The sequence below is a fragment of the Lucilia sericata genome, unplaced genomic scaffold (genome assembly GCF_015586225.1).
Source record: "Lucilia sericata isolate MDLA Ls3-8-SP2 unplaced genomic scaffold, ASM1558622v1 Contig000736F_arrow, whole genome shotgun sequence".
Classification (NCBI taxonomy): domain Eukaryota; kingdom Metazoa; phylum Arthropoda; class Insecta; order Diptera; family Calliphoridae; genus Lucilia; species Lucilia sericata.
In genome coordinates this window covers 125925-250375 of record NW_023994734.1, presented here as the reverse complement: position 1 = coordinate 250375, position 124451 = coordinate 125925, and the positions used below count along the sequence as shown (strand labels likewise).

General features: G+C 31.3%; 5 protein-coding genes across 6 annotated transcripts; 1 reads left to right on the top strand and 4 right to left on the bottom strand.

The window, feature by feature from the left end:
* Positions 1-3218: 3218 nt before the first annotated feature.
* LOC119607722 (Down syndrome cell adhesion molecule-like protein Dscam2) lies at positions 3219-81661 on the bottom strand (the record flags this gene model as incomplete). The annotated part of the gene is made up of 5 exons (XM_037961801.1): positions 81405-81661; positions 65639-66023; positions 26962-27303; positions 10153-10323; positions 3219-3406 (listed from the first exon to the last, which is right to left on the bottom strand). Coding segments are annotated over exons 2-5 (777 nt in total), but the record flags the coding sequence as incomplete, so codon positions are not given.
* Positions 81662-89993: 8332 nt separating this feature from the next.
* On the bottom strand, positions 89994-94326 carry LOC119607720 (kinesin-like protein costa). The gene is made up of 2 exons (XM_037961799.1): positions 92832-94326; positions 89994-92670 (listed from the first exon to the last, which is right to left on the bottom strand). Exons 1-2 carry the CDS (start codon positions 94130-94132, stop codon positions 90303-90305), a joined length of 3669 nt encoding a protein of 1222 aa, XP_037817727.1. The 5' UTR covers positions 94133-94326; the 3' UTR covers positions 89994-90302.
* Positions 94327-95409: 1083 nt separating this feature from the next.
* Positions 95410-101045, top strand: LOC119607721 (putative pre-mRNA-splicing factor ATP-dependent RNA helicase PRP1). The gene is made up of 6 exons (XM_037961800.1): positions 95410-95656; positions 95752-97025; positions 98693-98956; positions 99999-100121; positions 100191-100544; positions 100604-101045. The coding sequence occupies exons 1-6, from the start codon at positions 95604-95606 to the stop codon at positions 100729-100731; spliced, it is 2196 nt and encodes a 731-aa protein (XP_037817728.1). The 5' UTR covers positions 95410-95603; the 3' UTR covers positions 100732-101045.
* Positions 101046-103417: 2372 nt separating this feature from the next.
* Positions 103418-109200, bottom strand: LOC119607719 (gustatory receptor for sugar taste 43a). Of its 2 annotated transcripts, none has more exons than XM_037961798.1 (11): positions 109032-109200; positions 106676-106730; positions 106142-106286; positions 105873-105972; positions 104725-104787; positions 104392-104535; positions 104195-104326; positions 104058-104136; positions 103727-103988; positions 103583-103672; positions 103418-103523 (listed from the first exon to the last, which is right to left on the bottom strand). In XM_037961798.1, the coding sequence occupies exons 1-11, from the start codon at positions 109183-109185 to the stop codon at positions 103461-103463; spliced, it is 1287 nt and encodes a 428-aa protein (XP_037817726.1). In that variant the 5' UTR covers positions 109186-109200; the 3' UTR covers positions 103418-103460. The 2 variants fall into 2 exon arrangements, with proteins under 2 accessions (XP_037817726.1, XP_037817724.1); XM_037961796.1 differs by having other exon boundaries at positions 104201-104326; positions 109032-109185.
* A 2444-nt stretch (positions 109201-111644) lies between these two features.
* Positions 111645-119997, bottom strand: LOC119607716 (lactoylglutathione lyase). Its single transcript, XM_037961793.1, has 6 exons — positions 119892-119997; positions 119690-119781; positions 119479-119615; positions 119333-119419; positions 111999-112112; positions 111645-111859 (listed from the first exon to the last, which is right to left on the bottom strand). Exons 2-6 carry the CDS (start codon positions 119759-119761, stop codon positions 111736-111738), a joined length of 534 nt encoding a protein of 177 aa, XP_037817721.1. The 5' UTR covers positions 119762-119781; positions 119892-119997; the 3' UTR covers positions 111645-111735.
* Positions 119998-124451: the final 4454 nt, after the last annotated feature.

Sequence of the window (124451 nt, the reverse complement as noted above, 5' to 3'; positions counted from 1 at the left end):
TAAAAATTCTATTCCAAAAAGTTGCAACATCGTAGTGGGAGCCCGTTATTATGTATTCATATGTATAAGTTAATAAACCAAAAACAATGTTTTATGAAAAAAGTACCAAAAATAGGTACAATTTTAACCCCTTAAACGTCCGAATATCCAAAAAGTACTAAATTCATATTTTTATTTTTTCGTTAAGTTATGAAGGAGTCAAAAATATTTTTTGAATGTGCACTGGTTTAAAAGATACATGGGGTGCGAAAAAAGTACCAAAATACAATGTTTTATGAAAAAAGTACCAAAAATAGGTACAATTTTAACCCCTTAAACGTCCGAATATCCAAAAAGTACTAAATTCATATTTTTATTTTTTCGTTAAGTTATGAAGGAGTCAAAAATATTTTTGAATGTGCACTGGTTTAAAAGATACATGGGGTGCGAAAAAAGTACCAAAATACAGTTTTTACCCGTTTATTCCCTAAAGGGGCCGAATTTTAAAAAAGTACCAGACACCTGTCCGTTTATTTTTTAAATGAACGGCGATAAGCTTTAAACTGTTTTTGTATCTTTTCTAGTTTAGGAGATATAAGGTTACCGAATTTACCCGTTTTTACCCTTTTTTACCCCCTAAACATTCGAATTTCCAAAAATCCCGTCTTAGTGGATCTATTTGGGGGAGACCAACCTCCTGTCCAAATTTCAGCTCTTTAGCTTCAACCGTTTAGGCTGTGCGATGATGAATCAGTCAGTCAGTCAGTCAGTCAGTCAGTAACGTTAGAATTTTATATAATAGATAAGTGTAAACATTAAACAAATTGATAATATTTTTTTATAAATATATTAATAAATATTGTTCAAATAGTTTTATATACAAATTTTAAAGAAAAATAACAAATAAAAGTGAAAAGTGTGTTCTAAAGCAGCTTTCTTTAGAAAAGCGTTTTGTAAAGACAGTTTTCTTAAGAAAAGTGTCTTGTAGAGACAGTTTTCTCTATAAAAATATATTCTAAACGTACTATTTTCTTTAGAAAATAGCCTTATAAAGATAGTTTTCTTTAGAAAAGAGTTTTATAAAGTCAGATTTCTTTAGAAAAATGTCTTGTAAAGATAGTTTTCTTTAGAAAAGTTTCAAGTAAAGAGAGTTTTCTTTAGAAAAGCGTATTGCAAAGACAGTTTTCTTTAGAAAAGAGTTTTATAAAGACAGTTTTCTTTAGAAAAGTGTATTGTAAAGACAGTTTTCTTTAGATAAGTATCTTGTAAGACAGTTTTTCTATAAGATTCTTCAGATTTCTTTAGAAAAATGTCTTGTAAAGATAGTTTTTCTTTAGAAAAGTTTCAAGTAAAGAGAGTTTTCTTTAGAAAAGCGTATTGCAAAGACAGTTTTCTTTAGAAAATAGCCTTATAAAGACATTTTTCTTTAGAAAAGAGTTTTATAAAGACAGTTTTCTTTAGAAAAAGTGTCTTGTAAATACTGTTTCTTTAGAAAGTGTCATGTGAAGGCAGTTTTCTTTAGAAAAGTGTCTTATAAAGACAGTATCTTTACAAAAGTTCATTATAAAGACAGTTTTCTTTAGAAATTGTTTGTAAAGACAGTTTTCTTTAGATAGTGTCTTGTTAAGACAGTTTTCTTTAGAAAAGTAGCTTGTAAGGACAATTTTCTTTAGAAAAATGTTTTGTAAGGACAGTCTTCTTTAGAAAAATGTTTTGTTAAGACATTTTTTTTGTCCTTACAAGACAGTTTTCTTTAGAAAAGTATCTCGTAATAACAATTTTATTTGGAAGAGAGTCTTATAAATACAGTTTTCTTTTAGAAAGTGTCTTGTAAAAACAGTTTTATTTAGAAGAGAGTCTTGTAAATGGAGTTTTACTTTAGAAAGTGCCTTTTAAAGACAGTTTTCATTTAGAAAGTGTCTTGTAATGCAGTTTTCTTTAGAAAAATGTCTTGTAAAGACAGTTTTCTTTAGAAAAATGTCTTGTAAAGACAGTTTTCTTCCGAAAAGTATCTTGTAAAGATTGTTTTCTTAAGAAAAGTGCCTTTTAAAGACGTATTTTCTTTAGAAAAGTGTCCTGTAAAGGCATTTATCTTTAGAAAAGAGTCTTGTTTTCTTTAGAAAGTGACTTGTTAAGTCTTGTCTTGTTGAAACTTCAGCCGGACTCTGCTTTTTAAAAAGTTTGCGAAATTCTTTCCACCAACTTGCCTAACAATTTTCACTAATTTAGGTATTATATTTCGTTAAAATATTTATATAAAACTATTTAAACAATATTTATTAATATATTCATCTAAAATTATTATCAATATGTTTAATTTTAATACAATTTTTTAGTAATATTTACAAATTGTTATGAAAAAGTCTAGAATAGTATTGCTGTAACTAACAGGTGTTTATTTTTGTTTTTGTTATGCTTGTTATTGTTTTCTTTAAGTTTCTTTAATAAACTCTTTCTCCCATCTCTGCCCATTCAACAGAAAAACATGCACAAACATATTCACACTAAACATCATCAGCATCATCATAATAAGCAAATTAACAAAACAGTAATAACAACAACAATGTTAGGTAGTAAGTCATCACTTTGACAGTTTATTGCCAGTCATTCTTATTATTTGCTACAGTTTGCGGGTTATTTCATTCAATGTCCAGTTTAAACGTTAATAAATCGGGTTAAAGTGAATAAATTAAAAATATGTTTATATAAAAATATAAATTAAATGTTTATTAATAAATTTATATAAAAATGTTGTTAGAAAACATAAATAAAATAAGTGAAAATTACCAAAGAAGTTGAAGAAAAAAAATTCCCAAGCCAAAGGAATAAAAAAATATGCTTAAGCAATGTGTGTGGTTGTTGTTTTTAGTATAAGTAAATGAAAAGTAATAAAAAGAGTAATAGTGGAGAACAGGGGAAATTGTTCTAATGTTAATTATGAAAAAGAAATATAAAAGGACCAGTAAAAAAGGCAATAATGAAATGGGTAAGTCATAAAATAGTCCAGACTATAGTAGTTTGCTTAGTCTATAGTCTGGATTATAGTCACGTGTTTAGACTATAGTCTAAGATATAATTGGTTTTTTAATGATTTTAGGAAAAATATTCAAATATTTCTTCAAATTTGTTAAATATTTTTCTTAATTTTACATTTGTTTTGCAATTTATTACATTTTTTTCTTCTTCTTCTTTATTAATATTGAATATTTTTCCTTTTTTTTTACAGTAAAAATATTTAAAGAAAAAATGTCTCCCTTTGAGGACAAATTCAACTTACCTGTAATAACCAAACGTCCCTTGGTAGCACTTAATCTAGTTTCACCGGTTAATCTATGTTTAGTGCGGCACTGATATGATTTATAACCATCTTCGGGACCAACTTCGCGTATATGTAATTCACCCGAAGGTAAAACCAAATATTTGCCATCTTTATTGAGTGAACAAATTGATTTGTGGAGAAAAAAGGTAAGAGAAAAAAATTTTAAATATTAATAAAAAACTTTAAAATTTATAATATTTTTAACAAAAATTAAAGAAAAAAATCTAACACCTTTAAAGAAAATTAAGGAATTTCTTAATAGTTAAAAAAATAAATAAAAATTTATTTGTTTTAAAACAATTTCCAAATTAAAATGAAACTTTCATAGAAATTCCTTAATTTTTTGAAATTTTAACAAAAAACACTAAAAGTTTTTAGTAAACATTTTCGAAATAGTATTTTATTTACAATTTGTATTAAAATATTTACAAATATTTATTATTTATATTGAATTTTAATTTTTATAATTTATTAAAATTTTATGTTTAAAATTTTGATGCATTTTAATAGTTTTTAATAGTGTTTTTTGTTAAAGATTAGTAAAATACTCATAGCCAACATGCAGGGGTTAATTATACATATTTATAAAAACTACATACATATTTACAATAAAAAAATCCACTAAAATCTACACCAAATTCAATAATATATTAATTTAAAATGTTAGTCTCATTTCTTGAGATTTCAGCAGATTTTTTTTTATTTTAAGGATTTTTTTCGTTTAAAACAAGCTTTATTTACAAAAGTTTTAGTTTAATTTAGTCTTTTCGCAAAAAATCCTTAAAATTTCTAAATATTTACAAATAACTAAATAGCAAGCAGTAATTTTATAATAAAAATGCCTTAATATTTTTTATAAAATTTATTAATATTTACATTTTACAACACTTATACTTAAATACAACTCAATCAATAATGTTAATGATCAAAGTAGATCAAAGTTTAACTTTTCTAAAGAATACATGATCAATGTTTCATGTGGACTATAGTCTCGTCTATAGTTTTGATTAAAATCAAATTTATAGCCTTGCCTATAGTCTGTAGTCTGATCTATAGACTTCTTTATAGTCTAGACTATTGTCGTGTGTATAGACTGGACTATATATTAATTTATAATCTGGATTATACACCAGTGTTTGGTCTAGTATATAGTCTATCATAGAGACTTGTCATTAGACTAGTCTAAAGTCTCATCTATAGTCTTCTTAATCTTTACGTTATTCTATCGTCTAGTCTGTAGTCTACAGTATAGTTAGATCTAGTACAACTCCAGTTCAGTTCTAGTTTAGTTCTAGTTCAGTTCTAGTTCAATTCTAGTTCAATTCTAGTTCTAGTTCAGTTCTAGTTCAGTTCTAGTTCAGTTCTAGTTCAGTTCTAGTTCAGTTCTAGTTCAGTTCTAGTTCAGTTCTAGTTCAGTTCTAGTTCAGTTCTAGTACAGTTCTAGTTCAGTTCTAGTTCAGTTCTATATCAGTTCTAGTTCAGTTCTAGGTTAGTTTAAGCTCAGTTATAGTTCAGTTTTAGTTCAGTTCTAGTTCAGTTTTAGATCAGTTCTAGTTCAGTTCTAGTTCAGTCTAGTTCTAGTTCAGTTCTAGTTCAGTTCTAGTTCAGTTCTAGTTCAGTTCTAGTTCAGTTCTAGTTCAGTTCTAGTTCAGTTCTAGTTCAGTTCTAGTTCAGTTCTAGTTCAGTTCTAGTTCAGTTGTAGTTCAGTTCTAGTTCAGTTCTAGTTCAGTTCTAGTTCAGTTCTAGTTCAGTTCTAGTTCAGTTCTAGTTCAGTCTAGTTCAGTTCTAGTTCAGTTCTAGTTCAGTTCTAGTTCAGTTCTAGTTCAGTTCTAGTTCAGTTTTAGTTCAGTTTAGTTCAGTTCTAGTTCAGTTCTAGTTCAGTTCTAGTTCAGTTCTAGTTCAGTTCTAGTTCAGTTTTAGTTCAGTTCTAGTTCAGTTCTAGTTCAGTTCTAGTTCAGTTCTAGTTCAGTTCTAGTTCAGTTCTAGTTCAGTTCTAGTTCAGTTCTAGTTCAGTTCTAGTTCAGTTCTAGTTCAGTTCTAGTTCAGTCCTAGTTCAGTTCTAGTGCAGTTCTAGTTCAGTTCTAGTTCAGTTCAGTTCAGTTCTAGTTCTGTTCTAGGTCCGTTCTAGTTTAGTTCTAGGTTGGTTTAAGCTCAGTTCTAGTTCAGTTGTAGTTCGTTCTAGTTCAGTTCTAATTCAGTTCAATTCTATATCAGCTCAGTCTAAGTCCAATCCATGGTCTAGTCCATAGTATATTGTCTAGTCTGTAGTCTAGTCTATTGTATATTGTCTAGTCCAGTCTATAATCTTGTCTGTAGACTTGTCTATAGTCTTGTATGTAGACTAGTCTATGATCTTGTATGTAGACTTGTCTATAGTCTTGTCTGTAGACTAGCCTATTGTCCAGTATTCTCTCTATAGTTCTGTAGTCTCTATAGTTCTATAATCTAGTCTAAAGTCCAGTCTATAGTCTAGAATATAGTCTAGTATACTCTATAGTCTAGTATGTAGTCTAGTCTATAATCTTGACTGTAGACTAGTCTTTAGTCTTGTATGTAGACTAGTCTATAATCTTGTATGTAGATTAGTCTATAGTCATGTATGTAGACTTGTCTATTGTCCAGTATATAGCCAACTCTATAGTCTAGTTTATAGCCTAGTCTAGTAGATAGTCTATTCTATAATCTAGTCTATAGTCCAGTCTATAGTCTAGTCTATAGTGAATTCTATAGTCTAGTCTTTAGTCTAGTCTATAGTCTAGTCTATAGTGTAGTCTATAGTCTAGTCTATAGTGTAGTCTATAGTCTAGTCTATAGTGAATTCTATAGTCTAGTCTATAGTCTAGTCTATAGTCTAGTCTATAGTCTAGTCTATAGTCTAGTCTATAGTCTAGTCTATAGTCTAGTCTATAGTCTAGTCTATAGTCTAGTCTATAGTCTAGTCTATAGTCTAGCCTATAGTCCGGTCTATAGTCTAGTCTATAGTCCGGTCTATAGTCTAGTCTATAGGCTAGTCTATAGTCTGGTCTATAGTCTAGTCTAAAGTCTAGTCTATAGTGTAGTCTATAGTCTTGTCTATAGTGTAGTCCAGTCTATAGTCTAGTCTAGTCTATAGTCCAGTCTATAGTCTAGTCCATAGTCTAGTCTAGTCTATAGTCTAGTCTATAGTCTAGTCTATAGTCTAGTCTATAGTCTAGTCTATAGTCTAGTCTATAGTCTAGTCCATAGTCTAGTCCAGTCTATAGTCTAGTCTATAGTCTAGTCTATAGTCTAGTCTGTAGTCTAGTCTATAGTCTAGTCTATAGTCTAGTCTATAGTCTAGTCTATAGTCTAGTCTATAGTCTAGTCTATAGTCTAGGTCTATAGTCTAGTCTATAGTCTAGTCTATAGTCCGAGTCTATAGTCTAGTCTATAGCTAGTCTATCGTCTAGGTCTAGTCTATAGGCTAGTCTATAGTCTGGTCTATAGTTAGTCTAAAGTCTAGTCTATAGTGTAGGTCTATAGTCTTGTCTATAGTGTTATAGTCCAGTCTATAGTCTAGTCTAGTCTATAGTCTCAGTCTATAGTCTAGTAGTCCTAGTCTATGTCTAGTATATAGTCTAGTCTATAGTCTAGTCTATAGTCTAGTCTATAGTCTAGTCTATAGTCTAGTCTATAGTCTAGTCTATAGTCTAGTCCTATAGTCTAGTCTAATAGTCTAGTCTATAGTCTAGTCTATAGGCTAGTCTATAGTCTAGTCTATAGTCTAGTCCTATAGTCTAGTCTATAGTCTAGTCTATAGTCTAGTCTATAGTCTAGTCTAGAGTCTAGTCCTATAGTCTAGTCTATAGTCTAGTCTATAGTCTAGTCTAGTCTAGTCTATAGTCTAGTCTTTAGTCTACTCTATAGTTTGGTGTATAGTGTATAGTCTGTAGTCTGGACTATAACTTCGTCTATATTTTTTTCTAACGAAAACTTGACTTAAGTTTTATTAACGTTTTTAAGGAAATATATAAAATTTGACTGATAAAAAGTGATCAAAGTTTAACTAATTAATAAAATGTTCTTTATAAATATTAAAGCATTTTTAAGTTATTTAAAATTTTATACAAATTTTATATACAAAATATAAAACTTTTTTAAATATTTTTTTTTACAAAATCCTTTAAATTAAAGGAAATTTTAAAAAATTTCTTTTAAAAACGTGAGCATTTCTAAAGAAACATTTAAAAAAGTTTTTATTAAAACCAAACTACACTACAAACTACTTTAAAATGAAGGGGGATTTATAAAGGATTAAGGAAAGCCGGGAATGGCTTATGGATGTAAGAGGATCATGGGATTTTTTTAAGGAAAGGAAGTAAAAAAAATGAAGAAAACATAAAATATAACTGAATGAAAAAATAAAAAAATAAATAAATGAAACTTTAACCTAAGAAACCTAGCAAAGCTATAGGAAAACCTAAGCAACCAATTCCGAAATTAACGACCTCAATTAAGAGAAAACTTATAAAGAAAATTTGTATATTTTTGAAGAAAACATTCTGAAATTTGAGGGAATATAAAAAGGGATCATTAAGGGAAAGCTTTAACTGTATAGTATAGAACAAGATGTTTGCAATTTTTACCACTTTGTAGATCCTGGCCTTGAGAGGCAAAAATTTCTCTCTCCTCATCTTCTAGCCAAGAGGCAACTTGTATAAAATCGGCCACAAAAGAGGGAATATGACATTTTAAAATGGCACTATTGCCACGCAAAACAGCCTCATCCATAACATTGACTGTATAGGACTGGGGTACAACTGGAATTTTATACAAATAAGAGACAAAGAAATAAATAATAATAGAAGAAAGTAGGATTTAAAAGAAAAAAAAGGAATTAATGAAAATGATAAAGAAAAATCTCCCTTCATTATGGCTACTTAATGTATACCACTACCATAATAAATTAGAATAAATCGAATAAAACCCCAAATACCAGTTTCATTTTTGGTATAAACACCACCCTCGGTATCTAACCAATCGGTAATTTCTAAATGATCGGCCACAAAAGAGGGTGTCTGACATTTAAATATGGCTGCATTGCCTTTAATAACATATTCATCATAGACCTGAGATTCGAAAAAATTGCTTAACAACTGTAAGAAAAAAATAAATAAAACTTATTACTTTTAGCAACTAAAGGAAACCTCTTAAGGATTTTTTTTTTTGAAAGGATTTTTTAAGGATTTTATAATAAATTCTTAATATTATGTTTAACTTCAGATAATATCCTTTACCCATCTCTTCATTGCTTTGTGATCTAAATATTTCCTTGCCCTCTTCATCTACCCACGATTCAATCATTATAAAATCAGCCACAAATGAAGGAACTAAACATTTTAAAGTGGCCGAATTGCCTCTTAAAACGAACTCGTCTATGACCCGGGTTTGATAGAATTGATGAACAACTGATGGGATCAAAATTAAAGAAATAAAGTTAAAAAAAACTAAGGACTTAAAGGATAACTAAAGGGTTTTTTTTAAGAAAGAGGGACATTTTTGAAGCAACAACGGGAAAAAAGTACTTTTCAGGAACTAAAGGTGTATGTTTTCTTAAAAAAAGTCTAACAAAGTTTGATGAACTTTTCTAAAGAAAACTTGATCTAAGTTCGATTAACTTGATTCATGTTTAATCAACTTTTCTAAAGAAAACTTGATCCATGTTTCATCAAACATTCCTAAAAAAAATTGATTTAAGTTAATCAACTTTACTAGAGAAAACTTGATCCAAGATGGATTAATATTTCTAAAGAAAACTTGATCCAAGTTAAATTAACTTTTCTAAAGAAAACTTGATCCAAGTTGAATTAACTTTTCTATAGAAAACTTGATCCAAGTTGGATTAACTTTTCTATAGAAAACTTAATCCAAGTTGGATTAACTTTTCAATAGAAAACTTGATCCAAGTTGGATTAACTTTTCTATAGAAAACTTGATCCAAGTTGGATTAACTTTTCAATAGAAAACTTGATCCAAGTTGGATTAACTTTTCTATAGAAAACTTGATCCAAGTTGGATTAACTTTTCTAAAGAAAACTTTATCCAAGTTGGATTAACTTTTCTAAAGAAAACTTGATCCAAGTTGGATTAACTTTTCTAAAGAAAACTTGATATAAGTATGATCAACTTTTCTAAAGAAAACTTGATCCAAGTTGGATCAACTTTTCTATAGAAAACTTGATCCAAGTTTGATCAACTTTTCTATAGAAAACTTGATCCAAGTTGGATCAACTTTTCTAAAGAAAACTTTATCCATGTTTGATGAACTTTTCCATAGAAAACTTGATCCAAGTTTGATCAACTTTTCTATAAAAAACTAGATCCAAGTTTAGTCAACTTTTGTATGGAATACAGATCAAAGTTTGACCAATTATTCTATAAGAAATTTGATCAAAATTTTATCAACTTTTCTAGAGGATCAAAGTTTGATTAAACTGGTTTTATCCCGTCTGTAAAGCTTTTCATTCCAAACAGCAAAAGGTTCCAACAAAAACATTAACTACTTAAGAAATCACTTATTAATTGATTCAGTTAATTATTCTAACCGATCTCTTCACTATTGGGATAATAATTTTGTCCCTCCGAATCCATCCATAAATCAACAAATACAAAATCGGCCACATAAGAGGGTATTTCACATTTCATAACCACTGAATTGCCGCGTATAACATATTCATTATCAGCTTCCGATTCATAAGATTGTATAACGACTAGAATTGCGAAAAAGATTTTGAAAATAATTAAGAAAATAAGAAAAATAATCAGGGATTAAAATTGAAAGGGATATTAAGGAATTGGAACAAAGCTAACAAAACGATTTTGTAAACATTTAATACCATAAGCCTGAGTAGAATTATTACGCCATAACTCTACACCTTCCTCATCGATCCAGGCTTCGATTTGTACAAAATCGGCTACAAATGAGGGTATTTTACACTTTAAGACCGCAGCATTGCCTTTGATGACATATTCATTTTCGGCCTCGGTTATATAGAATTGGGAAACGACTAAAAGTTTTGAAGTAAAATAAAAATTTTATAAAAAAAATTAAAAATTTTGTAAAATGATAAAGATGAAAGGAACTAAAGGATTTAGGAGGTGTTGAAACTAATTTACTAATGTTTATGTTAAAAAAGTTTTAAGCCAGCCAACCGTAGTTATCGGAAAAAGTCAAAACATTGCCCTCTTCATCGATCCAGGACTCAACGCGCACAAAATCGGCCACAAACGAGGGTATGGAACATTTCAAAACGGCAGCATTGCCCTTAATAACATATTCGGTCATTATTTCAGCTTCATAGAATTGATTGACCACTAAAATATATTCGACAAAGGAAGATTATTAAAACACTTTAGGGGATTTTGAAAAAAAGTACTAATTTGGTAGTTAAGGGCGAAAAAAAGTACTTAGATATTAAGAAAAAGGAATAAATTTCAAATTTGAAACATTTTTATATAGAATTTTATTTTCTAAATAAATCAAGTTAAAACATTGCAAGGTCCATTAAGAAATTTACAAAACGGGTAAAATTTTACCCCTTATTTGTAACTAGTTGGAATAAAGGCCCTATAGTTAGCAAAACTCTTTTTAAAACTTAAAAATAGTTAAATTATAAAGTATTAAAGTAATAGAAAAGAAAATAAAGTTAAAAGGGTTTAAAGGAAATAATTTTGAATAGATTTCTGAAATCCCCCTTCATAACACCATATTCCAAAAAAAAAAATGGTTTAAAAGAACTAGAGAAAATTCCTCTCAAACTCCCACCATAATTATCGGAATGTCTCAATTCATTGCCCTCTTCATCTATCCAAGATTCAACGCGCACAAAATCGGCCACAAACGAAGGTATAGAACATTTCAAAACGGCTGCATTACCCTTGATCACATACTCCATTAAAATATCGGCACCATAATATTGATTAACAACTAAATAAAGGGAAAATATCATACAAATAAAAATATTTAAATATTTATATACAAAAACGGGAAAGATTTAGGACTTAAAGGGATGTTTTCAAAAATGTTAAACACTTCCATTAACACTCTTAAATTCTAAAAACAAAGTTTGACAAAAAATCTAACCAAAATCTTCCGAGGGTAAATACTCGGTACCCTCACTAGCTAACCAGGCCTCAACCTTAACGAAATCGGCTACAAACGAGGGTATGGTACATTTTAAAACGGCCGTATTACCCTTGATAACATACTCCGAAACCACTTCTGCTTCATAATACTGATTAACCACTGGTAGAATGTATGATGTTTAAACAGCAAAACAAAAAAGAAATCATGAAAAAATTTAGGTCAAAAATAGGTTTTAAGGGGAAAATAAAGGATAATGGTTTTTCTTTATGTTTTCATACTATCATCTAAAGCAAAAAAAAAAATGAATTTTAAACAAAAAAATCTCCACATATACCCGTTGTCTTTTGTTCATCTAATGTGGCATACAATTCACCACTTTCATCTTGCCACGATATAACTTGTACAAAATCCGCCACAAATGAGGGTATAGAACATTTTAATACCGCTGCATTGCCTCTAATGACATATTCATTATTTACTTCGGATTCATAAAATTGTTGGACAACTAAAGTGCACATTTAAAGAATGGGGGACAGAAGGACAAATTAGTACATATTTTAATGTTCATATTAACGTAAGAAATAAAAATGACACTAGAATCAATAGACAAAAATTTAGGTTAATTAATAATGTTCCTGGTAAATTTACTACATCAATATGTTCAATAAAAGAAGCGCTAAGAGGAATGTATGAGAAGGTAGTGTAAACAAACCAGATGATAGTGAAGAACAACTAACAAAACCTACAAGAAAATCCATTTAAAGACAGACATGGAATAGAAATCGGTTTTGAATATAACAGTTTTACTAGTAGAAAAGACGAATATAACAGTTTTTTATCCTTTCTGTACAACCGTTTTCTTAAATATATCATTGGGAATAAGAGATATTTCTAAAAAAAACTTTCAGTATAACAGTTTTCTCGAAACAAAACTTTTAGTATAATAGTTTTTACAATAGAAAACTTTCAATATAACAGTTTTTCCTTTAGAATTCAATCAGTATAACAGTTTTTGCTTTAGAAAACGTTCAGTATACCTGCCAAAAACTATAAGTATAACAGTCTTTCTATGTGTATAACAATTTGTCTTGAAGAAATATTTCTGTATAACAGTTTTTCTTAAGAAAATTACTGAAATATTGCAGTATAACTGTTTTTATAAAGAAAATTTTTCAGTATAACAGTTTTTTCCCAAAAAAAAACTTTTAGTATAACTAAACAACATTCTGTATAACAGTTTTTTTTTTTAAATACATCATTAGAAATAACAGTTTTTTTCTAAAGAAAACTTTCAGTATAACAGTTTTCCCTACACAAAACGTTTAGTATAACATTTTTTCATACAGAAAACTTTCAATATAACAGTTTTTCCTTTAGAATACACTCAGTATAACAGTTTTTTTTCCTTTAGAAAACTTTCAGTATAACAGATTTCTCGCAAAAAGTCTTTAGTATAACAGTCTTTCTATGTGTATAACATTTTTTCTTAAAGAAATTTTATGTATCACAGTTTTTCTGTTTTTATAAAGAAAATTTTCAGTATAACAGTTTTTTCCCTAATGAAAACTCTAAGTATGACAGTTTTTCCAACAGAAAACTCTACGTATAGTAGCTTTTTATAAGTAAAAAGTTCAGTATAACAGTTTTTCATCATTAAAACATTGCGTATAACAGTCTTTCTTAAAGAAACTTTCGGTATAACAGTTTTACTATAAAAAACATTCAGTGACACCGTTTTTTCTAAAGATAAAATTTGAGTATAACACTTATTACTAAAGTCATTTTCTAGTATAACAGTTTTTCCTAAACAAATTCTGTATATATCAGGTTTCTCTAAAGAAAATGTTCAATAAAATCGTTTTTCCTATAGAAATGTTTTAGTATAGCAGTTATTACTTAAGAAAACATTCAGTATAACAGTTTTTCCAGTAGAAAACTTAGTTTATAACAGCTGTTGATGAAGAAAACTTTTCGTTCAACAATTTTCTCAAAGAAAACTTTCAGTATAACAGTTTTATCTAACCAAAACGTTGCGTATAACAGTTATTCCTAAAAAAATCTTAAGTATCAAAGTTTTTCCTCCAGAAAAAAGTTTTTGCTTTGCGTATAACAGTTTTTCCTGAAAAAACCCACAGTGTAACAGTTTCTCTTAAACAAAACTTTGTGTTTCACAGTTTTTTTTTCTAAGAAAAACTTCTAGTATAAGAGATTTTCCTGAACAAAATTTTATGTATAACAGTTATTACTCACAATTGTTCTCAATGAAATATTGTGTATAACAGTTTTTCTAAAGTAAATTTCGGTATAAAGCATTTTCTGTAGAAAAGCTTTTAAAGCTTTTTGAACATCTTTTTAGAAATGTTTTTATATAGAAAGCTTTATATGGAAAAACATTATATAGAAAAGTTTTTATGCATAAAGCTTTCCGTATAAATGCTTTTCTGTAAAAAGATTTCGGTATAAAATCTTTTCTGTAGAAAGCTTTCAGTATAAAAGCTTTTTTATTAAAACTTTTCCATGGAAAGCTTTTTGTATAAAAGCTTTACTATATAAAGCTTCCGTATAACAGTTTTTCTGGAGAAAGTCTTCACAGTGAAAGCTTTCTATAGAAAAGCTTTCAGCAGAAAGTTTTCTATAGAAACGCTTAATTATAAAAAAAAAAAAAACTGTTATATTAAAAATTTCCTTTAGAAAAACTTATATTTTCTATAGAAAAATTCTAAATATTTCTCTTAGGCAACATCCCTATATCTCAAAGCCCCTTTCCTATTTGAGTTAGAAGTTTCTTCAACATTCCCCCTCCTAGGACAACTCAATTAAATTTATTACTTTCCACATTTCATTGAATTTTCTCAAACAACAAAATTATCTAAATATTTTTTACACACTTTAGCACTCTTTTTCTCATATAACTTTAAAAGTTCAGTGATCTTTTTTTAAACGAAAGAATCTTATTAATTATACAATTAAACTTGCTGAGCAATTTACAATAACACATTTTAAGTGAAATAACATAACAACAACAGAAAAATATTCATAAATTCCATTGCGTGTTAAGTTTAAGCATTGTAATTACTTAGAATGAATAAAACTTGCAGCTCCTGGCTTTGTCTTTAAAGAAAATTTCCACTTTTGCTCTTAGAATTCGTTTTTCCACAAAGAAATTATAAAGTAAATTTAAGATTTTCTCATCATCCTCAAGATTTAAAAAATATGAAGAAAATTGTTTTAAAAAGGTGAGAAAATTTTGTAAGCATGATGGCTAGAATTTGTAATTTAAATGTAATGTGTAATTACAAAAAAAAAAAATAATAATAAAAAAAATTGATTAACTTCCCAGAAAAGGCAGCTTTATTAAGCCAGTATTAAAAATGAAGAACTTTATTTTAGAAGAACTGTTATAAAGAAAATCTTCTACAGAGAATTCAGTCATAAACAAATTTGTTTGTAGAAAATATTGAAAGAAGAAAGCTTTCAATAGAAATGCAATTATACAGAAAGCTTTTTGTAGAAAAACTTTTATACAGAAAACTTTCTGTAGAAAAGATTTTATAAAGAAAGCTTTTTGTAGAAAAGCATATGTACATATAAACACAAATAAAGTTGTCCATACAAAAGCTTTTATACAGCAAGTTTTCAAAGCTTTTATACCCAATGTGTTCTATAGGAAATCTATTATACTGAAAGTTTTCTGCAGAAAAAAGCTTTCTATGGAAAATATTTTCTAGAGAAAGCTTTCTATAGAAATTGCAATACATAAAGTCTTCTATAAAAACTGATTAATCAGACAGTTTTCTCTAGAAAAGCTTTATATAGATAGCTTTTTATAAAAAATATTTTATATTAAATGCTTTCAATGTATGAGCTTTATACAGAAACGTTTCTATAGAAAAGTTTTTCTCTAGAAAATCTTTGTACGGAAAAATGTGTATAAATAATACTTCATATTAAAAGCTTTTATACAGAAATGTTTCTATAAAAAAGGTTTCGATAGAAAAGCTATTATACAGAAAGCTTTCTATAGAAACGATTTTTAACTGAAAGTTTTCTATGTATAAACTTTTATATTGAAAGCTTTTGTATGAAATTTTTTAAACGAAATTATTGCTAACAAAGCTTTCTGTAGAAAAACAATTATACACATATAAAGCTTTTCTACACAAACTTTAATGCTAAAAGCGTGCTATAGATAAGCTTTTATTCAGTCTGCCTATATTCTGGTCTACAGTCTATAGAAAAGCTTTTATACCGAACGCTTTATATGGAAAAGTTTTATACCTTAAAGCTTTTATAAAAAAAATTGTCTAGAGAAACTATTTTAAACAGAAAGCTTTTATAGAAAATCTTTTATACAGAAAACTTGTTATAGAAAATCTTTTATACAGACAACTTTCCACAGAAAAGCTTTTATGCGGATAATATCTTTCCATAGAGAAGCTTATATACCAAAAGCTTTCTTGAAAAAATTTTACGCATTTTAATACTTCTTTATACAATTTTCTGTATCAGAATGATAACATGTATACAGATCAATGTATTCAGAATCATTACCTTTTCATTCGCTTTTATGCGGATAATATCTTTCCATAGAGAAGCTTATATACCAAAAGCTTTCTTGAAAAAATTTTACGCATTTTAATACTTCTTTATACAATTTTCTGTATCAGAATGATAACATGTATACAGATCAATGTATTCAGAATCCATAAAGCTTTACAAATAAATTGTGAGAATTTTCTCTTCAACTTTCCTAAAAATAATAACTAAAAAAATCAAACTAAATTATAATAAAAAAATATATAAAATTATAGGAACAATTTTTAAGAAAAAAGGATTTTATTAGGATTTGTAAAAAAGCACTCTAAGATATAAACCCTCTTCATTTTTTGTAATATTTTAACTACTAGAAACTCCGCTTTAAAAACAAACAAACCATATTCTGTTCCCGGCATAAAATCTTCATTTTGATCGGTATGCCACGAGACCACACTAACAAAATCGGCCACAAACGAGGGTATTTCACATTTTAAAACGGCCGCATTACCGCGTATAACGTAGGCTTTATTAACATCGGTGTCATAATATTGGGCGACCACTACATACATATAAAAAGCAAGTTAAATATTTGTGTTAAATTTTGCCCAATATAGAGTCAAATATTTATTACATTTTAAGAAAACATTTTAGAGCGGAAAACACTTCCCTGAAGTTGAAAAAGTAAACGAAAAACTTAAAATTACTTAATTAACTGAAAAAAAAGATAGTAGAAAATGGGATTTCAAAATAGACAACTAAGCAGCAGAGTTGTTAAAGTGTCAATGTTGCTGTGGTGTTTGTATGTATAGTGTAAAGAGTAGAATGAGTGTGATTGTCAAACTGTAGTTAAGGGAAAGAGAGTGTTATTGACATTTAGGCATATCACAGTTTGAAAATATATAAAATCGAAAACGAATTGCTTACTGCCTTGAAGTTAGTTTTTTATTAAATTATTTGAAATTTTGATAAAATTTTTATTTAGTTTTAAATTTTTTAACCTGAAGAAAGAGAGTTCAAGAAAATTATATGGAATTGAAAGAATTTTGAAAGAAAAACTTAATTAATGATTAATGAAGACAAAATGACAAAATGGAATTGAATGAAATTTAATTAAACATTTAATTGATTTGAAGATGATCAGCTTTCTTCAGATTTATTAAATTAATTTTTGAAATAAGTTAAAGACATATTGAACAAACATATGTATATGAATGCTTAAGTTCGCAATGGGTTTCATCAAATGCCGTTTTATAACAGCTGCTTCCTTAGACTCACAACAAACCAGTTCAACGTTTTCAGAGTTGGCAAAAATTTTGAAACCTTTAAGTATTTGTATGAGTAAACTTATTGATTAGTTACAGACAAATAGTTCAGAAATATTGACAGTTATCTCTCAGTTTAGTGACTCTCAAAGAAGAAATTTTAATTTTCTTAATATTGCCAAGTCTGCAGCCCGATCTATAATATTACCTGTAGTCTAGTCTAAAGTTTTGTCTATAGCCTGGTCTATAAACCGATTTGAAGTCTGGTATATAGACTAGTCTGTAGTTAGTTCCACAGTCTAGTCAATAGTAGTCTATAGTCTAGTCTATCTATAATATTACCTGTAGTCTAGTCTAAAGTTTTGTCTATAGCCTGGTCTATAAACCGATTTGAAGTCTGGTATATAGACTAGTCTGTAGTTAGTTCCACAGTCTAGTCAATAGTAGTCTATAGTCTAGTCTATAGTCTAGTCTACAGTCTAGTCTATAGTCTAGTCTATAGTCTAGTCTATAGTCTAGTCTATAGTCTAGTCTATAGTCTAGTCTATAGTCTAGTCTATAGTCTAGTCTATAGTCTAGTCTATAGTCTAGTCTATAGTCTAGTCTATAGTCTAGTCTATAGTCTAGTCTATAGTCTAGTCTATAGTCTAGTCTATAGTCTAGTCTATAGTCTAGTCTATAGTCTAGTCTATAGTCTAGTCTATAGTCTAGTCTATAGTCTAGTCTATAGTCTAGTCTATAGTCTAGTCTATAGTCTAGTCTATAGTCTAGTCTATAGTCTAGTCTATAGTCTAGTCTATAGTCTAGTCTATAGTCTAGTCTATAGTCTAGTCCATAGTCTAGTCTATAGTCTAGTCTATAGTCTAGTCTATAGTCTAGTCTATAGTCTAGTCTATAGTCTAGTCTACAGTCTAGTCTATAGTCTAGTCTATAGTCTAGTCTATAGTCTAGTCTATAGTCTAGTCTACAGTCTAGTCTATAGTCTAGCCTATAGTCTAGTCTATAGTCTAGTCTATAGTCTAGTCTATAGTCTAGTCTATAGTCTAGTCTATAGTCTAGTCTATAGTCTAGTCTATAGTCTAGTCTATAGTCTAGTCTATAGTCTAGTCTATAATCTAGTCTATAGTCTAGTCTATAGTCTTGTCTATAGTCTAGTCTGTAGTCTAGTCTATAGTCTAGTCTATAGTCTAGTCTATAGTCTAGTCTATAGTCTAATCTATAGTCTAGTTTATAGTCTAGTCTAAAGTCTAGTCTATAGTCTAGACTATAGTCTAGTATATAGTCTAGTCTATAGTCTTGTCTATAGTCTAGTCTAGTCTATAGTTAAGTCTATAGTCTGGTCTACAGTCTAGTCTATAGCCTAGTATATAGTATAGTCTATAATCTAGTCCAGGGTCTAGTCTATAGTCTACTTTAGTCTATAGTCTACTCTTTAGTCCGATTTATAGTCTGGCCCTGTGTCCGATCTATGGTCATATCTATAGTCTAGTCTATGGGTTGATCGATGTATTGATTGTACTATTCTAGTCTATTGTCTGGTCCAGAGTCTAGTGTGAAGTCTAATCAAAAGTCTAGTCGATAGTCTGGCCTATAGTATGATCTATGGTTTAGTCTGTAGTGTGGTCTGTCTGATCCAGAGTCTAGTATAAAGTCTCTTCAATAGTATGTTCAATAGTCTGATCAATAGTTTGGTCTACAGTTTTAACAATAGTATAGTTTATTTTCCGGTCTATAGTTTGATGTAGTCTATAATCTGATATATGGTATGATCTAGGGTCTATAATATATTCTTTACATTCTGGTCGAATGTTTAGTCTAAAGTCTGGTCGATAGTCTGAACGAGAGTCTGGTATATAGTTTGGTCCAATGTCTAGTCTAAAGTCTAGCCTAAGGGTTATCTGTAGTCTTGTTTATAGTATGGTCTATGGTCGATAGTGTGAACTAGGGTCTGGTATATAGTTTGGTCCAATGTCTATTCTAAAGTCTGGCATATAGTTTAACTGTTGTCTAGTATATAATCTGTGAATAGTAGTCTAAACGATATATTGGTAAATAGTTTGGACAACTTCTGTTCTATAGTTTGATCTATAGTCGGTCTATATTCTGGTTTATAGTTTGGTCTGTAATTTTGTATATCATCTGTTCTATAGTCTGACCTATAAACTGAATTATAGCCTGGTCTATATTTTGGTCTGGCATATAATCTGGTCTGGTATATAGTCTGTTTTATATTTTGGTCTGTAGTGTGATCCATAGTCTAACCTACTGTCTGGTCAGTAGTTTGGTCCATAGTCTGGTCTTTATAATTAGCTTTTTAAAGTGGCAGAAAACGACAGTTATAGTGACCAGTTTGAAATGTGTTCCGACGATTTTTAAACTGATAAAATATTAGTTTTTCGAAGTACATATGTAGAACAGTTATTGTTAAACTGTTATATTCAGTATATAACAAACTGTTAAAGTGTTAAATTGTTAAGTATTTTATTGAAGATTAAAAACATGTTAAAGTGTTTCAATTATAGGGTTAAAATTTTGTCTGAAATTCTGTGATATATACAGTTTGTTTTTGGATAAATTGATTTCGGTATAAATATTATGGAATTATGTCTGTGTGTTTTTGTTAACAAACTGTTATAATTGTTATAATTTTATATAAAAGATTATAGGGTTATAATATTATTGAAAATATATACATATAACCAAACAAATTTGGTTTTGAATATTATTAATTGACATATATAACTGTCAAAATGGTGTTATTACACGCACACACACACTTACATAAAAAAGTGTTTTTTAGTAGTGTTTGACAAAATATATAGTAAAGTAGTGTTTTAAGTGTCAATTTTGTGGGCTCAAAGAAAAGAGTGTTTATTTGTAGGCTAGTGTTAACAGGGATTAAAGGATTTCTCAATAAAACAATATAAGAAATAAATAATAAACCATTAAATACGAGTTAACAAATACATTTGATTACAAGTGATTACTGCATTTTTTTATATAAGTACGTGTTTAGATTTTAACTTAGAACACACACCATATTCAGTGCCTGGAAAAAAGTTTTCTTCCTGATCGGTGTGCCACGATATAACACTAACAAAATCGGCCACAAATGAGGGTATATCACATTTTAAAATGGCCGAATTGCCGCGTATAACAAAAGCCTTATGAATATCCTCTTCATAATGTTGGGAAACAACTGGACATTTTTATTTTATAATTAATAAAAAAATGGAATAAATAAAAAAATAGTTATAAGAAAATAAAGTTAGCAAATGTTTAAAAACAAAAATTTTTTTAAAAGGAATGTTTAAGTGAAAATGGTGGTGATGATGTTGATGAGAGAAGAAGAATAATAATGAGCTAAGAACTTAAGGAACAAGTGTTGGGTCTAACCTAATTGTTGCGTGCTTTTAGTATTAATCAATAAAAACAAATTTAATCACACTACACAAATGTCAACAGAGAAAAAGAGAGTGAGTCTAGCTCGCACCATATTCTGTTCCTGGATAGAAATTTTCCTCACTATCTGTATGCCAGGAAACGACTTCAACAAAATCAGCCACAAATGAGGGTATTAAACACTTGATTACCGCTGAATTGCCGCGTATAACATGTTCTTTATTAACATCGGCTTCATAGTATTGGGCAACCACTAAGACGATAACGTGGAAAACAAAACATAATGGGAAAAATGAGTTAAAGTAAAAAAAGTATAGTTACAAAATTCGCTTTAAATAACCAAAGATGTATGACAGGGAGCTTTAAAAGAAAGTTGTAAAATGTCTACTTAACTTATATCTAAAGAAACGTAATGGAATTGAAACACTTTTACTTAAAAACGCTTGAAATTGAAATATATTTCGAGTTTATAGCATAGAATTGTATGCTATAAACTTACCTAACCTTTAGTGTATAAAGAAACGAAATGGAATTGAAACAGTTTTTTTAAGATCCTCGCGAAATTGAAATATTTTAATGAGTTTGTATGCTATAAACTTACCTAGCCTATAAAGCATAAAGAAACGAAATGGAATTGAAACAGTTTTTTTAAAGAACCTCGTGGAATTGAAATATTTTATGAATTTGTGAAACAAAATATTGTAAAAACATTTGATAGCGCTTGCTAAACCTTTTTAAAGTTATATTATGTAAAGAAACAAAATGGAATTGAAACAATTTGTTGACTAAATTTAAAGAAATTGTGAATTTATAGCCTGAAACTTTTAAAAAATATTTCCCTAGATTTTTCTGTTTAAGAGAAACAAAATGGAATTGAAACAGTTTCTGTAGAAGGCTGTTGGAATTGAGACGAATAGTGTATTAATGGCATAAAATGCCCTTAAAACATTTCATAATGCTTAATAACCTTTTCAAGGCCGTTATATACAAAGGAACGAAATGGAATTGAAATTTTTTTTTTTACTTGATAGAGATTGAAATATCTAATGTAGTCTATAATCTGGGGTATAGTATGTCCTATTGTCTGACCTATAATCTGGTCTAAAGCCTGGACTTTAGTATTATCTAAAATCTTTCCTATAGACTGGTCTATATTATGATCTATAATCTGAGCTATAGTCTGGCCTATGTGCAGATCTATAATCAGGACTACAGTCTGATCTATAGTCTGGTCTGTTGTCTATAGTATGATCTATAATCTGAGCTATAGTCTGGCCTATGTGCTGATGTATAATCAGGTCTACAGTCTGATCTATAATCTGGTCTATAGTATGATCTATAATCTGAGCTATAGTCTGGCCTATGTACTGATCTATAGTCTGGCCTATGTACTGATCTATAATCAGGTCTACAGTCTGATCTATGGTCTGGTTTATGGTCTCGTCTATTATCTGGTCTATAGTCTGGTTTATGATCTGGTCTATGGTCTACTTTATGGACTGATCTAAGGGAATATTTTGGAATTGAAACATTTCTGTAACAAACATAATAAACTGAAAACATTTCTTCTTTCAATAGAATTAAAATTATAATTAAATTAAACATTATTTTCTTACTTCCATGCAATTGGCTTAATTAACAAAATTATGCCTTAAAGTTTACAATTAAGAATTTCAGAAACTACAAAAGTTCTACTAATAAGATCAACAATAATTTCCGCTTTAATAGAAAAAGCGTAAAAATTGTCATAAAAGTAAACTTTTATCTAATTAAATGACAATCATAAAGTTCTTCTTACACTTCTGAATGTCTGTCTATTGTCGGGGTCCCCCTCTCTGAAAATGTTAAACTTTTATCTTAAAATGTCTGCAGACATTTTAATGTACATAATTACTTCCTCCCCTCTTCTTTAATTCCCCATAAACACTTTCGCTAGTTACTTTAAATACGTAAATGATAAGCAGTAGAAGAAATTTGTTTAATATTGTGGTATGTTTTTTCGGTGCTGAGGCTTTAAGACCAAAGTTAAAGTACCTTTTCCTTATTCTCTTGCTGTATTTTTTAACATTGTTAAAAGTGACATGTCATAAAAGCTTAGTCATATACTAGATATATTTACTAAAAGTATTCTATACATATTTTCTACTGCCTGATGATGATGACAATGACGTGACATGACAATATTAGCTTTATACGTTTTAGAGTTTCTTCTTCGTCATAATTTTCTTAGTTAAAAAAGTACATTTTTGCTAAACAGCGAGACCATTACAATGTTGACGTCTTTTTAATACCTTACGCTAAAGAAGCAACACGTTCTTTTTAATGTTACTTTTTTTTTTTTTTTTTGTTATTTATTTAATTTTGTCTTGAAATGTCATTTTTAGTTACTTTTTCGGCAAGAATTATTATTAAGGAAGTAGAAATTAAATGGTGAGCCAAGCAAGAATATGTAGACTATTTAACATGTAAAATAGGCTTGTTATCGTTATTAGAATAGTTTTTCTCATTTTGGTGTTTTTATGATTAATTTTTTGTTAAGGGTTACACCTTAAATTGTCTCTATTTGCTAGGTACAGTGGGTTTTGGGGATATTTCTTGACTTCCTCATTGTCTGTCTAATAAAATGACATAAGTTAGAGTTATTTCCATACCTCCGTTTTTGGGGTTGTTAGTAAATTTTTCTTTATTAACAATATTTACTGACAGACATGTGGACATCGCTATCTATATTTATCTATCTATCTATCTATCTATCTATCTATCTATCTATCTATCTATCTATCTATCTATCTATCTATCTATCTATCTATCTATCTATCTATCTATCTATCTATCTATCTATCTATCTATCCATCTATCTATCTATCTATCTATCTATCTATCTATCTATCTATCTATCTATCTATCTATCTATCTATCTATCTATCTATCTATCTATCTATCTATCTATCTATCTATCTATCTATCTATCTATCTATCTATCTATCTATCTATCTATCTATCTATCTATCTATCTATCTATCTATCTATCTATCTATCTATCTATCTATCTATCTATCTATCTATCTATCTATCTATCTATCTATCTATCTATCTATCTATCTATCTATCTATCTATCTGTCTGTCTACCTATTTATCTATATAAGGGATCATCTGTATAGAATACACTTCAGTAAATAAGGATCCACTTTAGTAGAGAGTAGATGATATATTCTATGACTACTACTGACTACTTTATTAGAGATCTCCTCCACTATGAGGGAGAGTTGTTGAAACTTGTTAAATTTCCTTATTTTAAACATATCTTTGTCCACTGTAGCTAGCAGCTTATTCAAATATCTTTTACTTTTAGTCTTTCCTTCTTTCAATTCTTTTTTTAGCTTGCTTCTAATTTTTATACTGATTAATTAAAATTATCTAACTTAAGCACGAACAACAACAACAAAAACTGTTTATTCATTAAATACATTTTTCGCTTAAAGTTAATTTTTTTTTGTTAATTAGGTGTGTTTGAGTTTCAGTTCCTATCAGAAACTCTAATGCTAATTGTCTAATTTAATTAGATTTTTTCCGAGTAATTCTTTTATAAGGGCAAGTCTGTCTAGTTAGACAAAATTTCAACATAAATTAGTTTAATTAATTATGATTACTTTAGTTTATAACATTTTTATAGAATGTTTTAAGAAAAACTTACAAATAAAATGCCTACATTTTATAATTAGTATAAAAACCTAATGCCTTAATTACATCACCTTGAATGTGTTAAAGTAGAGGACACTGTAATTATTATAATTAGTTTAAAGGATTTATTCCTGTGGGGTTTGAAGGCATATAATTGGGTCACCTTTAAAACAAAGTTAAATAAAGGAATATAAAGTAAATTTTAGATTTTTTTCAGTAAATATCCAATATGTCTGTCTGTCTGTCCATCTATCTATCTATATATCTATCTATCTATCTATCTATCTATCTATCTATCTATCTATCTATCTATCTATCTATCTATCTATCTATCTATCTATCTATCTATCTATCTATCTATCTATCTATCGATCTATCTATCTATTATCTATCTATCTACTACTATCTATCTATCTTATCTTCTATCTATCTATCTATCTATCTATCTATCTAGCTATCTATCTATCTACTATCTATCTATCTATCTATCTATTATCTTTCTATCTATCTATCTATATCCAATGCCTTACAACTTTGCTAACTGAACTTAAGGCCAAAAAATCAAACCTTTGTGAAACAGTTTCATTCCATTTCGTTTCTTTAGCATCCAACAGCTAATTAACTTCAAATAAGTCTAATTATATAACTATTCCTTCAATCTTTAAACAATCAACTTAATTTTCTAACAAAATTCAATTACACTTCTTGTTAAGTTGCCTCTTTTTCCCACAAATCTTATTATGACGCTCTTAACTATTGACAAAGTTTTTCTACAAAAAAACACAATCCTCTACTTAGCCCAATTAATTTAACTTATACATTATGCACAAAGTTCATTCATAAAAATTTCTCAAAATTAATATAGTAAATACGTGTAAATAAGCATGTAAGTGTGTAAAAAGTTTCTTTTCTTCTTCTTTTAGAAAATTGCGCAAAATTTTCTTCTACGCTTAATTACATACTACGATTCTGTTTTCTATATATAATTAACAATTACAATTGTTTTTTAATTCAAACTTCTGCAGGCTGTTGCTAACAAAATTTAATTAAAATTCCATTGAAATCAAGTTGTTTTTTTTTTTTTTTTTTTTTTTTTGAGACAAGTGGCATCAGATCTCTCGATGTGTCTAGGCTTTTTGACGCGTGTATTTTGTATATGCCTGCGCCTGCATGCATTGTCATACATATTTGGTTGTAATTTTTAGCTTTTAGCGAAAACTAAAGACAATTGAATGTTTAAAAGAATGCAAAAATTGTTTTCCCTGTTTTAGAGATGGGTGGGGGCAACTTTTCGCAAAAAATGGAGCAGACAGTGGAGGAGTGAAAAACCAACGTTATGGAGAGTTGGGAACCAGCGATGAAAAGTTTTTTTTTTTAGCTGAAAATTTTTGGAAAATTTATAGGGCAAGAAACGAGGGAGTAAGTTGGAGGAATCTCGGACGGACGGACGGATGTAGGTAGAATAGTCGGTCTATTCTAGTAGGTGGTCTACTCTAGTAGAGAGTAAATGATCTAGTCTAGTAGAGAATCGATGATCTACTCTAGTAGAGAGTAGATGATTTACTCTAGTATAAAGTATTATCTATTGAGAAGATGATCTATTCTAGTATAGAGTAGATGATCTACTCTAGTAGAGAGTAGACGATGTACTCTAGTAGAGAGTAGACGATCTACTCTAGTATAGAGTAGACGATCTACTCTAGTATAGAGTAGATGATCTACTCTAGTATAGAATAGATGATCTACTTCAGTATAGAATAAATGATTTACTCTAGTATGGAATATATGATCTACTCTAGTAGAGAGTAAATGATATACTCCAGTAAAAAGTAGATGATCTACTCTGGTAGAGAGTACTCGTTATACTCTAGTAGACAGAAGACAATTTACTCTAGTAGATAGTAGACGATCTACTCTAGTAGAGAGGAGACGATCTACTCTAGTAGAGAGGAGACGATCAACTGTAGTAGAGAGGAGACGATCTTCTATAGTAAAGAGGAAACGTTCTACTCTAGTAGAGAGGAGACGATCTACTCTAGTAGAGAGGAGACGATCTACTCTAGTAGAGAGGAGACGATCTACTCTATTAAGAGGATACGATCTACTCTAGTAGAGAGGAGACGATCTACTCTAGTAAAGAGGAGACGATCTACTCTAGTAGAGAGGAGACGATCTACTCTACTTGGATTAGAGTAAACGTTATTCTCTTCTAGATAGAGAGGAGACGATCTTCTATAGTAGAGAGGAAACTTTCTCCTCTAGTAGAGAGGAGACGATCTACTCTAGTATAGAGGAGACAATCTACTCTAATAGAGAGGAGACGATCTACTCTAGTAGAGAGGAGACGATCTGCTCTAGTAGACGGTCTACCGTAGTAGAGATCTTCTTCTCTTTGGATTAGAGTAAACGGTATTCTCTTTTAGATAATAAACGATCAACTCTACTTTCGGGAGAAAGTAATAATCCTTTACTCTTCAGGTAGAGAATATACGATCTAAACTTCTTAAGATAACATTTCGATCTTTTCCTATAGATAGTAAATGATCAACTCCACTCCTGAAATAAAGTAGACTATCTTCTTTTCGGGATCTCTTTCCCCATTCAGACACAACTTACTCTCTCGTTTTCTTTCCATAAAAATAAAGTATAAAACCATAACTAAACATTGACAACTTACCGGCTCTAACATGAACATCACGCGATATAATCGAACCAAATTGATTGCGAGCCAAACAGGCATAAACTTGAGCATGAACTTCTTGACGATAATCTTCGGCACGGAAAGGAGGGAACACTAATTTGCCATCCGAGGAGATTTGACGCAAACCGGGAACATCACCAACAGCAGTGCCATCACTACGAATCCAAATAATTTCAGGCATAGGATTACCGCTAGCTTTGCATTCAATTTCGGCACCAGTAGAATTAGAGAAGTCAATACGATTGGTGGGTTCCTTAAGGAAAACGGGTCCTTTTTGGTCGGCATCGGGGGGATTGGCAGCTAGAGCTGATACAGAAGCTAAAAAGAGAAAAAAGGAAAATTTTTTGTTATAAATCTTTTGATGTTTTAATGGGTTTTTTATGTATACATATTATAGTCAGACAAAAACGGATGTTACTCTGTGTTTCATTTTACAAATCATAAAAACAAAGGAATATTATTACGTATATATTTATATAACTAAAATATCGTCATTGGTTTTTATAGTTTATCATGCTTTTTCAAAACATGCGGAGACAATAAGTTTTTACATTTTTATTTATGGTTTATTTCATTTATTCTCTCAATTTTTCATACAAAATCCACTGCAAGTCAATACCATAACAAACACCCTATTTAGACAACCATCCACACCAGTCCATACCAAACCATGCCATCGCATCATACAGACATTGTTCATTATATGTCTAGTATGACTACCATGGATCAGTGACTTTAAATGCATTTGTCATATATTTTTATTCCTTTGTTTTTGTTGTTTTGGTTCCTATACCTTCTATATTTGACAAAGAGACTTTTAGTTGTTGTTTTTGTTGAATAATTCAAAATACTCCCTCTGCCTGGCACCGTTTGGGTTGGTTATTCAAACTACAACTATAAACATCTCCTGCGCTTTTGAAAAACTCCCTGTTTTAGTAGGAAAGGGGAGGGATAGGAATAGCAACTACAACAACATAGTTTTAATGCACAAAAACAATGACGAAAAGGTGTCGATGACACTTAACAGTGTCTCTTTCTATATATTCACCAAAGTCATTGGGGAAAACCCTACAGAAGGCAAAAATAACTATCATTATGCTGGTAGAGAGTACACAAATCCTTGGATCTGGTAGAGAGTAGTCGATCTGCTTAAGGAGAGACAGGAGATGATCTATTCAATAGTGGGATGGTGTAATTTGTAGCATAAAGTAGAAAATCTACTCTAGGAGTGAGTAGTCGATCTACTCTAAAAGAGAGTAGACGATCTACTCTAGAAGAGAATAGACTTTAGTAGAGGACAAACGATCTCCTCTAGTGAAGAGTAGAAGATCTATTCTAGTAGAGAATCGAGGATCTACTCTAAGAGAGAGAAGACTATATACTCAAGTAGAAAGCAGTTTACCTTCTCTAGGAGAGAGTAGGAGATCGACTCTCTAAAAGAGAGTCGATGATCTACTCAACTCGAGCTTAGTGGAGTCAAAAAAGTTTTTCATATAACAAACGATCCACTCTATTAAAGAGTAAACGTTCTACTTCAGTTAGAAGAAGACGATCTAATATGGAAAGGATCATAATTTCTCTAGAAGAGAGTCGTGTGATCTCAACTCGAGCTTAGTGGAGTCAAAAAAGTTCTTCATATAACAACTTCATCTTCTAAACCACCATTACCCACTATATCCAGAGTAGTTCGTTACCTACATAAAGACAATTTTTGTCATTTCTAATAACATTCTTACTTCGTTTTTATTCCTTTCTTTCTCTTTTATATTCTATATTATTATATTCATTTTAACGCATCGTTTCATACATGTTTCTTAACACTTTCCCTTTGAAAGACTGCACTTCTCCCACGGTGCCCTCAAAACACCAACCATTTTACAACTACCCGACTCCTTTTTTTCCTTCTAAAGAAGTTTAAGAAGTGATGTTACCTACAGCAAAGAGCTGTTTTTTTTTTCTTTTGCCGAGATTTTATTTCTACTTTATGAATACCATATAGCAGCATGTGACCTCAGGCTAAATACTCGTAAAAATTGAGCGAAAAAAAAACAAACAATAACGCAGCGAAGAAAGCAATAAAGGATGTTGTCGTCAGGGATTTAGCAAAAGGGAAGGGTAAGTTGGAGGTGGAAATGTTATGACACTTCTCTAAGTTATAAGAAAAGTATTAATAATAAACTGTATGAGAGTTAAGAGTGTTTCAATATTGTGATGACGTTATTTAAATGTTTAATTTAGTTAAAGGCAAACGTTACTAATTGGTTTAAGGCTGTGAGAAGGGGGGATATATTTTTATAAAGATATTAAAGGGCCTAGAAGAGAGAAAACGTTATACTCAACTTGCGAGATAAAAAACGATCTACTTCACTCTGTGAGAGCAAAGACGATGTACTATAACTATGGGAGATTTGATTCATACTACTTTGAGGAAGTAAATAATATTCTTAACTTTGGGAGAGAGTAGAGGATCTACATTACTCCAGAAGAGAGTAGATCATGAAAAATAGAGCACCTACCAATCTTTAGAAGAGAATGAACAATCTACGATGAGAAAATGATCTTATCTACTTTGAGAGAGAGTAGATCCTCTACTTTTTAGCTTTGGGAGAGAGCAGAGGATCTACACTACTCCATAAAAGAGTAGATGATAAAAAAATAGAGCACCGACCAAACTTTGAAAGATAATAAACGATATACGATGAGAAAATGATCTTATCTACTTTGAGAGAAAGTAGAGGATCTACTCTGAGAGATGAGCATTTCTCTGAGAGCATCTAATCTGAGAAAGTAGAGTATCTACTCTACTCTAAGAGAGAATAGGGATTTTACTTTACTTTGAGAGAATTGAGTAGATGATCCGAGAGAGAGATTAAAAGATTTAATCTACTCTACGAAAGTAGAAGATCTTCTCTATTCTGAGAGGGAATACATGATCTTCTTTACTCTTAGAGAGTAGAGGATTTATCTTACTCTTAGATAATAGAGGATTTACTTTATTCTTACTGAGTTGAGAATCTAATCTACTTTTACAGAGTAGAGGGGCCTACTCTACTTTAGAGGTTAGAGTAACTAGAATTGAATAGATAAGCAGGAATTTGTTCTACTTTGGGAGAGAATAGAGGATCCATTCGGAGAAAGAGATGAAGATCTACTCTAAGAGAGAGTAGGGAATCTACTTTACGAGAGAATAAAGGATCTGCTTTACTTTGTGAGTGTTGAGTAGATGATCAGTATAAGACAAGAAGGTCTATCTAGGATCTACATATATCTCTTTTCAGGCAGTTAAGGATCTACTCTAATTAGGGACAGAGTTAAGCATAGTAAAATTGAGACATAATCGATCAGTTGAGGATCATAAAAAATTTTAAAGGTTTAAAAGTAAAAACATGTCATTTATGCGATCTACTCTGCAAGAGAGTTGGCGATCTATTCAGCTATGGGAGAGAGTATATGATCTACGTTAAGCTATTCTAGAGTGTAGTAAAACATAGTAGGAGTTAAGACATTAAGTTAACACAATGCTAAGTATGGTAAAATTGAGACATAATCGATCAATTGTGAATCAGATATAAAGTTGAAGGCTTATAAGTAAATAGATCATTTAGGCGATCTACTCTACTCTGGAAGAGAATAGGCGATCTATTTTGCCATGGGAGAGAGTATATGATCTACGTTCAGCTATACTATTCTAGAATGTAGAAGTTGAGACATTATCGATCAGTTGAACAGCTCGATCATTATAGTTGATCATTAGACTACTTAGGGCATTTTTCTGGTCGATCTTCAGCGATCTTTTTAATTGTATTTATTTTGTTTTTACTCCAAGTTGTGGTTTCCATTTCTAAAGGGAGCAAATTTACTTTTTTGTCAATTCTGTAGTTGTTCGTCTCGCTGTCTGTGTTAACACACGAACAAGATCAAATCTACAATTCAATGGTTGGTTGTTCAAAAAAAAACCAGAAACTTTACTTGCTGCTGCTTAAAAATCACAAGAAAAAATAATTTTTTGAAAATAAATTTTAATTTTGCAGCTGTTCAACATCTGCTTATGCTGCCAATGAGGTACAGTTTAGAGGAGTAGCAACAAATTTACTCTCTTTTAAGAAGGGAAGTGTGGGGGAAATAGTGTAAATATTCCAGATTTCAAAACATTTTAGAATCTTAGAAAAGCCACCGAACAATTGGCAAAATATTGATTTTTTAGAAGCAGAATTGTTGTGTAAAACCTTTAAAAACGGGTTCAATTTCTTTTTATAATAATTAAAGGATGTTTTGATTACTACTTTCCTGTAACAGATTTGACCTTTTTTCCCTTCAAATTAAATCTTTACTTTGTTGTGGTTTCTTAAAAGTATTTTGGTTTTAAATCCCTTTTTTCGTTTTCCCCTTCTTTTGTGTTTTATTCGTTTTGTGTTTTATTTTAAAAACTCTTTAATGGGTTTAAGTTGAGTTTTTTGTTATTTTTTTGTGGTATAATTAAGTGGCAGGTGTATTTTTTATATATATTGTTGTTGTTGTCTTGTCATTATGAATGAAATCCAGGTAGAAAAATTTGATCATTCTTGTTTTTTAAAGATTTGAGATTGATTTTTTTTTTTCATTATTAACAAAATTGTTGTATTTTTTAATTAAAGTTACACATTTTTTTATGTTTTTCCTAAAAAATTATAAACTATGGCAACTTTTTTACTTCCCCACCTAGGGACATTTTGCATATTTCTTTGGGAATCTGCAAAATTTTTAAGTTTTGTAAAAAAATTTTAAACTTTCCCTATTAAATTAAAGGAGATTTTTCAATATTCATTAAAATTTTTAGTTATGGCCAGTTTTTCATTTCCCCTCTAAGGGAATTTTTTAAAATTTCCTTGGGAATCGATAATTTTCTTTAATTATTAACAAAATTTTAACATTTTCCATACAGATAAAGAATATTTTTTCAATATTTGTAAAAATTTTTTAGTTATGACCAGTTTTCAACTTCCCCGCCAGGTGATTTTTTAATTTTTATTTGGGATTCCTCGAAATTTTTTAGTTTATAACAAAATGTTTACGTTCTTCTATAAAGTTAAAGAGTATTTTTAATTTTTTTGTTAAAAAATTTTTAGTTATGACCAAATTTTAACTTCCCCGTAAAAGGAATTTTTAAATTTTTGTTTGGGAATTAAAAAAAAAATAGTTTTTATCAAAATTTTAACGTTTTTATATAAAATTTAAAAAAAAAAATATTTAATATATCTTAGAATTTTTTAGTTATGACCAGATTTTCACTTCCCCGTCTAGGAATTTTTACATGTTCCTTTGGGAATCAACTAAATTTTTAAGCTTATAACAAAATTTTTATATTTTTCTTTAAAATTAAAGCAGATTTTTCAATATTTGTTAGAAAATTTTTGGTTATAATCTGTTTTAACTTCCCCGCCAAGGGAATTTTCAAATTTTTGTTTGGGAATTTTAAAAAAGTTTAAGTTTTTAACAAAATGTTAACGTTTTTCTATAAATTTAAAGGATATTTTTGAATATTTCTTAAAATTTTTAATTATGACCAGTTTTTAACTTCCCCGCCAAGGGAATTTTTTAATTTGTCTTTGGGAATCTTCGCAATTTTTTATTTTAAAACAAAATTTGAACCTTTGTTATAAAACTCAAAAGATATTTTCCAATATTTGTTAGAATTTCTAAGATATGGCTAGTTTTGCACTTCCCCGCCAAGGAATTTTTTAAAATTTTCTTTAGGAATTTAAAAAATATTTTAGTTCAGAACCAAATTTACACATTTTCCTATCGATTTAAAGGATATTTTGCATTTTTTGTTAGAAATTTTTAGATATAACCTATTTTAAAGTTCCCCGCCAAGGGAATTTTAGAAACTTTCTTTGGGAATCTTTGCAATTTTTTATTTTATAACAAAATTTTAACATTACTCTATAAAATTAAAAGAGATATTTTAAATATTTGTTATTAATAATCACATATCACCTGTTTTTAACTTCCCCGTTAAGGAATTTTTAAAACTTTCTTTGGGAGTTTTCAAAAATGTTTACATTATAACAAAATTTTAGCATTTTTCTATAAAATTAAAAGAGGTTTTTCAATATTTGTTATAATACTTCACATATAACCTGTTTCTAACTTCCCGTTAAGGGAATTTTTAAATATGATATTAGGAATTCTAGAAATTTTATCACTTTTTAGTGAATTTATTGTATATTTTCTTAATAACCATAAACTTAACTTGTTTTTGAAGAAAATTATTTATTTTAGAGATTTTTTTCATTTCCCCGTTAAGGGAATTTTTTAATTTTGTTTTGGGAATTGGGGAAATTTCGTGTTTTAAAATGAAAAAAGTAACAGATTTTTATTGTAATAAAAAACTTGTTAATTTCTAAAGAAATTGTTTGCTTATGTTTTCCTTTTCCCCGTTAAGGGAATTTTCTTAAATCATTTTAGGAATTCTTTGAAATTGTTAAATCTGTAGTTTATAATGTTTAGTAAAGATATTTCATTAAAAATACGGTTGTTTTTCGCACATTTTCATTTCCCGTTAAGGGAATTTTTGGAATTCCTTTTGGGAATTTGGAAAATTTTGCGCGGTATAATGAAAAAAGTGGCAAATTTCCTTAAATATCTTAAAATGATTTAATTTTCCAAGAAAAACATTTAGTATTTTCACTTTTTTTCCTTTCCCTTTCAAGGGAATTTTTGAAAATTATTTGGGAATTTTGAGAATTTTTGTTTTAATTTAGAAAAAAATGCAAACTTTCATTATATTGATAGAGCAGTTTAACTTTTAAAGAATATTTTTAGTTATGATGTCATTTCTCTTTTCCCCATTAAGGGAATTATTGTATTACCTTTGGGAATTGAGGAAATTTTATGATTAATAATGAATTTGGTGTATAGCAATTTCAATCATTTTTGTGGATAATTATTAACTTAAGGCCACTTTTACTTTCCCCGTAAAGGGAATTTTTGAACATGAGTTTGGGAATTCTTTAAAATTGTTAAATTTGTACTTTAAAGCATTTAGTTCGACTTTTAAAAGAAAAATTTACAAGTTTGAGTGAAAAATTTTAACAATCCCAGTTAGGGGAATTTGCATTTAAGAGTGGGAATTCAAAAAAAGTTTGTTTTGTTAAAGTTTAACATGTTTAATAAGCTTTCAAAGCAATTTCAGCTTGTTTAAGAAATTCCCATTTTGGGGGATTTTTCTAGCTGCAATTAGGAATTAGTTTTTCAAACAAAAAAAACTTTGGTTTCTATTCCTAAAAATAGAAACAATGAAAGGTTTTGTTAACCCTATTGATTTCATATGTTTTTGACTCACTTTCATTTGCCCCCCTTTCATTGGTTTCCCTACAAATTACTCACCACTGCACAATGTATTCAATTACCAACATTCAGCAGCAAAAAAAAAACTAATAATTATTAAAACTGACATCATTCATTATTCCCCCTTCAACTACTGGGTGGTTTTATTTGTTTAAATTCAAATAAACAAAACAATAGTAATTGTAAAAATATTATTTAACATATTATGTTTTGTCATATTTTTTTATAGTCTTTCACATTTTTTAAATTAAAACTAATTGTTAGTTTCATATAGAAGCCTTTCAATCAAATGTTGAACCATCATTATTACAACAACGCCAAATGATTCTTGTAATACAAATTAATTATTAAATAATTATGAGTTTAAATTATTTTTAGTCATTTTGTATTTACGCATTTGTTCAACGGAAATGTTCTAAATAGTTTTGTTATTGCATTACAAAAACAAGTATTTAATAATTATAAAAAATATATGCGTTTTTTCCAAATATGGCAACTATGTCATTGTAAGTGAGTGTTGTGCACTTTTAGAAGGGGATAACTTTTTGTCTCTTTATCAATACACGTTTTCTACACGATACTTTTTCACACGATATTCTTAGTCAAGATACTATTTCTGGACAGAAAAAGTCTCTTTATCAAGGCACGAAAAAGTTTCTTTATTAAGACACTTTTTCTAGACGGAAAAAGTCTCTTTATCAAGACACTTTTTCTAGACGGAAAAAGTCTCTTTATCAAGACACTTTTTCTAGACGGAAAAAGTCTCTTTATCAAGACACTTTTTCTAGACGGAAAAAGTCTCTTTATCAAGACACTTTTTCTAGACGGAAAAAGTCTCTTTATCAAGACACTTTTTCTAGACGGAAAAAGTCTCTTTATCAAGACACTTTTTCTAGACGGAAAAAGTCTCTTTATCAAGACACTTTTTCTAGACGGAAAAAGTCTCTTTATCAAGACACTTTTTCTAGACGGAAAAAAGTCTCTTTATCAAGACACTTTTTCTAGACGGAAAAAAGTCTCTTTATCAAGACACTTTTTCTAGACGGAAAAAAGTCTCTTTATCAAGACACTTTTTCTAGACGGAAAAAAGTCTCTTTATCAAGACACTTTTTCTAGACGGAAAAAAGTCTCGTTATCAAGACACTTTTTCTAGACGGAAAAAAGTCTCTTTATCAAGACACTTTTTCTAGACGGAAAAAGTCTCTTTATCAAGACACTTTTTCTAGACGGAAAAAAGTCTCTTTATCAAGACACTTTTTCTAGGCGGAAAAAAGTCTCTTTATCAAGACACTTTTTCTAGACGGAAAAAAGTCTCTTTATCAAGACACTTTTTCTAGACGGAAAAAAGTCTCTTTATCAAGACACTTTTTCTAGACGGAAAAAAGTCTCTTTATCAAGACATTTTTTCTAGACGGAAAAAAGTCTCTTTATCAAGACACTTTTTCTAGACGGAAAAAGTCTCTTTATCAAGTTACTTTTCCTACATGAAATAGTCTCTTTATCGAGATACCTTTTCTAGGCGAAAAAGTCTCTTTATCAAGACTCTTTTTTCTAGGCGAAAAAGTCTCTTTATCAATACTCTTTTTTCTAGGCGAAAAAGTCTCTTTATCAAGACACTTTTTCTAGACCAGAAAAGTTCTTTATGAAGACTCCTTTTCTATACTAAAAAGTCTCTTTATGAAGACTCGTTTTCTATACTAAAAAGTCTCTTTATCAAGACTCCTTTTCTATACTAAAAAGTCTCTTTATCAAGACACCTTTTTATGCGAAAAAGTCTCTTTATCAAAACACTTTTTCTAGACGAAAATATCTATTTAATAAGTTACTTTTTCTTGACTAAAAAGTCTCTTTTTGTAGACGAAAAAGTATCTTCAGACACTCTTCTCTTTATTAAGACACTTTTTACACTCATTTGTCAAGACGAAAAAAACTCTAAAGTCATCACTTTCTATACGAGGTAGTCGCTTTAGTCTAGACACTTTTCCTAGAAGAAAAAGTGTCTTTAGTCCAGACATTTTTCTAAACGAATTAGTTCCTTTAGTCCAAACACTTTTCTAGACAAAAAAGTGTTTAGTCAAGGTTTTTCTGTTCGGAAAAAGCCCTTTCAATCAAGGCATGTATGTGTTCTTTATGAAGAGGTCTATTTAGTCTGGACCACTTTTTCGTCTATAGAGAAAAAGTCTCTTTATTAAGACACTTTTTCTAAACAACTAGTAGGGGTTTGAAAAGTGCTTTAAAATTTTGGATTGCAATTCAAAATGTACAATTGAAACCGTTTCAATTCAGCTGCTTAATTGCTTATACACATATTTATTTGAGAACAACATGTGCAAATTGTGAATTAAGTCATAATTGTTGTTATATTTTTTCTATTATTGTATTGTTAAGTATTTAATATTCTACATGAATTGAATTGGAACAGTCAATTATCTAGATGCGAATACACAGAGAAGGCCGGTCTTTGATCCAATTTGAGCTTTTTTTAAATTTTTTTTAATTAATTTCAAACATAAAATGACAGAGTATGTTTTTTTCATATTAAATTCTTAATGCGGGAGGAATTTCTATGGTTGGAATTTAATTGTTGACACTAGCATTTTATCAGTTTTATTTTATTTGTAAATATAAATAAAACTTTTTTAAGTAGAAAATAAAATTAAACAAAAAAACAGTAGTAGATTATTGTAACAGTTAAATGCGCGCCATGTTAGACTGACTAATCACCCGAAACGGGATTTTTAAAGTGATTTTAAATGACTTAATGTTTATTTATTTTATTTTGCTGTATAGATAAATATAATTTATAAATGATTTTATATGTTTATTATAATTAATGAATTATTTCTAAATGTTTTTTTTAAGTAAATTAAAAGTACTTGTCAAATATAAAGTAACATTATATTTATCATTATTTTTGTTTAAAGAAAAAGTTAAACAATATCGCTCTTTGTTTCATGATTAATAGGGGAATAACTAACCAGTTGTCTAGTCAAAACTAAACTGCAGCTAACTTCACTACATAACCTAGAAATCTTACATGGCGACATTTTTAAACCAACACATTTTTCACATTATAAAAGAATCTCAAAACAAGAGACATTTTATAAACAACACTCTTCTTCGTATAAAAAAGTTGCCTTTAATAACGACTTATCGAAAAACTAACGTGAAAAAAAAGACTTTTACGTATAGAAAAAGTGTTTTGTTAAAGAGACTTTTTCCGTCTAGAAAAAGTGTCTTGATAAAGAGACTTTTTCCGTCTAGAAAAAGTGTCTTGATAAAGAGACTTTTTCCGTCTAGAAAAAGTGTCTTGATAAAGAGACTTTTTCCGTCTAGAAAAAGTGTCTTGATAAAGAGACTTTTTCCGTCTAGAAAAAGTGTCTTGATAAAGAGACTTTTTCCGTCTAGAAAAAGTGTCTTGATAAAGAGACTTTTTCCGTCTAGAAAAAGTGTCTTGATAAAGAGACTTTTTCCGTCTAGAAAAAGTGTCTTGATAAAGAGACTTTTTCCGTCTAGAAAAAGTGTCTTGATAAAGAGACTTTTTCCGTCTAGAAAAAGTGTCTTGATAAAGAGACCTTTTCCGTCTAGAAAAAGTGTCTTGATAAAGAGACCTTTTCCGTCTAGAAAAAGTGTCTTGATAAAGAGACTTTTTCCGTCTAGAAAAAGTGTCTTGATAAAGAGACTTTTTCCGTCTAGAAAAAGTGTCTTGATAAAGAGACTTTTTCCGTCTAGAAAAAGTGTCTTGATAAAGAGACTTTTTCCGTCTAGAAAAAGTGTCTTGATAAAGAGACTTTTTCCGTCTAGAAAAAAGTGTCTTGATAAAGAGACTTTTTCCGTCTAGAAAAAAGTGTCTTGATAAAGAGACTTTTTCCGTCTAGAAAAAAGTGTCTTGATAAAGAGACTTTTTCCGTCTAGAAAAAAGTGTCTTGATAAAGAGACTTTTTCCGTCTAGAAAAAAGTGTCTTGATAAAGAGACTTTTTCCTTCTAGAAAAAGTGTCTTGATAAAGAGACTTTTTCCTTCTAGAAAAAGTGTCTTGATAAAGAAGAGGCTTTTTCCGTCTAGAAAAAGTGTCTTGATAAAGAGACTTTTTCCGTCTAGAAAAAGTGTCTTGATAAAGAGACTTTTTCCGTCTAGAAAAAGTGTCTTGATAAAGAGACTTTTTCCGTCTAGAAAAAGTGTCTTGATAGAGAGACTTTTTCCGTCTAGAAAAAGTGTCTTGATAAAGAGACTTTTTCCGTCTAGAAAAAGTGTCTTGATAAAGAGACTTTTTCCGTCTAGAAAAAGTGTCTTGATAAAGAGACTTTTTCCGTCTAGAAAAAGTGTCTTGATAAAGAGACTTTTTCCGTCTAGAAAAAGTGTCTTGATAAAGAGACTTTTTCCGTCTAGAAAAAGTGTCTTGATAAAGAGACTTTTTCCGTCTAGAAAAAGTGTCTTGATAAAGAGACTTTTTCCGTCTAGAAAAAGTGTCTTGATAAAGAGACTTTTTCCGTCTAGAAAAAGTGTCTTGATAAAGAGACTTTTTCCGTCTAGAAAAAGTGTCTTGATAAAGAGATAAAGACACTTTTTCGTATAGAAAAAGTGTCTTGATAAAGAGATAAAGACACTTTTTCGTATAGAAAAAGTGTCTTGATAAAGAGATAAAGACACTTTTTCGTATAGAAAAAGTGTCTTAATAAAGAGACTTTTTCGTATAGAAAGACAAGTAAAATAAACAACTTTTTGCATTAGTATATATTTTATCACACTTTTTACAATTAATTGAGCATAATTTTTTTTTGCCGGACTCAAGACACCAAAACACACACGATTCGTTTCTTCAATCAAATGTTGTTGAATGAGTAGAAATTTATATGAATATTATTTTCAATTTATTTAAATTAATATAAATGAAATCATAACTTAGTACTGCTGCTGCTAGTAGTTTCTGTTTATTAAAACATATTTATGAGATTTTATTTACAAACTACTTTCGGTTTGTGAGAATTTTGTTATAAAGAAAAATTTTATATAAATTGGGTGATAAGGTCACAAATAAAATGAATAATTTTTTGCATTACAAATTACTAAAAATAATAATAAATAAATGATTATTTGTTTATTTAATGAGAAATGATCTTATCTGGGAAATGATTGAAGATTTGAGATGATCTGTCTAAGTATTAAGGAAGCTAATGATTGCAAAATTTTGCAATGTTGGCAATTTTCACAAATTATAATTAATTGAAACGCTTTAGAGAGATTTTGTTTCAATTCATAATTATCTAATAAAAATTATTACCGTTTTTCCGACTAATTTCAAAAACCACTTTGTTATATTAGATTAGACACTTTAGACAAAATCAAACAGCCGCGCCAAAAATTCAAATTTGACATCTGACAGCTAGAATACGACAGACAGACAGTTAGGCGATAGTATAAATAGTAGCAGACGAGTACATTTTATGCATAAACATCTGCTTAGAGAAGAGAATACCTAGAGAAGGCGGCAGTAGAATGCGTGTTTCTTCATGTTGGAACGTGCTTCGGCATTAATTTTCCCTTTTTTGCAAATTTTTTTTTATATTTGTTTATTTATTTATTATTTGCCTTTTTTTATTGTATTTTATGTTTATTTTAGCAGTTTTTCTCTTTTATTCATTTTTATGCTGCAAATGTGCGTTTCTGTTTTATTAGGGCAAAGTACACATGTTCTTTTTGTTTCTTGTAATTCTCTATAAATATTACATACAACAAAAATATAAAAATATATTTTCACTTTTCTTGTAAAAGATTTTTTCGTAAAATATTGCATAAATGATTAGAAAAAATGAAATTAAGAGAATCTCGAATACGGAAGAAGCTATGTTGCCAAATTTCAAAAAATCTCTTATATTAAAACACTTTTTCTACACAAAAATAAAACACTCTTAATCAACACTATACGGAAAAAGTCTCTTTAGTCAAGATACTTTTTCTATACAGAAAAATTCTCTTTAGTCAAGACTCTTTTTCTATACAGAAATTTCTCTTTACTCAAGACACTTTTTCTAGACGAAAAAGTCTCTTTAGTCAACACACTTTTTCTAAACGAAAAAGTATCTTTATCAAGACACTTTTTCTAGACGAAAAAGTCTCTTTATCAAGACACCTACTCTAGACGAAAAAGTCTCTTTATCAAGACTCTTTATCAAGACACTTTTTCTAAACGAAAAAGTCTCTTTACCAAGACACTTTTTCTAGACGAAAAAGTCTCTTTACCAAGACACTTTTTCTAGACGAAAAAGTCTCTTTATCAAGACACTTTTTCTAGACGAGAAAGTCTCTTTATCAAGACACTTTTTCTAGACGAGAAAGTCTCTTTATCAAGACACTTTTTCTAGACGAAAAAGTCTCTTTATCAAGACACTTTTTCTAGACGAAAAAGTCTCTTTATCAAGACACTTTTTCTAGACGAAAAAGCCTCTTTATCAAGACACTTTTTCTAGACGAAAAAGTCTCTTTATCAAGACATTTTTTCTAGACGAAAAAGTCTCTTTATCAAGACACTTTTTCTAGACGAAAAAGTCTCTTTATCAAGACACTTTTTCTAGACGAAAAAGTCTCTTTACCAAGACACTTTTTCTAGACGAAAAAGTCTCTTTACCAAGACACTTTTTCTAGACGAAAAAGTCTCTTTATCAAGACACTTTTTCTAGACGAAAAAGTCACTTTATGAAGACACCTTTTCTAGACGAGAAAGTGTTTCTAGTCTAGACTATAGACTAGACAACAGACTAGACTATAGATTAGACTATAGACTAGACTATATATTAGACTATAGACTAGAATATATGTTAGACTATAGACTAGACTATAGACTAGACTATAGACTAGACTACATACTAGACTATAGACTAGACTATAGACTAGACTGTAGACTGGACTATAGACTAGACTATAGACTAGACTATAGACTAGACTATAGACTAGACTATAGACTAGACTATAGACTAGACTATAGACTAGACTATAGACTAGACTATAGACTAGACTATAGACTAGACTATAGACTAGACTATAGACTAGACTATAGACTAGACTATAGACTAGACTATAGACTAGACTATAGACTAGACTATAGACTAGACTATAGACTAGACTATAGACTAGATTATAGACTAGACTATAAACTAGACTATAGACTATAGACTAGACTATAGACTAGACTATAGACTAGACTATAGACTAGACTATAGACTAGACTATAGACTAGACTATAGACTAGACTATAGACTAGACTATAGACTAGATTATAGACTAGACTATAAACTAGACTATAGACTAGACTATAGACTAGACTATAGACTAGACTATAGACTAGACTATAGACTAGACTATAGACTAGACTATAGACTAGACTATAGACTAGACTATAGACTAGACTATAGACTAGACTATAGACTAGACTATAGACTAGACTATAGACTAGACTATAGACTAGACTATAGACTAGACTATAGACTAGACTATAGACTAGACTATAGACTAGACTATAGACTAGACTATAGACTAGACAATAGACTAGACTATAGACTAGACTATAGACTAGACAATAGACTAGACTATAGACTAGACTATAGACTAGACTATAGACTAGACTATAGACTAGACTATAGACTAGACTAGACTATAGACTAGACTATAGACTAGACTATAGACTAGACTATAGACTAGACTATAGACTAGACTATAGACTAGACTATAGACTAGACTATAGACTAGACTATAGACTAGACTATAGACTAGACTATAGACTAGACTATAGACTAGACTAGACTATAGACTAGACTAGACTATAGACTAGACTATAGAATAGACTATAGACTAGACTATAGACTAGACTATAGACTAGACTATAGACTAGACTATAGACTAGACTATAGACTAGACTATAGACTAGACTATAGACTAGACTATAGACTAGACTATAGACTAGACTATAGACTAGACTATAGACTAGACTATAGACTAGACTATAGACTAGACTATAGACTAGACTATAGACTAGACTATAGACTAGACTATAGACTAGACTATAGACTAGACTATAGACTAGACTATAGACTAGACTATAGACTAGACTATAGACTAGACTATAGACTAGACTATAGACTAGAATATAGACTAGACTATAGACTAGACTAGACTAAAGACTAGACTATAGACTAGACTATAGAATAGACTATAGACTAGACTATAGACTAGACTATAGACTAGACTATAGACTAGACTATAGACTAGACTATAGACTAGAATATAGACTAGACTATAGACTAGACTATAGACTAGACTATAGACTAGACTATAGACTAGACTATAGACTAGACTATAGACTAGACTATAGACTAGACTATAGACTAGACTATAGACTAGACTATAGACTAGACTATAGACTAGACTATAGACTATAGACTAGACTATAGACTAGACTATAGACTAGACTATAGGCTAGACTAAGGACTAGACTATAGACTAGACTATAGACTAGACTAAGGACTAGACTATAGACTAGACTATAGACTAGACTATATACTAGACTATAGATTAGACTAGTCTATAGACTAGACTGTATACTAGACTATATACTAGACTATAGATTAGACTAGACTGTATACTAGACTATAGACGAGACTATCGACTAAACTATGCACTAGACTAAAGACTAGACTATAGTCTAGACTATAGATTATTCCATAGACTAAATTATAGACTAGACTACAGGCTAGAATAAAAGTAAACCATTGATATATTGCCAAATTTCATATTTTATTTAATTAGTTTTTATTTCAATCCTATAATGCGAAAAATTCCTAATAAATTAATTAATAAATAAAATTTCAATTTTTATTTACTAATTATTGTTTTAAACTGAAAGTTTTTTTGTAATTTATTCATTAGCGCACTGTCTGTCATAGTCTAAACTGAAATTGAAAGGTATTAATTATTGACTTTAATGAGTTTTTTCTATTGTTATTTAAATTTAAATTAAACAACCCCCTGTTAATTAAAAATATAAAATGATACATACTTTTTTTAGAGCTCTAAAATAATTTTAAAGTTTGAAAGAAACCAACACTTGTTTTGACACCAAACCCTAACCACCCACTGTGTGTTAAATGAAAAACAACTCACCCCCTCCTCCTTTTGACAAAGGGGTAACTAATCAGACATGCATGACCAATAAATGGAGAATTTTTATAGAATTGACCACAAACAATTCTTCAATTAGTTACAAATAATATATTTATAGGTTTTTGGTTAATAAACACAAACAAAACTCAATTTAAAAACAACTTAATTGTTTGGAAACTTGCGTGTTTGAAATTCTTTTTATGATAGGATTTTGAGGTGCTGATGTTCAAATGACACGTGAGTCTTAAAAAATTACTTATGTTCGACTTTTTTAACACCTTCTTTTCTACCCAAATTTCCTCTTAAGGTGTTAGAGCGGAAAGTTGTTAAAAGTTCCTTCTTTAAGGCAGGAAATCTATAAGTTCTTTTAATAACTTCCGTTTAAAACTTTGTAATATTTTGGGTTCAAATTCTAATATAAAAACTTTTTTGCAAATCTCAACATAAATTTCGTTTTCATTTTGTACGATAATAACAAGAGTTTGTTTAAATAAAGAAACGTGTATACAAAAATAGCTCGAAAAAAACAATAATATTATTAAATATTTTAAAACAAAAACAAAACATGAATGACCGGTTTATGGCATCTGCTTTTTAACCATGAAGTCATTGAAATCGAACATGACATACAACCAGCAGCAGTAGAGACAGACAAATAACAATAATAAAAAGCTCACAAAATAAATTAATACTAAATCAGACGAAACATTATAGCAATTTAAGTAATAACAATTTAGAGGTTTTCTCATTAAAACGCTAAAATTATATTTTCCTGAAAGTTAGCATCACTGGTATCATTGAAAATAGTTGGTAATTAAGAGCTCTAGCTGAAATTTCCTTTTTCTTTTCTGAAAAGTGAATTTCTTTAAGAAACAAAGATAAACGCCACTGTTTTTGCTCAAGTTAGCATCACTGTTTACTTTGTTTATATTTTTATGATCTTGTATAATTGTTTTTTCTTGTTTGTTTAACTTACTCTGCCTTCATCTTTCCAATACTCCGTAGAATTGTACACCAACTAGTTAAAAGATAATGACGCAAATGTGATCAGTACAAATGATGCAAACAGAGTGCAAAGGGGCTTATATGCCAATCTTTGGGTAAAAAATCTTCCACAAAGACATCTTTCCATAGAAAAATTCTGACTATAGTCTAGTCTATAGTCTAGTCTATAGTCTAGTCTATAGTCTAGTCTATAGTCTAGTCTATAGTCTAGTCTATAGTCTAGTCTATAGTCTAGTCTATAGTCTAGTCTATAGTCTAGTCTATAGTCTAGTCTATAGTCTAGTCTATAGTCTAGTCTATAGTCTAGTCTATAGTCTAGTCTATAGTCTAGTCTATAGTCTAGTCTATAGTCTAGTCTATAGTCTAGTCTATAGTCTAGTCTATAGTCTAGTCTATAGTCTAGTCTATAGTCTAGTCTATAGTCTAGTCTATAGTCTAGTCTATAGTCTAGTCTATAGTCTAGTCTATAGTCTAGTCTATAGTCTAGTCTATAGTCTAGTTTATAGTCTAGTCTATAGTCTAGTCTATAGTCTAGTCTATAGTCTAGTCTATAGTCTAGTCTATAGTCTAGTCTATAGTCTAGTCTATAGTCTAGTCTATAGTCTAGTCTATAGTCTAGTCTATAGTCTAGTCTATAGTCTAGTCTATAGTCTAGTCTATAGTCTAGTCTATAGTCTAGTCTATAGTCTAGTCTATAGTCTAGTCTATAGTCTAGTCTATAGTCTAGTCTATAGTCTAGTCTATAGTCTAGTCTATAGTCTAGTCTATGTCTAGTCTATAGTCTAGTCTATAGTCTAGTCTATAGTCTAGTCTATAGTCTAGTCTATAGTCTAGTCTATAGTCTAGTCTATAGTCTAGTCTATAGTCTAGTCTATAGTCTAGTCTATAGTCTAGTCTATAGTCTAGTCTATAGTCTAGTCTATAGTCTAGTCTATAGTCTAGTCTATAGTCTAGTCTATAGTCTAGTCTATAGTCTAGTCTATAGTCTAGTCTATAGTCTAGTCTATAGTCTAGTCTATAGTCTAGTCTATAGTCTAGTCTATAGTCTAGTCTATAGTCTAGTCTATAGTCTAGTCTATAGTCTAGTCTATAGTCTAGTCTATAGTCTAGTCTATAGTCTAGTCTATAGTCTAGTCTATAGTCTAGTCTATAGTCTAGTCTATAGTCTAGTCTATAGTCTAGTCTATAGTCTAGTCTATAGTCTAGTCTATAGTCTAGTCTATAGTCTAGTCTATAGTCTAGTCTATAGTCTAGTCTATAGTCTAGTCTATAGTCTAGTCTATAGTCTAGTCTATAGTCTAGTCTATAGTAGTCTATAGTCTAGTCTATAGTCTAGTCTATAGTCTAGTCTATAGTCTAGTCTATAGTCTAGTCTATAGTCTAGTCTATAGTCTAGTCTATAGTCTAGTCTATAGTCTAGTCTATAGTCTAGTCTATAGTCTAGTCTATAGTCTAGTCTATAGTCTAGTCTATAGTCTAGTCTATAGTCTAGTCTATAGTCTAGTCTAGTCTATAGTCTAGTCTATAGTCTAGTCTATAGTCTAGTCTATAGTCTAGTCTATAGTCTAGTCTATAGTCTAGTCTATAGTCTAGTCTATAGTCTATAGTCTAGTCTATAGTCTAGTCCTATTAGTCTAGTCTATAGTCTAGTCATTAGTCTAGTCTATAGTCTAGTCTATAGTCTAGTCTATAGTCTAGTCCTATAGTCTAGTCCTATAGTCTAGTCTATAGTCTAAGTCTATAGTCGAGTCTATAGTCTAGTCTATAGTCTAGTCTATAGTCTAGTCTATAGGTCTAGTCTATAGTCTAGTCTATAGTCTAGTTCTATAGTCTAGTCTATAGTCTAGTCTATAGTCTAGTCTATAGTCTAGTCTATAGTCTAGTCTATAGTCTAGTACTATAGTCTAGTCCTATATTAGTCTATAGTCTAGTCTATAGTCTAGTCGTATAGTCTAGTCTATAGTCTAGTCTATAGTCTAGTCTATAGTCTAGGTCCTATCAGTCTAGTCTATAGTTCTAGTCTATAGTCTGGTCTAAGTCGTACAGTAATCTATAGTCTGTGGTCTACAGTCTAGTCTACAGTCTAGTCTATAGTCTAGTCTATAGTCTAGTCTATTAGTCTGGTCTACCAGTCTAGTCCTACAGTCTAGTCTATAGTCTAGGCTATAGTCTAGTCTATAGTCTAGTCTATAGTCTAGTCTCATAGTCTGGTCTACAGTAGCTAGTCTAGTCTAGAGTCTAGTCTATAGTCTAGTCTATAGTCTAGTCTATAGTCTAGTCTATAGTCTAGTCTAGTCTAGTCTAGTCTACAGTCTAGTCTATAGTCTAGTCTATAGTCTTGTCTACAGTCTAGTCTATAGTCTAGTCTATAGTCTTGTCTATAGTCTAGTCTATAGTCTAGTCTATAGTCTAGTTTATAGTCTAGTCTATAGTCTAGTCTATAGTCTAGTCTATAGTTTAGTCTATAGTCTAGTCTAGTCTATAGTCTAGTCTACAGTCTAGTCTATAGTCTAGTCTATAGTCTAGTCTAGTCTATAGTCTAGTCTAGTCTAGTCTAGTCTATAGTCTAGTCTAGTCTATAGTCTAGTCTATAGTCTAGTCTATAGTCTAGTCTATAGTCTAGTCTAGTCTATAGTCTAGTCTAGTCTATAGTCTACTCTAGTCTATAGTCTAGTCTAGTCTATAGTCTAGTCTAGTCTATAGTCTAGTCTAGTCTATAGTCTAGTCCTTAAAAAATTCCTTAAAAAAATTTATCTAAACTTTATAGATTTTGTTTAAACAAATAAAAATTATTATTATATATTTTTCTAAAAAAAAATCATCTTGTTAAAGCAAGGATAAACACGTTCGAAGGATTAGCAAAAAACAAAACTAAGAATGCTTTAAAAAATGTTTTACAAACAATATAAGGAAGTGGGTACTTGTATTAGTAGTAGGTTGGTATATGTATAGAAAAGTATATGTGAGTGTGTGTGTGTGTAAGAGAGTAATTGTAGTTGTATTTAATTATTAAGGGTAACAAAACACAATACATTAGAGAAAACACAAGATTTTCTTTTTTTTATGAAAGCAAACAATGGCATAGAGGAAAAACAAGGGATTGTATTTTGCTGTAACCATTCTCTAGAAAAACACAGACTCAGAGGGGGGATACAAAAAAAATTTCTATATGTACTTGTTTATTGTTAGAGAGTTTCTTTTGTAGAACAACAAACTATATTTGTAAGAGAATATATATTTAAGGTCTATGTAATACAGGAAAATAGAATAATAAATAGACTCATACAAAAAGGGTGGTGGTGGTACTTTTTTTTTTCTTTATAAAGTACCATTTTTTTCCTACAATTTTGCTTTTAGAAATATTTCTAGTGCATGTTTCAAACAAGGTTTTAATGTTGCTGAGTGTTTCGAAAACAAAAAATAGGAATTAAGAGAGTAAATTTAAGTCAACTGTTAAATGCAAAAACCTGTACACGGTTGCCATATTTCAGGACTGAAATAAAACTTCAAAGAAATAAAGATTTTATATAGAAATTTCCTATAAAAATATATTGTTTTTAATTAATATATTTTTATTAAGTGTGTCGCCATTACATTTATGAAATAATGTATATATATATATATATATATATATATATATATATATATATATATATATATATATATATATATATATATATATATATATATATATATATATATATACATATATATATTTTTTTTTTTTTTTTTTTTTTTTTTTAAATATAAAAAAGGAATTCTTTAGTTAATAAATTATAAAAAAAAATTTCGTTTAAAAAAACATTTCTTAACCATTTTAAGAATGAACAATAAATGTTTGGAGTTTTATTAAAAAAAAGTCTTTTGTTTTAAGTAACCCGAAAAAATAAACATTTTTAATGTGAACGCAGAAGACTTAATTAAGTAAAATAAACACGCACCTTGATTAACATAAAATATTTTTTCTTTATTTTAAAATTTAAGATATTTTTGAAAAGGAATATAATGATTATTAAATTAAACAAGAAAATTTTTTTTAAGTCTTATGACAGGAAAATATAAAAAAGTATTATATTTTTCAAAAACACGTTACAGAAATTAAAAAAAAAACTACAAGTTTGAAGATAAAAAAGTTTATAATTTTAAGCAAAAACTTATAAAAATTGATTATAACTTAAGTTTTTTTCTAAAAATCTTTAAAGAAATATAAAACTCTAACTTCTTTGAAACTTGGCAACATAGACAATTTTGAAACTTGGCAACATAGCATTTTTATGAAATTATCGAAATTTATTTGTAATAGTTTTTTAAATTGCTCAAAATGTTTCTTAATACTGATACAATTTAGTTTAGATTTCAATAAAAACTTCAAAAAGCAAATGTATTAGAACATTTTGTAAAAATATGAAATTTGGCAACATTGCTTTTTTTAAATATGTAATAGCAATTTTACTCTATAAACTTTAAAAAACTAATTTAATTTAATAATAAAGAATAATTTATATATGAAATGGTATCAGAATATTTTATAAAAATATGAAATTTGGCAACATTGTTTTTTTTTTAAATAATAGCAATTTTACTCTATAAACTTTAAGAAACTAATATAATTTAATTTAATAATAAAGAATATTACAAATTTTTTGCAGTAAAATGAAATTTGGCAACATAGCATTTAAAAAAACAATACCTCAAAAATTAATAAAAACTAATTTTTTTAACATTACTGCAGATTTAACAGTTTTTTACCCAATTATATGAAAGTAGGCAACAAGGCCCTTTTTAAAAATATGTCTTTTTCTTTAAAAATTTTATAAAAACTGTAAAAAAACTCTTTTAGTATGTTAAAACAAACAATTATAGACAAATTTTAAAATAAAATGAAATTTGGCAACATAGCTATTTCTATAAAATAAACAGATTTTTATAATGAAATTGTTTAACAATAAAAAGTTAATTTTCTTTAAGTTTAAGTTACTTTTTATAAAAAACAAAATATAAAATTTGACAATATTGCTTTTTTATGAATATAAAATTTGGCAACATAGCATTTTAATTTTTTTTTTTAAATTTAAAAATTTGTTTAAAAATTCATATTTATTTTATAAATTTTAAAAATTTCAAAATAAAATGTATGATTTTCCAAAAAAAAGTGGAATTTGCCAACATTGCATTTTTTTTAAAAAATAAATTAATTTTATATTGAAATTATTTTACATACCATATGTAACTAATTTCTTTTAAATTTAGTCATATTTTCATAAAAATATGAAATTTGGCAACATTGCATTTTAATGAATATAAAAATTGGCAACATGACTTTTTTAAAACTTTTAAAATTTCTTTAAAAACTAATATTTATTTAATAAATATTGAAATTTTTAAAATAAATATATGATTTTCTAATAAATATGAAATTTGGCAACACTGCTTTTTTATAAAATAGCCAAGATTAGCCTAAAACTTTACTCAAAACCATAGATACTTTAGTTTATAGTTAGGTTTATATGGGATTTCCGATAGATAATGAAATTTTGCAATTTCAAGAATTTAAGAACCCAAATGTCTTGAACTTCGGCCTCTTCTGTTCTCCTTCACATTTTTTAAGTCAGTTGACAAGTCATTGCACCTTTAAGTTATTCAAACAAAGACGTCTCTTATCATAAAAAATCAAAACTCACGTGACTAAATTCCAACTAGATTTCAATTACCAACAAAAATTTCCAATTCCCTGCTATTAAAATAAGACACACTTGACAATGCAAGTCACAGAAAGACACAAAGTCTATAGGACATTAAATGTTTGTTGTCAACATCATTATGATCATAATATTGTGGTTTTTACATTATTTCATATTTTTTGTTGTATTTGTTTATCTAATTTATATTCTTAACAGTGTCACCTACATCTGCCTTGCATTGTACTTAGGTACTAAAGAAATCGTTAGAGAGTTCAGTCATTTATCCCGTTTGCCTTTAAACACTTTGCACTTTAAATTAGAAGAACAAATTGTTTTGTTTACTTTTTAATATGGAATGACACCTCTTTGGGTTTTTAATTTTTCTTCTTTTTTGAATTAATACCTAATGGTTGTTGTAAATGTAAAGTGATTGTTGTTGCGCTGCTCTGGAGGAAGGAATATCTTTTACAAACCACAAATTTGTATTTGAATAAATGTGAGTTATCTGCCAACAAACATTTGGTAGAAAAAACTATTTTGGACGACTCTTCTGGATGTTATTCAGGCGAGACTTCATTTCCAGATCAGTTTCTAGTTCAGTTCTAGTTTAGTTCTAGTTCAGTTCTAGTTCAGTTCTAGATTAGTTCTAGTTTAGTTCTAGTTTAGTTCTAGTTCAGTTCTAATTCAGTTCTAGTTCAATTCTAGTTCAGTTCTAGTTCAGTTCTAGTTCAGTTCTAGTTCAGTTCTAGTTCAGTTCTAGTTCAGTTCTAGTTCAGTTCTAGTTCAGTTCTAGTTCAGTTCTAGTTCAGTTCTAGTTCAGTTCTAGTTTAGTTCTAGTCCAGTTCTAGTTCAGTTCTACTTCAGTTCTAGTTCAGTTCTAGTTCAGTTCTAGCTCAGTTCTAGTTCAGTTCTAGTTCAGTTCTAGTTCAGTTCTAGCTCAGTTCTAGTTCAGTTCTAGTTCAGTTCTAGTTTAGTTCTAGTTTAGTTCTAGTTCAGTTCTAGTTCAGTTCTAGTTCAGTTCTAGTTCAGTTCTAGTTCAGTTCTAGTTCAGTTCTAGTTCAGTTCTAGTTCAGTTCTAGTTCAGTTCTAGTTCAGTTCTAGTTCAGTTCTAGTTCAGTTCTAGTTCTGTTCTAGTTCTGTTCTGGTTCTGTTATAGTTCTGTTATAGTTCAGTTCTAGTTCAGTTCAGTTCTAGTTCAGTTCTAGTTCAGTTCTAGTTCAGTTATAGTTAAGTTCTAGTTCACTTCTAGTTCAGTTCTACTTCAGTTCTAGTTCAGTTCTAGTTCAGTTCTAGTTCAGTTCTAGTTCAGTTCTAGTTCAGTTCTAGTTCAGTTCTAGTTCAGTTCTAGTTCAGTTCTAGTTCAGTTCTAGTTCAGTTCTAGTTCAGTTCTAGTTCAGTTCTAGTTCAGTTCTAGTTCAGTTCTAGTTCAGTTCTAGTTCAGTTCTAGTTCAGTTCTAGTTCAGTTCTAGTTCAGTTCTAGTTCAGTTCTAGTTCAGTTCTAGTTCAGTTCTAGTTCAGTTCTAGTTCAGTTCTAGTTCAGTTCTAGTTCAGTTCTAGTTCAGTTCTAGTTCAGTTCTAGTTCAGTTCAGTTAGTTCCGGTCTAGTTCTGTTCAAGTTCTGTTCTAGTTCTGTTCTAGTTCTGTTCTAGTTCTGTTCTAGTTGTGTTCTAGTTCTGTTCTAGTTCTGTTCTAGTTCAGTTCTAGTTCTGTTCTAGTTCTGTTCTAGTTCTTTTCTAGTTCAGTTCTAGTTCTGTTCTAGTTCAGTTCTAGTTCTGATCTAGTTCATTTCTAGTTATGTCATAGTTCGCTTATAGTTCTGTTCTAGTTCTGTTCTAGTTCTATTCTAGTTTTGTTCTAGTTATATTCTAGTTCTTTTCTGGTTCTATTCTAGTTCTGTTCTAGTTCTATACTAGTTCTATACTAGTTGTGTTCTAGTTCTGTTCTAGTTCTGTTCTAGTTCTGTTCTAGTTCTGTTCTAGTTCTGTTCTAGTTCTGTTCTAGTTCTGTTCTAGTTCTGTTCTAGTTCTGTTCTAGTTCTGTTCTAGTTCTGTTCTAGTTCTGTTCTAGTTCTGTTCTAGTTCTGTTCTAGTTCTGTTCTGGTTCTGTTCTAGTTCTGTTCTAGTTCTGTTCTAGTTCTGTTCTAGTTCTGTTCTAGTTCTGTTCTGGTTCTGTTCTAGTTCTGTTCTAGTTCTGTTCTGGTTCTGTTCTAGTTCTGTTCTAGTTATGTTCTAGTTCTGTTGTAGTTCCGTTCTAGTTCTGTTCTAGTTCAGTTCAGTTCTGGTTCAGATCTAGTTCAGTTTCTAAAAGAAATGTTTGCTGGGTCTTTTGGCCATAAAATTGAGTGGTGTTTACCTTTACTCGCAAAGCACTTATGCTGTTAACATGTCTGTATGTAAGAGTATTACATCAAGTTACCGATTACTCCTCTATCTGTCTGTCTTTATCCTCCACTTCTTCCATTTGCACTTTATTTTATGATTTCTTGTTGTTGCTATTACATTTCTTACTTTTTTCATTTTGTTGTTTTTGTATGTTTATTTTTCATGTAATTTGAACATTGTTAGTTTATGAGGTTTTTGTGGGTTCTAGTAGCTCTACTCACTCTCGGTTTTTACTTTAGGTTTTATGTATCTTTATCTGTCTGTCTGTCTTACTGTTTGTCAACTCAAATTGTTGTTTCTTTTTGCTTCAAACATATGACATGTTAGTGTTGTTGACAGTCTAGCTGTCATTTTGGCATTTGTAAGTGTGTGTGTTATTTGCTGTTTCTACTTCTTCTATTTGGCTTTTTCTACATTCCTTCTCACTGTCATTCAGTCCGTCAGTTCGGTGTGGGTGAGAGATTTGTTGTCATATTTTATTAAAATGGATTTATTTTTAGTTTAAGTAGAGGAAAGACCTCAAAACAAATAGAAGAGAGAGGGAGAGGAGAGCTTAGATTATATGTGATAAGGTGCATAAATATTAAATAAAGTTAGAGATTTTACTTTTAGTTTAATATGCAGGTAATTTGTTAGAAAAAATTATAATGTTAATTCCAAGAAGAAATTCTAATATATAATTTTCTTAAGAAATTCAAGATTATAGTTTAAGAGTGAGATAGCAAGACTTTATTATGACTGGCTATTGATTATGTTGTCACTATACATTTAATAAAAAATGTCAGAAGCATTCCCAGAATAATGAAGTGAAATGTGTAACCTAATCAAGAGATCATAACTTATGCTTACTTGACAGCTCGTTATTTATTTGTAATAAATAGATAAGGATCAATATTTCGCTGAAGGGAGTGTCTAAACTTATTTACGTTCAATTTGTCCGCTACAGTTTCAACTCTAGTATTGATGGTCCAACTAATTGGCTTCCTATTAGCTTTCTATTGTAATTTTAGTTTTCTTTTTTTTTTCAAATTTAACGTTAAAACTTTCATCAAACATTTCAAAATTTAATTGCACTAAATGTGCAGACATTTGTTGTAAATTAAACACACACATATCAAAACAGCAACAACAAAAGCAAATAAAATTCAGAACGTTGCATCATTGCATCATGATCCCCATATGTCTGCCTTAGTTTCATTACGCCTTCTAGCTATAGAAGTTTGAAAGAGTGGTTAGGGGTCTCAGTTAAATTATATTTAAACGGAAGAGGGGTCATGTTATAGTACAACAAAAAACAATGTATGGTAAAATTTTGAACGATCGGCAACAGCAGTAGGCATTATTAAAGCCAAACCAAACACATAACGACACAAAAAAAAAAAAAATAACAAAAATAGTCAGACATTGTACAAATTATTTCGTACTAAACAGGAAATAAACAATTTAAATGCGTGCGATTATGGAAAATGAAATAATAAAATAATCAACCAATAATTTTTCTTTTGCTGAGCGCTAAAAGACAAAGCAGAATTTTTATATGTATATAATAATGAAATTCATGTTCATTTTTTGAAGAGGAAAATTTTAATATTATTTATGACTAAACCTAAAATACACTTGAAAAAGTTTTAAAATATTTGCAATGGGAAATTATAAAATTTTTCTGCGAATATTATTCGTAGTACTATGTATTTAACATATTTTGTTTATTAGTCATAACATTTGGTTCAGCGGAACTAGAACTGAACTAGAACTGAACTAGAACTGAACTAGAACTGAACTAGAACTGAACTAGAACTGAACTAGAACTGAACTAGAACTGAACTAGAACTGAACTAGAACTGAACTAGAACTGAACTAGAACTGAACTAGAACTGAACTAGAACTGAACTAGAACTGAACTAGAACTGAACTAGAACTGAACTAGAACTGAACTAGAACTGAACTAGAACTGAACTAGAACTGAACTAGAACTGAACTAGAACTGAACTAGAACTGAACTAGAACTGAACTAGAACAGAACTGGAACAGAACTAGAACAGAACTAGAACAGAACTAGAACAGAACTAGAACAGAACTAGAACAGAACTAGAACAGAACTAGAACAGAACTAGAACAGAACTAGAACAGAACTAGAACAGAACTAGAACAGAACTAGAACAGAACTAGAACAGAACTAGAACTAGAACAGAACTAGAACAGAACTAGAACAGAACTAGAACAGAACTAGAACAGAACTAGAACTGATCAAGAACTGAACTAGAACTGAACTAGAACTAGAACTGAACTGGAACTGAACTAGAACTGAACTAGAAATGAACTAGAACTGAACTAGAACTGAACTAGAACTGAACTAGAACTGAACTAGAACTGAACTAGAACTGAACTAGAACTGAACTAGAACTGAAATAGAACTGAAATAGAACTGAACTAGAACTGAACTAGAACTGAACTAGAACTGAACTAGAACTGAACTAGAACAGAACTAGAACAGAACTAGAACAGAACTAGAACAGAACTAGAACTGATCAAGAACTGAACAAGGACTGAACTAGAACTGAACTAGAACTGAACCAGAACTGAACTGGATCTGAACTAGAACTGAACTAGAACTGAACTAGAACTGAACTAGAACTGAACTAGAACTGAACTAGAACTGAACTAGAACTGAACTAGAACTGAACTAGAACTGAACTAGAACTGAACTAGAACTGAACTGAACTAGAACTGAACTAGAACTGAACTAGAACTGAACTAGAACTGAACTAGAACTGAACTAGAACTGAACTAGAACTGAACTAGAACTGAACTAGAACTGAACTAGAACTGAACTAGAACTGAACTAGAACTGAACTAGAACTGAACTAGAACTGAACTAGAACTGAACTAGAACTGAACTAGAACTGAACTAGAACTGAACTAGAACTGAACTAGAACTGAACTAGAACTGAACTAGAACTGAACTAGAACCGAACTAGAACTGAACTAGAACTGAACTAGAACTGAACTAGAACTGAACTAGAACTGAACTAGAACTGAACTAGAACTGAACTAGAACTGAACTAGAACTGAACTAGAACTGAACTTGAACTGAACTAGAACAGAACTAGAACAGAACTAGAACAGAACTAGAACTGAACTAGAACTGAACTAGAACTGAACTAGAACTGAACTAGAACTGAACTAGAACTGAACTAGAACTGAACTAGAACTGAACTAGAACTGAACTAGAACTGAACTAGACTGAAATAGAACAGAACTAGAACTGAACTAGAATTGAAATAGAATTGAATTAGAAGTGAACTAGAACGTAACTAGAACTGAACTAGATCTAAACTAGAATTGAAATAGAATTGAATTAGATGTGAACTAGAACTGAAATTGAACAGAACTAGAACTGAACCAAAACTGAACGGGACTAGACTGGATTTTATAAATATTGTTGCGAGAAATTATCTGTCATTAAAATACAAATGTTTTTTAGACTTCTGACTGGTATATATGTATATAGCATTTGTCATTTCAATATTTGTGTGCGATCTTTAGCGATCTGAAGTATCTAATTCTTGAAGTCATTGTAATAACCATAACATTTTTATTTAACAAAACTACTTTTCCCGTAAATTTCGAAACTATTTTTATCCATTCAAAAGAATAACGCTGTCATACATCATTTTTCTTTATCCATTACACATGTCTAAAGATTTATGTTCCTAAAGGGGTTAGAGACAATTAAATCTTTTTCGCTCTAAAGCTGCAAACGTTAAGAACATTTAATTTTTCATATTCCATCAACATTTGGAGGGCTAAAGAAAATGAAACATATGTGAGAGTTGAGGGCAGACAAACGAAAGATATCTTGCGATATATTACAAAAATAAATTAGAAGAAAGAACACATGTAGTCAGCGCCGTTTTTAATGCACTCTAAATAATGACAGTTTTTTGACTTTGTTTTCGAATCTCTTTAGATACTTGTAACAAAAAAAGTGAAATTTTAATTTATTGAATAGTTTTTAGAGTGACATTTTCATGTCGACTATAGAGATGCTATTGCATGAACTAAAATAATAAATTACTAAAGTAGAGAAGCAGAAATAAAGCGGAAATATTAGAATAAAATAATCTGTATAACATACCTCCACACTCCCTACCTCCCCCTTCCAACTGCTAACTTCCTGCTTTCCTATAGAGCTGACGCATGTGAACACACATTATTTTTATATAAACCATTACTCTGACACTCTAGCCAAACGGTCGAAAGTGCGTGACATGCGTGCTCGTTAAAGTTGATGGTAAATGAAAAACAAAAAACTGAAGCATTAATGAGAATTATCCAGACACATGCATAGACTGACAGTCAGAGTCCAATAATGTAAAAAATACATATTTACAACATTCACACTCTTCTCATTTACGATTACGAAAAAAAAAACACTACTCCATCCACATCGACAAAAAGTTCAAGCGATATGTGTCACAACTGGAAATTGTAATATTTATCTTTCAATACTTCAAAACGTTTGCATTTTAAATTTAAAATAAATTCAAAATGTTTGGTCGCTCCTACATGCTTTAATCATTTTAAAACACATTATACATTTTATTTTTTTATTTCTATATTTTAATTTAAATGGATCACAAGTTTATATCATATTTGTTTATATCAAAATGTGGATTTTAAAAAACTAGTTCAGGCTGAACTAATTTCACTTGTATCGTCATTTAAGCTTTAAACATCAATATGTTTAAAAATGTTTAAATATGTTTTTAATAATTCATTAAAAACTATAAAAATATGACATTTTTATGTTAAAGATAAAATGGAACCACATATGTTAGATCATAATATTGTCTTAACATTCGAATATCTGGTACAATTATTATAGCTTTCCTAGTTTTTCACAAGATATTGCAACAGCTGCTATTCGAAACAGCTGTTGATTTTTACAATTCTACTATACTTAGAACAGGCCATGGGCGAGGTTATACAACAAACTTTAATCGAGACTATAGAACAAACTATAGTCGAAACCTATAGAACAGTCTATAGTCCACACTATAGAACAGTCTATAGTCCAGACTATAGAACAGTCTATAGTCCAGACTATAGAAAAGTCTATAGTCCAGACTACAGTCTATAGTCCAGACTATAGAACAGTCTATAGTCCAGACTATAGAACAGTCTATAGTCCAGACTATAGAACAGTCTATAGTCCAGACTATAGAAAAGTCTATAGTCCAGACTACAGAACTGTCTATAGTCCAGACTATAGAACAGTCTATAGTCCAGACTATAGACCAGTCTATAGTCCAGACTATAGAACAGTCTATAGTACAGACTATAGAACAGTCTATAGTCCAGACTATAGAACAGTCTATAGTCCAGACTATAGAACAGTCTATAGTCCAGACTATAGAACAGTCTATATTCCAGACTATAGAACAGTCTATAGTCCAGACTATAGAACAGTCTATAGTCCAGACTATAGAACAGTCTATAGTCCAGACTATAGAACAGTCTATAGTCCAGACTATAGAACAGTCTATAGTCCAGACTATAGAACAGTCTATAGTCCAGACTATAGAACAGTCTATAGTCGAGACTATGGAACAGTCGAGTACTTGGTCCGTTCTAGTTTAGTTCTAGTTCCTTTCTAGTTCACTTCTAGTTCGGTTGTAGTTCAGTTCTAGTTTTTGTTCAGTTCTAGTTTTAGTTCAGTTCTAGTTTTAGTTTTAGTTCAGTTCTAGTTTTAGTTCAGTTTTAGTTCTAGTTTTAGTTCAGTTCTAGTTCAGTTCTAGTTCAGTTCTAGTTCAGTTCTAGTTCAGTTCTAGTTCAGTTCTAGTTCAGTTCTAGTTCAGTTCTAATTCAGTTCTAGTTCACTTTTAGTTCAGTTTTAGTTCAGTTCTAGTTCAGTTCTAGTTCAGTTCTAGTTCAGTTCTAGTTCAGTTCTAGTTCAGTTCTAGTTCAGTTCTAGTTCAGTTCTAGTTCAGTTCTAGTTCAGTTCTAGTTCAGTTCTAGTTCAGTTCTAGTTCAGTTCTAGTTCAGTTCTAGTTCAGTTCTAGTTCAGTTCTAGTTCAGTTCTAGTTTAGTTCTAGTTCGGTTCTAGTTCAGTCTAGTTCAGCTCTAGTTCAGTTCTAGTTCAGTTCTAGTTCAGTTCTAGTTCAGTTCTAGTTCAGTTCTAGTTCAGTTCTAGTTCAGTTCTAGTTCAGTTTTAGTTCAGTTCTAGTTCAGTTCTAGTTCAGTTCTAGTTCAGTTCTAGTTCTGTTCTAGTTCAGTTCTAGTTCAGTTCTAGTTCAGTTCTAGTTCAGTTCTAGTTCAGTTCTTGTTCAGTTCTAGTTCAGTTCTAGTTCAGTTCTAGTTCAGTTCTTGTTCAGTTCTAATTCAGTTCTAATTCAGTTCTAATTCAGTTCTAATTCAGTTCTAGTTCAGTTCTAGTTCTATTCTAGTTCTGTTTAGTACTTCAACATATTCGTTTCCTCTACTACAATTATCTTGTTTCTTTTATAAAATTCAAACATTAAACTCTTTTCAATAGGCTTTTATTAGCTCTTTATAAAGCAATAAGATCTTGCTTATAAATCATCACAACCACCTCCCAGTTTACCAATTATAAACCCCTGTAACCATAATTTTAGTAGCACTTCCTCTTTATACTTAAATTAACCATTTTTAGTTTGGATTCTAATGTAATTAAAATTCTTTGCATAACTTTTATTTTACTAAAGAACTGAAAGAAAAGACAAACTAATAGTAAAAGCAAAATGTAAACAAATATAGTTGTTTTTTCCAACAAATATCGTGTTCTTTTTAACGATAATAGTTAAGACATTAACAGAATTTTAATTGAAAATAAAAAAAAATGTCTAACACGTTTTTTTTTTCGCCACTTTAAAGGTTTATAAAACCAAAATAGATTAATAGCTTTTTTGTAGCAAATAATTGTGTTTGTTTATAGTAATACAATTTTTTTAAAAAATATTAAATTACTTTTTATTTACTAGATGTTTTTTTCGTTGAGTTCAAGTTTAATAAATGTTTACGTTTGTAAAGAAATCTTTTAATATTTATTTAAATTTCTTTTACTTTTGCAATTGAATTTTTATTTTTATCTATTTTGTATGTTTGAGCAATTATTTTCAAGAAAAATAAATTACACTTGTATAAGGAAGAATGTTTTATTTCAAACATGAGTCATGGAATAATAATTTTCAAAACACTGAAAGAAATTTTTCTGTTAAATAAAGAAACCAAAGTGAAGTTGAATAAAAAAATATTAAAAATTTAAAACTTTTCCGATTTCTGCAAACCCACGATATCACTAGCTAGCATTCTTTTAGTACTGCTTTTACCCCCACAACTTAAGTTTTCAAATATGCCCCTGGCTGACTAACATACTTAGTGTAATATTGTGAAATGTTTCTTCCTTACATAATTTTCCTTTAAATAATCTTGATACAAGTAAATAATGCTAAAAATAGTTAAATTTTCTTATCTATTCTACTCTTTTTTAAGCTAAATGTCGAGGTTATTTTACATTGTTTCGTCTATTTACTAATAAATCAATAGAAAATGTCATTGTGCAAGAAATGTTAGTAAATTTTACAACAAATTCGTGCCGATTCAAGGGTTATTTTTAAATTTTCTTTTAGAGGAATGAAAATTTTGTACATTAGATGAAATGTAATCTATATCTGGGTCATTAAGGCAGAATATTTCAATCGCAGATTTTTAAATTGTTAAAATCATAAAATTTTCAGTTCAGTTTCAGTAATCGTTTTGTTCTTGTTTAGTTTCAGTTCTAGTTCAGTTCTAGTTCAGTTCTAGTTCAGTTCTAGTCCAGTTCTAGTTCAGTTCTAGTTGAGTTCTAGTTGAGTTCTAGTTCAGTTCTAGTTCAGTTCTAGTTCAGTTCCAGTTCAGTTCTAGTTCAGTTCTAGTTTAGTTCTAGTTCAGTTCTAGTTCAGTTCTAGTTCAGTTCTACTTCAGTTCTAGTTCAGTTCTAGTTCAGTTCTAGTTCAGTTCTAGTTCAGTTCTAGTTCAGTTCTAGTTCAGTTTTGTTGTAGTTCTGTTCTAGTTCTGTTCTAATTCTGTTCTAGTTCTGTTCTAGTTCTGTTCTGTTCTAGTTCTGTTCTAGTTCTGTTCTAGTTCTGTTCTAGTTCTGTTCTAGTTCTGTTCTAGTTCTGTTCTAGTTCTGTTCTAGTTCTGTTCTAGTTCTGTTCTAGTCTAGTTCTGTTCTAGTTCTGTTCTAGTTCTGTTCTAGTTCTGTTCTAGTTCTGTTCTAGTTCTGTTCTAGTTCTGTTCTAGTTCTGTTCTAGTTCTGTTCTAGTTCTGTTCTAGTTCTGTCCTAGTTCTGTTCTAGTTCTGTTCTAGTTCTGTTCTAGTTCTGTTCTAGTTCTATTCTAGTTCTGTTCTAGTTCTGTTCTAGTTCAGTTCTAGTTCAATTCTAGTTCAGTTCCAGTTCAATTGTAGTTCAGTTCTAGTTCAGTTCTAGTTCAGTTCAATTGTAGTTCAGTTCTAGTTCAGTTCTAGTTCAGTTCTAGTTCAGTTCTAGTTCAGTTCTAGTTCAGTTCTAGTTCAGTTCTAGTTCAGTTCTAGTTCAGTTCTAGTTCAGTTCTAGTTCAGTTCTAGTTCAGTTCTAGTTCAGTTCTAGTTCAGTTCTAGTTCAGTTCTAGTTCAGTTCTAGTTCAGTTCTAGTTCAGTTCTAGTTCAGTTCTAGTTCAGTTCTAGTTCAGTTCTAGTTCAGTTCTAGTTCAGTTCTAGTTCTGTTCTAGTTCTGTTCTAGTCCTGTTCTAGTTCTGTTCTAGTTCTGTTCTAGTTCTGTTCTAGTTCTGTTCTAGTTCTGCTCTAGTTCTGTTCTAGTTCTGTTCTAGTTCTGTTCTAGTTCTGTTCTAGTTCTGTTCTAGTTCAGTTCTAGTTCTGTTCTAGTTCAGTTCTAGTTCAGTTCTAGTTCAGTTCTAGTTCAGTTCTAGTTCAGTTCTAGTTCAGTTCTAGTTCAGTTCTAGTTCAGTTCTAGTTCAGTTCAGTTCAGTTCTAGTTCAGTTCTAGTTCAGTTCTGTTCTAGTTCTGTTCTAGTTCTGTTCTAGTTCTGTTCTAGTTCTGTTCTAGTTCTGTTCTAGTTCTGTTCTAGTTCTGTTCTAGTTCTGTTCTAGTTCTGTTCTAGTTCTGTTCTAGTTCTGTTCTAGTTCTGTCATACTTCTGTTCTAGTTCTGTTCTAGTTCTATTCTAGTTCTGTTCTAGTTCTGTTCTAGTTCAGTTCTAGTTCAATTCTAGTTCAGTTCCAGTTCAATTCTAGTTCAGTTCTAGTTCAGTTCTAGTTCAGTTCTAGTTCAGTTCTAGTTCAGTTCTAGTTCAGTTCTAGTTCAGTTCTAGTTCAGTTCTAGTTCAGTTCTAGTTCAGTTCTAGTTCAGTTCAGTTCTAGTTCAGTTCTAGTTCAGTTTTGTTGTAGTTCTGTTCTAGTTCTGTTCTAGTTCTGTTCTAGTTCTGTTCTAGTTCTGTTCTAGTTCTGTTCTAGTTCTGTTCTAGTTCTGTTCTAGTTCTGTTCTAGTTCTGTTCTAGTTCTGTTCTAGTTCTGTTCTAGTTCTGTTCTAGTTCTGTTCTAGTTCTGTTCTAGTTCTGTTCTAGTTTTGTTCTAGTTCTGTTCTAGTTCTGTTCTAGTTCTGTTCTAGTTCTGTTCTAGTTCTGTTCTAGTTCTGTTCTAGTTCTGTTCTAGTTCTGTTCTAGTTCTGTTCTAGTTCTGTTCTAGTTCTGTTCTAGTTCTGTTCTAGTTCTGTTCTAGTTCTGTCCTAGTTCTGTTCTAGTTCTGTTCTAGTTCTGTTCTAGTTCTGTTCTAGTTCTATTCTAGTTCTGTTCTAGTTCAGTTCTAGTTCAATTCTAGTTCAGTTCCAGTTCAATTCTAGTTCAGTTCTAGTTCAGTTCTAGTTCTGTTCTAGTTCTGTTCTAATTCTGTTCTAGTTCTGTTCTAGTTTTTTTCTAGTTCTGTTCTAGTTCTGTTCTAGTTATGTTCTAGTTATGTTCTAGTTCTGTTCTAGTTCTGTTCTAGTTCTGTTCTATTTCTGTTCTAGTTCTGTTCTAGTTCTGTTCTAATTCTATTCTATTTTTGTTCTGTTTCAGTTCTAGTTGTTTTTCTAAAATTTCTTAAAAAATGAACACCTTTTTCTTCAATTTACAACCACAACCAAAATTTTAAATAAAAGTATTTACCTATAAAACGCCTCCTCATTTTCCATTTTTCACTTGACATTTTAAACATAGGTTTATGAAAATAACGATATATTCATTACTTCAAAAATAACTAGAGCATTTTCACACATCAAATACCATATGCAAACATATAATTTAGGTTTTTTGAAAAGAAAAAAAAGTAAAAATGACACAAAACCTACAAAAAGAACCTGTTGACACAATAAATGAAAGAAAACCTTTTTAAATATTTGTATAACCAAGCAGGTAAAATATGTTAAAATATTTGTTTGCCTCAAAGAAGTAAACATATTAAGGCGGGATTTTTAAAACAGCAAACAATTTCTCATGTATTTATGTATATTTCAAAAAGTTAAATTTTAAGAGTAAAATATTTTACTTTTTTCCAAACTAATTTAGCAAAAAATGTAAACAACAATAAACTATAGTGGTCATTGTCAATTTAATTTGTAATGTCGGCTTTGCATCAAAACCTATAGTCTCTCTCTCTATATATATATCCAATTTACTATAAATCATAATAATTTGCTACTACAACTTGCTGTTATACGAAGTAAATTATATACGCTCTAAATCATTTATTCATTTAATCAAATTTAATTGAATGATGACCCCACTCAATAAATGATAATAGCAAAAACAACAAAAATATTACAAAAAAAGAATTAAATATTTTTGGAAAGTATTTTTAGAATTGATTAAATGAACGTTACTTTTTTGACATTTAATTTAAAATTCGCTAGTTTCTGAAAGTTTGACATAAAAGTCTTGGTCCACATTGAACCAATCCAGACTGTAGGATAGTTTGTAGTCTAAACTATAGTGTAGTCTATAGTCTGAACTATGGTTCAGAATACAGTCTAGTCTATAGCCTAGTATGCAGTCTAGTCTATAGTCTAGTATATAGTCTAGTCTATAGTCTAGTCTATAATCTAGTCTATAGTCTAGAACTGAACTAGAACTAAACTAAGATTAAACAGACAGGCTATAGAATAAACTATATATCTGTCTATAGATTAGACTACAAATTAGACTATAGACCAGACAACAGATCGAGATCATATACCAAACTATATCCAAATTGTAGTAAAGACTATAAACTAGTCTAGACCAGTTTTTAAATCTTATTATAGACCATACTATAGACCAGGTTGTATATCAGACTAAAGATCAAATGTTAGACTATAGACCAGATTGCAGTCTTGGTCCACATTGAACCAATGCAGGCTGTAGGATAGTTTGTAGTCTAAACTATAGTGAAGTCTATAGTCTGCACTATGGTTTGGACTACAGTCTAGTCTATAGTATAGTATACAGTCTAGTCTAAAGTCTAGTATATAGTCTAGTCTATAGTCTAGTCTATAATCTATTCTATAGTATAGTCTATAGTCTAGTCTATAGTCTAGTCTATAGTCTAGTCTAGTCTATAGTCTAGTCTATAGTCTAGTCTATAGTCTAGTCTATAGTCTAGTCTATAGTCTAGTCTATAGTCTAGTCTATAGTCTAGTCTATAGTCTAGTCTATAGTCTAGTCTAGTCTAGTCTATAGTCTAGTCTATAGTCTAGTCTATAGTCTAGTCTATAGTCTAGTCTATAGTCTAGTCTATAGTCTAGTCTAGTCTAGTCTAGCCTAGTGTATAGTCTAGTCTATAGTCTAGTCTATAGTCTAGTGTATAGTCTAGTCTATAGTCTAGCGTATAGTCTAGTCTATAGTCTAGTCTATAGTCTAGTCTATAGTCTAGTCTATAGTCTAGTCTATAGTCTAGTCTATAGTCTAGTCTATAGTCTAGTCTATAGTCTAGTCTATAGTCTAGTCTATAGTCTAGTCTATAGTCTAGTCTATAGTCTAGTCTATAGTCTAGTCTATAGTCTAGTGTATAGTCTAGTCTATAGTCTTGTCTATAGTCTAGTCTATAGTCTAGTCTATAGTCTAGCGTATAGTCTAGTCTATAGTCTAGTGTATAGTCTATAGTCTAGTGTATAGTCTAGTATATAGTCTAGTCTATTGTCTAGTCTATAGTCTAGTCGATAGACTAGCCTATAGTCTAGTCTATAGACTAGACTATAGACTAGTCTATAGTCTAGTCTATATTCTAGTCTATGGTCTAGTCTATCGTCTAGTATATCGTCTATAGACTAGTCTATAGTCTAGTCTATATTCTAGTCTATGGTCTAGTCTATCGTCTAGTATATTGTCTAGTCTATAGTCCAGCCTATAGGCTCGTCTATAGTTTAGTCCATAGTCCACTCTATAGTCTAATCTATGGTCCAGTCTATAGTCTAGTCCATAGTCAAGTTTATAGCTTATAGTTTGGTCTAAAGTCTGGCCTGTTATCCGGTCTGTAGTCTGGCCTATTGTCCGGTTTATAGCCTTGTCTAAAGTCTAGTATATAGTCTAGTCTTTATCTGGTCTATATTCTGTGCTATCGTTTTGTATACAGTTTGATGTATTGTTAGTCTGGCCTATACTTTGGTCCATAGTTTTTTCCATAGTTTGGTCTTTTGTCTGGTCTATAGTCTGGTCTAGAGTCTGGTCAATAGTCTGCTCTATAGCCTGGTCTGCAGGTTGGTCTATCGTCTGGTATATAGTCTGCTCTATAGTTTGATCTTTTGTCTGTTCTATAGTCCGTTCTGTAAATCTATATTCTCCGTTCTATAGTTTCGTCCATATTCTTATCTTATTTTACTTCTCCTTTTATTCAACTTTGATTACAATCATGTCAAGACCAAGTTGACATTGACAATTAAAATTAAAGTTACTTTTATTCAAAATTCATTGCCACTTAGCACTTTCTTGATAAAAAAATCACTTAAATCTGTACATCTAAGAATAATTATTGTTAATTATTATATAAAATCTATTCATAAAAAATACTCTCATGTAATATACTAATAAAAAATACTTACTAAAAGCTGTTACCACAGCTAACAATGTCAGCCATTTAATAATATTTGTAAATAGTCCCATCTTGGCTTGTATCATGCGCGTTTTATTGACGACGGTTGAGTTGAACAAATTCAAAATTTTCCAATTGAAAATCACACTTGTGAATGGCACAAAGAAGGTTGTGGAGATTTTTCTTTTCGTTGGGTAACTACTGTTCTGTTTCTTTTTTGTATTCTGTTTACGACAGAATGTAAAGTAATTTGATTTTTAGGAATTGCACGTTAATTTAAATAATTTAACACGTTTTACACAATACAATATCGATCGAGGTTTAAGTTATACACAAAATTTTGTGTAAATTTTAAAATGGTTTTGCTAAAGAAAACCACCCTGTAAAATTAAAGACTGACAACAAAAAAAAAGCGTTAAGCAAAAATTTTTATATTAAGCAAACGCGTTGTTGTAGCACTTTTGCACTATGGGGGTATAGAAGAAAAAAAAGCAACACAGGGGGCTGAAAAGAGAAAATGAATAAAAGTATTGTTTTTAGTTAAAATGAATTAGTTTTTTGTGTAGTAATTAATTAAAATTAATAAAATGTAAATTAGTTTTGGAATTTGTGTATAAATTTAACATACAGGTCCTTTGTTTAACTAGAAATTTGTATAGAAACCGGAAATATTTCCGTTTTTATTCCAAATATCTGTTTATAATTAATGTTGTTATTATGTTTATTGTATTATAATTTTGTGTTTTTAATATTCGTTATAAAAAATAGACAATACTTCCCCTCTACTCATTTCTGGATTGGTAAACAAAAAGTTCTAGACACCCTCTTCAGAGGAAACTAATTTTTTGTTTGTGTGTCATATAATAAATTATAGTATTTTCTTTTATTGTCTGCATAAATAAAGCTGTTGGGCTGTATGTTGCCAGCCACCCCAAAATATGAAATATCTCAAAAATGGATCCAGTCAGTCATAAACACTTAAGTGCAGTCATTGGCCATTTATTTTCTCAAACTAGTATTTATTTTGTCAAAAATGAACTAGAACAGAACTAAAACAGAAGTAGAACAGAACTAGAACCAACCCGAACTAGAACAGAACTAGAACAGAACTAGAACAGAACTAGAACAGAACTAGAATAGAACTAGAATAGAACTAGAACAGAACTAGAACAGAACTAGAACAGAACAAGAACAGAACTAGAACAGAACTAGAAAAGAACTAGAACAGAACTAGAACAGAACTAGAACAGAACTAGAACAGAACTAGAACAGAACTAGAACAGAACTAGAACAGAACTAGAACAGAACTAGAACGGAACTAGAACAGAACTAGAATAGAACTAGAACAGAACTAGAATAGAATAGAACTAGAATAGAACTAGAACAGAACTAGAACAGAACTAGAACAGAACTAGAACAGAACTAGAACAGAACTAGAACAGAACTAGAACAGAACTAGAACAGAACTAGAACAGAACTAGAACAGAACTAGAACAGAACTAGAACAGAAACAGAACTAGAACAGAACTAGAACAGAACTAGAACAGAACTAGAACAGAACTAGAAAGAACTAGAACAGAACTAGAACAGAAACTAGAACAGAACTAGAACAGAACTAGAACAGAACTTAGAACAGAACTAGAACAGAACTAGAACAGAACTAGAACAGAACTAGAACAGAACTAGAACAGAACTAGAACAGAACTAGAACAGAACTAGAAAGAACTAGAACAGAACTAGAACAGAACTAGAACAGAACTAGAACAGAACTAGAACAGAACTAGAACAGAACTAGAACAGAACTAGAACGAACTAGAACAGAACTAGAACAGAACTAGAACAGAACTAGAACAGAACTAGAACAGAACTAGAACTGAACTAGAACATGAACTAGAACAGAACTAGAACAGAACTAGAACAGAACTAGAACAGAACTAGAACAGAACTAGAACAGAACTAGAACAGAACTGGAACAGAACTAGAACAGAACTAGAACAGAACTAGAACAGAACTAGAACGAACTAGAACAGAACTAGAACAGAACTAGAACAGAACTAGAACAGAACTAGAACAGAACTAGAAACTAGAACTAGAACTAGAACTAGAACTGAACTAGAACTGAACTAGAACTGAACTAGAACTGAACTAGAACAGAACTAGAACAGAACTAGAACAGACTAGAACAGAACTAGAACAGAACTAGAACAGAACTAGAACTAGAAAAAACAGAACTAGAACAGAACTAGAACAGAACTAGAACAGAACTAGAACAACTAGAACAGAACTAGAACAGAACTAGAACTGAACTAGAACAGAACTAGAAGAACTAGAACAGAACTAGAACAGAACTAGAACAGAACTAGAACAGATTAGAACAGAACTAGAACAGAACTAGAACAGAACTAGAACAGAACTAGAACAGAACTAGAACAGAATAGAACAGAACTAGAACAGAACTAGAACAGAACTAGAACAGAACTAGAACAGAACTAGAACAGAACTAGAACAGAACTAGAACAGAACTAGAACAGAACTAGAACAGAACTAGAAAGAACTAGAACAGAACTAGAACAGAACTAGAACAGAACTAGAACAGAACTAGAACAGAACTAGAACAGAACTAGAACAGAACTAGAACAGAACTAGAACAGAACTAGAACAGAACTAGAACAGAACTAGAACAGAAACTAGAACAGAACTAGAACAGAACTAGAACAGAACTAGAACAGAACTAGAACAGAACTAGACAGAACTAGAACAGAACTAGAACAGAACTAGAACAGAACTAGAACAGAACTAGAACAGAACTAGAAACATAGAACAGAACTAGAAAGAACTAGAAACAGAACTAGAACAGAAATAGAACAGAACTAGAACAGAACTAGAACAACAGAACTAGAACAGAATAGAAGCAGGACTAGAACAGAAGTGGAACAGAACTAGAACAGAACTAGAACAGACTAGAACAGAAGTAGAACAGAACTAGAACAGAACTAGAACAGAACTAGAACAGAACTGGAACAGAACTAGAACAGAACTGGAACAGAACTAGAACAGAACTAGAACAGAACTAGAAACAGAACTAGAACAGAACTAGAACAGAACTAGAACAGAACTAGAACAGAACTAGAACAGAACTAGAACAGAACTAGAACAGAACTAGAACAGAACTGGAACAGAACTAGAACAGAACTAGAACAGAACTAGAACAGAACTAGAACAGAACTAGAACAGAACTAGAACAGAACTAGAACAGAACTAGAACAGAACTAGAACAGAACTAGAACAGAACTAGAACAGAACTAGAACAGAACTAGAACAGAACTAGAACAGAACTAGAACAGAACTAGAACAGAACTAGAACAGAACTAGAACAGAACTAGAACAGAACTAGAACAGAACTAGAACAGAACTAGAACTGAACTAGAACTGAACTAGAACTGAACTAGAACTGAACTAGAACTGAACTAGAACTGAACTAGAAACTGAACTAGAACTGAACTAGAACTGAACTAGAACTGAACTAGAACTGAACTAGAACTGAACTAGAACTGAACTAGAACTGAACTAGAACTGAACTAGAACTGAACTAGAACTGAACTAGATCTGAACTAGAACTGAACTAGAACTGAGCTAGAACTGAACTATAACTGAACTAGAACTAAGCTAGGACTAAACTAAGATTAAACATACAGGCTATAGAATAAACTATATATCTGTCTATACAAATTAGACTATAGACCAGGCAACAGATCAAGTTCATATACCAAACTATATCCAAATTGTGGCCAAGACTATAAACTAGTCTAGACCAGTTTTTAAACCTGATTATAAACCATACCATAGACCAGGTTGTATATCAGACTTAAGATCAAATGTTAGACTATAGACCAGATTGTAGATCAGAGCAGTCTAAAGTTTTGACTGTAGAACAGACTACAGATCAGACTAAAACTAGTCTCCTGACTATGTTAGACCATAGAATCTACTCTTAAATAAACCACTCTACTCTAGATATAATGCAGACTTAGTCCAGACATAAAAAATCGATTTAATAAACAAACATTTCCTTTGCAGTTTTACCCCAAAGCTAATAATATTTCCACAAACTAAAAAGCAGTTATGAACATATAAACCACATTTACAGCAAAACAAAATATCCTCTTAATTTGTAAAAATAAAAAAAAAAAAAAAAACAAATTTCCACCCCTAATAACTCCTTGCTGCCTTTAAGGAATAGAAGGGTTTATTTTATTTTTCCGTTTCGAGCTTTTTGTTATTGTTTTCGGTCTGTCAAGTGCGGATTGTTGTCACTTAAACTCAAATAAATAAATCTATGTTAAATTTCCATGGGGTTTCAGTTTACAAAGAAATATATATTTTGCTAAAAACAATAGAATATCGAATAAGAAAAGCTGTTTAAAACGGCATGATGTATAAGAGGAGGAGGAGGAGTATGATGATGATAAGGATATTCAAAACTCTAATAAAGTGGAAAATTAAAAGCATTTAAAAAGGAAGAAATGAACAATAAATTAAAGACTGAACAACGACGTCGTCAGCCTGACAGGCTTTATTTTTTAGGAATAAACAAGAAATATGATATTTATAAGTTAGACAATTTATGAATAAATATTAATTTCATTTAAACCGATTAGGTAATAGGAGTTATTAGTGTTTATAGTTTTTTTAAGGGAAGGTTAGCTTAATTTTATAAATAAAATTTCATTTAAAAATTAAAATTTCAAAATTGCTGCATTTATTTTGGTAACAAAATCATTAAAGAATTTTTAACACCCGTCAATTTGGTGGTCTTTTTATCTTTCTGCCACTACACAACTCATTCCCCATATGCCTCTTGTTGTTCCTAATAATTTATACTTATTTGATATTTTATACCACCAGACTATTTCTGTTGGCCCATAAAAATTTGTTACTTATGCGCCCACATTTTTCCTAAGTGCTCCAAATTGTGTAATATGAAATTTCTTCAAATTTATATTCATCCCAGAAAATACATTTTATATTTAAGAAATATTTGTTATTTTACTAAATGAGACTTTTTAATAGCATTTTCCCCACAATTTATAGAGCTGTTAAAATGTTTTCTTAAGAACTAACGCCAAATTATCAAAAAAAAAAGAATGTCAAAATATGTTGAAAAAGAAAAAAAAGGGGAAGAGTCTCCAAATAAATAATAAATGTTTATTCAAACATTTTAATTGGTCGTATGGGACCAATTCAGTGGGAATTTAAAATTGCACGAAACAGAAAAAAAGATCAATGATCTTTAAAACTGAAAATAAACACCCCTTTGAAAGACAGTTTTTGAAAAAAAAGACGTTATAATTTGTTTGGTTTGCAGCGCGTTAGAGTTTATAATTAAAGTTAAATTTTAATTTTGAGGGTTGTTGACATGAGATGACATGTACACGTGACCGGGGTAGGTATCTAATGATCTTTTGCAGCTGTCGGTAGAATAAACTAATTGAAATGAATTCCAGTTAAAAATAATTTGTATTTGACAAGAAAATTATACTAGTAAGGATCAAGAACAGAACTAGAACAGAACTAGAACAGAACTAGAACAGAACTAGAAACTAGAACAGAACTAGAACAGAACTAGAACAGAACTAGAACAGAACTAGAACTAGAACAGAACTAGAACAGAACTAGAACAGAACTAGAACAGAACTAGAACAGAACTAGAACAGAACTAGAACAGAACTAGAACAGAACTAGAACAGAACTAGAACAGAACTAGAACAGAACTAGAACAGAACTAGAACAGAACTAGAACAGAACTAGAACAGAACTAGAACAGAACTAGAACAGAACTAGAACAGAACTAGAACAGAACTAGAACAGAACTAGAACAGAACTAGAACAGAACTAGAACAGAACTAGAACAGAACTAGAACAGAACTAGAACAGAACTAGAACAGAACTAGAACAGAACTAGAACAGAACTAGAACAGAACTAGAACAGAACTAGAACAGAACTAGAACTAGAACTACAACAAACTGAACTAAGAACTGAACTAGAACTGAACTAGAACTGAACTAGAACTGAACTAGAACTGAACTAGAACTGAACTAGAACTGAACTAGAACTGAACTAGAACTGAACTAGAACTGAACTAGAACTGAACTAGAACTGAACTAGAACTGAACTAGAACTGAACTAGAACTGAACTAGAACTGAACTAGAACTGAACTAGAACTGAACTAGAACTGAACTAGAACTGAACTAGAACTGAACTAGAACTGAACTAGAACTGAACTAGAACTGAACTAGAACTGAACTAGAACTGAACTAGAACTGAACTAGAACTGAACTAGAACTGAACTAGAACTGAACTAGAACTGAACTAGAACTGAACTAGAACTGAACTAGAACTGAACTAGAACTGAACTAGAACTGAACTAGAACTGAACTAGAACTGAACTAGAACTGAACTAGAACTGAACTAGAACTGAACTAGAACTGAACTAGAACTGAACTAGAACTGAACTAGAACTGAACTAGACTGAACTAGAACTGAACTAGAACTGAACTAGAACTGAACTAGAACTGAACTAGAACTGAACTAGAACTGAACTAGAACTGAACTAGAACTGAACTAGAACTGAACTAGAACTGAACTAGAACTGAACTAGAACTGAACTAGAACTGAACTAGACTAGAACTGAACTAGAACTGAACTAGAACTGAACTAGAACTGAACTAGAACTGAACTGAACTGAACTGAACTGAAATGAACTGAACTAGAACTGGAACTGAACTAAAACTGAACTAGAACTGAACTAGAACTGAACTAGAACTGAACTAGAACTGAACTAGAACTGAACTAGAACTGAACTAGAACTGAACTAGAACTGAACTAGAACTGAACTAGAACTGAACTAGAACTGAACTAGAACTGAACTAGAACTGAACTAGAACTGAACTAGAACTGAACTAGAACTGAACTAGAACTGAACTAGAACTGAACTAGAACTGAACTAGAACTGAACTAGAACTGAACTAGAACTGAACTAGAACTGAACTAGAACTGAACTAGAACTGAACTAAAACTGAACTAGAACCGAACTAGAACTGAACTAAACTGAACTAGAACTGAACTAGAACTGAACTAGAACTGACTTGAACTGAACTAGAACTGAACTAGAACTGAACTAAAACTGAACTAGAACTGAACTAGAACTGAACTAGAACTGAACTAGAACTGAACTAGAACTGAACTAGAACTGAACTAGATCTGAACTAGAACTGAACTAGAACTGAACTAGAACTGAATTAGAACTGAACTAGAACTAAACTAGAACTGAAGTAGAATAGACCTTTTCTGTCGACTTGAAGCCCTTGAAGTATTCACCAATTTTAACTCCATTATTTGATGGGAAATTTTAACCCCTAAACACGTTTGCATTTTATGATGTGTATTCCCAAAGTGATAGGAATCAGTTACAAAATTCCTTAAAACAAAAATACATATTTTAAATTCAGTCTCTTTTTTTTTTGAAACTTATACTAAAAATATTTTTCACACACATTTTATTTACACATTCATCCATTCATTCATTTATTTATTATTTTTGGTGGCCCAAAAAAAATTCTTTTAAATTTATTCACCAACAATGTGTTGTTGTTACTGAAATGCATTCTCCCCCTTTTTATATAAAATTTTGTACACAAATATGTAAATAAATTAATACGAAACTACAAAGACCAGACAAAAAAGAATCAAGTGATGATTGACCGTTAATATGGCGGCGGGTTCAATTTTTTGTGAAAACAAAAGAAAATTTGTAAATTTAATTAAAAATTTGCTAGTAATGAATTTAGGGAGGAAATAGTTTTTTGTTTTTCAAAAACTAAGGAATTTAGTTTCACACATCTTGCAAAATTTTTTAATTTGAACACAATATGTTAAACATATTTTTATTTTTGGGTAATTTTAGTTTTCTTGTTTATTGAATTTGATGATTTTGTTATTTTTAAGTAATTTTTACTAAATTGTGTTTGATTTTTATATTTTTATTTAAAAGTATCGATTTATTTTCGCTTAACCCCAAAAACAAATTTTGCACTTGGCAACAAATGAATAGAAAAAAGTTTTTTATTTTTAATACATTTGGAAATGTCATGAATGTCAACAACAATGTGTACGAAAAAGGGAATCAGCAACAAAAAAAGTACACATCCTCTTAAAAAAAACTACATCCTCTCAAAAAAAAGATGAAAAAATAATCAATCTTAAAATATGTACAGTGTGCAGCAAAAGTAATACAACATCAGCTGGTAAAGATTAAGTTCAGTTCTAGTTCTGTTCTAGCTCAGTTCTAGTTCAGTTCTAGTTCTAGTTCAGTTCTAGTTCAGTTCTAGTTCAGTTCTAGTTCAGTTCTAGTTCAATTCTAGTTCAGTTCTAGTTCAGTTCTAGTTCAGTTCTAGTTCAGTTCTAGTTCAGTTCTAGTTCAGTTCTAGTTCAGTTCTAGTTCAGTTCTAGTTCAGTTCTAGTTTAGTTCTAGTTCGGTTCTAGTTCAGTTCTAGTTCAGTTCTAGTTCAGTTCTAGTTCAGTTCTAGTTCAGTTTTAGTTCAGTTTTAGTTCAGTTCTAGTTCAGTTCTAGTTAAGTTCTAGTTCAGTTCTAGTTCAGTTCTAGTTCAGTTCTAGTTCAGTTCTAGTTCAGTTCTAGTTCAGTTCTAGTTCTAGTTCAGTTCTAGTTCTAGTTCAGTTCTAGTTCTAGTTCAGTTCTAGTTCAGTTCTAGTTCAGTTCTAGTTCAATTCTAGTTCAGTTCTAGTTCAGTTCTAATTCAGTTCTAGTTCAGTTCTAGTTCAGTTCTAGTTCAGTTCTAGTTCAGTTCCAGTTCAGTTCTAGTTCAATTCTAGTTCAGTTCTAGTTCAGTTCTAGTTCCGTTCTAGTTAAGTTCTATTTCAGTTCTAGTTCAGTTCTAGTTCAGTTCTAATTCAGTTCTAGTTCAGTTCTAGTTCAGTTCTAGTTCGGTTCTAGTTCGGTTCTAGTTCGATTCTAGTTCGGTTCTAGTTCTGCTCTAGTTCTGTTCTAGTTCTGTTCTAGTTCTGTTCTAGTTCTGTTCTAGTTCTGTTCTAGTTCTGTTCTAGTTCTGTTCGAGTTCTGTTCGAGTTCTGTTCTAGTTCTGTTCTAGTTATGTTCTAGTTATGTTCTAGTTCAGTTCTAGTTCAGTTCTAGTTCTAGTTCAGTTCTAGTTCAGTTCTAGTTCAGTTCTAGTTCAGTTCTATTTCAGTTCTAGTTCAGTTCTAGTTCAGTTTTAGTTCAGTTCTAGTTCAGTTCTATTTCAGTTCTAGTTCAGTTCTAGTTCTGTTCTAGTTCTGTTCTAGTTCAGTTCTAGTTCAGTTCTAGTTCAGTTCTAGTTCAGTTCTAGTTCAGTTCTAGTTCAGTTCTAGTTCAGTTCTAGTTCAGTTCTAGTTCAGTTCTAGTTCAGTTCTAGTTCAGTTCTAGTTCAGTTCTAGTTCAGTTCTAGTTCAGTTCTAGTTCAGTTCTAGTTCAGTTCTAGTTCAGTTCTAGTTCAGTTCTAGTTCAGTTCTAGTTCAGTTCTAGTTCAGTTCTAGTTCTAGTTCAGTTCTAGTTCAGTTCTTGTTCAGTTCTAGTTCAATTCTAGTTCAGTTCTAGTTCAGTTCTAGTTCTGTTCTAGTTCAGTTCTAGTTCAGTTCTAGTTCAGTTCTAGTTCAGTTCTAGTTCAGTTCTAGTTCAGTTCTAGTTCAGTTCTAGTTCAGTTCTAGTTCAGTTCTAGTTCAGTCCTAGTTCAGTTCTAGTTCAGTTCTAGTTCAGTTCTAGTTCAGTTCTAGTTCAGTTCTAGTTCAGTTCTAGTTCAGTTCTAGTTCAGTTCTAGTTCAGTTCTAGTTCAGTTCTAGTTCAGTTCTAGTTCAGTTCTAGTTCAGTTCTAGTTCAGTTCTAGTTCAGTTCTAGTTCAGTTCTAGTTCTGTTCTAGTTCTGTTCTAGTTCTGTTCTAGTTCTGTTCTAGTTCTGTTCTAGTTCTGTTCTAGTTCTGTTCTAGTTCTGTTCTAGTTCTGTTCTAGTTCTGTTCTAGTTCTGTTCGAGTTTTGTTCTAGTTCTGTTCTAGTTCTTTTCTAGTTCTGTTCCAATTCTGTTCTAGTTCAGTTCTAATTCTTTTCTAGTTATATTCTAGTTCTATTCGATTTTAGTTTTAGTTCAACTTTTTTCTCCCACTGTATCCTTGCAGCATTCCAATAAGGAACATTACACAAAAAATATAAATTTAATATCAACACATGAGCATGATAAACATCTGTATAACAAAAACTAAAGGAAGAAAAAAGCACTACAATAGCAACAACCTTTAAAAAACAGCAACAACTAAACTGAAAACTGTAACAACAACCAAATAGTAATTTAAAATGAAATACATATTATAGCGTGAGGTTAATATCCTAATATAAAATACATATTATTCAACAAGAGAGGGAGAAACAAACACGAAAGAAGAAGAGAGTAACAACAACAACAATAAACAGGCTGCAATGTCCTGTGAGTTTATAAAATAACAACAAACTTGTTTGAAGAAGAAAAAACAAAAAAAAATATATATTAAAATAAGACACGATGTTTTAGAAACACCCCTGAGGAATACAACTTAATAAGGATGCTGTTACTAAAGAAACGAAAAAGAAAAGAGAAAAAGAGGAAGTAACAGATACAAAACGAAAAAAAACCCACATGTTTAACAGGACACGTTCATTTCTAGCAAAGAATTTTATTAAAGCGAGTGTGTAAGATTCCATTAAGAGCAGGCAAAAAATATATATGTATAAGCGGAACCTACTTAAAAACTCATCAGAAAACTAAAGTACATCATACTCTAGTACATATTTATTTATGGGTTTTAATTTGATCCTTAACAAAAAATTCCTAGAATCCTTAAACCAAGTTACATGTATGTTTGTGTGAGTGTGTGAGTAAAACAATAGTTGTATGCTGCTGATTTATTGAAATGTGAATGGTTATTTGAAATGTAATAAAGAAGGACAACTAAAAGCATTAGAAAACCAACACATCATCATACGCTAACACTAATGCTACTGCTTCTTCTTAGTCTTTCACTTCGTTGCCACAATCATCATGTTCCTCTTAGTTTGACAGTTGTTACAATAACATTTGACAGTTCTATATGTGGTGTGACATGCGCATTGAATAATTGATACATTTGAAAAATACAAAAAAACTGCAAAAAGAAGAAGCAAATCATCAACAACAACAACACATAAATGAATTACCAAGAAATTCCTTTAATAAGGATGTTATTTAGCAGTATCCTTTTGCGTTTTTTTAGAATTTTAATATTTTTATAAAGAATTTTTGTTTATTTATTACGAAATTAAGAAAAGTTTTAAAATACTTGTCATTCATATAAACAGTTTTAGTATTTGGCCAACAAGGATCAATGACCACTACCCATTATTGTTTAAAGTGAAACTTTTTTTGTGTATTTAAAAAAGGATTTACAGTTTTAGGTGAAGCATCGTTAGTTGTTTAAGGCTTTTAGTTTTTCAGTTGTAGTTCAGTTCTAGTTCAGTCCTACTTCAGTTCTAGTTCTGTACTAGTTCTGTACTAGTTCTGTTCTAGTTCTGTTCTAGTTCTGTTATAGTTCTGTAATAGTTCTGTTCTAGTTCTGTTCTAGTTCAGTTCTAGTTCAGTTCTAATTCAGTTCTAGTTCAGTTCTAGTTCAGTTCTAGTTCTAGTTCAGTTCTAGTTCAGTTCAGTTCTAGTTCAGTTCTAGTTCAGTTCTAGTTCAGTTCTAGTTCAGTTTTAGTTCAGTTCTAGTTCAGTTCTAGTTCAGTTCTAGTTCAGTTCTAGTTAAGTTCTTGTTCAGTTCTAGTTCAGTTCTAGTTCAGTTCTAGTTCAGTTCTAGTTCAGTTCTAGTTCAGTTCTAGTTCAGTTCTAGTTCAGTTCTATTTCAGTTCTAGTTCAGTTCTAGTTCAGTTCTAGTTCAGTTCTAGTTCAGTTCTAGTTTAGTTCTAGTTCAGTTCTAGTTCAGTTCTAGTTCAGTTCTAGTTCAGTTCTAGTTCACTTCTAATAAGTTCTAGTTCTGTTCTAGTTCTGTTTTAGTTATGTTCTAGTTCTGTTCTAGTTCTATTCTAGTTCTGTTCTAGTTCTGTTCTAGTTCTGTTCTAGTTCTGTTCTAGTTCTGTTCTAGTTCTGTTCTAGTTCTGTTCTAGTTCTGTTCTAGTTCTGTTCTAGTTCTGTTCTAGTTCTGTTCTAGTTCTGTTCTAGTTCTGTTCTAGTTCTGTTCTAGTTCTGTTCTAGTTCTGTTCTAGTTCTGTTCTAGTTCTGTTCTAGTTCTGTTCTAGTTCTGTTCTAGTTCTGTTCTAGTTCTGTTCTAGTTCTGTTCTAGTTCTGTTCTAGTTCTGTTCTAGTTCTGTTCTAGTTCTGTTCTAGTTCTGTTCTGGTTCTGTTCTAGTTGTGTTCTAGTTCTGTTCTAGTTCTGTTCTAGTTCTGTTCTAGTTCTGTTCTAGTTCTGTTCTAGTTCTGTTCTAGTTCTGTTCTAATTCTGTTCTAGTTCTGTTCTAGTTCTGTTCTAGTTCTGTTCTAGTTCTGTTCTAGTTCTGTTCTAGTTCTGTTCTAGTTCTGTTCTAGTTCTGTTCTAGTTCTGTTCTAGTTCTGTTCTAGTTCTGTTCTAGTTCTGTTCTAGTTCTGTTCTAATTCTGTTCTAGTTCTGTTCTAGTTCTGTTCTAGTTCTGTTCTAGTTCTGTTCTACTTCTGTTCTATTTCTGTTCTAGTTCTGTTCTAGTTCTGTTCTAGTTTTGTTCTAGTTCTGTTTGAGTTCTGTTCCAGATCAGTCCTGGCTCAGTTCTGTTTCAGTTCCAAAGTAAAATAGCTCTTTCTGCAAGTCTCTAATACCAGCATTAATTCTCATCAATTGGTGCTACTCTCCAGTCAGTCACATGGACATGAATCATACAAAAATACATTTTACAGTTTCCTTGTTTCAATAAAACGACTATAATGAATTGTATTGTTGTACAGCAACAACATCAGCAAATAACTACATCAAAACAACAACAACATATGTAGCGTATTGTTAAAGCACTAGCTTTTGGCTCTCGCGCACTTTAGCACAAACAAAAACAAATGCTACAAGAATGAAAAAAACAACAAAATCACCCAGTACACACCCTTTTAAACAGGGGTGGTGGGTAAACACATACATATACACATAAACACTCATTCACACACTCCGACATACACGCATTAAAACAAACCCAAAACGCAAATTTATATACAGAAGAAGAGCAAAAAAAAAGTAAAACGAGAGAAAAGTATGAAAATTAAGGAAAAATCAATAAATATAACGAGATTTTTAAGGAAAATTTTAGAGAATTATAAAGAAAATTTTATTTTCATTAAAGAATTGTAAAAAATTTCAAAAGAAATTGCTTTAATTATAGGATAATTAGAAAAAAAGGATTTACCCATACAGGGACAGATAAGGAAATAATGACAATTGTTAGAAAAAAACAATACAAAGTAATGAACAACAACAATAGCAAAATAATAGTTTAATAGAGAAAAAAAACTAACGAAAAACACCACCCTAAAATTGAGATGTTGTTTTTGAATGAAATTTTTATGCATATGAAATTTCGTATGCATGCTCAAAAAAGGGAGTAGAAATGGTACTTTTTATAAGGATTTTATGAGTATTGAAAGTACTTAAGAGGTGAAAACTAAGGATTTAGTTCAGTTCTAGTTCAACTCCATTTCAATTCTTGTTCAGTTCTAGCTCCAGTTTAGTTCCAGCTAAGTTCTAGTTCATTGATCATTTCGTTTTCAATTCTAGTTTCGTGCTTGTTCATTTCTAGTTTACTTTTTGTTCATTTCCAGTTCAGTCCCAGCTAAGTTCTAGTTCACTGATCATTTCTTTTTCAATTCTACTTTAGTTCTAGTTCAGTTCTAGTTCATTTCTAGTTCAGTTCTAGTTCAGTTCTAGTTTAGTTCTAGTTCAGTTCTAGTTCAGTTCTAGTTCAGTTCTAGTTCAGTTCTAGTTCAGTTCTAGTTCAGTTCTATTTCAGTTTTATTTCAGTTCTAGTTCAGTTCCAGTTCAGTTCTCGTTCAGTTCTAGTTCAGTTCCAGTTCTGTTGTAGTGCAGCTCTAGTTCAGTTCTAGTTCAGTTCTAGTTCAGTTCTAGTTCAGTTCTAGTTCAGTTCTAGTTCAGTTCTAGTTCAGTTCTAATTCAGTTCTAGTTCAATTCTAGTTCAGTTCTAGTTCAGTTCTAGTTCAGTTCTAGTTCAGTTCTAGTTCAGTTCTAGTTCAGTTCTAGTTCAGTTCTAGTTCAGTTCTAGTTCAGTTCTAGTTCAGTTCTAGTTCAGTTCTAGTTCAGTTCTAGTTCAGTTCTAGTTCAGTTCTAGTTCGGTTCTAGTTCAGTTCTAGTTCAGTTCTAGTTCAGTTCTAGTTCAGTTCTAGTTAAGTTCTAGTTCAGTTCCATTTCCGTTCTAGTTCAGTTCTAATTCGGTTCTAGTTCGGTTCTAGTTCAGTTCTTGTTCAGTTCTATCTCAGTTCTAGTTCAGTTCTAGTTCAGTTCTAGTTCAGTTCTAGTTCAGTTCTAGTTCAGTTCTAGTTCAGTTCTAGTTCAGTTCTAGTTCAGTTCTAGTTCTAGTTCAGTTCTAGTTCAGTTCTAGTTCAGTTCTAGTTCAGTTCTAGTTCAGTTCTAGTTCAGTTCTAGTTCAGTTCTAGTTCAGTTCTAGTTCAGTTCTAGTTCAGTTCTAGTTCAGTTCTAGTTCAGTTCTAGTTCAGTTCTAGTTCAGTTCTAGTTCAGTTCTAGTTCAGTTCTAGTTCAGTTCTAGTTCAGTTCTAGTTCAGTTCTAGTTCAGTTCTAGTTCAGTTCTAGTTCAGTTCTAGTTCAGTTCTAGTTCAGTTCTAGTTCAGTTCTAGTTCAGTTCTAGTTCAGTTCTAGTTCAGTTCTAGTTCAGTTCTAGTTCAGTTCAGTTCTAGTTCAGTTCTAGTTGAGTTCTAGTTCAGTTCTAGTTCAGTTCTAGTTCAGTTCTAGTTCAGTTCTAGTTCAGTTCTAGTTCAGTTATAGTTCAGTTCTAGTTCAGTTCCAATTCAGTTCTAGTTCAGTTCTAGTTCGGTTCTAGTTCGGTTCTAATTGAGTTCGAGTTCAGTTCTACTTTAGTTCTTGTTTAGTTCAGTACTTGTTCGGTTCTAGTTTAGATTTTGTTTAGTTCAGTTCTAGTTGAGTTCTTTCTTAGATCTAGTTCGGTTTCAATTCAGTTCTTGTTTAGTTCTAGAATTTCCAATTGTAAATTTTTAAATTTAATTTTTTAATTTATATGTAATTCTATCAAATTCCATACAAAATCTCACTTAAAAGTACTTTTTTCTGCAAAAATGATACTAAATCCACAATAATTCATCCCTGCCACCCTTAAATGAAGTTTAGTTACACAAAAAGCAATAACAACACGAGCTATTGCTCGCAAGAAGAAGCATCAGAAGATGTAAAAAAGGAATGAGAAAAAAGTACAACAAAGATACAATGATGAATTTTTTAACTGTCTGGCTTACCTTTTTTTGCTAAATTTGTTGCTGAAAACTTTAATAAATTTAAAATTTTCTTTAAATATTTTTATATTTATAAATTTATTAACACTCAAACAAAACACATAAAATTTTGCAAAAATATTAAGAAAAACTGCCACTAATCCTGGGGGGTGGCTAGATTTTTCTTTAAAATTTTTGCAAAATTTAATTTAAATAAAACCTTTTTTAATAATTTTTACTTCTTTTATTAACTAAAGTCTGCTTTTAGCTGCAGCTTTAGGTTTTTTTAATGATTTTTATTTCAAATTGATTGAATTAATTAAAACACTTGTTTTTTTTTTAAGCACCCACGTTTAACCGACCGGTTTTCTTTGGTTTAAATCTGGCAAATTATTATTTCTACACACTTTTGCTTAACGCTTACACTAGTGACGCAGATTCGCTCTCTTTAAAAAGCAAACGTATCGCACAACGTCTAAACGATGACTGTCGACTAGTGTTTCACTAAATCTTTAGCAGACCTAAAGTTACCCCTTATGTGGTTATTGTTGTGCACGAAGGGGATTAATGGGAAATTTTGGGCATTCTTGTAAGTTTTATTTTGATTACCGTAATTTAGCGTTGGTTTTATTTTGTTTATAGTTATTTTTAGTGGTGGCTGTTAAACATTTAGTAGCCGGGAAGTAAGCACCTGTTGCTTGTTTGTGGTGGAGGCAAAAAGGAATTTAAAAGATATTGGAATTAACTAATCTGAAGGTAAGTAATTTACTTTTATGGCTAAAAATCTTGTTTTATATTACAAAAGAGAATGTGAAACAAAATAAATGTTTTAGAAGAACTGAATTAAAACTCAGATAAAACTCAACCAGAACAGTACTAAAACTAAACTAGAACTGAAATAGAACTCAATTAAAGCTAAACTAGAACTGCACTAAAAATTAACTAAAACTGAACTAGAACGGAACATGAGGTGAACTGGTACTTCAATAGAAGTGAACTAGAACTACACTGGAACCGAACTAGAACTGAACTGCAACCAAACTGGAACTTAACTAGAACTGAACTAGAATTCAACTAGAACAGAACGAGATCTGAACTAGAATTCAACTGAAACTCAACTAGAAATTAATTAGAACTTAAATAAAACTCATGTAGAACTCAACTAGACCCCAACAAGAACTCAAACAGAACTGATTTAGAACTGAATTATAACTCAACTTGAACTCAATTAGAACTCAACTAAAACTGAACTAGAACTTAACTAGAACTGAACTAGAACTGAACTAGAACTGAACTAGAACTGAACTAGAACTGAACTAGAACTGAACTAGAACTGAACTAGAACTGAACTAGAACTGAACTAGAACTGAACTAGAACTGAACTAGAACTGAACTAGAACTGAACTAGAACTGAACTAGAACTGAACTAGAACTGAACTAGAACTGAACTAGAACTGAACTAGAACTGAACTAGAACTGTACTAGAACTGAACTAGAACTGAACTAGAACTGAACTAGAACTGAACTAGAACTGAACTAGAACTAAACTAGAACTGAACTAGAACTAGAACTAAACTAGAACTGAACTAGAACTGAACTAGATCTGTACTAGAACTGAACTAGAACTGAACTAGAACTGAACTAGAACTGAACTAGAACTGAACTAGAACTGAACTAGAACTGAACTAGAACTGAACTAGAACTGAACTAGAACTGAACTAGAACTGAACTAGAACTGAACTAGAACTGAACTAGAACTGAACTAGAAATTAACTAGAACTGAACTAGAACTGAACTAAAACAGAACTAGAACTGAACTTGAACTGAACTAGAACTAAACTAGAACTGAACTAGAACTGAACTAGAACTGTACTATAACTGAACTAGACCTGAAATAGAACTGAACTAGAACTGAATTAGAACTGAACTAGACCTGAAATAGAACTGAACTAGAACTGAATTAGAACTGAACTAGAACTGAACTAGAACTGAACTGAACTAGAACTGAACTAGAACTGAACTAGAACAGAACTAGAACTGAACTGAACTAGAACTGAACTGAACTAGAACTGAACTAGAACTGATCTAAAACTAAACTAGAACTGAACTAGAACTGAACTAGAACTAAACTAGAACTGAACTAGAACTGAACTAGAACTGAACTAGAACTGAACTAGATCTGTACTAGAACTGAACTAGAACTGAACTAGAACTGAACTAGAACTGAACTAAAACAGAACTAGAACTGAACTAGAACTAAACTAGAACTGAACTAGAACTGAACTAGAACTGAACTAGAACTGTACTAGAACTGAACTAGAACTGAACTAGAACTGAACTAAAACAGAACTAGAACTGAACTAGAACTAAACTAGAACTGAACTAGAACTGAACTAGAACTGAACTAGAACTGAACTAGAACTGTACTATAACTGAACTAGACCTGAAATAGAACTGAACTAGAACTGAATTAGAACTGAACTAGACCTGAAATAGAACTGAACTAGAACTGAACTAGAACTGAACTAGAACTGAACTAGAACTGAACTAGAACTGAACTAGAACTGAACTAGAACTGAACTAGAACTGAACTAGAACTGACCTAGAACTTAACTAGAACTGAACTAGAACAGAACTAGAACTGAACTGAACTAGAATTGAACTTGAACTAGAACTGAATTAGAAATTCATTTGAACTAAAATGGAACTGAACTAGAACTCAACTGAAACTGAATTACAACTGAACTAGAACTCAATTAAAACTCAACTAGAACCAACTAGATCCCAACCAAAACTGATTTATAACTGAAATAGAACCCAACTAGAACTGAACTAGAATTCAACTAAAACTAAACCAGAGCTGAACTGGAACCGAACTAGAAGTAAACTAGAAAGGAACGCAACTAAAACTCAACTAGAAATGAATTAGAAGTGGAACTGCATTAGAACTGAACTGAAACTTCATTAGAACCGAACTAGAATTTTACTAAATTCAACTAGACCTCAATTAGTACTGAACCAAAACTAATTTAGAACTGAACTGGAACTGAACTGGAACCAAACTAGAACAGAAAGTGACTTTATAAAAAGGCTAAGCATACATTGAGGGCGGCACTGTCTACGCGAGTTCAATAGACATTAAACCTCTATTATGTCAAAACCACTCAATGAAGATGGATGGATCTTCATGGTCCTGACAAATATTTTTCCTAAACTCTACTAAAACTCCAATTGTTTATTGCTTAAATATGTATTTTTTTATTTAATATATTGATATATTTTTTTGATTTCTCTATAACATTGATTATATAAAATTGTATTTATTCATTATTTATGTATGTATGATTTTGTAAGAGGATTTCGAAAACTTATTTTTAGCACAAAGATTATACTTAATTTAAGGAGAAAATAAAATCAAAAAATTGAATTTTGAATAAATCAAAAAACATAATTAGTAGCAATTAATATAAAGATTTAGTATTTTTTTTTTCTCAACTTTCGGTTATTTATTCTGACTTAAAATGCCAAATTGAATTCGGAAAACTATCGCGAAATTTTCAGAAAATTTCTTTCCATAACAAGTAATGATACTATACATTCTGGACTGAACTAGATCTAAACCGGAACTAACCTAAAACTCAACTAGAATTGAACTAGAACTGAACTAGAACCGAACTAGCGCTGAACTAGAACTGAACTAGAACTGAACTAGAACAGAACTAGAACTGAACTAGAACTGAACTAGAACTGAACTAGAACAGAACTAGAACTGAACTAGAACTGAACTAGAACTGAACTAGAACTGAACTAGAACTAAACTATAACTGAACTAGAACTGAACTAGAACTGAACTAGCACTCAACTAGAACTTAACTAGAACTGAACTAGAACTGAACTAGAACTGAACTAGAACTGAACTAGAACTGAACTAGAACTGAACTAGAACTGAACTAGAACTGAACTAGAACTGAACTAGAACTGAACTAGAACTGAACTAGAACTGAACTAGAACTGAACTGGAACTGAACTAGAACTGAACTAGAACTGAACTAGAACTGAACTAGAACTGAACTAGAACTGAACTAGAACTGAACTAGAACTGAACTAGAACTGAACTAGACTACTAGAACTGAACTAGAACTGAACTAGAACTGAAGTCGAACTGAACTAGAACATAACTAGAACTGAACTAGAATTGAACTAGAACTGAACTAGAACCGAACTAGAACTGATCTAGAGCTGAACAAGAATTGAACTAGAACTGAACTAGATCTGAACTAGAACTGAACTAAAACTGAACTAGAACTGAACTAGCACTAAACTAGAATTGAAAAAGAAATGATCAATGAACTAAAACTTAACTGGGACTGAACTAAAACTGAACTAGAACTGAACTAGAACTGAACTAGAACTGAACTAGAACTGAACTAGAACTGAACTAGAACTGAACTAGAACTGAACTAGAACTGAACTAGAACTGAACTAGAACTGAACTAGAACTGAACTAGAACTGAACTAGAACTGAACTAGAACTGAACTAGAACTGAACTAGAAATGAACTAGAACTGAACTAGAACTGAACTAGAACTGAACTAGAACTGAACTAGAACTGAACTAGAACTGAACAAGAACTGAACTAGAACTGAACTAGAACTGAACTAGAACTGAACTAAAACTGAACTAGAACTGAACTACAACTGAACTACAACTGAACTAGAACTGAACTAGAACTGAACTAGAACTGAACCAGAACTGAACTAGAACTGAATTAAACTAGAACTTGAACTCAACTAGAACTTAATTTGATCTAAACTGAACTAGAACTGTACTAGAACCGGACTAGAACTGAAATAGAACTGAATTAGAAGTGAACTAGAACTGAACTAGAACTGAAATAGAACTGAACTAGAACTGAACTAGAACTGAACTAGAACTGAACTAGAACTGAACTAGAACTGAACTAGAACTGAACTAGAACTGAACTAGAACTGAACTAGAACTGAACTAGAACTGAACTAGAACTGAACTAGAACTGAACTAGAACTGAACTAGAACTGAACTAGAACCGAACTAGAACTGGCCTAGAACTGAACTAGAACTAGCACTGAACTAGAACTGAAGTCGAACTAGAACTGGCCTAGAACTGAACAAGAACTAGAACTGAACTAGAACTGAAGTCGAACAGAACTAGAACTGAACTAGAATTGAACTAGAACTGAACTAGAACCGAACTAGAACTGATCTAGAGCTGAACAAGAATTGAACTAGAACTGAACTAAAACTGAACTAGAACTGAATTAGAACTGAACCAGAACTGAACTAGCACTAAACTAGAATTGAAAAAGAAATGATCAATGAACTAAAACTTAACTGGGACTGAACTAAAACTGAACTAGAACTGAACTAGAACTAGAACTGAACTAGAACTGAACTAGAACTGAACTAGAACTGAACTAGAACTGAACTAGAACTGAACTACAACTGAACTACAACTGAACTACAACTGAACTACAACTGAACTACAACTGAACTAGAACTGAACTAGAACTGAACTATAACTGAACTAGAACTGAACTAGAACTGAACTAGAACTGAACTGGAACTGAACTACAACTGAACTAGAACTGAACTAGAACTGAACTAGAACTGAACTAGAACTGAACTAGAACTGAACTAAAACTGAACTAGAACTCAACTAGTGGCGAACTATTGCTGTTATAACTATTTTAAATTATACTCAACAAATAATGGAAAAATAAAACCAAAAATGATTTAAAAAATGTTATTAATATAATAAAAAAATTAATACAAAATGTTTATTAAAAACACAAACTTAAAATACTTATTACAAACGGAAAAGTGCAATTGTAAAATAAAACACAATACAAAAAATGAGAATTCAATACATTCTTTCTTCACTAAAAAAAAGTAGTAGTTTTAAATAAAAAGATATACGAAAAAGTTAACAAAAAAATACAAATGAGTATTAAACCCAAAGTTAAAAAAATATATAAAATGAGTATTTCATAGTTTGTTTTTTTACAAAAATATTAAGGTTAAAAGAGATCCGAGTGTAAAAAACTTTTATAAATTAAAAAGATTAAGCTGTCAAACAGTAATAGGGCTAAAATGGAAGTTAAGAAGGGAAGATGCTTTAGTGGTTCTTAAATTAATTAAAATTCTTTTATAAAAAGTTATAATGTTGAAGAAAAGTAAAGGGGAAATATATATGTTTGGTTTTTAGTGATTTTTGAAGAATTTAAATTTCAATTTGAAATTATTTCTTATTCAATATTATTCCAACTTTTTTTGAAGCAATTCTTTTCTTTACTTTCTTACTTATATACCTGCTTTTACGGGGCTTTATAATAAAGTTTAAATATTATATTTTTGTTTTAAAATAAATGCCTTTTTTTGTCCTTTGATGAACTGGTTGTTAAAAACCAGCGTTAAATTTTAAATTATTTTTGTTTCTTAAAACTTAATTATTAAGTTATACAAATTAGCTTTAAAACTTAAACTAATAATTTCAGATTTGTCTTAGAATTTAATTACTAAAAAAAACATTTAGTTTAAAAAACATAATACAAAATACCTTAACAATTAAAAGTAATTTAATAGCAACACAATATAAACACACTTAAACAAATTAATAGGAATTTTCAGGAGGAGTAAGTTTTTTTAGCAAAATCAATACAAACATTTTAAATTCTAAAAACCTAAACAAAAAAAATTTACAAAATTTTACCAATATTTTTGTTAAATATATGATTTTTTCTCAGTCTTAATTTCTAATTTAAATTTCTAATACAGAATTATAAATAAAATAGTTTTTTCTAAATATAAATCTTAAAGAGGTGAGACAAAGTTTTAGGGGCCTTGAATATCAAATTGTTTAAAACTTTAAGAGTTTTCCATATTTCTTAACTATTGTTTAGTTTATGACTGGACTGTAGTCTGAACAATACTCTGGACTATAATCTAGTCTATAGTCAGGGCTATAGTCTAGTCTATAGTCAGGGCTATAGTCTAGTCTATAGTCAGGGCTATAGTCTAGTCTATAGTCTAGACTATAATCTAGTCTATAGTCTTGACTATAATCTAGTCTATAATCTGGACTATAATCTAGTCTATAGTCTGGACTATAATCTAGTCTTTAGTCTGGACTATAGTTTAGTCTATAGTCTGACTATAGTCTAGTCTATAGTCTGGACTATAGTCTAATCTAAAGTCTGGACTATAGTCTAGTCTATAGTCTGGACTATAGTCTTATCTATAGTCTGAACTATAGTCTAGTCTATAGTCTGAACTATAGTCTAGTATATAGTCTGGACTATAGTCTAATCTAAAGTCTGGACTATAGTCTAGTCTATAGTCTGGACTATAGTCTTATCTATAGTCTGAACTATAGTCTAGTCTATAGTCTGAACTATAGTCTAGTCTATAGTCTGAACTATAGTCTAGTCTATAGTCTGGACTATAGTCTAGTCTATAATCTGGACTATAGTCTAGTCTATAGTCTGGACTATAGTCTAGTCTATAGTCTGGACTATAGTCTAGTCTATAGTCTGGACTATAGTCTAGTCTATAGTCTGGACTATAGTCTAGTCTAGAGTCTGGACTATAGTCTAGTCTAGAGTCTGGACTATAATCTAGTCTATAGTCTGGACTATAGTCTAGTCTATAGTCTGGACTGTAGTCTAGTCTATAGTCTGGACTATAGTCTAGTTATAGTCTAGACTATAGTCTAGTCTATAGTCTTGACTATAGTCTAGTCTATAGTCTGGACTATAGTCTAGTCTATAGTCTGGACTATAGTCTAGTCTATAGTCTGGACTATAGTCTAGTCTATATTCTGGACTATAGTCAAGTCTATATTCTGGACTATAGTTTAGTCTATAGTCTGGACTATAGTCTAGTCTATAGTCTGGACTATAGTCTAGTCTATAGTCTGGACTATAGTCTAGTCTATAGTCTGGACTATAGTCTAGTCTATAGTCTGGACTATAGTCTAGTCTGTAGTATGGACTATAGTCTAGTCTATGGTCTGGACTATAGTCTAGTCTATAGTCTGGACTATAGTCTAGTTTATAGTCTGGACTATAGTCTAGTTTATAGTCTGGACTATAGTCTAGTCTAGAGTCTGGACTATAGACTAGTCTATAGTACTGACTATAGTCTGGACTATAGTCTAGTCTATAGTATGGATTGTTGTCTAGTCTATAGTCTGGAATATAGTCTACTATAGTCTGGACTATAGTCTAGTCTGTAGTCTAGTCTATAGTCTGGACTATAGTCTAGTCTATAGTCTGGACTATAGTCTAGTCTATAGTCTGGACTATAGTCTAGTCTATAGTCTGGACTATAGTCTAGTCTATAGTCTGGACTATAGTCTAGTCTATAGTCTGGACTATAGTCTAGTCTATAGTCTGGACTATAGTCTAGTATATAGTCTGGACTATAGTTTAGTCTATAGTCTAGTCTATAGTCTGGACTATAGTCTGGACTATAGTCTAGTCTATTGTCTAGTCTATTGTCTAGTCTATAGTCTAGTCTATAGTCTAGTCTATAGTCTAGTCTATAGTCTAGTCTATAGTCTAGTCTATAGTCTAGTCTATAGTCTAGTCTATATTCTGGACTATAGTCTAGTCTATATTCTGGACTATAGTCTAGTCTATAGTCTGGACTATAGTCTAGTCTATAGTCTGGACTATAGTCTAGTCTATAGTCTGGACTATAGTCTAGTCTATAGTCTGGACTATAGTCTAGTCTATAGTCTGGACTATAGTCTAGTCTATAGTCTGGACTATAGTCTAGTCTATAGTCTGGACTATAGTCTAGCCTATATTCTGGTCTATAGTCTAGTCTATAGTACTGACTATAGTCTGGACTATAGTCTAGTCTATAGTCTGGACTTATAGTCTGAATATTTTTCTAATTTATATTTAGTACTATACTCTAGCCTCAAGTTTGTAGTATTCCTTCGTATTTGCATTAACTTATGAACTTTATCTTAACTCTAACCCCTCAAAAATTGTTGTCCTAAACCTCTTACCAAATACTTCTACAGCAAAAAAAAAAAACTAATAAAATACCTTGCTTACTCTTCAAAACTAAACCGGAAAACAAATCATCCTTTAATTTTTCCTGGAATTATCCTGTATGATAATTTTATTCTTTTGTCTTGTGACCTTTGTATTTGGCGTATTTGTAGATAATTTTTTAAGATTCTCTTGAGGTATAACCGCCAACATTTGTTTTTTATCTTTAGCACGCTTACCGCTACCACCACCACCACCGGCAGCAGCAGCCATCAATTGTGTAGAAGTGGAAGAGGTAGAGGGTGGAGCGGAGGTATCATCTGTATGATGATTATGATGACTGGCGGCATAACGTGTTAAAACTTGAAATTTAGCAAAAAGTTTATTTTTAGTTTCACGTTCTTTGTCTTTAAATTTATCCAAAGGTTTGTATTTGGTCAAGGAGGTTGGATCGGTTAAAGGACACATTTCCATATCGTTAAGTTTATTGGAGGAGGGTTTAAGCATTTTACCGCCGCCGCCGCCGCCATGCATGGTGGTAGGAGATGACCATTCATATTCGGAATCGGTAAAGCAAGTGGTAGCTGAATTGTTGGTGGCCTGTAAAGCCAATTGGTGGGGCGTGGGTTTGTAGTAGCGTGCAGCATTAGGATTAAGGGATTGTTCTGTAAAGGAAGCAGAACTATTAGAGGTTTCATCGGCTAAATGTCTAAGCATTAAGGTCAATTTCATTTCATGCTGCCGTTGTAAAAGTACAGCATTGCGTTCTCCTTCTAAACGAGCCTGGCGTACGGCATTGGATAACACCCTCTCTTTCCATTCCCAGGCATCTTTCTCTCTTTCCAATTGCATTAATTGTATTTCCAATTTACGCGAGGAGTCTCTCAAATCTATAACCTTGTTAAAATATTTATAAAGTAAAGTGCGCATTTCCTCAGTGGACAATTTATTAAGGCGGGCCATAAGCATTTGCTCGCCTTTTTCTCTTTGTAGACGTTCACTGGTGTCAATGGATTTGTGGCCACAAATTAATTCATTTTTAAATTCTATGGCGGCATCAATGGCCTCTATAGCTTCATCACATTCCAATAGTTTACGCTCTTCTTTATGGCTCAACATTTTGTCTCGCTTTAATTTGCGATCCAAGGAGCATCTTTGCTCTAGTAGATGATCTCTAGTTCTTCTGAGATTACGTATTTCATGCCGCAAACCCTCTCGCTGCTCATCATCACGATAGAGATCTAGATTATCGGATTTTTCTTTTAAAACATGATCCAAATGTGAGATACGGGCCTGCACCTCTTTTAAATGTTTACCCTTTTCCTCAGCCAAAGGTGGGTGTTCGATTTTAACCAAGGCCTTGGAATTCTCTTTTTCCTTTAAAGATTTCATTTCGTTCTCTAAGGCCTCTTTAAGTTTACGTTCCTTTTTGATTTTCTTTTGCAAATCATCTATGACCTTTTTGGATTCATGCAGAGATTGCTGCAATTTCTTAACCTTTTGGCCACTTTCTCCTGCTATATGCTTAATAGAGGTCAAATCATTGAGTCTTTGTTCCAGGTGTGTGATGATGGCTTTAAGACGTTCTATTTCCTGTTTGTCTTTATGCTGCAGCATGGCTTTGGCCAATGACTTTTTGGTCTTTTCATATTCTGCCTCCAATTTGGCTCTTTTCTTGTGGAATCTTTGTTTGGCCGTAGTGCGCGTGTCACTGTTCTTAATTAGTTCTGTTATGATATTCTGTTTCAATTGCATGGTTTCCTCTACTTCCTTGATTTGTCTTAAGCGTGCTTCTATATCTGTATCCAATTTACGCAACTTCTTTTGTATCATATCCAAGGGAGAGTTGTTATTTTGTCTTAAGTTATTGGCCATATCTGTGGAGGAGTCCAGGAAGTCATCATTTGTTGTTTGCAATTGCTGCTGCAACTGTTGTTGATTCTGCTGTTGTTGCTTTACACCTGCCACTCTATTTAACATGGCTATTTCTGCACTTGATAGAGTAGCTCCCGGTTGTATGGATCTTCTCCTACCTCCCGTACCCACCGATTGTCTTCTTTCCTCCAACTCTTTCTCCTCTTCCCTGTGATCTTTTTTCTTTTGTTGAAAACTTTCTTGAGATTCCATTACTGCCTTGGGATGATTTTCCATAAATTCTTGATATTTAGTTTTCACCAGATTATCCGTTTTCATGCTTAAATCTTCCATAAGTAATTCGATTTTTTCCTCCAAATCAGGGCGTTGAGATTCTGAATCCGATTCATTGTCGGAATTTTGTTGGCATGAAGTTTCTGGTTCACTGTTGGTTTCTTCGGGCTCTTCGGCTTCTTGTATGGGTCCCAATTGTTTTTGACTGCGTATAACCTCATTGGAACTGAGGCACTCTTCGCATTCTTGTTTGAGAAACAGCCATTCCTCGATTTGTTCTTTTTCGGCCTCGTTTATAGCATTGGATGAAATGAGTCTGGGAAATGAAGTGAATTTTTTAATAAAAACAAAATATTTTACTTAATTCTATTCTAATATTTAGTTCTAGTCAGTTCAAGTTCAGTTCTAGGTCTAGTTCTGTTACAGTTCAGTTCTAGTGCAATTCTAGAAAATAGTTAAAAATACGTTTTTACTTACTTCGAAAACAAACCCTCTGCATTGGAGACCAATTTAAACCACTGGCTAGCAGCAAACTGTAAACCAAAATGTGAATCAGGCACTGGAGGTGTTAGACCAGCTGCTGTAACACCTCCTCCACCCAATTCCGGTAAAATACCCTCAGGCGACAAAGGAGTATTATCATCAGAGAATGTATTCATTACCACATAATTCCGCACACATTGCACTTTAAAGGCAAACTGTAGATTGCACAGAGTCTCATTAATATCTCGCTCGAAAGGAGAAACACACAATATGACCAGAGTTTGAGCACGACCGCCAAAAGAATCTTTCAACAGAGTGGTAAGAGTTGTTTGATTGTAGGGAATATTACCATTGGCATTATACATGAGAGCAGGATCAGTTAAAGTATTAACCACATGCTCCAGAGATTGTAAACCCAAATCCTTAGGTAAACTAGACGGCTGATCCAGAGAATTTAACATAAACAAACGTTCTGTGGCACATAGATCACTAAAGGAGGCGGTCGAAAGACGATGTTGTATTAGACCCTCTTTGGAAACCCATTGCTGTTCCAGAGTTAAAGTAAATAGTGTATGGGCCATTTCCATTTTCGAATTAGCCAACGATTGCAACCCAACTTGCAGCCAATGAAAAACATCGGCAAAATTCATGCAGTGGACATTGCCTACCCCCAACAAATCACGTATAACCTCACCACAAATCTCTACCCAGCCTATGTTGACAGCATAGGTACGTTCCGGATGATTGGTCATATGTGTGAAAATCTCTCTCACACAACGTTGCACTATACCCTGATCAGCTTCACTATAGGAGCAATCAAACCCATAACCATATAATGTATACGTCTTGCCGCAACCCTTCTGACCATAAGAAACCACTGAGGCATCAAAGCCTTCCATAAATAGACTAATCAAAGGAAATACTGTTTGGTGATATACTTGATTTTGAGCACAATTCAGAGGTAGAGCATGTGTTACGGGAAATGAATGCGGACCCACTTGTATAAGACCAGCCGCTATACCAACACCATTATCCAATGCTCCCATTACACCAGACATGCCATTATTAGCCATATAACCTGGTTGTGTGGCAGCCAAGGGTATAGTTTGTATACAGCATTTGGTATTTTTTTCATCTTCTTCCTCTTCATCATTGTCACAGCATTTAACATTACCATTATCATCCTGTTGTTGTCCTACAATGTCCTTTTCCAATTTTGTTGCTACTTCTTGTTGTTGTTGTTTTTGCAAACCCTTGGGGCAAATACGCACAGCAACTTGTATTGGTATTTCCATTTTCTTTTCTATGCTGCTTTTCACTTAATTAGACCTCAATGTTTAGTTTGTATGGTTATATTGTTATATATTGTTTAATGTAAAGACATTTTATTTATTTTTTGCTGTATTTAATTTGGTTTATTTATGTTTAATTGATTTGCTAAATTTTCTTCTGCTTACTCTCGCGAAAACAATAATTTTTTAGGTGTATTGATCAGTGATGATTTTTTAGGTATTTTTATACTACTAATGTTAGAAAAGTAAGTATATTTAAAATTGAAATTTTTAGAAACAGGAGGGTCTGGCGGAATGGAGTATTATATGTAGATAAAATTGTTTCAGAATATATTGATAGAAGTAAGTAAGTAAGTAAGTCAAGTAAGTAAGTAGTAAGTAAGTAAGTACGTAAGTAATTTTTAGTAGTAAGTAAGGAAGTAAGTAAGTACGTCGTACTAGTCGTAGTAAGTAGTCATTCATTAGTCGTAAGTAAGTAAGTAGTCAGTCGTCCGTCCCATCCGTCCGTCCCGTCACGTCCGTCCGTCCGTCCGTCCATCGTCCGTCCGTCCGTCCGTCCGTCAGTCCGTCCTCCGTCCGTCCGTCCGTCAGTACGTTCCGTCGCCGTCGTCTTCCTCGTCCGTCCGTCCGTCATCCTCCGTAGTTCCGTCGTCGTCCGTCCGTCCGTCCGTCCGTCCGTCCGTCCGTCAGTCCTCCGTCCGTCCGTCCTCCGTCCGTCCGTCCGGCCGTCCGTCCGTTCTTCGTCCGTACGTAAGTCAGTAAGTCAGTCAGTAAGTACCTTTTGAATAATTTTCGTACAAAACATCGACCTTTCGACAAAACATCGACTTTACGAGATATGTTCTAATTTGAATAAGCCAACAAAAAGACTTATTAATGGTACAGAAATTTACATGATGAATATGTCTTAATATTATTTTTTAATATTTCTTGATATCATATTTTCACCACTGTTGGTGGCGATTTATACGAGTTTATTTGTTGTATCGTAAACGTTTTAAAAATTAAAACTTTATTAATTTTTTTATTTTTTTTTTTTTTTTTTTAATTTAAAAATTGATTTCGGGATTTTTATTATTTTTTCAAATAAGTTAAAGAGTTTCTTATCGCGCTTTCAACCCCAATTTTTAAATAAATTCACTGTAATGTATTGATAATTTTCATACTTAAAAAGTTATTTATCTGTTTTTGTGTTCTTATCTCACAGTGCTTTGCTCTATGTAACAAAAATGGTACTTCAAGAAACAACTCTGTCATACGACACTTATAAATACTACCAATTTTAGCAACTGTGCTGTTAGAACCATTATTTTTCTTCTTTATTTCACAAGCGCCTGAAAAAATCGCGTGCCAATTAACGCGTGTTTTTTAATAAATTTCTCCATTTAAATTGAAGATAAATACGGAAAATTTTCATAAAACACAGAAATTTATTAAATTTTTAAGAAAACAGAGCTAAAAAGACACATTAAACATGTCAAAAAGACGCATTGAAGTTGGAGAAACCTACACAAACAAGGTGAAAAAGTAAGTATCTGAAACAACGAATGAACGAAAAGAAACGAATATATTATATTATAAACATGGCGACTAATGGAATTTTTCTTTTGGGTATTTTTTAGAGAAGAAACAGCTACCTCTTCGTCGGGAGCAGCAGCTTGTTTAGCGGCTAGTGGCACACCAGGCAGTTTAGTGGGTTCTCTGGCGAAGCCACCCGGCACCATGAATCCCTTTAATTTGAAGCCCTATTCGGCACGTTTTCAACAATTGTACAAGAAACGTATAACATTGCCGGTATTCGAATATCAAACAGATTTCATGCGCCTGTTAAATAATCATCAGTGTATAGTGTTGGTGGGTGAGACAGGTTCTGGTAAGACTACACAAATACCCCAGTGGTGTGTGGAATATGCTGTGTCCAAGGGTAAGAAGGGGGTATCCTGTACCCAACCTCGTCGTGTGGCTGCTATGTCCGTGGCCCAACGTGTTTCCGAGGAAATGGATGTTAATTTGGGTGAAGAAGTAGGTTACTCCATACGTTTTGAGGATTGCTCCTCACCCAAGACTTTGCTGAAATACATGACAGACGGTATGTTGTTGCGTGAGGCCATGTCGGATCCCATGTTGGAACAATATCAGGTGATCTTATTGGATGAGGCTCACGAAAGGACTTTGGCTACTGATATCTTAATGGGTGTTTTAAAGGAGGTTATTAGACAAAGAAATGACTTAAAACTAGTGGTGATGTCTGCCACTTTAGATGCTGGTAAATTCCAGCAGTATTTCGACAATGCTCCCCTCATGAATGTACCCGGTAGAACCCATCCAGTAGAGATTTTCTATACCCCTGAACCGGAACGTGATTATCTAGAAGCGGCCATACGTACTGTTATACAGATACACATGTGTGAAGATATAGAGGGTGATATCCTAATGTTCCTCACTGGACAAGAGGAAATCGAAGAGGCTTGTAAACGTATTAAACGTGAAATAGATAATTTGGGTTCTGAGATAGGGGAACTCAAGTGTATACCTTTGTATTCCACCTTGCCACCTGCTTTGCAGCAGCGTATTTTCGAACCAGCACCACCACGCAGTGCCAATGGTGCCATAGGCCGTAAAGTGGTAGTTTCCACAAATATTGCTGAAACTTCTTTGACCATTGATGGTGTAGTCTTTGTCATAGATCCCGGTTTTGCCAAACAAAAGGTCTACAATCCTCGTATACGTGTGGAGAGTTTATTAGTTTCACCTATTTCAAAGGCTTCGGCTCAACAGAGAGCTGGTCGTGCCGGTCGTACTCGCCCCGGAAAATGTTTCCGTTTGTATACCGAAAAGGCCTATAAGAACGAAATGCAAGATAATACATATCCTGAGATTTTGAGATCTAATTTGGGTAAGTTGTACTTTTTATATTCAATTACTTATTAACTTACTCAGGACCGGTTTTATAACTAACACTAAGGAAGGCTATTTAAACTTAAGTACAATTTCTTCCTTTAGGAAGCACTGTAAATAAATGTCGGAAAAGTAAAAAAAAAAATCGGACACATATGACATATTCCATTTGTAATCTCTATAATGTAATTTCCAGAACCTATAAAGTGTACATATTCTGATTCCTTATAGATAGCGGAGTTGATTAAGCTATGTCCGTCTGTCTGTCTGTACGTATGTTTGTTGAAATCAATTTTCTGATAAAATATGTTTTCGAAAAGTTTTATGTTTAAAATCAGCAAAATCGGTTCATAAATAACGGAGATATGAGCAAAAAACCGAGACAACCTCTGAAAATATCATTAACAAATTATGCTTAGACAAAAATAATAGTTTATTATTAATAAACAACAACTCACATTATCATACGGTAAATTTTGTTCTTGTACACGATTGTTTATAAAAACAAAACAGAGCATGAACAGATTACAAATCAAGCTGTGTGTTGTTATTAGCTAGAAACATGAAATAAATCATGTATAGCCCGGAGTAAATGAGAACCTATAAAAGGGTACTTTTTCGTTTTTCAAAAGGTACGGGAATATAGAGCCCGGAGCAAATGAGATCCTATAAAATGGCTCTTTTTGGTACTTTTTCGTTCTCCAAAAGGTACATTTGAAGTTTCTATATAATTGAATCTAAGAAGAAGAAAATAATTATCAACAGCCCGGAGAAAGTGAGAACCTATAAAAGGGACTTTTTGTACTTTTCGTTCTTCAAATGGTGGAGCACGGACTAAATGAGAACCTATAAAATGGGACTTTTTGGTACTTTTACGTTCTCCAAAAGCTAATTTTTGAATTTTCTATTACATTAAAACTAGAAACATAAATTTATAGCCGCACCGAATATGAAATCGGCTTTTTCCGATTTTATGAGCTTTCACGCTTACGTACTTCTTACGAACGTACGGACGTACTAGACGGACTGACTTAGGCCGGACGGACTTACGGACGGACGACGGACGGACGGACGGACGTACGACGGACGTACGGACTGACTACGGACACGGCCGGACGGACGGACGGACGGACGACGAAGACGTACGACGACGGACTGACGGACGGACGGCGGACGACGGAGGACGGACCGACGGACTAGACGTACGACTTACTGAAGACGGACGACGACGACTTAACTACTTACTTACTTACTTACTTACTTACTTACTTACTTACTTACTTACTTACTTACTTACTTACTTACTTACTTACTTACTTACTTACCTTACTTACTTACTTACTTACTTACTTACTTACTTACTTACTTACTTACTTACTTACTACTTTACTTACTTACTTACTTACTACTTACTTACTTACTTACTACTTACTTACTTACTTACTTACTACTTACTTACTTACTGACTTACTTTACTTACTTACTTATTACTTACTACTTACTACTTACTTACTTACTACTTACTTACTTACTTACTTACTTACTTACTTACTTACTTACTACTTACTTACTTACTTACTTACTACTTACTTACTACTTACTACTTACTTACTTACTACTTACTTACTTACTTACTTACTTCCTTACTTACATTCATTCTTCCAGGCACTGTTGTTTTACAACTAAAAAAATTAGGCATTGACGATTTGGTACATTTTGATTTCATGGATCCACCTGCACCCGAAACTCTTATGCGTGCCTTGGAACTTTTGAACTATTTGGCTGCTCTCGACGATGATGGTAACCTAACTGATTTGGGTGCAGTAATGTCAGAATTTCCCTTGGATCCACAATTGGCCAAAATGTTAATAGCCAGTTGTCAACATAATTGTTCGAATGAAATTTTATCAATTACTGCTATGCTGTCGGGTGAGATTAACTTTATTTTTATTTTAACTGAATATTTTAAATTTATTAGAAAAAGTAGGGTTAAAATGAAGCGATTTAGGTATAATGAGAAGTTAATTCCATACAAAATGTTATATGAAAGAAATTGAAAAGCTTTTTTAAGGGAAAATATTTATTTATAAGAAATCTATACTTTAGAAAAAATCTCAGGATTTTGTACGTAAATCTGCAAGAAATTAATCAGTTACCTTAAAGGGAAAGCTTAAAATTACAATTTATAGTAGGCCTTTGAATAGGAAACAGTTAAATTGAAACACATCTACATTCTTTGCGTTATAATCATAGCTTTGTTCGAAGTTGCGTATATTGATTGGCTGATAGGTTTAATAATTACTATGGAGAGTAAAAACTTGTATTTTTAAATATTTTTTAGCAAAAATCTGCTCTTTTAAGCTTGAAAGTCTTCTTTTCTCTAATCCTTAGTTTTAGTTAAAATGCAAAAGAAAAATTTCCCTTTATTTTAGAATAAACATTTGTCTTTTGCATTCACCACTGAACCTTCAGTTTCAATAGCGTTTAAATAACAGAAACACAAGTAACATTACAAAAATCCTTAAAAAAAACTATTGTTTCTTAAACTTTTAACTTAATAAAAAATCTTAGTTACTTGTGACTTTTTTCTTAATTTTAAAAAGAAACCGAAAAACGTTCTTGAAACTCTTTGCTGAAAAACAAAACCTTTACAAAACCTCTTCCTTTTATTGAAAATTTAGTTGACTTTAGCAGTGTTTATTCTATTGTTTATCATCACTATTTATAAAGAAATTCTTAAAAAAACAAACACTTAAGTTTTAAACAATGAAAATGCTCTTAAACAAAAATTCAACTTGTGTCAACGGGTAAATGGTAAAATATTGTTGGTTTGCTTTTGAAAAAATAAACTACAAACCAAATACCCCCAAACACAAAATGCTCTTCTTTTGTTTTTATCTCGTAACCATACAAAATAAATCTAAAAAAAAAAACAATTGTGATGATGATGACAACCCCACCAACACCACAGTACCACAATGTTTTGTAAGACCCAATGAGGCCAAAAAAGCAGCAGATGAGGCTAAAATGAGATTTGCCCATATTGATGGTGATCATTTGACTTTACTCAATGTCTATCATGCCTTTAAGCAGAGTAAGTAATTGTTTATTTTCCAAGCAAAAGAAAAAGTTATATTTCCTTCCTTCTCTTCCGCACCATCAGGCAGTGAAGATCCCAATTGGTGTTATGAAAATTTCATTAATTTCCGTTCTTTAAAATCGGCCGATAATGTGCGTCAACAATTGGCACGCATTATGGATCGTTTTAATTTGAAACGCAGCAGCACAGAATTCACTTCCAAGGATTATTATGTCAATATACGCAAAGCCTTAGTACAAGGTTTCTTCATGCAGGTGGCACATTTAGAGCGCACTGGTCACTATCTTACCATTAAGGATAATCAAATAGTACAACTGCATCCTTCCACATGTCTGGATCATAAACCCGATTGGGTTATCTACAATGAATTTGTACTCACTACTAAAAATTATATACGTACCGTTACAGATGTTAAGCGTAAGTAAATTGAACATCATTTTAAACTTAAATTTAATATATTTAATAATATCCCTCAGCTGAATGGCTTTTAACTTTGGCTCCTCAATACTATGATATGAATAATTTCCCTCAATGTGAGGCCAAACGTCAATTGGAAATGTTGCAGCAACGACTGGAATCTAAACAATATCAAACCGGCTTTTAAACGCACTTTTATTTTGCAGTTTTTTTTTAAATACTTTTATTAAATAATATTTCTTTTTTATTATTAAATATTATTACTTTTATACGTTTTACGTACATATATAGTTTTTATTTTTATTATATAAGTTTTTTTGAATGGAATAATTATAATAAAACAATAATATATAGAAAAAAATGTCTAATGCCTTTAGACATTTTAAACCTGCTATTATAAAACTTTCCATTACACTGAAAAAAAAGGAAAATAACCAACCGAACTAATTAAAAGTTAATATATAGTTATACATGTGTATTTAAAAAATAATAATTAAAAAACAAACTCTTAAGAATTTTAAAAACGAGTGTGTGTGTAAAGTGTTTTAAAAAAGTGTGTCAACAATTAAGAATAAATAGTAGTAAAACTACTTGTTTATTTTTACAAACGCAATTTCTTCTTGTTCTTAATAAAGTGGCAGTAAAAAGAAAAACAAACCATCAAAATCTTTAAAAGACTTTGAGGGAGATCTTCGCTTTTTATGCTTTTGGAGAATCACAAAGTGATATTTCACTGTGACCTGGGTATTACAACAAAGTAAAGAATATCGGCCTTCATTATTAGAAGAAGGTATTAATGGGATTGGATATGACGATATCTGTTGATACCAGACTTCTTAAAGGCTGCAGCTCTTTCTTTGTAATTACATAACGCACTGTGGTTTTATCTTTAACAAAGTTAAGGTCATACATACCATCCACAACATAAATAATGAAAATCGATATGTGGAATCTGAGGAGGAATCGCAGTCTGTACAGTTTATCGTTACTCGAATAAGATCAAAAGTACTATTCGCCTCAAATGTCCAATTAGTGCTTGAGGTAACCTACCTAAAATTTCAACAATCTTTGGATACCTTCCAACGTTCACGTATCCCACAGTTTTATGAAATTGTCTTAATTGGATTATTGCCTTCGATAAACATAATTAAACCATTCCTCTAATATCCTCGTAACAAGACCAAGCTGGAATCGGTAACCCGAAAAATGGACGATTAATTTTTATTATTTCCCGCTAATCTATGCTGACTCAAAGAAACCGTAGAATTTATTAAAAATACAGTTCAAAGAGCAGACTCGCAAAACAGGATCCATTTCAAGCTTCTTAAACTAATTATCGTCCAATAACTTCGATATCGTATTGATAAGTATGAACTATCAAAGGAAATGGAAAGTTAAGCTTGTAGTACGAAGGTATATGAAATAGTGGTTAACATATCTGGATATATTCTAAGTCTCTGAATTCATGGAATCCGTCTTTTGCAACCTAAAAGCTCACTCTAACGTCCAAGCAGAGGGAAAGTTCCATGAAACTGCTACCTCAGCAGCTGTTCGCTTTATACCTGCTGGTTGAATATCCGTAGTGTGACTACAACTCCCAGCAAAAGCGGCTAGACTTGCAGATGAACGGGATGATATTCGAAATACCCCAACCTAAGCGGAACCAGAAAATCAGCAAGTTGGTAAATGAGGATAAGTGGAATGACATGAAGAACATAGTCGATTGTAGTGTTTAGAAACAAACGCTGAATATATTGTAAAGTTATACAAAGTGTACCCCAGGGCGGAGTTCTAGCGCCGCTATTATTGGATTTCTACCTCTCTAAACTTTCTGCGCCTCCACAATAACATGATTTGATTTCTTATGTTTGAGGACCAAAATCTTGGTGAATTATGCTATCTGTGGAATGGTTATCTCAAGGAAATACTTCAGTTGTTCACTGCACAAAAGTTGCAGCTATCACACACGGACGAAATAAGCCTATTTGACATTTGGCTTCGTTGTCGATGCAATAACAAATTGCGATGTAGAAAAATGGTCTTCAAAGTGCTAGACGTCAACACTAGAGGTATGGCTACATATAAAAGGATTGGTCGGTGGTTAATTCTGCTGTTTCTGTGTGTTTACTTTTTCTTAGTGATAACCAGGAAGAAATATTCAAAGGAGCCCTAACAACTGTAAGGCTGCTTGGAAATTACGTCGCAACATCACCTACACTAGGAAGAGATGGCTTCTTTGAAGTCAAGGAACACAACGCCATGTTGACTAAGTATGTACTTAGTTTCTACTGGGATGTTATCGGAGAAGTCTTTCCAACTTTCACAGTTGGTATAACTTGTTCATGGATAACATACACAACTATGAAATGGATAGATATATCCTCATATATGGCAGCTTTAAATGAGAATTATACAGGATCCAACAATTTCGTAGTTGGAAGTCGCTCACCGCCTATTGATTGAAGAAACCCTATATCGAAAATCCTTAAAAGTTCCAACACAACTAAGAACGGGATGGAACAACATGCTTAATGTCTAATGGCCTCGTAGATGGATTTATGGACACTTTTTAGTTGAAGTAGTACAATTTCAAGTTCTGGACATCGATGCAGGACACCTTGCTTGATTGTTGTATAGTTTTAGCCGAATGTAATTAGACAAAGGATATTTCAGGAGAGGAAACATCGATGGATTGATAACGTGAATTAACCTTTAATTGGTCTAAGGCTGATCTAATATAATATATTTTAAAACTTAAATGCCTGACTCCTTATAAACAACATAATTTTTTAATTAACTAAACTTTATTGTTACTTTTTAAACAGAAGCTTTAAAATTGACATTAAGGTTAAAGATTTTAAAAGAAAAGTGAGGTTAGATATTGAATCCTGACAAAAAAAGGCAAATAGTCAAATTTTAACCATTACTTTTTTGAAATTGTATTAAGATCACTAAATAGGTAGCAATAGCTGAAGCCAACTGTAATAGATAAGAAGGGTTTAGATTTATTTCTTTATTAAAGAATATGGTCTGCTTACCGAGGTTAAAAGCTGACGATTAACTTGACATAAACCACAGGCTGAAAAACCACCATCACAGACCAGCAATTGTTGCCAAAACTTTTTAACCTTTAGAAAAAGGAAAATTTAAATCTTTTGAGTTTAATATATTTATGCTCTTACCTCTTCTGCCAGTATAGGATCATGTACTATACGTTCTATTTCACATACTATGTGTATAGTTTTAGTAGATTCTCGTGTTAAACGATGACAAGGTTCCACTACCATTAACAAACGACATGAATGAAATAATATCCATAGAACTTGTAGCCAAACATAACCATTATCCTTTTTACTTAAAAGTTCAATAAATAAAAAATATGAAGTGGCCACCAAGTGTAGAAAACAAGAAATTAGAATGAATAAAACAGCCATGCCATAGGCGCTGAAATGTTAGGAAATAGGTTTGAAAATAATGCTAGTGAAAGCTAAAAGAAATTTCTGAAATTTTTACCTTGCTACTATGTTCACACATTTCACTAAAGTTTCATGACATTCCGCTAAAAGTTTTAATAAAATTGATTTATTTTTACCTGAAAACAAATTTAAATTTAATTATTATTGTTATAAAAATTTCTAATATTTAATTACTAGGACCCTCTTGATAGCTTGCCGAAGCCAACTTTGATAAACTAGCCTGTAAATTGGGCGTGTTTAAAGTTGTCGTCTTAACGGTTGTTATTTTGACCTTTTCCTGATTTTGCAAAGCTTTTTGCCGATCAGCTTTTATATATACAGAAAATATACATTAATAGCTTTAACATAAAGTTCTCTTATAGTTTTATTACCTGGTAAATACGAGCTCCTTAACATGATATTTAAGGCTTCAAAACGTCGAGCCAAACCTAGTGAAGTATTGGCAAAATTCACATGTAAACCCGTTAATATAAAGTATAAACTATAGAACGGTATATACCACTGGACATTTAAATCTGTTGTGATAGATTTATAGATAATTACTTTCTTTAAAGATTTCAATTATGTACTTGTATAACCAGCAAAATGTTTTTCATTTAAAATCGTTTTCTTAAATCCTTAAAATCGGCCCATCAAAGGTACTCAGCAAATTGCTTGTTTTCGATTCTTTTAAATACATTTTGCTGGTATATTTAATACTTTACCAGCGTTTTCTACGCCTGTATCCATATTTTCAGCAAATCTTAACCAGGTCCATACATCCAAAGCTAAAATAAATAAATTAAAATGTCTTTAGAATCTGAAGAAAAATTCTTTTTAGAGGTAGAGAGGTTAAAAATAAGCCCTATGTTCAAGCTTCTCCAGATAGTTATATACCAGAAATTATAGTCAAATATTTTGGGGCGGAATTAGCTCATACGTGATCGAATAAACTATCGAAAACTCAAGTCAATTTCGAAAATAGGTTAGGTTAAGAAGGTGCAACCAAACTCGGAGGCCATAACATTGAAGATTGAAGATCCAATAAATTGAAAAACAAAAAGAACATAAAGAGAAGAAAGATGACAGCAAACAGGTCAAATTCCATAGGGTTTCAACATAGATAAAGATGAATGTGTAAGAGAATGTGTTTCTCTCTATAAAACCCAGTCGAAGAAATGACTGATTCCCCTGATAAAGCCTAGTAGATTGCAGGGGCTGAATGCCGCAATTTCCCCCATTCTATCATGGAACCTATTTCTCAGCAATTTCAGAATCTGTACTCTATGGAAATTATGATCTGGAATTGGTTTGATCTCTCAAAGAGAAAGACCTCTTCAACCCGAAGAAGAAGTAAGTCAGTTTTGAGATTTAGTTGGTTGATATCACTATATCCGACCCTGAACGGTGCTGGTTAGTTAATGGTTGGGTCATTTAAAGAACTCCAAATTAAGCTCAGGATTTCGTAAGTCGTGATCTACAATTCGGACTTTTTAAATTATGTACTCCATCGGCTCTAGTTGATTTGCATCTTTGCATTTACGACCAAAAACTCTAACAGAGCAATGCCCCATTAACATCCCTGCCAGAATTCATATCCAGTCGTATAAGTATAAGTATCTTGGTTGCCCCTATGTTAAGTGTTGCCCATAAGGCCTTTGATATTTTGCAATCCATTTTACTATTCCAGGACTGGTTGATGATGTCACAGAGTCTCTCAAACATCAACCTATATTAGTGATATGTAGGTGATTTTAAACTAATATGTACAATACCACATACCATCTTCTTATGATCAGTGTAACTCGACCACGTATGCGTTAATTCTGCCCTATACCTTTTAAAAACTCTTTAGACTTCCTTAATCACTTACCCAATAATATACTTATAGTGATCATGGGTATTAACAGCATCATAAACGATTTAAAACGTTCCATTTTTAGATTTGTTATCGAGCCTAAAGATTCGTCCACCTAAAAAGGGGAAAAAGTCATACCTTCCTTTAAAACAAACTGAAATTCCTAGTCTCTCGAAGTCAGTAGATTTTCCAACTGTTTACCATACAAAATTTTTCCAATTCACTTCATTCTAAACTTTCGAGAAACTTGAAATAATTGTTAATATTTCCCTTTCCAAACCCACCTTTTTTAATCTTACATTCAAATCTCTGGTAGCATTCAAGCCAACTATTCCACATATAACACCAGCCACTATTGCCATTACCACTACCGATACATCCAAAGCGGTTACCACTTTTGAAGTGGCCGATTTCATTCTAAAAGATGCTCTATATATGTGAAATTTAAGGCAATTCCAAATAAAATTTATATGATTTATGCGTAAAAGTATTTTATAAAGCCAGAGAACAGAGAGATTTTGGATAACAGTTTAAAGATAAATTTATTAAATGAAGAGTTATAGAGGAAAAGAGAAAATGAGAAATTAGAGTAAAAAGAGTTAAAACAGATAGTTTAAAAGATATTTAAGTAGTAGTTATATTGAAATTTTATTTAAACTTTAGATTGTTCCGCTTTTTAAGAATAAAGCGAAAATCGCTAAGTTCTGTAAATAGATTTTAGTATTAGAATAGTTTTTAGTGAAACTGCAAAGTTTAAGTAAAAAAATATTTTGAAATACACACAAACATATTCAAGGAAAATAATGTTAAAACGTTACCTTACTGGTATTTTAGAATTAGCATCGAATAATAGTCCACGATATGTAAGAAATACTGAAATATATAAAAATAAGATAATTTTTGTAAAAATTGGTATTTAAATTTTATGTTTTTAAGAAAATAGCAGATATTTTAAAACAATTACAAAAGCAGTAAATCGTTACAAATCCAAAATCAGTTGTAACAGATACAACGTTCTCGGAAAACATCGCTATTCGATCTCATAATCGTGAAGCGACCAAAAGATTTTGTTGCCTCTGAAAGGCGGAAATTACATCAGTGAAAAGAAAGTCGCTGAAAACGGCATCAGAATTCACTGATCGCGTCTTTAACGCCAACGTGCACTAAACAAAAAGGGAACTCCACGAGGACATCGATATATCCGACCCTGAATGTTGCAGGTTGGTAGAACTGCAACATAAGCTCAGGGTTCGGAAGTCATGATCTACAGTTGGGTCTCTTCGACGAAGAATTTTTTGAGCTGAATTACCACGTATCGCTACATTCCAGAATTTCGATATAAAGTCGGGAATTATCAAGTTAACCCAGGGAAAAATAAAGAAGAATAAGAATGATAAGAACCTGAATAGTGCTGGTGGACAAATAAGTAAATGGTTAAATAATGTAATGAACTGCACCTTAAGCTCAGAAGTTGGAAAGTCATGATCTAGAGTTTGTCGAGTTTACAACTCGATGAAGCATGAAGATCGGCATGAGTGATTAAGTTTGCAGGGATCGCTTTATACGACCATTGTGTTCAGCCGGCTTTATATGGAACACATAGGAGAGAAATATTTGACAATATCTCAGGCCTTCAATAAAGGAATTGTGAAAGCAAGACACTGTCCACTATTCTTTCACCCGGTGGCATGTTACCTTGATGAATCTTCCTCCATCTTGGTGTTATTGCAATATCGGGGAAAAGAGGTGCCACCAGTACCTCTAGTCTGCCGGGACTTTAAACTGGTGATGATCAAATGTGCCCTTGGTCTTTCCGTGGAATGATTCTGCATGGGTTCGAAGCAATATACCACATAATCTAGAACCACGAAACCGGTAGTCCGCAGGGCAGAGTTTCGGACTTTGATTTGTCCCGGTTATTGGAGAGGTCCCTTCGAGGAACACGTAGTGGCTATGGTTTAAACCCAAATCCGCGGTAAGAGGATGTCGGTTAAAAGACTGAATGCAGGGTCCCGGTTATTGGAGAGATCGGTTAAAAGACTGATGCACTGACGAAGTCCATGATTCGGTATAAGTTCGGTGCTGTTTCCGAAGTCAACAGATACCCTACAGAGGAGTAACTGTGTGACTTAACGTTGGAAATTAATTGGTGTTAAGTGTATAAGATACAGGATGAATGTAGGGGTATACGGAACTTGCCCTCCCGTATACCTAGAATGAGTGTGTCGGATGTTGTTCTCTATAGGTGTGTCGAATGAATGAGAAGTGTGCTGGGTTGAAAGGTGATGGATGAAAGGTATCTTCTACAAGTGATGCCATTGAATTTTCCTTTCTTGTCCAGATATGTTCAGAGTTTACTCTATGCATACCAGATTTACCACAGTGTGTTTACTGTGATCGTCTTTTTTGATGGATTCGTTTTTGGGTCTACCGATAACGTATCTATATGCAATTTCCGTCTCAACAGAGGTATCCCATTTGTGAGGTTGTAAACAAAAGTGATGTTTTATCGAACTTGGAATTCATCCGCCACAAAGAAAAACTAATAGTCAGGATGAGCCTATAACGTACTGGTCCCGAAGAAACATGCAGTTATGTAACAGAGTTATGAGTCCATATGGACTATAAGAAATATCATCGAATGCATTATAAGGGCATAACGCAGTAGGGTACAAACGAAAATCCGCAGAGTTCAGCAGTAACTTTCGTGTGTCCCCTACTGCGTTATGCCCTTACAATGCATTCGATTTTTCTTATAGTCCATATGGCCAGCAAAACTGATAAAAGCTATAGGACCATTTAATTTCCTTTGTAAATAATATATTTAATAGCGTTTTTAAAAAACGTATTCGATCTGTAAGTGACGCATATAAAACGCTTATTTACTAGAAAAGTTCGCATGATATTTTGAAGTGGATTTTATTATTTTTAACAATTAATTATAATTAAATGCTATTAAGTAGAAAATGTTTAGACCAAATGACGTTTTTAAAACGTAAAAACAAAATGGTTCACAATTTTTACGTCTTAATAATTGGGTGAAAACTTTAAGTTTTCAAATATTTTTATTATTTAAAAGAAAATGTTATAATTATATTCCTATTCCTCCTCCTCCCCTTAATTAGGAGTTTAGGATCTGATTTTTATTTTAATATTTTTATCTAATAAATTTACCCATTATTGATGATAAAGCGGCGGCATAAAATATAAACGGTATACTTTTCTGTATGACATAAACACCTTTCGCAGTTTTACGCACCGAATAGGGAGCCAAAGCCAATAATTTACTAACGAAAAATATACTTATTGAAGATTGGGATATTTCCATTTTTTTTATTATTTTTAATAAAATTCCCTTTTTGTTAAATTTTTCTGTACTGTTATGTTAAACTTCACACTTTAAACTACAAATTACAACTGTAATTAAGGGATTTCATAGATGAAATTTAGTTTAACTTTTATTTACACATCGAAGTACGTTTTTATAGTTTATAATTGTTGTAAATAAAATATCCTTGTGCAGATTTTTAAATGGCGTGTGCAAAAAAAGGAAAATGCAGTGGACAAAATGGCAACATATTGTACAATTCTTTTATATTTTTATGCAAATAATAGACATAGTTTTATAAACAGGTTGTTGTGCGGCGAATAAACAACAGGGAGGTCTTATATAGGGGGCCAAGGTTTTAGAAGTATAGACACAAAACTTGAAATGATGTAAAGCTGTTCTATAGAAAATTTTAGGACAGTTTGATATATAGACTGGTATATAGACCGATCTTTAGACTGATCAATAGACTGGTCTATAGACCGATCTATAGACTGGTCCATAGACTGATCTATAGACTGGTCTATAGACTGATCTATAGACTGGTCTATAGACTGATCTATAGGCTGATCTATAGATTGGTCTATAGACTGATATATAGACTGCTATATAGACTGATCAATAAACTGTTCTATAGACTGATCTATAGACTGGTCTATAGACTGATCTATAGACTGGTCTATAGACTGATCTATAGATTGCTCTATAGATTGGTCTATAGACTGATCTATAGATTGCTCTATAGATTGGTCTATAGACTGATCTATAGATTGCTCTATAGATTGGTCTATAGACTGATCTATAGATTGCTCTATAGATTGGTCTATAGACCAGTCTATAGACTGATCTATAGATTGCTCTATAGATTGGTCTATAGACCAGTCTATAGACTAATCTATAGATTGCTCTATAGACTGGTCTGTAGAGTGATCTGTAGACAGTTTATAGAATGGTCTATAGATCGATCTATAGATTGATCTATAGACTGGTCTATAGACTGCTCTATAGACTGATCTATAGACAAATCTATAGACTTTTCTAAATCTATATACTTATCTAAATCTACTGACTGATCTAGAGATTGCTCTGTAGACTGATCTATAGACTGATCTATTGAAATTTAGGAAAAATTGATATATATACTGTATATAGACCGATTTTTAGACTGATCAATAAACTGGTCTATAGACCGATCTATAGACTGGTCTATAGACCGATCTATAGACTGGTCTATAGACTGATCTATAGACTGGTCTATAGACTGATCTATAGACTGGTCTATAGACTGATCTATAGACTGGTCTATAGACTGATCTATAGGCTGATCTATAGGCTGATCTATAGATTGGTCTATAGACTGATCTATAGATTGGTCTATAGACTGATCTATAGATTGCTCTATAGATTGGTCTATAGACCAGTCTATAGACTGATCTATAAACTGATCTATAGACTGATCTATGGACTGATCTATAGACTGGTCTATAGACCGATCTATACACTGATCTATAGGCTGATCTAAAGACTGATCTAGACTAGTATATAAAACTAGTCTTCTCTATAGACTAGTTTATAATAGATCAGACAATAGATTAGTCTGTAGACTGATCTGTAGAATATTATGTAGTCTTATAGGCTAATCTGATCTATAGAGTAGTATATAGTATTGTCTATAGAGTGGTATATAGTCTTATCTCTATTCCAACCAGTTCTATATTGTAAATTCTGATCTATAGACTGATCGATAGCTTATTCTATAGTCTGATCTATTGAATACTGTATAGTCGGATCTATAGATTACTTTATAGTCTGATCAATAGATTCGTTAAGTAAATGGTTTTTTTGAACTTCTAAGGTTGCACATTCTGTACTATTTTATACGAGTGGGAAGATGGCAAATATTTGAGACCTTTTGATATTATCACATCTATTTGAAATTTTAGTCCAATTCATTTTTCTTAAATTTTAAATCAAAAATTCGTTTTTCAGATATTAAAAGTAGTTTATTCTATAAATTTTTAATAAATATTTGTAACCACGTCTCTTTTATATTCCCCTAATTAAATATCTTTATGGTTGTTATCACCTTTTTGTTGTTGGTATTTTTTAATATTGTAAATAATTATTAAATGTAAATTAAATACAAGAGGGTAGCAGTTAAAATGACAAAACACTCAATGTAAACAATTTCTGGACAATTTCACGAAATATTAGATTGTTAGACAAACAAAATGTTTTATTTTTTTAAAAAGTTTATTTGTTTACCATTAAACTAACAGTTATTTAGCGAATTTATGACAAGTTCAAAAAGAGGTTATTTACGTAGACGAATAATAATACGTGAAACGTAATAATTAAGTAAAAAAGTTTAAATAACAAAAATAAATTCTGTAACAAATTTCGAGATTTAGTAAACTTTTATTAAATTTCTTTAATTGCTAAAAGAATCTTTAAACGAGTTTCAGTGTAAAAAATATCATTTTATTTATTTGCGTAAAAAATAACCAGTATTTTCTTTCGGTTTTAATACATTATTCATAATTTCAATACTTAACAAACAGTATTGGCATTGAAAATTTCAATCCAATAACCATCAGGATCCTTAATGAAAGCCAAACCTTTCATACGGCCATCATCGGGTTTCTTAACGAAATCAACGCCCATTTCTTCGAATCTAATTTAAGAATAAAATAAGATTTTTTTAATATTTTAGCGAAATTTTAAAATCAAATTGATAATGTTTCGAAATCAAGATATCGTTTGGAAAAAGTTTTGAAAACATTTTTCAAAAATGAAACATTAACAGTCTTTACCTTTTGCAAGCAGCATAAACATCTGGCACCATAATACCAATATGACCAAAACCACGGGGATCTGAATTGCCATTATGGTAAGATTGATCAGGATCACTTTCAGTGCCCCAATTACTAAAACAAATAAAGATAAATTTTTTAGTGAAATGGAAATGTTTGTGCAAATATTTTAGTGAAAAATCGATTCTGGACTGTATTCTGGGATAGATTCTATACTATAATCTAGTCTAGTTTATAATCTAGTCTAATGTACAGTCTAGTCTATAATCTAGTCTAAAGTCTAGTCTAGCCTGAAGTCTACTCTATAGTCTTGTCTACTGTCTAGTCTATAGTGTAATCTACAGTCTATATTATAATCTATAGTTTCGACTATATTCTAGTTTATTTATATTCTACTCGATTGTCTAGCCGAGACTATTCTATAGTCTAGTATACAGTCTAGTCTTTAATATAGTATAAAGTCTACTTTGTAATATAGTCTATAGTCTAGTCTATAGTCTAATCTATAGTTTAGTCTATATTCTAGTTTATCTATATTCTAGTCTTTTATCTAGTCTGTAGTCTGGCCTATAGCCTAGTATATGGTCGTCTAGTCTATAGTCTAGTCTATAGTCTAGTCTATAGTCTAGTCTATAGTCTAGTCTATAGTCTAGTCTATAGTCTAGTCTATAGTCTAGTCTATAGTCTAGTCTATAGTCTAGTCTATAGTCTAGTCTAGTCTATAGTCTAGTCTAGTCTATAGTCTAGTCTATAGTCTAGTCTAGTCTATAGTCTAGTCTAGTCTATAGTCTAGTCTAGTCTAGTCTAGTCTAGTCTAGTCTAGTCTAGTCTATAGTCTAGTCTAGTCTAGTCTAGTCTATAGTCTAGTCTATAGTCTAGTCTATAGTCTAGTCTATAGTCTAGTCTATAGTCTAGTCTATAGTCTAGTCTATAGTCTAGTCTATAGTCTAGTCTATAGTCTAGTCTATAGTCTAGTCTATAGTCTAGTCTATAGTCTAGTCTATAGTCTAGTCTATAGTCTAGTCTATAGTCTAGTCTATAGTCTAGTCTATAGTCTAGTCTATAGTCTAGTCTATAGTCTAGTCTATAGTCTAGTCTATAGTCTAGTCTATAGTCTAGTCTATAGTCTAGTCTATAGTCTAGTCTATAGTCTAGTCTATAGTCTAGTCTATAGTCTAGTCTATAGTCTAGTCTATAGTCTAGTCTATAGTCTAGTCTATAGTCTAGTCTATAGTCTAGTCTATAGTCTAGTCTATAGTCTAGTCTATAGTCTAGTCTATAGTCTAGTCTATAGTCTAGTCTATAGTCTAGTCTATAGTCTAGTCTATAGTCTAGTCTATAGTCTAGTCTATAGTCTAGTCTATAGTCTAGTCTATAGTCTAGTCTATAGTCTAGTCTATAGTCTAGTCTATAGTCTAGTCTATAGTCTAGTCTATAGTCTAGTCTATAGTCCAGTCTATTATCTAGTCTATAGTCTAGTCTATAGTCTAGTCTATAGTCTAGTCTATAGTCTAGTCTATAGTCTAGTCTATAGTCTAGTCTATAGTCTAGTCTATAGTCTAGTCTATAGTCTAGTCTATAGCCTTGTCTATAGTCTAGTCTATAGTCTGGTCTGTAGTCTAGTCTATAGTCTAGTTTATACTCTAGTCTATAGTCTAGTCTTGTCTATAGTCTAGTCTATAGTCTAGTCTGTAGTCTAGTCTATAGTCTAGTCTATAGTCTAGTCTAGAGTCTAGTCTATAGTCTAGTCTATAGTCTAGTCTAGAGTCTAGTCTATAGTCTAGTCTATAGTCTAGTCTATAGTCTAGTCTAGTCTATAGTCTAGTATATAATATAGTCTATAGTCTAGTCTATAGTCTAGTCTGCACAGTGGGGCAGAATGGAAAATTTTTGGAAATAAATCTGGCATTTCTAAACGGCTGATCCGATCGGGATAAAATTTGGCGTGAGCGTAGCCAAGGAGTATTCGAGTTTAAGTTTTGAAGATGAACCCTGCAGATGACCCAGGGACGGCGCTGTGGCGGCTCAAAGTAGGGTACCTACGACATGTAAAATTTTTAAACTCGTGCCATTTTTTTGTTTTTCACCCAAATACAAAGATTTTTATATTTTGTGAAGCGACGACGAGATCTTGAAAAAACATGCTTGGACATACTACTTATCTCTTATAATATCCGAGTTATAGGCATTTAAAAATTTAGTGATACAAAATTTACCATACCTTGGTCCGCCTTTTTTTGAATACCGGGCGTAATTTTGGACCAAATGGACTCAATTTGGACTCCAATAATATACAAAAAATTTCAGATCAATATTGTTTACAGATCCAAAAATATACGTTTTTTAATTTAAAAATTCAAAAAATTTTAGATTTTTGGCGTTTTTTTGCCAAAAATGTATCTTAACTCTTTTATTAATAAAATAAAATTTTTATTAAGAACATATAACAATTTTATAGTTTTCTAAAAGGTATCTTTACGCAGAACGCTTTGGCGTAAAAAACTTGTCCTATTTTTTGAAAATGTTGCCACTGCGTCCTTCCGAATATGACCTATTTTTTATCAAAACTTCAACTTTGGGCGACATGTTCTAAAATCCCAAAGCTGGGATCAGAAAACTGAAAGCAGTTTTGGAAACCTCAATATGTTTTCTATTTACTCCAAAAGTATTTTCCCAGCCCTGAAAGAAATGTGGACCCTATGGGCAAAAAAGTAAAAAATCCCATTTTTGGGATTTTCATTCCTATTTTTGGGAATTGCGGGATGCCCTTTGACCTTTTCAATTTTTTTTTTGCATATTCTTATTTGAAATGACAAATTTAACAAGCGTTGAAAATTTCATTGAGTTTTGTTCATAAATAAAGATTTTGTCATATATTACATATTTGTTTAATTTCTAAAACTATGATTTATATCAAAATTTTAATAGGATCGCAGATAGCTACAACAATTTAGTCCATATTTATCCCTTAATATCATTTTTTAGTTAGATATGGAAATTCTCGACCCTTTACAAAAAATTTCAAGCCAATATCTTAATTACATTCAAAAATATGTTCATTTAAACCTGTGTCCTTTAATTTCATCTTTTTCATATTTTAGTATTAAGTATGACAGCACATATTTAAATCTTATATTTACCTATTTTCTATTTGTTTGCTTATCTTTATATTTGAAAGGTCCCATTATGCTTAAATTTTCAAAAATTTATAACTATTTTTTACCTAAATTTTTTCGACAGATCATTTCGTTCTGTTTCGTTTATGATCATGTAGGTAAAAATATACAGGTAATGATAATTTCGATTCATTCACTAATAAGAAATATCAATGACTGAATTACAGGTTATAGTAATATAGTCCTAAATGTTAATAGGTAGACAATTCGTAATTTTTTACTTTGGAATACCTGTATCGGAAATGACAAGAATTGGTATATAAGTAAACTTCTCAGATTTTAAGTACCATATTTAATAAATCTACAATGAAGATTACATTAAAGTACGAAGAGTTGTGTTCCGTTTTATGGAGTATATCTTCAAAAGGGCCAGAAAGAATTGAAGACATTTCAAATTATATAAAAACTACATATAGTAGAAAAGTAGACAAAACAGGCATATCAAAAATTGAAAACTTTTTAAAACTTTTTGATGTAAAAAGTAAGTCTGTGGATGGAAATCAAAAGAAATTTCGATTAAAATTTTGTAGTTGGATGGAAACTACTACGGAAATCTCAACTTACAACACATCAACAGGAGCGCCTTGCAAGTCATACGAAGACTTATGTTCAAGGTAAAAAAAAAGAGGGTCACACAAAAACTTTTTTCAATCTCAAATGAGGAAATTGCTGATACATTTAACGAAATGCTGAAAAAGGAAAACCAACATATGGATGTTGTACATATTGCAACTATTCTTCCTAATGCATCACCAAAACGACTTAAGCGAATTGTGGAAAGTATACCAACTCCAACATCATAATCAAATTTTACTGAAGAGGAAGCAATACCGCTTATGTTGGAACTGGGTCTCAGTCGAAATAAGTACCAAATATTAAGGAAAGCTCTGCATGAAAAAGGACACAATATATTACCATCATACAAGGCGATCCAGAAAAAAAAACAAACTATCCTACTAAATCAACAAAAAAATAATGAAGAATTGAAAGAACTGAGAGCTGCGGAAAAAAGCAGAATCCAAGAAGAATTTAAAGTTCAGATGGGATTAAACATCGACAAACCACTTTCAAGTTGCGGTAGTACAAATGATGGTAATACGTCGAGAAGGTTTTTTCGTGATTTTGAAATTACTTCAAAAATAACTGGAATCGACAAGGAGTTGCTTCGAAGAGTTAAAACTATTTTAATGGCACTGAATAGTAAACATAAAATTAATGAAAATCGATTTGGGGAATACACATCTGAAATTTCTAAATTACTTGTATCTCTGTATCCATGGAGGGAACTAACACCAACAGTACACAAAGTATTGTGTCATGGTCAAATAATAATTGAATCGAATATTCTTCCACTTGGAGAGTTAACAGAAGAAGCCCAGGAAGCGAGGAATCGAGATTTTAAGCATGTTCAACTATTCAGCTCAAGAAAATGCTCCAGGCAATCACAGAATGAAGATATTTTTAATAGTTTACTTCTATCTTCTGATCCTGTTCTTTCAACTATGCGAAAAAGATGGATTTGTTATGAAACTCTATCATCTCAAAACAAGGAAGATTTAAAGGACTTATATTACCTTCTGGATATGTATACCGATATGACAGATTATTTTATAGAAAATAAGTAGTGCTAGGAATTAACTATATAAGTAGGTTTAAGACAAACAGTTCAAATAAAAAAAGCTATTATACTAACTGATGATATTGTATTAAATTGTGTTTTATATTTCGGTGGGCGGGAAAGGTAATTTGTGTGGGGTGATTTAGGTGTTGTTGTGCGTGGCTCATAATACAATTATAATTTTTTTTATTTTATATACAATATTATAATAAAATAATTAACTAAATAATTTTTAAAAATTGTCCAAATATTTTATTCAACACCAAATGTATGTTCTGTCATACTTAATACTAAAATATGAAAAAGATGAAATTAAAGGACACAGGTTTAAATGAACATATTTTTGAATGTAATTGAGATATTGGCTTGAAATTTTTTGTAAAGGGTCGAGAATTTCCATATCTAACTAAAAAATGATATTAATATGGACTAAATTGTTGTAGCTATCTGCGATCCTATAAAAATTTTGATATAAATCATAGTTTTAGAAATTAAACAAATATGTAATATATGACAAAATCTTTATTTATGAACAAAACTCAATGAAATTTTCAACGCTTGTTAAATTTGTCATTTCAAATAAGAATATGCAAAAAAAAAATTGAAAAGGTCAAAGGGCATCCCGCAATTCCCAAAAATAGGAATGAAAATCCCAAAAATGGGATTTTTTACTTTTTTGCCCATAGGGTCCACATTTCTTTCAGGGCTGGGAAAATACTTTTGGAGTAAATAGAAAACATATTGAGGTTTCCAAAACTGCTTTCAGTTTTCTGATCCCAGCTTTGGGATTTTAGAACATGTCGCCCAAAGTTGAAGTTTTGATAAAAAATAGGTCATATTCGGAAGGACGCAGTGGCAACATTTTCAAAAAATAGGACAAGTTTTTTACGCCAAAGCGTTCTGCGTAAAGATACCTTTTAGAAAACTATAAAATTGTTATATGTTCTTAATAAAAATTTTATTTTATTAATAAAAGAGTTAAGACACATTTTTGGCAAAAAAACGCCAAAAATCTAAAATTTTTGGAATTTTTAAATTAAAAAACGTATATTTTTGGATCTGTAAACGATATTGATCTGAAATTTTTTGTATATTATTGGAAATTTTGTTGTCTAACTAACAAGAAAAAATTGAGTCCATTTGGTCCAAAATTACGCCCGGTATTCAAAAAAAGGCGGACCAAGGTATGGTAAATTTTGTATCACTAAATTTTTAAATGCCTATAACTCGGATATTATAAGAGATAAGTAGTATGTCCAAGCATGTTTTTTCAAGATCTCGTCGAGCGCTTTCACAAAATATAAAAATCTTTGTATTTGGGTGAAAAACAAAAAAATGGCACGAGTTTAAAAATTTTACATGTCGTAGGTACCCTACTTTGAGCCGCCACAGCGCCGTCCCTGGGTCATCTGCAGGGTTCATCTTCAAAACTTAAACTCGAATACTCCTTGGCTACGCTCACGCCAAATTTTATCCCGATCGGATCAGCCGTTTAGAAATGCCAGATTTATTTCCAAAAAATTTCCATTCTGCCCCACTGTGGTCTGTAGTCTAGTCTATAGTCTAGTCTATAGTCTAGTCTATAGTCTAGTCTATAGTCTAGTCTATAGTCTAGTCTATAGTCTAGTCTATAGTCTAGTCTATAGTCTAGTCTATAGTCTAGTCTATAGTCTAGTCTATAGTCTAGTCTATAGTCTAGTCTATAGTCTAGTCTATAGTCTAGTCTATAGTCTAGTCTATAGTCTAGTCTATAGTCTAGTCTATAGTCTAGTCTATAGTCTAGTCTATAGTCTAGTCTATAGTCTAGTCTATAGTCTAGTCTATAGTCTAGTCTATAGTCTAGTCTATAGTCTAGTCTATAGTCTAGTCTATAGTCCAGTCTATTATCTAGTCTATAGTCTAGTCTATAGTCTAGTCTATAGTCTAGTCTATAGTCTAGTCTATAGTCTAGTCTATAGTCTAGTCTATAGTCTAGTCTATAGTCTAGTCTATAGTCTAGTCTAGTCTATAGTCTTGTCTATAGTCTAGTCTATAGTCTGGTCTGTAGTCTAGTCTATAGTCTAGTTTATACTCTAGTCTATAGTCTAGTCTTGTCTATAGTCTAGTCTATAGTCTAGTCTATAGTCTAGTCTGTAGTCTAGTCTATAGTCTAGTCTATAGTCTAGTCTAGAGTCTAGTCTATAGTCTAGTCTATAGTCTAGTCTAGAGTCTAGTCTATAGTCTAGTCTATAGTCTAGTCTATAGTCTAGTCTATAGTCTAGTCTATAGTCTAGTATATAATATAGTCCATAGTCTAGTCTATAGTCTAGTCTATAGTCTATTCTATAGCCTAGTCTATAGTCTAGACTATATTTTGGACTTGGCTATATGCTGGGCTATAGTTTGTTCTATAGTGGTTACTTTAGTACATTTCCCAGAATTTCTTATAAAGCATTGCGCCACACCCCACCCTCTACGAAAATATTCTTACGCATACGTTAAAGTAAATCAATCAGTTTTATCTTTATAATGCGTAAGTTCAAAGTCTTTTTAAAACTTACTGTGTCAATTCAACTGTTGCCTTACGGCTCATGGCCCATTTAGTGCGTTCCTTTTGATCTTTTGGCACATCGGCGGGGTTTTCATAACTAATAAAACAAAAAATCGAATTAAAAAATGTTTGCCAACAAAAAGTTGTCTAACTAACCCCATAAAATACAAAGAAAATTTAGCTTCTGGGAAATCCAATTTCACCAACAAGGTCATGCCCAAGACACCGGTATAAAAAGGCAAAGATTTGCGTGGATCCTTAATGCGGTACATAGTCTGTTGGAAAAGGAAATCCTATAAAGAAAAATATATGGACAAAGAGGTTAGTTTAAGTATTTTAACAAATTAAATTAAATATTTAAACAAACCTTAGTAGAAGGATCTGCTGATTTGCATAATTCATCAGCTTCCGAATTAGTTAAACCGGTAACTTCAGCCATTTTTCTGTAAGTTTTTTTACCTTAAAATTTTAAATGAATTATTAGCAAATTATTAAGAAAGAATAATCTAGATTTTTTTATTTTAAAATTTAATAATTTATCAAGTGTTAGTTAGAACTTATGTACATACCTCTTATAGAATTAGTTGTGGCAATAACAACTAAATTGGGTGAGAGATAATGATATCAGGTATGAGGAATGAATGAATAAGTTCACCAGATGTTTTTAAGCTTTTTTTCCGCAAAAAAAGCTTTCGCTAAACATACTCTATAGTACAGGGGTGTACAAACAAGGGCACCAAGTAAATTTCTTTATAAAATGAATTTAAAATTAAAAACATATTTTATATTTAATACTCTTTCTATGAAAAAATATTCTTTATTCTTTACAGAAAACAATTTCAAATTTATATAGAAACTTGCTTAAAAAGAAATGTTTCTATAGGAATTTGTTTAGAATTTTACTTTTTATAATAATTTGTTTAAACATTTTCTATAAAAATAAGCTGTATGAATAGAATTTGCTGTAGAACTAACTATATTTAAGGGAACAATAGCCTATTGTCCAATATATTGTCTACTCTATAGTACAGCCTGTAGTCAAGTACATAGTCTATAGACTATAGTCTAGTTTATAGTCTGGACTACAGTCTAGCATATAGTCTAGTCTGTAGTCTTGTTGATAGTCTAACTTAGTCTGGTCTGTATTCTAGTGTATAGTATAGTCTATAATCTCTGTTATAGTATAGTCTGTATTCTAGCCTATAGTCTAGTCTGTAATCTAGTCTACAGTCAGTCTATAGTCTAGCCTACAGTCAGTCGATAGTCTAGTTCTATATACTAGTCTAGTCTGTAGTCTAGTTTTATAGCCTAATCTAGAGTTTGTGTTCTAGCTCAAAGACTAAAAAAATAGTCTAGTATATAGTCTACTCTATAGTCCATTCTATAGTCTAGTATGTTGTCTAGTCTATAGTCTCGCCTTTGTTCTAAACTATGGTCTAGTCTGTATTTTATTATAAGTCTAATATAAGTCTAGTTTATAATCTCTTTTTTAGACTAGTCTATAGTTCAGTATATAGTCTGTATTCTAGCCTATTGTCTAGTCTATATCTATGGTCCAGTCTATATCTATACTCTAATCTATATCTATAGTTTATTCTATATTTATACTGTAGGCAATAGTATAGTCCAGTTTATTGTATAGTCCAGTCTATAGTCTACTATATAGTATAGTCTATAGTTTACTATATAGTCTAGAGTGTAGCCTAGTCTCTATTCCAGTCTGTGGTCTAGTCTATAATCTATAGTCTAGTCTACAGTCTAGTCTATAATCTAGTCTATAGTTTAGTGTATAGTATAATATGGTATAGTATAGTATAGTATAGTATAGTATAGTATAGTATAGTATAGTATAGTATAGTATAGTATAGTATAGTATAGTATAGTATAGTATAGTATAGTATAGTATAGTATAGTATAGTATAGTATAGTATAGTATAGTATAGTATAGTATAGTATAGTATAGTATAGTATAGTATAGTATGTATAGTATAGTATGTATAGTATAGTATAGTATAGTATAGTATAGATAGTATAGTATAGTATAGTATAGTATAGTATAGTATAGTATAGTATAGTATAGTATAGTATAGTATAGTATAGTATAGTATAGTATAGTATAGTATAGTATAGTATAGTATAGATAGTATAGTATAGTATAGTATAGTATAGTATAGTATAGTATAGTATAGTATAGTATAGTATAGTATAGTATAGTATAGTAGTATGTATAGTATAGTATAGTATAGTATAGTATAGTATAGTATAGTATAGTATAGTATAGTATAGTATAGTATAGTATAGTATAGTATAGTATAGTATAGTATAGTATAGTATAGTATAGTATAGTATAGTATAGATAGTATAGTATAGTATAGTATAGTATAGTATAGTATAGTATAGTATAGTATAGATAGTATAGTATAGTATAGTATAGTATACTAGTATAGTATAGTCTAGTCTATAGTCTAGTGTAGTCTATAATCTAGTATACAGTCTAGTCTATAGTCCAGTCTATAGTGTAGTCTATAGTCTAGTATGTAGTATAGTCTAGTCTATAGTATAGTCTATAGTCTAGTCTAGTCTATTGTATAGTCTATTGTCTAGTCTATAGTCTAGTCTAGTCTATTGTATAGTCTATTGTCTAGTCTATAGTCTAGTATATTGTCTAGTATGTAGTATAGTCTATAGTCTAGTATATTGCCTAGTCTAGTCTATAGTCTAGTGTAGTCTATAGTCCAGTCTATAGTGTAGTCTATAGTCTAGTGTATATTCTAGTCTATAGTCTAATCTATAGTCTATAGTCTAGTCTATAGTCTAGTCTAGTCTATAGTCTAGCCTATAGTCTTGTCTATTGTCTGGTCTTTAGTCTAGTTTATAATCTAGTCTATAGTCTAGTCTGTAGTCTATTCTATACTCTAGTCTTTAGTCTAGTCTGTAGTCTATTCTATAGTCTAGTCTTTAGTCCTGTCTATAACGTAGTCTATAATCTAGTGTATAGTGTAGCCTAATCTCGTCTATAGTCTAAAGTCAAGCTTATAGTCTAGTCTATAATCTAATCCATAGTCTAATCTATAGTCTAGCCTATAGTCTAGTCTACAGCCTAATCTATAGTCTAGTCTATATTCTAGACTATAGTCGAGTCTATTGTCTAGTTTAGTCTATTGTCTAGTTTTAGTCTAGTCTATAGTTTTGTCTATTGTCTGGCCTTTAGTTTAGTCTAATCTATAGTCCAGCCTATAGTTTATAGTCTAGTCAATAGTCTAGTCTATAGTTTAGTCTATAGTCTAGTCTATAGTTTAGTCTAGTTTATAGTCTAGTTTATAGTCTAGTCTATAGTCTAGTCTATAATCTAATCCATAGTCTAATCTATAGTCTAGTCTACAGTCTAATCTATAGTCTAGTCTATTTTCTAGACTATAGTCGAGTCTATTGTCTAGTTTAGTCTATTGTCTAGTTTTAGTCTAGTCTATTGTCTGGCCTTTAGTTTAGTCTAATCTATATCTATAGTTTAGTCTATAGTCTAGTCAATATTCTAGTCTATATTCTAGTCTATAGTTTAGTCTAGTCTATAGTCTAGTCTATAGTCTAGTCTATAATCTAGTCTATAGTCTAGTCTAGTTTATAGTCTAGTCTAGTTTATAGTCTAGTCTAATCTATAGTCTATGGTCTCGTCTATAGTCTAGTCCATAGTCTTGTTTATTGCCTAGTCTATTGTCTAGTCTATAGTCTAGTCTATTGTCTGGTCTTTAGTCCAGTCTATTGTCTTGTCTATTATCTAGTCTTTAGTCTAGTCTATAGTCTAGTATATAGTCCATATTCTAGTCTATAGCCTAGTCTATAGTCTTGTCTATTTCTGGTCTTCAGTCTAGTCTATAGTCTAATCTATAGTCTAGTCTATAGTCTAGCCTATAGTCTAGTCTATAGTCTAGTCTATAGCCTAGCCTATAGCCTAGTCTATAGTCTAGTCTATAGTCTAGTCTATAGTCTAGTCTATAGCCTAGCCTATAGCCTAGTCTATAGTCTAGTCTAGTCTAGTCTATAGCCTAATCTATAGTCTAGCCTATAGTCTAGTCTATTGTCTAGTCTATAGTCTAGTCTATAGTCTAGTCTATAGTCTATAGTCTTGTCTATTATCTGGTCTTTAGTCTAGTCTATAGTCTAGTCTATAATCTAATCTATAGTGTAGTCTATAGTCAGTCTATATATAGTATAGTCTATGGTATAGTAAAGTCTATAGTATATTCCTAAACCTTGCTGATCTATAGTCTAGTCTATAGTCTAGTCTATTGTCTAGTCTAGTCTATAGTCTAGTCTATAGTCTAGTCTATAGTCTAGTCTATAGTCTAGTCTATAGTCTTGTCTATTATCTGGTCTTTAGTCTAGTCTATAGTCTAGTCTATAATCTAATCTATAGTGTAGTCTATAGTCAGTCTATATATAGTATAGTCTATGGTATAGTAAAGTCTATAGTATATTCCTAAACCTTGCTGATCTATAGTCTAGTCTATAGTCTAGTCTATTGTCTAGTCTAGTCTATAGTCTAGTCTATAGTCTAGTCTATAGTCTAGTCTATAGTCTAGTCTATAGTCTAGTCTATAGTCTTGTCTATTATCTGGTCTTTAGTCTAGTCTATAGTCTAGTCTATAATCTAATCTATAGTGTAGTCTATAGTCAGTCTATATATAGTATAGTCTATGGTATAGTAAAGTCTATAGTATATTCCTAAACCTTGCTGAGATGAGAGTAGGGTATTTTCCTAAACACTGTTCTGCTGACCTTATATTTTACTGTTATTGAATTGTACTCCCTGATAAATTACACAATTTTTTTATATATATAGATATATTTTATTAGAATAATATGCAAAAAATGTTTTTTGTTTTGTTCTTTTTTTTAATTTTTATTTTCTGGTCTCATAAATTGTTACTCTTCCATTCATGGTTTCTTTGTTTTGCTTTGTAGTTTTTTTTTTCTTTTTTTAGTTTCATTTTATTTATAATTAACTCTTAAATTTACTAAATTCAATGAAAAAAATTAATAAATTAAAAAAAATATTTATATATTTATAATAAAAAATCAATCAATCATTTAAATATGGGCAATAGTCAAAAATATCATTAAAATATTAA

Bases quoted from the DNA above. Each gene is read 5' to 3' on its own strand.
- LOC119607721 (XM_037961800.1), top strand. From the start codon at position 95,604: ATGTCAAAAAGACGCATTGAAGTTGGAGAAACCTACACAAACAAGGTG. The intron at 97,026-98,692 runs GTAAGTTGTACT...TCATTCTTCCAG, and splicing joins GATTTTGAGATCTAATTTGG to GCACTGTTGTTTTACAACTA. The intron at 100,545-100,603 runs GTAAGTAAATTG...AATATCCCTCAG, and splicing joins TACCGTTACAGATGTTAAGC to CTGAATGGCTTTTAACTTTG.
- LOC119607716 (XM_037961793.1), bottom strand. From the start codon at position 119,761: ATGGCTGAAGTTACCGGTTTAACTAATTCGGAAGCTGATGAATTATGC. The intron at 119,420-119,478 runs GTTAGTTAGACA...TTGTTTTATTAG, and splicing joins TTTTCTTTGTATTTTATGGG to TTATGAAAACCCCGCCGATG. The intron at 112,113-119,332 runs GTAAGTTTTAAA...TATTTGTTTTAG, and splicing joins GCAACAGTTGAATTGACACA to TAATTGGGGCACTGAAAGTG.
- LOC119607720 (XM_037961799.1), bottom strand. From the start codon at position 94,132: ATGGAAATACCAATACAAGTTGCTGTGCGTATTTGCCCCAAGGGTTTG. The intron at 92,671-92,831 runs GTAAGTAAAAAC...TTCATTTCCCAG, and splicing joins GCAGAGGGTTTGTTTTCGAA to ACTCATTTCATCCAATGCTA.
- LOC119607719 (XM_037961798.1), bottom strand. From the start codon at position 109,185: ATGGAAATATCCCAATCTTCAATAAGTATATTTTTCGTTAGTAAATTA. The intron at 104,536-104,724 runs GTAAAGTATTAA...CTATCACAACAG, and splicing joins TACAGGCGTAGAAAACGCTG to ATTTAAATGTCCAGTGGTAT. The intron at 103,989-104,057 runs GTAAAAATTTCA...CTAACATTTCAG, and splicing joins TGTGTGAACATAGTAGCAAG to CGCCTATGGCATGGCTGTTT.